This window comes from Heloderma suspectum, chromosome 2, assembly GCF_057233095.1.
Source record: "Heloderma suspectum isolate Gila_16-S chromosome 2, 16-S_ref, whole genome shotgun sequence".
In the NCBI taxonomy this organism is placed as follows: Eukaryota; Metazoa; Chordata; class Lepidosauria; order Squamata; family Helodermatidae; genus Heloderma; species Heloderma suspectum.
The window spans coordinates 348,516,584-348,639,189 of NC_139459.1; the positions used below are offsets into that span (position 1 = coordinate 348,516,584).

At 46.0% G+C, this 122,606-nt stretch overlaps 4 protein-coding genes across 11 annotated transcripts; 3 read left to right on the plus strand and 1 right to left on the minus strand.

The window, feature by feature from the left end:
* Positions 1-8,677: 8,677 nt before the first annotated feature.
* On the minus strand, positions 8,678-40,511 carry LOC146355458 (uncharacterized). The gene is made up of 7 exons (XM_084840958.1): positions 40,453-40,511; positions 33,933-34,017; positions 31,968-32,118; positions 30,174-30,284; positions 26,423-27,519; positions 25,105-25,284; positions 8,678-11,598 (listed from the first exon to the last, which is right to left on the minus strand). The coding sequence occupies exons 2-7, from the start codon at positions 34,002-34,004 to the stop codon at positions 10,294-10,296; spliced, it is 2,916 nt and encodes a 971-aa protein (XP_084697084.1). The 5' UTR covers positions 34,005-34,017; positions 40,453-40,511; the 3' UTR covers positions 8,678-10,293.
* A 4,002-nt stretch (positions 40,512-44,513) lies between these two features.
* Positions 44,514-54,392, plus strand: LOC146355459 (uncharacterized). Of its 5 annotated transcripts, none has more exons than XM_084840909.1 (5): positions 44,514-44,627; positions 47,246-47,330; positions 48,957-49,083; positions 50,337-50,444; positions 52,765-54,392. In XM_084840909.1, the coding sequence occupies exons 2-5, from the start codon at positions 47,256-47,258 to the stop codon at positions 54,390-54,392; spliced, it is 1,938 nt and encodes a 645-aa protein (XP_084697035.1). In that variant the 5' UTR covers positions 44,514-44,627; positions 47,246-47,255. The 5 variants fall into 5 exon arrangements, with proteins under 5 accessions (XP_084697035.1, XP_084697032.1, XP_084697033.1 ...); XM_084840906.1 differs by having other exon boundaries at positions 44,519-44,627; positions 52,762-54,392; XM_084840907.1 differs by having other exon boundaries at positions 44,537-44,627; positions 47,187-47,330; positions 52,762-54,392.
* A 15,479-nt stretch (positions 54,393-69,871) lies between these two features.
* LOC146355460 (uncharacterized) lies at positions 69,872-100,353 on the plus strand. 2 transcript variants are annotated; one of them, XM_084840921.1, is made up of 5 exons: positions 69,872-69,951; positions 88,551-88,677; positions 93,448-93,558; positions 94,739-95,920; positions 97,471-100,353. In XM_084840921.1, the coding sequence occupies exons 1-5, from the start codon at positions 69,946-69,948 to the stop codon at positions 97,656-97,658; spliced, it is 1,614 nt and encodes a 537-aa protein (XP_084697047.1). In that variant the 5' UTR covers positions 69,872-69,945; the 3' UTR covers positions 97,659-100,353. The 2 variants fall into 2 exon arrangements, with proteins under 2 accessions (XP_084697047.1, XP_084697046.1); XM_084840920.1 differs by lacking the exon at positions 69,872-69,951 and adding an exon at positions 74,771-74,880.
* Positions 100,354-105,810: 5,457 nt separating this feature from the next.
* Positions 105,811-121,178, plus strand: LOC146355461 (uncharacterized). 3 transcript variants are annotated; one of them, XR_014788629.1, is made up of 6 exons: positions 105,811-106,022; positions 110,578-110,656; positions 111,540-111,666; positions 114,877-114,987; positions 117,738-119,172; positions 120,577-121,178. XR_014788629.1 is itself a non-coding variant. In XM_084840917.1 (5 exons), the coding sequence occupies exons 2-5, from the start codon at positions 110,588-110,590 to the stop codon at positions 119,099-119,101; spliced, it is 1,671 nt and encodes a 556-aa protein (XP_084697043.1). In that variant the 5' UTR covers positions 105,811-106,022; positions 110,578-110,587; the 3' UTR covers positions 119,102-121,178. The 3 variants fall into 3 exon arrangements, 2 of the variants coding, with proteins under 2 accessions (XP_084697043.1, XP_084697044.1); XM_084840917.1 differs by having other exon boundaries at positions 117,738-121,178; XM_084840918.1 differs by lacking the exons at positions 105,811-106,022; positions 110,578-110,656; positions 111,540-111,666 and adding an exon at positions 111,994-112,106 and having other exon boundaries at positions 117,738-121,178.
* The last annotated feature ends 1,428 nt before the right edge of the window (positions 121,179-122,606 follow it).

A 122,606-nucleotide genomic window follows, 5' to 3' on the forward strand; every position in this document is an offset into this window, starting at 1 on the left:
GTAAATAGTGGGGTTCCACAGGGATCTGTATTGGGACCAATGCTTTTCAACCTGCTCATAAATGATCTGGAATTAGGAGTGAGCAGTGAAGTGGCCAAGTTTGCCAATGACACCAAATTATTTAGGGTGGTTAAAACAAAAAAGGATTGTGAAGAGCTCCAAAAGGATCTATCCAAAACCGGAGAACGGGCATCTAAATTGCAAATGCTGTTCAGTGTAAGCAAATGTAAAAGGATGCACGTTGGGGCAAAAAATCCCAACTTCAAGTATAGCCTGATGGGATCTGAGTTAGGGGTGACTGACCAGGAAAGAGATCTTAGGGTTGTGGTGGACAGTTCAGTGAAGATGTCAACCCAGTGTGCAGCTGCTGTAAAAAAAGCAAACTCCATGTTAGGCATAATTGGAAAAGGAATTGAGAATAAAACTGCCAATATCATACTGCCCTTATACAAATCTGTGGTGCAACCACACTTGGAATACTGTATACGGTTCTGCTCACCACACCTAAAAAAAGATATTGTAGAGCTGGAAAAAGTGCAGAAAAGGGCAAGTAAAATGATCAAGGGGCTGGAGCATCTCCCCCATGAGAGCAGGTTACAACAGCTGGGATTGTTTTGCTTGGAAAAAGGAGGGTAAGGGGAGACATGATAGAGGTGTACAAAATTATGCATGGTGTGGAGAATCTGGATAGGGAGACATTTTCCTCCCTCTCTCAAAATACTAGAACCTGGGGTCATCCTATGAAGCTGATTGGTGCGAGATTCAGGAGATAAAAGGAAGTACATCTTCACACAGCACATAAACTATGGAACTCGCTACCACAGGATGTGGCGACAGCCACCAATTTGGATGGCTTTAAAAGGGGGTGGGACTAATTCCTGGAGGAGAAGGCTATCAATGGCTACTAGTCTTGATGGCTATGTGCTGCCTCCAGAACCAGAGGCAGTGAGTCTATGTCCACCAGTTGCTGGGGAACATGGGTGAGAGGGTGCTGCTGTGCTCATGTCCTGCTTGTGGGTTCCTGGTCGACAGCTGGTTGGCCACTGTGTGAACAGAATGCTGGACTAGATGAACCCTTGGTCTGATCCAGCACAGCTCTTCTCATGTTCTTATGACATTCTGTGGCTCGTTGCATCCCTCTCATGTAGGTATGTGTGACTGGTGAGTTCGGTTGGCTTGGCTGGCTTGGAAGTTGCCATTCCAGGCCATTTTCCAGAATGCATACTATTGCCATTAATGGGCATCTGAATGTGGTTGCTGTGGGTATTTTGTGGCTCATTGCATCCCTCCCATGTAGTTATGTGTGGTTGGCTTGGCTTGCTTGGAAGTTGCCCTTCTGGGCCATTCTGTTCTCGATGGGTTCTGGGCATTATGGGGTTGATAATAATATTGTAAGGGTTTCAGTCCTAAAATATTGTCATCGAGTGTTTCTAACACATACCATTGTTTCTGGCATTTCATTTTTAAATAAAGAGTCTGTTCTGGCCTATTCCCTTCCGGCTTTTATACCATCCCCCCCAAATGTCTTCCTGTAGTGTGAAACATCCTCTTTTCTTCATGGTGACAGTACCGTGGTTTCTCACAATGGCCATCTGCTGGTGTGTAACATATTGGACTGGATGCAGCCTTCAGCTTGCACAGACTAACCTTCCCCTACCTGGTGCCTTCCAGATGTTTTGGACAACATGTCCTGGCACTCCTGACCACTGACCATGCTGGCTGGGGCGGATGGGAGTTGAAAGTCCAAACGATCTGGAGGGCTCCCTGTTGGGAAAGCCTGGCATTGACCTTCAAAATCAGTGAGCCAGGTTAGCCATTACTAACTCGAGTCCCATCGCTTTCAGTGAGTCTGCTCTAAGCATGACTATGTCTGGATCCAACCCGTTGTGTCCCTTTGGGCACCAAGCTGAGATAATGCCTTCTCTATACTTTACTACATAAGAAATGGTAGCAACTCCTCCAAAGAAGAATCTACACTAGTTTTTATGTAGTATTACAGGACATTTTTACAAATTAAGGATGCAATCCTATGCAAGTTTAGACAGAAAAAGCCCTAGAACTCCCAGCATGCCCCAGCCAGCAATGCTGGCTGGGGCATGCTGGGAGTTGTAGGGCTTTTTTCTGTCGAAACCGGCACAGGATAGTGCCCCAAAAGGTTTTTAAAGGTGTCATTGTTGTGTAATTACAAATAACTTCCCTTCCTTATTTGGACTATCCCCAACTAATTCCAGTGCACCCAACTTTACATCAATTGTTATCCTATACCTGTGAATGAACAAGTTTACACACGCCAAACTTAGGCATGGAGAAATTCGTGGTAATACTGCTGTAAAATATTCTACTGGGTTTAAGTAAGCTCTAGGAACTCAGACAAATACTCTGGGTTTTCATGCCTGTGTCTCACCTGTTAAAAGGTACATGTTCTTTAATAAGCACAGCCAGAAGACCTTCCACAAAGGTTTTGGTAGGCTTTCCAATGGTGCTTTTCTCTGATCGCTGCTGCTCCCTTACCATTCATATATACCAATGTAGAATATTTGAATAGAAGATGCTAAACTCTAGGCACATTATTCCATTTGCAGAGTGTGGTATGATACCTCAGGCCCAGGAATTCTCTGATGTAGACCAAGTGTGGGATTACACAACCAAGACTCTCATGGATGTGTTTCCCTTTTCTGCTGAATAAGAGAACCCAAGTGGGTCAAAATGTGGAACAGCCACTTTTTGTGGTTGAATATCTGAACAGAGCAAGGCTGAACCACAGTCACGATCTCAACCTCCTCTACAGTGTGCCTTAGGGTGCAATCCTATGCATGTTTAGACAGAAAAAGGGCCTACAACTCCTGGCATTCCCCAGCCAACTCTGCTGGGAAATGTAGGACTTTTTCTTCTAACCAAACATGCATAAGATTGTACTCTTACTCACTTTGAGCAGCCCTGTGTTGGGTCATCTCAATATCCTCTCAGGCCCGTACACCACTGACTTCCATGGGGATTGTTTCCCTATCTTTATTCTGTAATCACAGATACTCAAGTGAGTGCGTTTTCCCATTGTGTAGAGCATGACCCTTTCTTGGAAGGTGGTTCTCATGTGGTTTCCCACAAAGCTGTGTACGTATTCACATAGTATTGTAATGACATACAGTGGCCCCATTTGCACATCGGGTGAAACCAGGAAGCCTGGGCCAAGCTGCATGGCAAAATAAGCCACCTTGTGAATGAGCAGGCTGTTCACACCTACTTTGCTCCTTCCTGCTCACAAGTGGGAAATAGACAAGGAAGCAATCACTTCCCCGTTATGTCCAAACCCACAATTATGGTTAACTGCACCATAACAAGCCAGGCTTCACTAACCAGCCACAAACCCTAGTTATTATAAGAAGGGGAGAGCTTTAAACTAACGGCTTAGTATAGACTGAGTCGGATTAGGAGTAGGATAGGACCTCAGTATAAAAGCTTGAAGAGGTGGGATGATACAGTCACAGTGGCAACAGGACAGGAAGACGACTTCAGCAGAGATATTCTGAGTCAACCACTAAGAGTAGAGAGTACAGCAAAACCCTGAAGAGGTAGGTGGGCATATTGACATGCGTACATTTAATGCACATGCGCACAAACGGATACCCAAGTTCATCAAATGTCACTGCCTTGCTTCGTTTCTACCATCTGCCCACCCTCCATGACCCAGAGTCCATGGTAAATTTGAATGTATTTTGAGCTGCAAGTGTTCTGTATTAAGTATGACCTGATACGTTGTGAGATTAAAGCATTCTACCAAACACGGTTGTCTTTAAAAGAAAAAGACAGAAGGAAACCTTGTTTTCCCAATACAGTCTGCTTCAGAAGCTGAGGATATCAACCCAACACCCAGCAGCTGGGAAAGCGATTTCAGCAATGTGTAAGGAGAGGGCAGTTTGCTGCCTTAGACACTGATCCTTTGGGTGAGGAGTGTTCATAGTAGACAACGCTGTGGCAATTTGCATTAGTAAAGTGTTGCTCATCCATTATAGCTTCTGTGGTTGCCTTTAGAAAAGACACATTCTGTGCACCATCCCACCCAGCCTAAGGCATGCTCCACGCTGTTGTGTAGCTCTTGTTCATTTTAGGAGGACAGGAAGGCCTGGCGTGCTATGGTCCCTGGGGTCACAAAGAGTCGGACACGACTTAACGAGTGAACAACAAAATGTAATGCACTTCCCTCTTTTGCTCCTTTAAAATCCGAATTTTAATTTTCCCCATAGGAATTGCAGAGTCATACAGTATGAATCCGGAGCATGTCTACTGTACAAATCCCACTGAGACCAATTTGTTTCAGAATTGCTGGCCCTCTTTTTTGGGTTGAGCTTCTAGGAAAAGTGTATTAAAAAAGAACAGTGGATGGCCGTTGGTTTTGCCTTCTCTCCCCCCCCCCCCCCGCCCCATGGCAGATCAAAAGTTATACGCTCTCAGAGAAATTAAGGTCCTTCACCCAAGTTGTAATATCTTTCCAGCATTGCAGCATTTGTCTCTTTGCTATTGTAGCTCCTTATCACTCACAGGCACCCATATAGAATTGCTGAACAGTGCAGGCTCAACACCATAGTCTCAACATCAGTCCATTTAGAGCAGGAGTCCCCAACCATTTGGGGTCAGAGAGTGTTGCGGGTGCTGCTACAAAATGGCTGCCATTGAAGAGGTCTTGCCCATTCATAAAATGGCTGCCGCGTTAGTTCACAAAACACTCATTTCCCAGCTGCCAAAGTGGTGAGACTAAAAGAAAAATATCTTGTCCAAGAACCTAGGTACAAGGCAGAGGTAGGGTCTGAGCTCCAAAGAACAAACTACTCTTTTTGAATCGAAATGTAGTGCTAGAAGACCATACTTCACATAGCAGCAAGGCCATTTATTTATTTATTTATTTATTTAAAATCTTAAAGAAATGAAATAAAAATCAGGAGGGACAAGCAGTCTGGTGGATGCCAAAAGAGGTGTCCATGTGCACACTGGCACCCATGGGCTCCAGGTTGGAGACCCCAGACTTAGAGAGCGTGTTACTAGGTTGTTACAATACTTTCTTAGGCGCATGAATTCTGTGGGGTGTAAAGGCCAGGTTCTATTTTTGTTCCAGGGAGCTGAGTACGTAACCAGAAAAGACAGAAGAGCCAAATTATAAATAAAATGGATTTGAGAGATTTACTGGCATCATAGCGTACAAATATTGCTCATCAATAAAAGATGTACATGGAATACAAAAGAGCAGTATAGAGATGGAAGAGGAAGATGGATAAGATCAAGCAAAAGACGAGATAATGCAATGTGACAAAAAGAATAACAATTAAGGGTGCAATCCTATGCATGTTTAGACAGACAAAAGTCCTACAACTCCCAGCATTCCCCAGCCAGTTTAGTTTAGCTGGCTGGGGAATGCTGGGAGTTGTAGGACTTTTGTCTGCCTAAACATGCATAGGATTGCACCCTAAGACAGTGTGATGTGAACATAAGAATAACAGGAATTTGAACAAGAATAATAGATGAAGCGACCACTAATGAAGCAATTTTATATACATTACCAAATGCTACATTACCTCCTCCCAAAACTCCCTCCAGTCCACCTAGTTTAAAAGCATTTAGGTATTAAGTTCAAAAGAAATTCATAGCTAGCTACTAGTTCAGTGTAGATCGAGTTGATGAATAAAAGCTGGGGGAAATATTTGTGTAGCCCTCTGGCAAAAATTGGGAATAGTTAAAAATATTCCATAAAAGTTGGGAAAAGCTCAAAAATGGTCCATAAAAACAACTGGTACTAGTTCTAAAAGATCAGAATATAATGCCAAGAAGGAAGAAATAAGGATTAAATCTGAAGAGAAATAATTAAGTCCAAGCCTTAAAAGACCAAATGGGAAAGGGAAAAAAATGTTAAAAGGCCTCCTAACAGAAAAAGGAGGGAAGGAAAATAAGAAGAAATGAATCTAATTACAGCTATGAAAAGAACCTATGAAACAATCCATTAAAAACCCGCAGAAAAACTTAGAAGAAAACGAAAGAAAATTCTAAAACTGAAAAGAACAAGGTATCTTCTCTATGGTCTAGGCGAGTGGGCACAAAGGTCAACCAAAGCATAAAAAGCAAAGAAAGCAGTACACTAAAGAAATGTATTTCTGAGCTTCTCACCCCCCCGCCCCCATATTGGCCATGCTGGCTGGGAATTAGGGGTGTTGTAGTCCAACACGTCTGCAAGGTTCCATGTTGGGGAAGGCTGCTGTAGAGCATCTCTTTTTCAATTTAAAAAGCCACCCACTCAGCCGGGTACCTGTGGCCAAGCCAGGCCAAACGTTCCAAAAGTGTGGTGGCATGCTCAGGCACAGCATCGTGTGTCAGGATCAGGCAGCATTATGTATTATTACCGTATTATTTACTGCCAGAGATGGAGAAGGGCTGCTTGTAGGATTTTCAACCTCTTGTGTACTATTTTCTCTTTTAGAATAATGAGTGAAATGCTTTTTGAGGCAGGTTTTTAAGATAGTGTGTTAGTTGAACTTCACTTTCTCGAAATGGTTTCTAATAACTATTGAATAACTCTGCGACACCGTCTACAGAACTAGATAATTACATTTGCTCTGTGCTGTAGATGTCAACAACTCAGATCCTATTCTGTTAGGCCAGAGACAGGCACTAATTTTAAAGGAAAGAGTTTGTACAGAGTACGCCTGTGCGCTGGTTTGGATTTGAAGTATTGGGCTCAGGCCTCTCTCCCTGCCCACCCTTACGCCAGCCCCCCCCCATCAACACTTCCCCTTGAGGAAAAGGGGTGAGGGAGATGTAGAAAAGGGGGTGGGGAGTTGGGGAGGCCCAATCAAAAACTCCTCCTGGTATAAAAGGGGCAGGGTGGATGTGGGGTATCAACAGTATGAGAGGCAGAGTTGAAGAATCCCATTGAAATTAATTGAATTGTATTTTATTAGCTGAGCGCTTAGTCCCATGCAATGTCTCACATGACCACTTGGGGCACTGTAGGCAAGTTCCATGCATCACCAGCAGGGGGAGCCCACAGGCAAAATGGCAGAAGGTGTACAAAATGGCCACCATGCTTTGGACTTCCGAATCCAAATCGGTGCACAGGCCTAGTACAGAGGTCCTGGGAACTGCAGTGGTTTCCCCCATATTGTTTCTTCTGTTTCTTGATAATGTGCAGTGTGGAGACTGTAAGCCCAAACAATAACACAAACGTCCTCTTATTTATGACAATGTTGGTGTTTTCTGTTTTAAGCTCTATCCCACCCCCACCCCCCTACGCAGACATTTCCCCAACTTGTAAAAACCAAGTTATGTTTGGTCCCTTACGGTGCATCTCTCTAGCCATACCCTCAGGTGTGTATGTGTAGGGCTTCAACGCAATCTGAAACCCTACAAAATCTGGGTTCCAGATCACATGGGAACTCCTCTGGCCAGGTTTCCCAAATGGGCATGCCTCCTTTCCCTGTCCTTTCCCCCAAACACCAATTGTGTGTTGGTTTCCTGACCTTTGTGTAGTTTTCCCCCCATTCTAAAAGGTTGAAATGCCTCCCCTATGGCTTAGTTACTGGCAGTAAAAGCTTACGGCTTCTCTACATTATGCAAAAACTGGGGCGTTCTTCTTCCAGAGTCCTTCCAGGTTTACAATGGGCTCCTTTAGATGGCGAACACATGATTTGGAACTGAAAACTTCCCTTCTCAGCAAGGCCCTAGATGTTTAATGAAACTGCGCCATCTGGTGGCTGAATTAGAGTGCAACAGCAGCATGTCACACTGCTGATATGGTGCCATTAAGGTGTATTACAGCTTATCGCCAATCTTTTTGAAAGTGGGATAAAGGGGGGAAAGCACGGGAGATGTCCTGGAAGTTGACAACATCATGTAAAGGACCCACAAACCTCCATGAGTCACCACTCACAAGCGTGCAATAAATAAAACACTTGTGTAGAGAAGCTCTTAAGCTAAAATATGCTGATTTTTTTGGTATTTTGGCCCGGCCCCCTTTGCCTCCCCCCCCCCCGCCCAAAAGCTTCTTCAAAACTGAATTCAGACCTCAAGCTGAAAAAGGTTCCCCACCGCTACATTAGAAGGTTGTCTAAAGAAGGACACAGCTGATTTCAGGGATTAAAATACTCTCTCCTATACACACTCAGACGCCTCCCTTCCCACACTTAGTGGTTTCTGCAGCTGTAAGTCTGGTAATGGCCATTTTTCTTTTGGGAAGAGGCTCCACATGAAAAACATCAACCTCACAACAAGCATGTGCTGAAAAACTTGCCGTTACTGAAATGGATGATTTAAACACGAACTTGAACATCCTAGCCAAAATTATGGAAGGCAAGATCCTTGCATTTCTGAGATACCCTAAGGGTGCAATCCTATTAGACAGAAAATAGTCCTACAACTCCGAACATTCCCCAGCCATGTTGGCTGGGGAATACTGGGAGCTGTAGGCCTTTTTTCTGTCTAAACATAGAATCATAGGTTTGGAAGGGGCCTACAAGACCATCGAGTCCAACCCCCTGCTCAATGCAGGAAGGCTGATTCCCAGGTAGCCTCCCATCCAAGTACTAACCAGGGCTGACCCTGCTTAGCTTCCGAGATCAGATGAGATCATGCACGTCCAGCCCTTTGCTCATGCATTTTTTATTTTATTTTTATTAGGTTTTATTTTTATTTTATACTGTTGTTTTAAACTTTTACATTCTTATTATGTAAACCTTTATATTATTATGAATTATCAATTTATATTATATTTTAGCATGTTTTATTTTATGGTTTTATTTTTTGTGAAGCGCCCAGACAGCTTCAGCTGTTGGGGGGAATAGAAATGTAATCAATCAATCATTTACTCTGACACTGAGTTGGTCTTCTGTGTCTTTTTATTCTGGCCAAGGGAGTTGTTTTGTATTAGGCTTCTGAAGAGATGCCTGTATCTTTAGCCTTGAGCAGTATCTTGGCCTACCTAGGAGGGGGTAATTGTGCCATGTGCTTATGGGCTTTCTATGAATTAGGCTAGTACTTTGCTTCTCCCTGGGCCGGGTTAAATAGATGGCGGTTGCTTGGAAGCAGGCCTGCCTCTCCCGATACGCTTCAGAGGCTGGGAGCCCTTTGTGGGAATTGTCTGTGCCAAGGTTATGGTAGGCCAGTAAGTTTGTAGGTTGTTTTGTTTTGGTGCTCACTTTATTTCCTTCTCAGCCTTATGCTGAATCTTGTTTTATTTGTAATAAATGCTGTTTATAATCTAAAGCTCTGAGGCTGATTCCTGGCCAAACTCCACATACACACACACACACACACACACACACACACATCACAATTAGTCTCCCAGTAACCTCAGTTGTCACCATAGGCCTTTTTCCCCTCTCAATCCATATTATATTCACAATGTCTTAATTTAATCCTATTGTCAACCATCTCGAAGGTCTGTTTTTAGGCAGAAACGCAGTAGACCAACATTTTAAATGTTAAAAGAAGAAATATATATAATTCATTAATACAAAAATTACTGAAATCACTGAGAATGAGAGCACCCCTCCTTCTGCACACCACTTACATCTAGTTCATCTGCAGCTGATTCATTTCCATCATGCACCCCTAATTTTGGCTAAGGGTGTGTGACTCAACAGTGTGTAAATATCTCTTAGAAAGCCAAAGGTTTCAAAGAAAGCTAATTTGGGGCTGGGGGGCAGCATCTCTCACCTGCACATTCTTTGATGTTTAAGTAAGCGCCATGCCTTACTGCATGGGAAAAGGTTGGGAACGTTCATAAGGTTTCTTCTCATCCACTGTCAGGGTGGAAAATGAGCCAATAGGATCCCAGAGCAGTTCTGATTCTGAGAAGGAACGGCAATCTGTGGGAGAGGAGTGTGCTCATCTCTCACCAGCACAGCAGCTGGAAGAGATTCCTCCTGCCGGCATTCCTGGGATAGATAGTGACCCTGGCAGCGAGAGAGCGCTGGAGGGGGGCTTGCTGGACACTCGGCGCCGACACAGGGAGCGACAACAGATGGAGGGCGCGGAAAGGAGGCGTAGTGCTCGTTTGGCGCGCAAGCAACGGTCACGTCCCGAGGACCCAAGGGACAGAGGGAGGATCTCTCCCTAGCCCAAAAGTTCAGGGTCTTCCTGTGATTCTCCTTCAAACAGGGACCAACTGCCTTACCTGGAGCTTAGGCTACTCTGCTATCTTTTCCCAGGGCTGTTCCTTGCTTAGTTGCTGGTGATTAGCATCTGAAAGAGTCATTAAGTTGTAAACAGAATAAAGCCTTGAAAAGAATCCTTTTTGTCTGTGTCTTGAGTTAGCTATTGGAGATAACTGTAAGAGGCAGCTAGGGTGCTCCTGACATCCACATGGGCTGGTTGGTGTCTAAGAAGGGCTGATTTTGAAGGGAAAGAATTGCCACACAACAAGCATTTATGAGTTTTTTTCCCTACGTGAACTTTCTGGTGGCTCACAAGATTTGATTTCAGAGAAAAACACTTCCCGCACTCCAAGCATGTATAGGGTTTCTCTCCTGTGTGGACTCTTTGGTGGATCATGAGTCCTAATTTCCAAGCAAAACACTTCCCACACTCCAAGCATTTATAGGGCTTCTCTCCTGTATGGACTATCTGGTGGTGTATCAATTGTGATTTCCAAACAAAGCACTTCTCGCACACTGAGCACGTATAGGGTTTCTCTCCCGTGTGGACTATCTGGTGTTGTATGAGTTGTGATTTCCAAGCAAAACACTGCTCGCATTCCAAGCACTTATGAGGTTTCTCTCCTGTGTGGACTCTCTGATGAACTGCAAAGGATGAGGAAGTAGCAAAACACTTCCCACAATCCAAACAGCGATATGGTTTCTCTCCTTTGTGGACTCTCTTGTGTCTTGCCAATGCTGAGGGAGAAGCAAAACATTTACCACACTCAAAGCATTCATAAGGTTTCTCTCCTGTGTGGACTGTTTGGTGCCTCATGAGTTGCGATTTCCAAGTAAACCATTTCTCACACTCCAAGCATTTATGGGATTTCTCTCCTGTGTGGACTCTCTGGTGAGTCATGAGTTGCGATTTCTGAGCAAAACACTTCTCACACTCCAAGCACTTATGAGGTTTCACTTCTGTGTGGACTCTCTGGTGAGTCATGAGTTGTGATTTCTGACCAAAACACTGTCCGCATTGCAAGCATTTATAGCATTTCTCTCGTGTGTGGACTCTTTCATGGTCCACGAGTTTTGATTTCCGAGCAAAACACTTCCCACACTCAGAGCACTTGTATGGTTTTTCTCCTGTATGGATTCTTTGGTGGTTCAGGAGTGATGATTTCTGAGCAAAACACTTCTCACAGTCAAAGCATTTATAGGGTTTCTCTCCTGCATTAACTCTCTCATGGTATACAAGTTGTGACTTCCAAGCAAAACACTTCCCACACTCCAAACATTTATACGGTTTCTCTCCCGTGTGCACTCTCTGGTGGTATATGAGTTGCGACTGCCAAGCATAACACTTCCCGCACTCTGAGCATTTATAGGGTTTCTCTCCCGTGTGTATATGCTGATGTTTAGCAAGACTCGACTTTTGAGCAAAACGTCGCCCACACTTGGGGCACAAGTGCCCTTCCATACACTTGCTTGCTGCAATAAAGAGAAAAGAGAAACAATATTCACTTTGGAGCATGGAAAAGAAGGAAACCCAGGACAGGAGGCAGATTGAAGGGGGAACTTGAGCCATTAAGACTATGGTGAGATTGACCTGGTTTGCAAGTAACAAAGGCAAAACATGGGTTAATTAACCCACAATTTGCTACAGTGTGTGCCAGGCACATTCCACGGCCATTTTGAATACTCAAATACTATAGGTTAATTGTAGGTTAAACAACCCTCAATGAACCTAATTCTAGGTTACTACTAATTCTAGGTTAACTGTGAGTTGTTTAACCTATGATTTATCTATAGTGTCTGGGTTTGGACGTCACATAGCAACCCCTGATCGAAGGATGAATATTTAAAAAGGCACACACTGCAGCAAATTGTGGGTTAAGGAATTAAGGCAACCTCCAGCAATTCAGGCACCTCATGCTAAAAACATTTCCTTTCCTCCAAGCTTTTGCAGCTTAATTTTGGTTGACCGAGTATGCTGCTGGTTACTCTTTTAGATATGTATGATGAAATAGACATACCGTATTTTCCGGCGTATAAGACGACTTTTTAACCAAGGTAAATCTTCTCAAAAGTCGGGTGTCGTCTTATAGGGCGGGTGTCGTCTTATAGGGCGGGTGCTGAAACTACCGAGCCGGACTGGAGAATCTGCGGTCGCCGCATATGGTGGGGGGAGCTCAAAAATGGCCGCGGCCGCATCCCCCCCGTATGCGGCGACCGTATGAAAGCAGCAAGGGTGGCGCTGTACAAGTATGGTAGAAGAAAATCCACTCACCAGGATTCGTGGAAAGAAGTGACTTAACACGGTCCCGATGACGAGGTGAGGGGGCGCCTCACCGGGAAGGTGTAAGTGAAGGGCGGAGCAAGCTGCAGGCGTCCGGAACACCCGGGGTATGGAAAAAAGAGGCGTGATAGTCTTGGAGACAGGGAGGGCTGGGCAGGCAGGGAGAGCTCACCAATCCAAGCAGGCTTTGTATACAACAACCAGCCAATCGCCAGTAAGGTACATCACTTGCCGTGATATTTTAACTGGAAATGTTGGGGGTCGTCTTATACGCCCAGTCGTCTTATACACCGGAAAATACGGTATTACTATTTTTATTTTGTTGTGTTTGTAACTGAGTTTTTGTAGTGTACATTACTTCAATAAATTCCTTTAAGATATATAGATAGATATAAATAAAATAGATAGTTCTATGGGCAGGTCAATGGGGTGCCCTGTGTGTGTGTTTTTAATTTCTAGTTTGCCCTAGCACTCAGTAGCACTGACAGGGCTAAATTTAGCTTGTTTTCAAGAAAAATGCATTTGTTTTTAGCAGTTGGTAGCAGCTACAGAGCACTAAAACAGTCAAATTTACTTTGCAAATGAACTAAGTTTGACCCTTTTAGCACTCCATACTGTTAAAAGCGCCAATTTGTGTGTGTGTGTCCCGCATTTTTTTTAAAAATCACTGCCACCACATTTGGCAGTGTGGCGGGGGGGCAGTGGGGGCTGAGTGTTGCCCACCCCTGATTTAAAGAGCTCGGTATGGTACAATAATTATATTAAAGGGAATTACACTTGCCCTCAGGTTGACATTCTGAAAGAGACAATACAAAATGGATGAAAAAGGCAGGGGGAAGGAGGAGCAGCGGCAAAGATTATTAAAAGCCACAGGAGTGGGAGAACTTCATTTTCCAGTGCTATCTGAGCTAGTGCAAGAAGGGAGAGGAGGGAATAATGGCAGTGCTTTTTAAATAGCTGGACAGTTCCTCTCCTCCCATAGTTAAACAAGGGGGAAATGCCTGCCCTGATGCACCTTCCCAAGAGAACACCACACCTGAGACAGAAAAGCAAAGAAACCTCACAGTTCACACCCCACTCCTGATCTTTCTCAGCAGTGTGCAGGTACCAAACACTGGATGTGGTCTAGATCACTCGGTTTCCATAAGGCAATGGAGTTTGTTTTTAGGTGCCTGGGGAATCTTTGATCGAGAGGCGGGGTAGAAATCTTTTAATGAATCAGGAGGCTAGTCGTTGCTTTAGAACATGTCCCAGAATCCTTTGCAAAGGGGCTGGGTTCTTCCTGCTATCTGAAGCAATATGACCGATGCATAAGAAGAGACCTCAACTTTTTAAAAGGGGAGGGATCAGAATTCCAAAGAATCAAGAAATTGCCCACAAGTCTCCAGTCGACCGGCTCTCCTGGAACCCTCACCGGAGTCAATGTTGGAGTTCTCCATTCCATCCGGCACCCACGGCTCTTCCCCTTGTTCCAGCTGGGAGATGAGCTCAGGCTTGGCGACTGGACAGCCTTCTCAGGATGGAAGAGAACAGAGAATAATGATGACAATGAATTCTATGATTATTTAAAATGTTTGAGAAATTTTGTGTTTCAACTCTGCTGATTTTGTGGATTTCTGAATGCAGGTATGGTATCAACATACCAGCAAAATAAAAAGGACTGTTTTCTTTTATTTTCATATCTCTTTTATTTTTTATAGAATGCATTGCATTTGTCAAGTTGTTTTGCCACCTTGTGCTCACATTTGAATTTGAGTATTATGAATGTCCAGCTATTTTTTTACACAACGTGTTTTTTCCTAGTAAAAGCTACATGCTACCCATTACTACCACTACCATTATTATTATTATTTTCTTATACCATCATTTTTAGCATCATGGCTAATAATTTTACTATGGTCCTATCCTAATAAAGAGATGGTACCTAGTCTAATCTCTCAACATGGTACCAATGACCCCATTTAAAGACCCATGTGTTTGGAAGGAACTGTGCTGAGAGATAAAGGAGGGGTGGATATTGTTTTACACCAGGAATGTTACCTCAGACTGAATAACTATACTAAGGGTGCAAGCCTATGCATGCTTAGACAGAAAAAAGTCCTACAACTCTCAGCATTCCCCATCCAGCATGAACTTTTTTCTGTATAAACATGCATAGAATTTTGTGCCCTAATTTATTCAAAAGGTTAAGAGAGTGGAAAGATGCAATGACAGATTGAGGAACATCAAGATTTTCAACTTTTACAGATGAGGAACCAAGTTAATTACCCAACGTGGCCACATTCCCATAATTCTCCAGCATGACTTCCCTGTACAAGGCCCTTTGATCCGGATCCAGCAGAGCCCCCTGGCCCTCCGTGAAATACACGGCCACATCTTCAAAGGCCACCGGCATCTGCAAGAACAGAGAGACCCCAGCTCACTCTCCACGTATCTAGAAACCCTTTCAAAGGCTCAGGCACAGATGTGGAATACAAAGAAGCCACCCCAGAGGGAACATCACCTAGGTCAAGCTGGACACACCTCGCAACATCCATTGGTCTGTAAATCTGTATGCCCTTGGCACGCAGGCTGATTTTTTCAGGCAATACCCTGAAGGCTGGTCCACACAAACAGCAGAAAGCATGGTAACACTATTATTGGAATGTACCACTTTAGACTGCGGGTGGAGCAATCAGATCCCCCATAAAAAAAGGAAGAATAACAAATCTCCTGGCACATAGAAATCTAGCATGTTCTAGCCTAGCTTTCCCTCTGCCATGCTCATTTTCTATACACAGGGATTTTTTTCCCCTGTGGGGTGGGCATTGAAAGATGCGACCGCCCCAATACAGGAACAGTTTTACCATGTGAACCTGCCTGCATAGACTACTTCAGATGCCTCAGTCCAGCCAGGGAAACCTACAAGCAGCTGAAGAATTTACATGCAATGTGTAATCCCCACACAGACGACATCCATCTTGCAATATGTATAAGAAATGTGCATTCCCACCCAGTGTCCTGGGGACTCTAGTCTGTACAACTGACAGGCAAGTTCCTCTATGGTGTCTCAGGGCAGACATCAAGGGTAGGCATGAGAAGAAGGAGCAGTGAAGGAGGACTTCCTCACACAGGACATAGTTAAGCTATGGAATTCACCACTGTAAGATGTTGTGATGCCCACCAATTTGGATGGCTTTAAAAGTGGACTGGGCAAATTCCTGGAGAAGGCTATCAATGGCTACTAGTCCTGATGGCTCTATGCTACCTCCAGTATCACAGGCTTTATGTGAGGGGAGACATGAAAGAGGTATACAAAATTACTCATGTGGAAGGGGAGAAATTTTTCTCCCCCCCTCATAATACTAGAACCTGGGGTCATCCCATGAAGCTGATTGGTGGGAGACTCAGGACAGATCAAAGCAAGGACTTCTTCACACAGTACAGAGTCAAACTATGGAATCTGCTACCACAAAACATAATGATAGCCACCAATTTGGGTGGCTTTAAAAGCGGGTTAGACAAATTCATGGAGGAGAAAGCTATCAATGGCTATAAGTCCTGATGGCTATAGGCTACTTCCAGTATCAGAGGCAGTATGCCTGGGTACACCAGTTGCTAGGGAACATGGGTGGGAGGGTGCTGTTGCACTTGTGTCCTGCTTGTGGGTTTCCTGTGGGCAGCTGGCTGGCCACTGTGCGAACAGAATGCTGGACTAGATGGACCCTTGGTATGATCCAGCAGGGCTCTTCCTATGTTCTTATTTCTTATGTACTGCCTGGCTCTCTGCCTGTAAGCAAGCGGTAACAATGGCAAGAAAAAAGGACAAGCAATAGCAGCCGGTAACAATGGCAGTGAGAAGGCAGACTCACCGAGAGAGGGGGCCCATTGAGGGTGTCTTGCCCAAGGGCCCTCAAAAACCTGGGGCCAGCACTGGCCCTTAGCTTAAATGGCCATGTAAGGGCTTATACAGTTCACGGTGTGCAGGTCTAACAAGAGATATTAGCCATGGCAGCCAAATGCAATTCTGGAATACTAGATACCAGGGATCAAGAAGAAGGGACAGCTATTGCTGTGATGCCCGGCTTGTGGGCTTGCTAGACTAGATGGACTGTTTGTTCTGATCCAGGAGGGGCCTTTTTACATTCACTAGGATAAAGGAAGGAGGATGCTTTGTGATCCCTGCTGGCTTCACTCCCCTTGTACAGGTCCTCCTTTCTCTCTACCCATCTCCATCTCCCCCTCGCTCCCCATCGGCTTCTGGAGGATCTCCTACCTGGCTTGGCTCTGCTGCAATCTCTCGCCTTGTCCCAAAAGGAGGACGCAATCGTGATCGAGGCTCAGACGTCACTCTTCACTCTCTGGGGGCAAAGCCAAGGTGAAAAATGTCAGAAACACACATCTTCAACATCTCATTCTACCTCAGACGCAGAGAGGCCGTTTCTTCTGTTTTTCTACATATGTCCTGACTGGAGGAAAGGAAGGGGTAAGATCCTCAATGGCTTCAGCTCTTATGTACATAGAAAGCTGCTCTATGCCAAGTTGGACCATTAGTCCCTACAAGCCAGAGAACTTTGCTCAAGCTGGCTATGGCTCTCCAAGATCTCTGGTAGAGAAAGGTGCTCCCCAGCCCTGATGATGGAGCAAATTCCTGAAGGAGAAGGCTATCAATGGCTACTAGTCCTGATGGCTGTACACTACCTCTATCAGAGGTATTAGGCCTATGTACACCAGCTGCTGGGGAACATGGGCGGAGGGTGCTGTTTGCACTCATATCCTGCTTGGGACAGCAGATACATTGATTATGACAGCAGAAGAGAAGACGCCACCTTTCCTATAATTGGTCTCCAGAAATCCAAAGCTAAAAGGAGAACTGAAAAACTAAGCAGTGTAGGAACACCAACAGCTGCTTCCTCTTCAGAGGCTCTTGCACTCGGTCCTAAATTCCTTTTTTGACTCAAAGGAATTTTAGAAAAGGGGCGGGGGAGAGCAGAAATTGAATCTGCACGGTTTTCATGGACTCTCGTGATTTCTACATAAAGATGCCTCCGAACCACTACAGAACCTCCACTGACATCCAACTGTGTTGATGGACTGCACTCTAAAACAGATCCATGCCTCAAGGTACAACTGCGGTACACAACCCGAGATCCAAAATGAGATTGCCAGAAACAGAAGGCTGGAATTTCTTCACAGCGTATACATTTTTAACAAAATGGTTAAGTCTAAACGCCTGAGCTCCTCAGTGAGACATATATGCTGACTAGAACAGCAATAACACAGGGAGGGGCCATGGCTTAATGCTGGAGCATGTACTTTGCCTACAGAAAGCCGCTGGTACCAATTCCTCACATCTCAAACCAAAAAGAATCTTGGTAACAAGCTGGAAAAAAACTGTCAGCCCAAGCAGGCAATGAATTAATTATTATTTATTATTATTTATTTGTTGCAGTTATTATATACCACTTTTCTGCCCGAACATGGGAGGTGGTTTACCATTTTAAAATACTAGAACGAGCAGTAGAAAATCTAGAACAACAGAATTCTCTCAGGCCATTGATGGTTGCTTCAGGAGCTGATGGCACCAGTTGAATGGTGATAGTCGCTCCCACACTGGAGGCCTTCAAGACGAGGCTGGACAGCCATCTGTCAGAGATGCTCTGGCTTGGATTCCTGCTTTGAGCAGGGGGTTGGACTCGATGGCCTTGTAGGCCCCTTCCAGCCCTACTATTCTATGATTCTATGAATGGCCCGGGGCATCCTCACTTCTGCTTTCCCTCAGGGCACAGAGGTCTTAAGTAGTCCCAGGGAAGGCAGGGGCAGCCAAAGAGTGTTGTAGAGGTATTGTGGCTAACCATTCTTACAGAAACCCCTGTTAGATGCCAGAGGGGTGGGGGTGGGGGGCAGAACCCCATTGCTTCCTCAGACTTCCAGCTGCCAGAAATGAAAGGGGGGGGGGGAACTTGGCTAGTTTTGTTCGCCAGTTTCCCTGCACACAATTCCCCCTTCCCTGTGTCAGTCTGAAAGCTTGTGAGTTCCTCCTCCCACAGCAGGGTGAAGGCTGGCAAAGCACAGGAATGATTGAGGAAGGGATCCAGGTAATTTGGTGGGCCAAGAACCTAGTTAGAGGGGCATATTCCCCTCAAAGGAATACATGTAAGACAATAAGAGATTATGTGCTTCTCTCAGGGCAACCATCCTCTACAATTGGACAGTGGATGAAAAATTCATGAAGGGAACAATGCAGTAGTGTTTATTCTGGAGTCAAAGCCTATTCATCTTGGGAAATTGCTTCTCTCTCCGCCCATGTTCTGAGGTTATTTCCCTTTTCTCAAGGATCACTAGAAAATACTGGGTGGTGTGGGGTGCTACTTTTCCCCATTCAGGTGATTCTTGCCAGGGGAGGGGTGAAATGGGGCGGCCTGCTGCCATAAAAGGAGTGGAACTATTTACTCTGCAAGTCAAGCCCCTTTCTGCACTGCATCTGTAAGGATGGGCTTACGCTGAAAAAGAAAGCAGGTGGATATGTTGATCCCACGGATTAAGGAGGCACTGAATAGCTAAGGATGATGGCTGCAGTATAGGAGGAAACGTATGAGGTTAAAAAGAATGTTAATAATACTGAAATATATCTAGGGTGCAAAGCTATGCATATTTAGACAGACAAAAGGCCTACAACTCCCAGTCACCATGGCTGGCTGGGGTAAGCTGGGAGTTGTAGGACTTTTTTTTCTGCCTACACATGCATAGGCTTGCGCCCTAGATGTCCTTTATCAACGCCACTGTTCTGTGCTTAATGTGATTTCATAGCAACATTTTGATCGGAAAGGGGAAGCGGAAAACTGACTTTAGCAGGACATATGCACCCCTGGAGTCTCTCCTCCCCCACTCCACTTAATTGGAGGAGTGAATGAAGTGGCTGGAGGATCTTGCCTTTGGGCACGAGGCTGCCCCCCTCCCCAAATCGCATTATTCCAAACCTCTTTGCAAAGCACTACGGTGCGGACTAACAGCACTAGGTCTCTCCTTCCAGCCCGGCTCATCCGCCTCCCCTCGTCATAGCAACAATGGCGAGACCCGGATCCGTTTGCAAAGGCAGATCCTTTCCTCTATCTCCACCCACTCACCCTTTGCGGCACAACCGTACGCAGCTTTACTCAGGGATCCGCTCCGCTGCGTCCAGAGAGAAGGTTGCAGTCTCTTCCATCATCGATTTCCTTCTCCGCCCCTCCCGCCCCGAAATGCAAAGGGAGATCCAACGTGCAGTCACCATCTCCCCCCAGCTCTATAACACAATGTGCAAAGCGAAGGCGGATTCAGACGTGCGGAAGAAAAAACGACACCCCCCCCCCCCGCAACAAAGTAAAGAGGAACGTTTTTTCTGGCTCTCCCCTTTTCTCACCAGCACGGGCACCCGGCAGGATTCCGACGCTTCTGCAAGCCGTTCACGTGTCCTCCTCGCGGCAAACCCCTTTCCCCACCATGGTGTCCGGGAGATGCGAGCATACACTGAATTCATGCCCTTTTGTCTCGGGTTCCTGTCGAGAAAGACGCGGCAGGAGAGGCCCCGCACAGCCAAGCTTTTCCTTCTTCCCTTTCCTCCCGGTTCCTGCCTCCTTGCTCTCTTCCCGCCATTTGCATCTCCTCTCCTCATCCCAGCGAGGCCTTGCTGGGTCCGCACAGGCCAAAGGCCTCTCTAGTGCAGTGTCCTCTTCCCGACAGAAGGCGACCAGATCCCTTTCGGGATCCCACAAGCAGGGAACAGCCCTCTTTGCTCCCCACCCCCACCCACTGGTATTCAGAGGCATGCCATGCCGCAGGGGCGGCCAGAAAGTTTTGGACTTCAACTCCCAGCATTCCTGACCTTTGGCCAAGCTGGGAGGGTCATCTGGGAGTTGAAATCAAAACATCTGGAGACCTCCCTTCTGCCCTACCATAGCTTTCCTCAACTTGGTGCCCTCCAGATGTGCTGGACTGCAATGACCATCGTTCTGAGCCAGCCTGACCAGTGGTTGGGGATGATGGGAGTTGCAGTCCCACAATATGAAGGCTAAGGTTGGGTGAGGCTCTATTGCAACTTAGCCTAAGCGTGTAGTACTGGAAGAATGGCATATTCCCTCGTTGTTTACCCCTCCCTCTATTTCCCTCCCGTTCTCCATTATTTCTCCCCTGTCAAATTTGCCCTGTAAGCTTGTTGTTGTTCAGTCGTTAAGTCGTGTCCGACTCTTTGTCACCCCATGGACCATAGCACGCCAGGCCTTCCTGTCCTCCGCTCTCTCCCAGAGCATGCTCAAGTTCATATTCATTGCATCGGTGATGCTATCTAGCCATCTCATCCTCTGCCGTCCCCTTCTCCTTTTGCCTTCAGTCTTTCCCAGCATCAGGGTCTTTTCCAGGGAGTTTTCTCTTCGCATTAGGTGGCCAAAATATTTGAGCTTCAGCTTCAGTATCTGTCCTTCCAATGAGCACTCAGGGTTGATTTCCTTTAGGATGGACTGATTTGACCTCCTTGCAGTCCAGGGGACTCGTAAGAGTCTTCTCCAGCACCACAGTTCGAAAGCATCAATTCTTCGGCGCTCAGCCTTCCTTATAGTCCAGCTCTCACAGCCATACGTCGCTACTGGGAAAACCATAGCTTTGATTATACGAACCTTTGTCGGCAAGGTGATTGTCTACTTCTTACCAGGCTGTCTAGGTTTGCCATAGCTTTCCTCCCAAGGAGCAAGCGTCTTTTGATTTCATGGCTACAGTCACCGTCCGCGGTGATCTTGGAGCCCAAGAAAATAAAATCTGTTACTGCTGCCATTTCTTCCCCTTCTATATGCCAGGAAGTGATGGGGCCAGATGCCATGATCTTAGTTTTTTTAATGTTGAGTTTCAAACCAGCTTTTGCACTCTCCACTTTCACTCTCAACAAGAGGCTCTTTAGATCTTCTTCGCTTTCTGCCATTAGGGTGGGATCGTCTGCGTATCTGAGGTTGTTGATAATTCTCCCGGCAATCTTAATTCCGAGCTGTGATTCATCCAACCCGGCGTTTCTCATGATGTACTCTGCATACAAGTTAAATAAGCAGGGCGACAATATGCAGCCTTGTCGTACTCCTTTCCCAATTTTGAACCAATCGGTTGTTCCATGTCTGGTTCTTACTGTTGCTTCTTGGCCCTCGTACAGGTTTCTCAGGAGACAGGTAAGGTGGTCTGGTACTCCCATCTCTTTAAGAATTTGCCGGTTTGTTGTGATCCACACAATCAAAGGCTTTAGCGTAGTCAATGAAGCAGAAATAGACGTTTTTCTGGAATTCTCTTGCTTTCTCCATGATTCAGCGAATTTTGGCGATTGGATCTCTAGTTCCTCTGCCTCTTCGAATCCCAGCTTGTACTTCCGGTAGTTCTCGGTTCGCATACTGCTGAAGCCTAGCTTGTAGGATTTTGAGCATAACCTTGCTGGCATGTGAAATAAGCTTGTAAAGCTTTGTAAAATATTTGCCTTGTATCACTATTTCCAAATATGTGTGCACATTCTGAACTTTTTTTTTTATATATTCGCTGACAGTCAGACCAATCCTCCACTCAAGTTGTGATATGCTTTCAATGGTACTGCACGTATCCCTGTGCTACTGTGCCTGCTGCTTCCCTAGCATTCATAGCTCCTGCTGTAGAATATCCAAATACTGGGGGCCCAACTGTAGTAGGGTGTCAACATTGTTCCATTTACAGTGTGTGTTACTAGGTTGTAAAAATACCTCCTGAGGCCCATGAATACTCTTAAGGTAGACTAAAGGTGACGTAGACATACACAAGATCCTCACGAGTTTGTTTCCTGTTTTAAATTCCATAACAGAAACCAAGTGGGTAAAAATGTTACCCCACCATATAGAACAGCCATGTTTCTTGGAAGGTACAGTGTGGTGTAGTGGCTAGAGTGCTGGACTGGGAGTCGGGAGATCCGGGTTCTAGTCCCCACTCGGCCATGGAAGCTCACTGGGTGACTTTGGGCCAGTCACAGACTCTCAGCCCAACCTACCTCACAGGGTTGTTGTTGTGAGGATAAAATGGAGGAAGGAGGAGGATCATGTACACTGCCTTGAGTTCCTTGGAGGAAAAAAGGCAGGATATAAATGCAATAAATAAATAAATAAATACCAATCATGTGTGATTACACATCTTTACTCCCCCCGCCCCAGTAGCTGTCCCCTGGTATGTAACACATTGTGTCTGATTTCACAGAATTGATGAGGAGTGTACATCATTCCATCTGAGCCTCATAAAGACAATGACTGAAGGAGCAGCTTTTTTGAAGTATTTGCTGTGATAACAGCTGCCTCTTGTTTATTTTATTTATTTATTACATTTATATCCCACCTTTTTCTTCCTCAAGGAACCCAAGGCAGCGTACATAATCCTCCTCCTCTCCATTTTATCTTCACAACAACCCTGTGAGGTGGGTTGGGCTGAGAGTCTGTGACTGGCCAGTCACCCAGTGAGCTTCCATAGCTGAATGGGGACTAGAACCCGGATCTCTCGACTCCCATTCCAACACTCTAGCCACTACACCACATTGGTTCTCTTGTTCTCCAAAGGCTAGTACTGTGTTCTTTCAGTAGGTCTCACTATAGTACTGTTTGTGCACCCTGGCTGATGTTGAAGATAAGAGTGAAGGAAGAGCATTGTAATGACAATTAGCAACAACATTAGCATTAAAATACAGCATGAGAACATCAATAAATTAAATAGAAGAAAAAGCTCCCAGGTGTGGCTACACATTTGAAACCAACATGCCCAAAGCATGTTCCTTTCCCAGAAATACTTTCATCATGAACCACTTGAGTCAAACCCTTTTGCCCAGATGGAAGCCATTCATACAATTTTCATGCCCAAGTGGCTTTTACATGGTATCAAAAGCCTTTATTCTTCAATATAAAGTGGTTTCCACTGGGAGGACAGGACTGTGTATCTGCTGAATAACAAAAACAAAGACAGAATCACTAACTGAGAGGCAGCCTTCACATACGCAAGGGACATGGTAGAATTCCAGCTGTATCACATCAGACTGGGGGGGGGAGGGGGGGCACAAGTAGAAATGTCAGGATGCTCCACCATGGAAAAATAATCCCTCCAAAGAGTAAACCAGCCCATTAGAGAGAACCTAGACTATACTTCTCTCTCTCTCTCTAAGCTGTGCAGGTTTACTACAGGTAGGAAGCTTTTAATGTGACAGAGTATTTGGAAATATGGTTTCCATCTGTGAGCTGAAATGATAAAATTTGTACCGCCACATTATAATAGCGACTGCAGTCACAATAAAGGATGAAACATTCATTGCTTATGATAATCTGGTTTAAAATGAGGGAGAAGTAGTTTTGAACATTTGCAGATAAGGTATTTTCTTGTAGAAAGACATAGGGTTGTATCTCAGTGCACTTTTATGATGTTCAAAATGTGCCCCATGGGCTTCCAAAAGTATGCAACCCCTGATGTATTGCTGCCTGGGGAGTAGCAGCAATAGCAAAATATAAGACTGGGGTGAGGGAATTTCCCCAGGGTGTCATGAAGCCTTGAAGGAGTAGTTGGCTTATCTTTTTCTTAAACTATGTTATGTCTCTTAATTTTGTCAACAACCCATGGGCTAAACCCTGGGTTGTTTCTCTCTCAAAAGCCTAGAGTGCCAGGTTCAGACATCACAGCAAACAACCCAGGAAGAGGTTGTTTAGCAAAGCAGAAGTGGGCAAGTGACTGAGAGGCAGCATACTTGCTTGCTCCTGTAGTCACTCATTGTTTAATGACCCAGGGGTAGTCGTGATGCCTGAACTGCGTCAATGGTTCGTTTTCTCTGCAGGTCTGTTTTCAGGCAGCAACATCTGAGGATGGGAAACAGGGTATTACATCAATATTCCCACAGTAGTTTCAGTCAACAGTCACCATTGCCTTACATTATTGTCAAATTATATTATCTGTATTGTTTTCTTTTCTTGTCAGGCAAGAAGGCAGAATATGGATGTTTTCAATTTTAAAAAGAGAAAGATCTATATTTCAAAAATAAAAATGACTGAAACCCTCCCTCAAGGTAACACCTCTGTCTTGCTACTCGTCTGCAGCTGATCTCTCCCCATCACCCACCTCTACTTTGACTTAAGATCTAGGCTAATTCATCAATGAATAAATATTTTTCTGATAGGCAACATTTCACTAATTAAAAAAACATCTCCCACCTGCACATCCGCTCATGTCAAAGAATGTTTGTTCCTCACTGTGTGGAGAAAAACTTGGAGCATCCCATCTAAATGGGCTGCCTGGTGCCTGAGAAGGAATTCTCACCAAACACTTCCCACACTCCAAGCACTTAGACCATTTGTTGCCTATGTGGAATCTCTGGTGCTGGATGAGATGGGATTTCCCAATGAAGCACTTCCCACACTGCAAGCATTTATACGATTTCTCTCCTGCATGGATTTCCTGGTGGTTTATGAGTTGTCATTCCTGAACGAAACATGTCTCACATTCCAAGCAATTATGCAGTTCCACTCCTATATGGACTTTTTGGTGGATCATGAGTTGTAATCTGTGAGCAAAAGCTTTTCCCAAGTCCAAGCATGTATAGCATTCCTCTCCTGGGTGGACTCTTTGGTGGAACATAAATTGTGATTTCTGAACAAGACACTTCCCACTCTCCAAGTATTTTTATCGCTAATGCCAGGCGTGGATTCTCTGGACATTCTCTCCTATATGGACTCTCTCGTGTTGTGCAAAGCCTGAGGAATTACAAAAGCATTTCCCACACTCCAAGCATTTATAAGGTTTCTCACCTGTGTGGACTTTCAGGTCTCTTGCAAAAGCTGAAAGATGACCAAAACATTTCCCACGTTCCAAGCATTTGTAACGTTTTCCTCCTGTGTGGGCTCCCTAAGTATCATAAGTTGTGATTTCCAAATAAAAACTAGCCCAGACTCCTAGCATTTATGGGATTTCTTTGCTATGCAAACAACGGGTGGTTCACACATAGTGATTCTGAGCAAAATATTGCCCATTCAGGGATTTGCAACCTGTTTGGACCCGTTGGGCACATTTCGATTTTTGATTAATTGCTTTGGACACCATCACAGAATGGCTATCATGGGAGTGGGGGATTCACAACACGCCTGCCATGGGATGTGAGCAATCACAAACAGTACTCTTGCAACAAGAGGCCCATTTCACAGAAAGGAAAACTGGTGAGACTAGAGGATGAACTCACTCCTTTGAACCCACGTTTCTGCTCCAACAAAACACCTACTTTTCAGAAAGACAAGCCAGCTTCCCCAAATCACCTCCAAATTCTTATAAAATTCCCCTGAATACAAAGGTCGCCCCCAAATCATTCCCCCCCAAACACACACCCTACACAGAGAGAAAACCCCACACGGCCCACACACACAACCATGCTCTTCATCTCTGGATCATGCCCCCCCCCCCAACACACACACAGCCCTCACCCCAAGGTCGCTCTCTGCCTGCTCCCCACTGCCCCTCGGTTGTTCTAATCCCCCTTCCTTCTCCTCCTCCTGACCCCCTCTTCTACTTTCCTAACTCCCTCTTCTCTTCCACCGAATTGCTGGCTTTTCTAGACCCCCTTTCTGCTCCTCCTCTTTTCCCCACACCATTCTGGCTTTTCTAACCTCACTCCTGGCCTCCAGGTCACTCCTTGCTCTCCTCCCCACTCCCACAATCTTGCCCCAAGTACATTCCCACTGTGCTCTTTCAGTTTTGGGCCTGCAGCCCTCTTTTTCCACTGAAGAACAGTCTGGCCCACATGGGGCACAGAGGCATTCTGGGCAAGGGAAAGCAGGAAAACAAGCAGGCCGGAGGATGGGGATCTGCTGCCATCCAGCGGCCCAAGGTAAAAAAATTATTTAACAATTAAAACAAATATTTAATATTGAAAACATACAGTTTTAATCAGGAAGGGCAGGGAGCCTTGGCGGGTGTCCAGGGGTGCTGTTGTGCCCAAGGGCACCACATTGCAGGCCCCAGGTTTACAGTATTTCTCTCATATGTGAACTCTCTGATGGGACATGACTTGGGATTTCTGAGCAAAACATTTCCCACACACTGAGCATTTATAGGGCTTCTCTCCTGTGTGGACTCTCTTGTGACTCGTCAGATATGATTTGCGAGCAAAACATTTGCCACACTCCAAGCATTTATAGGGCTTCTCTCCTGTGTGGATTCTCAGGTGGCTCATGAGATGAGATTTGTGAGCGAAACATTTGTCACACTCCGAACATGAATAGGGTTTCTCTCCTGTGTGGATTCTCTGGTGAAGTATGAGAGGTGATTGGTGAGCAAAACATTTCCCACACTCAAAGCACTTATATGGTTCCTCTCCTGTGTGGACTCTCTGGTGGATCACAAGTTGTAATTTGTGAGCAAAACAATTCCCACACTCCAAGCATTTATATGGTTTTTCTCCTGTATGAATTCTCTGGTGGGAACTGACTTGTGATTTCTGAGCAAAAGATTTCCCACACTCTGAACATGTATAGGGTTTCTCCCCTGTGTGAATTCTCTGGTGAATTATGAGATGTGATTTCTGAGCAAGACATTTCCCACACTCAGGACATTTATACGGTTCTTCGCCTGTGTGGATTCTCTGGTGGATGACGAGTTGTAATCTATGAGTAAAACACTTCCCACACTCCAAGCATTTGTAAGGTTTCTCTCCTGTGTGGATTCTCTGGTGACTTATGAGATGTGATTTCTGAGTAAAACATTTCCCACATTCAAAGCACATATATGGTTCCTCTCCTGTGTGGAGTCTCTGGTGGATCACAAGTTGTAATCTGTGAGTAAAACATTTCCCACAATCTGAACATTTATAGGGTTTCTCTCCTGTGTGAATTCTTTGGTGGGAGATGATTTGTGATTTTTGAGCGAAAGATTTCCCACACTCTGAGCATGTATAGGGTTTCTCTCCTGTGTGGATTCTCTGGTGGCTCATGAAGTGTGATTTGTGAGCAAACCATTTCCCACAATCCAAACATTTATAGGGTTTCTCTCCTGTGTGGACCTGCTGATGATTGACAAGACTTGATTTCCAAGTAAGATGTCCCCCACATATGATGCACGAGTTCTTTTTCCTACATTCCACAGCTGGTATAAAGGGGAAACAGAAACAAGATTTACTTGGGAGAACTGGAAAGAAAACTACCTATCAAGCAGGTTGAAGGGGAAAACTGAGCCACTAAGACTGTTGCTATATTGAAACATCCATTAAAGAAGCAGCCCAACAACATCTCTCTCTCTCCCCTTTCATCCCATTATCCCCAAACACTAAGTCGATGTTATGACTTTGGGACTTTGCTGAGCATCATAAATCTAGAGTTCCTGTACTTGGGAAGCCTTTAGCTACCAGTTAACTATCTATAGCTAGTCAATACACTTGAAACAAAGGTACACTTGACATTGTTTACAGATGGATTCAATTTTTGATTTGTACTAAGAAAGAATTGGTAAGGGAAAAAAATCTTTGGATACTTTTTCATTTTTATTATAAATGCTAGGTAAAACATAACATCAAAAATACAACTGATTTAAGCTGATTTAACTGATTTAAGCTTTCCTTAGCAGAAAGAAATGATTAAAATTTCAAGATATGAATAAGATGTAGTATATTAAGTTTTGAAGTCTTAAATAGGTTTGGGCACGTTCAGAGGGTTTGGGGGCTGCACTGTCCCCCAGAACCCTCTGGTTCTATATCCCACCACTGGTGCCAGAAGTAACTCTGCCCCTGAAGGAAGCAGCGATAGAATCCATTCTACTGTAAAACAAGGCATGCAGGGAGGATGCACCTAGTTTCCCAGAAGAATTGGTGCGATACAGTGGTAGTGATGACTTTCTGCAGCATGCCACTGATTTTTAGCAGCACAGTGGGAGGCTGCATAAACCGCCTCGGCAGGCTGCATATTGCCTGCCCTTGCTCTAAAAGGACAGTTTTCATTGGGTACTAACTTGCTTAGTAACCATCACTGAATAGGCTGTTTGGCAGATAGGTACACAGCCTGGTGAGGTTCTGGATGGTGAAGAAGCTACCTCATTCCAAAATCAGAGCATCTTATATAAGAATATGATAGTGTAAGGCTTATTACTAGAGATATACCAGACTGATTTTGCTCATTTTTGTTTTAAACTGAAGTTTGAGCAGTGTAGACATGCAGAAAATTTTGAAACTTTGAAAACATTCAAAGCCCAAGCTTTTGACAACTTGAGAAGGGAGAGGGATGAGGCAAAGGAGAGGTTCCTGTGCATGTAATGTAACATGTGACTCAGTGTGTAATAATGCTTACTCCTGTGAGCTCTTAAGAGTGCTGGGCCAATAAAAGGACAGCCATAGAACGTTGGAAAAGGGGCTGAAGAAAAGTCAGTTGGTGATACTTAGAGGAGGAGGAAGAGAAGCTGAGAAGAAAGAGCTGAAAGGACACCAGAGGGAGAAGAGAAAGAAAACTCTTACATCACATCTTTTTTGTTTTGTTTTCACCTTTGCTGGTTTATTTGTAGGACGTTTATTTTAAAAGGGTAAAGTCGTTCCAGTTGCGAGGGAAATGGGCAAACGTATTTTTATCCAATCACTCTCAGACTACTAGCCCCCTACTAGTGCACCTGGGATTTGCACTAGTAATATATTGTTGTGCAGAGATTACCTCATAGCTAGTATTATCTAGCTGTCTCATCAGAATGCTATTTGGGCAAATGCAGAAAGGGAGAGGTAGAAACGTCAATGTGGAGCTTAATGGTTCAATTCGCCATTCACTGGTGCCGCTAGGGCCGGATCACAGGGCGCAGGCTTGGGAAAGCCCCCAAACGGCCCTCTGACAGATGGCTGTGGGCAGGGCAGGACTATGGGTGGCTCCTCCTCCTCCTCTCTCTCTTCCTGTGGTGCCACTAAATGGTAGTGCTGCGGTAGCAGCAACTGGTCAAAAATGCAGCCCTGCAGCACACCATTTTAACTTAAGAGTATTTTCCCCCTCAACTAACTTTGATTAGCAAGGTTCTCAACCAATCAGATGCTGCCCTCTTGGGGGGGGGGGCGAGGGTTCAGCCAACCAGGGCACCAGAGCAGTGAGAGGACTGCCCTCTCGCCACTCCAGTTCCCTCATTGGCTGCACATCCACAAAGACAGCATTTAGTTGGTCCAGCATGCTGCTAATCAAAGTTAGTCAAGGAAAACAGGGACTGCAATTTGAAAGGCCATGCCTTGACCACCTGCTGCCACGGCGCTTTCTTTTAGTAGTGCCGTGGCCCAGGAGGAGGAGGAGCTGCCACCCCGGTAAAAAGTAGCAGGGCAGGGGTACCTCACAGGGGGGCCCTGCCTGGAGCTCCCTCAAAACTGATGGCACCACTGCACCCCATCTGATCACAGGTTGTACAACTGTGCACATTACTATTTTAAGTGTCCCCATCTGGACCCTTCCTCTCATCACCAGGTGAAACAACAGGGAAACATCTGGTCTGATGCACCTTCTCAGCAACACCACAATTAAACAAGAAAACCAATCTCCTTGCTGACAGCTTGGCCCAGATTAATGTTTTTATCAGTAAATAACTGTGAGGCCCAACAGGCCAGGCCAATGCCCTGCATAAACTGAAAAGGTCTGAAAATGGCTATGAAATGTGATACCTGCAGCGCAACTCTCCCTCCTGCCTTCTGAAAGAAGTGACTGAAGCATAAGAGGAGATCTCAACATTTTAAAAGAGTTTCAAGGAATCAGGAAAGGGACTTTGGTCGGTTGTCTTACCCGGACCCTCACCTGAGTCGATGTTGGAGTTCTCCATTCGATCCAAGCCCTGAGAATCCGGTACCCACAGCTCTTCCCCTTGTTCCAGCCGAGAGATGAGCTCAGGCTTGGCAGCTGGAAAGCCTTCTCAGGAAAGAAGAGGGAATATCAAGGGATGTAGTCAAACTCTCAAACAACTCCTAGGGCCTTTTAAAGACCTTGAGAGGGGGAACTCCAGTCATCTTTGCACCATGATGGAACACCAAAACAACCCTCTATGGTTTAGGACACAAATAGAGAACCTCATCCGGCCTGCCAGGCTTCTCCATCCTACCCCTGAAGGCTTCCGGGAGACCCCTCTCCAAAGCTCTGCCCACTCAGAAGGGGGAGTATCTCAGCGGGGCGACACAACCTGTCAGGAAAGGTGAGGGTGGAGTGGACTTGGCACACTGCATACTAGCTGCTTCAAGATGCTCTTGGTGCCTTAACATGGCACTCAACCAGGGATTCACTTGCCTCTCACCTTTCCTGACAGGAAAAGTCAAGGGTTGAGCACAGCAAGCTCAGAGATAGAGTGTGAATGGAGTAAGGAAGAGTGTGAGAAATGGGGTGAGCGTGTGAAATGGCACCTGTGCTCACTGCTGGCATGTGGTCTCCTCCCTTGGGCCGAAAAATGTTCCGCACCCTGGGTTTAGGAGGACATTCCCCAATAACCTATTCCGACTTATCCGCTTGGTCCTATGAGGAGGGTAAAAAGGAGGGTGTTCCCCCAATCAGGTTAATTCTTTTTAAGTAGTTCTTCAGTTCTTGGCATGTAAAAAGTGATTGCTCAACATTCACAGCAAAAAAGATTACCCCTGTGGGGCGAATGACAACTCTTCTGAGTCTACAGCTCCATTTGAGAGCCAGAGGCAGTGTGCCAACTGTCACAATACTACTTCCAGAGCTGATTGGGAAGAGTAGGGTAGAAAAGGCTGCCCTCCCTAGGAGCGGGGAGGAATGGGGAACAGGTTCAAATGCTGGACTTGGGAGATCCAGGTTGAAGCCCATAACAATGAGGGCCACACCTGATGAGGTCACTTTAAGATCAGCAACAGGGGCCCTTCACATTTGTCCACCTTTGAGTGCAGTTAGGTGGGCAGGTACACGAGAGAGGGCCTTTTCGGTAGTGGCCCCACATGGCTGGAAGTGTTGCAATTGGGGATCTATCAGGCCCCATCATTACAGGCATTTAGGAAGGCCCTGAAGACTGTCTTGTCTACTCCAGCCTTTCCCTGATTACGTTTTACTGTACTGTTTTGGTTTGTAGCTGCAATTGTATTGTAGTTTTTTTGCACTGTATGAACCAGGCGTTTTATTGCTGGTGGTGTTGTTTTCAGGTTTTGGGTGGAGGCGCTGTTTATTATTGTATCAGTCTATTTTATTGTTGTAACCCATGTTGGGAGGGCTTCCGCTGTGAAAGGCAGCCTAGAAATATTTTAAATTAAAAAATAAATAAAACAGTAGAGATGTATTTCCTTTCACGTGTGTGTGTGTGTGTGTGGGGGGGGGGAGTTCTCTCTCCTGTATTCCTTTCGCTGTTACTCTCCACAGTTTCATATGTGAATGGGAAAGACACATGAACGATAGCTCTATAATGTCTACATCTTCCCTCAGCCTGGTCTGATCTAGATTGTTGTGAGGAGGTCAGCAGATGATGCAACTCGCCCTGATCTGTTGGGTAGGACGAGAAGAAGCTTTTAGAAGAAATCTAGATAATACTAACCAAAACCATCATTTAACAAATGCAATGATGAGCAGAGGAACATCAAGATTTTCAACTCTTACCGAATGAGGAACTAAATTCTTTATGCAACGAGGCCACATTCCTATAATTCTCCATCATGACCTCCCTGTACAAGGCCTTTTGATCCGGATCCAGAAGAGCGCCCTGGCTCTCGGTGAAATACACAGCCACATTTTCAAAGGTCACCGAACTCTGCAAGAACAGAGAGACCCCACCTCAGTCTCCCCCAACTCTAGAAACCCTTTCAAAGGTTCAGCCATAGATGTGGAATATAAAAGAAGCCACATTACCTCACTTAGACACACCTTACCTCGCAACATCCACTGGTCTGCAAATCTCTATACTCCTTGGCATGGCTGTTAATATTTTTCAGGCAGTACCCAAAACACTGATCCACACAAACAAGAGATCACTTAATAGAACTATGTCTGGAATGTACCATTTCAAACTGCATTTGAGGTGGTCAGACATTAGAATTATCTCCTTCCACCAAAATAATTTTTTTCCCTTGCATATAGATTGTAAGCCTAAGGGCAGGGACCTTCTTATTAATCTTTGTAAGCTGCTCTGGGAGCCTTTTGTTTAGCTGAAGAGTGAGGTAAAGATCCTGTAAATAGAGAACCGCTGTGGTGTAGTGGCTAGAGAGTTGGACTAGGAGTTGGGAGACCCGGGTTCTAGTCCCCACTCAACCATGAAGCTCACTGGGTGACTTTGGGCCAGTCACAGACTCTAAGCCCAACCTACCTCACAGAGTTGTTGTTGTGAGGATAAAATGGAGAGGAGGAGAATTATGTACGCCACCTTGGGTTCCTTAGGGAGGAAAAAAGGCAGGATCAAAGCTATGGTTTTCCCAGTAGTAATGTATGGCTGTGAGAGCTGGACTATAAGGAAGGCTGAGCGCCGAAGAATTGATGCTTTCGAACTGTGGTGCTGGAGAAGACTGTTACGAGTCCCCTGGACTGCAAGGATGTCAAATCAGTCCATTCTAAAGGAAATCAACCCTGAGTGCTCATTGGAAGGACAGATACTGAAGCTGAAGCTCAAATATTTTGGCCACCTAATGCGAAGAGAAAACTCTCTGGAAAAGACCCTGATGCTGGGAAAGATTGAAGGCAAAAGGAGAAGGGGACGGCAGAGGATGAGATGGCTAGATAGCATCACCGATGCAATGAATATGAACTTGAGCATGCTCTGGGAGAGAGCGGAGGACAGGAAGGCCTGGCGTGCTATGGTCCATGGGGTCACGAAGAGTCGGACACGACTGAACGACTGAACAACAAAAAATAAATGTAATAAATAAATAAATCTAGAAATCTAGAATATTGGGCAGAACTGTTCTTCAGATATTTGCCTGGCCTAGAACAGGAACACGTTTACTATGTAATCTGCGGCCGTGCAGATTACTTCGGCGGTCCCACTGCAACAAGGGAGATCCACAGGCAGAAGCAGGATTTGCACTGAGACATGCGAAGCCCATGCAGATCACATAGGGCGGGTGGGGATGGAAGTTCTCACACATCTCCCGGTGTGCAGGAGAAGTTGGCATCTCCACCCAGTGTCCCGTAGACTGGTCCGTAGATCTGGCAGGAAAGTTCCCCTACATTGTCTCCCTGGCACATGCTGTGGCAATGATTGTTAGCTCAAATGGCCTTGTAACAGGATTAGACAATTCAGAGTATACAGGTCTGGCCATGATAGCCAAATGAAATGCCAGATACCAGGAACCAAGAACAAGGAGGGCTCACTGCTTCCAAGCCTGGCTTGTGGGCTTGCTAGACTAGATGGACCTTTTGTTCTGATTCAGAAGAGGCCTTTTTACATTCATTAAGGGAAAGAAAGAGAGAGAGAGAGAGAGAGAGAGAGAGAGAAACAGACAGACAGACAGACAGACAGACAGGGAGGGAGGGAGGGAGGGAGGGAGGCTTCGTGTTCCCTCTTGACTTTGACTTCCTTGTACAGATCCTGCTTTCTCCCTCCCCCCTATGCACTTCCGGAGGAACTCCTACCTGGCTTGGCTCCCCTGCAACCTCTTGCCTTGTCCCAGAGGGAGGGTGCAATCCCGGCTGAGACTCAGACATCCTTCTTCGCTCTCTGGGGTCAAGGAGGGCAAAACAAATGGAGAACGTTTTACAAGCACAGAACTTCAATATCACATGCTGCCCCCCAAATTGAGAGGCTCTTGCTCATCTTCCTTAGTACACATGATCAAAGGGAAGGAAGGGGCAAGATCCGGAACTGTATAAATGATGAGGCACAAAGGAAGCTGCCTTACAGGGAGTCAGATAATCCTTCCTCATAGCCCAGAGGGCTTTTCTCAAGCTGGCAATGGCTCCTAAGTTCTCAGGCAGAGGGGCCTTCTCGGTGCCACTGCTGGAACTCCTTTCAACCACAGATATCTGGGCCCTTCCGCCTGCCAAGTATGTGCTTTACTGCTGAGCTCCCATTCAGACAGATATGCCAATGGGGACAGCAGAACTCAGGCACGGGCCATGGCTTAGTGGTGGAGCACATGCTTTGCATTCAGAAGGCCACAAGATCAACTCCTCACATCTCAAACCAAAGATTACCTCAGAAACAAGGCTAGGGAGCACCATCAGCCAGAGCGGGCAAGGAACACTGGGAGGAGGGCCAGTAGTTGGTTGGAGGGGCAGACAGCCACCCCCCCAAAGGAGAGAGCGATAAATGGAAGAGGATTGGGATTATAGGCAGGTTTTATGGCCAAATCTAGGCAATAAATGTGAAATTGATGAAAGGAAGACCACAATGGCCCTGTAGTCTCAGTCAAAGCCCACTCAGATCAGGAAAACCTTCCTCAGCCTGGTGGCCTGCAGATGTGTTGGACCACAATTCCCATCAACCCCAGGCAGCATGGCCGTTGGCTGGGTGATGTGATCCATGTTGGGGAAGTCTTGCCTAAGATCTTTTTTTTTAATCAATTTTTATTGTGAATTTTAACCAAACCAAACCAAACCAAACAAAAACATTAAAAAAAAACCCAAAATTAAAAATATAACAATATATTCTAAAATCCTCAGCTTCAAATATTACAATATTCTAAGAAGAGGAAAAAAAATAGGTTACACATAAACTTCAGTAAAAGCAGACCACATATCCAAATACAAGTCCATTTGCAAGTTACGCCTGTATACCACTCTTTCTATATACCACTCTGTTAAGTCTTCAGTCCATTGCCTTATAGGCGGCGAGCTTTTATCTTTCCAGTATCGTAGTATCAGTCTTTTAGCAACCACAAGGGAATGAAAGATCCCTTTATGCTGACCATGTGTCACATTTCAAAAAACAGGTAAGTAATTTAAGAGAAAATATAAAAGTGCTTTCCAATACAAAATTTATCCGTATAATAACTTCCTCCCCAAAGGAGGCAACTATTGGGTATTTCCAAATCATATGAATCAGAGAAGCATTAACTGTATTACACCTCCAACAATTCGCCAAATTTGACAAGTCTTTATTAAAGAGACATTGTGGCGTCCAATAGACTTGAAGCAAAAGTTTTTGCTGAATAAGGCGTAACCGAAGATCCATAGAGATAGCCGATACAGATGCCAAAACCACAGTCCATTGATTAAACAAAATAGGACCTTGCAATTCCCTATTCCATTCCTGCTGTAAACCACATGTATCCTATTTGTTCACTGATAATAAGTATTTATAAACATGAATCGTAGGTCGATATATCTGGTCAGCTTCAATAAGTATTTTCAGTAGCGAAGGAGCCTCCGAAGCAGTAAAAGCAGCAGGACTGAATGTAGGTATTAACGAATGTTTCAATTGCAAATATTTCCATTCTGATGTAGCAGGCAAACCAAATTGATCTCACAAAGTTTTAAATAGCAAAAACTCATCATCAACACCCACTAATTGATCCAGGGTAAAGATCCTTTTATCTGTCCAGGTCCGCCATAAAAACATTTTCCTTCCAATTCTTAAATCTGGATTTCCCCATAAAGTCAATTTGGCATGAGAAAATGGATCAAAGTATAATTGGCATGACATTATATGCCACACATCTCTGACTACCATAAATGTGGGAGGAGCTCTGTCTGCCTTAATGTACCGAGAACCTAACGCCATCCATTTGAAGAGAGGCTCCAGACAAGAAGATTCCAACACTGACCAAGGTGGAAAATCTAATCTGAGTGGAAAAGACCAAAATTTGGTACATGTCAGCAAATAAGCCCAATGGTATGTAGCTAGATCTGGAAAACTGAACCTGCCTTCATTAACTGGAAGTTGCATCGTTTTCAAAGATATTCTTGGTGGAAAGGAACGCCAAAAGAATTTACAAAACAAAGCATTAAGTTTTTGAAAATATTTGCCAAGTATAAGTATAAGGATCCCACGTGTCTTGCCTAAGATCTTGAGGTTATTATTTCCCTTTCCTCAAAATTGGGAGATGCTGCTACTTGGGACAAGATGACCTGGTTTACCACCAACAACAATCCAGAGTATGGGTAGTTGTTGAATTGTGGGTTACTGAATCGTGGGATGTTAGGGAACACATAGATGTTGGTATGTGCAAACTCTGCACTATGGTTTAACTCTGGGTTATTAACCACAAACAAGCCAGGAAGAGAACCCATAGTTTGTTGTTGGGTTGTAACCACGTAACAACCCACAGTTAAACCATACTGCAGGGTGTGCATGTAACAACAACCCACAATTCAACAACTCACACTCAGCCTGTACTTTAGGTTGTCATTATGTGTGAACCAGGTTGATGAGTGACCTCCCTGCAGCATTTGTGAGATTTCTGAGGCACGGGTGTGTGGCCTTCTGCTGTAATATGGGTGGAAGTATTTGCACCGCAATTCAGCCCCTTTCTCCAGTGCATCAATATGGATATGCCCAGATTTTAAAAGAAAACAAAACAGGTTATAGGTCCTATGTTGATCTCACAGAGAAAGAGGCACAGAATTGCTAAAGATGACAGCTCTGGGGGCTAAAACAAAAATGAATCTTGCTGGGGACAGCAAAATGTCTTCAATATGCAAGTTCAAGTTTCCTCTCCTATCTTCCCCATTGTGATTTGAACCTGGAGGCTGCGAGAGAGGAGAGGAGAGAACGGCAGTGTTTGCATGTAACACTAACCCATGGTATGGGTTGTTAAATTCTGGGTCATCATGATGTGCAAACCCAGCTACACTAACAAACCATGGTTTGTTAACCACGAACAACCCAGAAAGAGAAGCCATGGTTTGGTGTTGGATTCTGAACTCTGGGTTGTTTAAACCATGCGTTGTCATTACATACAAACCCAAGCTATGCGTCGTTCATGGTTTGTTTCACTAGGCTACAAAAGTGGTGGGCAGAAGTAGTAAAACAACAAACAAACCACCAGCCGCTCTACATGCCAGTATTAGTGCCACAAAGGCATTTAGGGAGAAGCAGGCAAAGACGGAGGGAAACAAACAACATAGGGACTGAGAGAACAAACCACTGGTTGTTCGATCATCTGTCAGACAAACCCTGGGTAGGGCAAAAAACCCAGGGTCAACCATGGATTAAATAAATCATGGGTTAGCATTATGTGTGAACCAGGTCAGAGTCTCTGTGGGGATCTTGTCTTTGGGCATAAGGTTCGCCTCTTCCAACTTCCATTACTCTAAAGCTGTTTGCAAAGGGCCAGAGAAATTATGTGAAATGGGACTAACAACATTGCTTCCCCCTTTATTCTCTTCACAGACCATCTCATCCTGCCCTACCTCTGTACCAACAGTGAGGAGACTCCAATCCCATTCCATGATGGATTTCTTCCTCATCTCTACACACACCTGTTGGGCTATATTCATAGAACCATAGAATAGTAGGGTTGGAAGAGGCCTATAAGACCATCGAGTCCAACCCCCTGCTCAATGCAGGAATCCAAGTCAGAGCATCCCTGACAGAGCAGGGATTCCCTCCAACTACTAGGGAACATTACCCAATTTAGCTTGAGTCTACATTTTAAAAACCCACGACACCACCTAAAACTAATATTTAGCCTTGCTAATATAACAGTTACTCTTTATTTCAGCTTTTCACCTATTTTTGTGAACCGCCAAGCCAGCTTCTGTTATTGGGCAGTACAGAATTGAAATAAATAAAAAATAACAATGGAGACAGATCTGAGTAACAGCTGGATTTTATCTTTGCAGAAACGGGGTAGCAAGCACCAACTTGAAACCGACATACCACCTAGTAGAGGCTAACCTATTAAAAACGCAATCCTATGCAGGTTTAGACATTAAAAAGTCCTACAACTTCCAGGATGTCCCAGCCAGTATAGGACTGCCCCCTAAAACACACACACACAGGCAGCAGTATTGACCATAGAAAAAAATCCAAAATCTTAATACCTTTATTAGGCCAACTTAAAGATCATTAAAAATGTGCAAGCTTTTGAGATCTCCAGATCTCTTCATCAGTCAAGATGTTATAAAAAGAGGGTTATAAACCAGGGGAGGGGGGGTGGGGTGGGGTGGGAGTCTGACTGGATGTTGAAGTCATGATGTCTGCATATTCTTCTTCACACAGAGCTTTTATCCTGCTATTGAGATTGGTTACTCATGGAAGTTTGAGGGTCCTTCAGATAAGTCATCAGCCTCCTGGGCATCCCCCACACTAAATGACCTTTATTCCATTTTTTAAAAGATCAGAGATAATGAGCTACCAAATTACAGCGCTTGAGATCCACTTGAGTTCCCTCCCTGAAAAGAGGAAAACGACTATAAGAGGAGCTAGACCACAGCACCATCCCGGGGCTGTATAATGAAACCTATGGAAGACTCAGATAAGGGAGGAAACGGAGGGGGGAGGGTCGCCGCTCCTGATTCTGCATTTAAAACAGAAGCAGAAGTCCCATTTTAATGGAGGGATTTTAGGCTGGTGTAGAGGGTCAAGAAGCAACAGTAAGAACCAGACATGGAACAACCGATTGGTTCAAAATTGGGAAAGGAGTACGACAAGGCTGCATATTGTCACCCTGCTTATTTAACTTATATGCAGAGTACATCATGAGAAATGCCGGGTTGGATGAATCAGAGGTCGGAATTAAGATTGCTGGGAGAATTATCAACAACCTCCGATATGCAGACGATACCACCCTAATGGCAGAAAGCGAAGAGGATCTCAAGAGCCTCTTGTTGAGGGTGAAAGAGGAGAGTGCAAAAGCTGGTTTGAAACTCAACATTAAAAAAACTAAGATCATGGCATCTGGCCCCATCACTTCCTGGCATATAGAAGGGGAAGAAATGGAAGCAGTGACAGATTTTACTTTCTTGGGCTCCAAGATCACCGCAGATGGTGACTGTAGCCATGAAATTAAAAGACGCTTGCTCCTTGGGAGGAAAGCTATGGCCAACCTAGACAGCATAGTAAGAAGCAGAGACATCACCTTGCCGACAAAGGTCCGTCTAATCAAAGCTATGGTTTTTCCAGTAGTAATGTATGGCTGTGAGAGCTGGACTATATGGAAGGCTGAGCGCCGAAGAATTGATGCCTTCGAACTGTGGTGCTGAAGAAGACTCTTACAAGTGCCCTGGACTGCAAGGAGGTCAAATCAGTCCATCCTAAAGGAAATCAACCCTGAGTGCTCATTGGAAGGACAGATAATGAAGCTGAAGCTCCAATATTTTGGCCACCTAATGCGAAGAGAAAACTCCCTGGAAAAGACCCTGATGCTGGGAAAGACTGAAGGCAAAAGGAGAAGGGGACGGCAGAGGATGAGATGGCTAGATAGCATCACGGATGCAATGAATGTGAACTTGAGCACACTCCGGGAGAGAGCGCAGGACAGGAAGGCCTGGCGTGCTATGGTCCATGGGGTGACGAAGAGTCGGACACGACTGAACGACTGAACAACAACAAAAGAGATGCTCAGATATGGATGAGGGGGTTTGCACACATTCAGATTGGACTACACCAGGTAATGTGATGGTTTCAGGTTGCAGTGCCCCCTAGAACTACTGGGAACAAGAAAGTAGCAGATGATTGCTGATCCTCCATTCTGGTTCATCAGACGAAGTGGGCAGTGTCCATAAAAGCTTATGCCAGAATAAATTCGTTCGTCTTTAAGGTGCCACAAGACTCTTTGTTTTTAATCCATTCAAATCTTCCATCCCTTCTGCCGTTCCATCTTAAAACTATGCTGCAGCCTTACATTTTTCTCTCCTCCCCAACCCACTTTGTTCAACAACCAGCCTGAAGAAAAGTTCTTGAGATCTAGAAAATTATGTTTTGGTCGGTCCTAATAAAAGCATTGCTTGACCGTGGATTTGGAATGTTGTTCCTGATCAACCAGTGCGGCCACTTCTGCATTAAAAAAAATAAATAAATGTTCAGGCAGCATTCAAAGTGCAGCCAGGAGGAATCAAAACAGCGATGAGTGCAACGGCGCCCAGCTTTATGGGTGGGGTGGGGGGATCAAGATAATATAAACAAGAAAACAGAAACACATACAAAATAATAAATGAATGGCAAATCAAGGTAGTTTTTTTTTAATTAAAAAAGAAACAAAAACCTTACCCGATAACGAGAGATCAAGCCCGAGGCAGCTGCAACCATGTTTCCCCTCTAGCAGAGTAGGAAGGCCGAAGACAGAAAGGGAGAGATAGTCCCGCCCTTAGAGGAGCGCGGAATCAGCTGCGGCTCTTTTTGTTTCCACCCGGCTCAGTTTGAGTACTGAGCAGTAGTCGAGGCCTCTGTCAATGAGCAGCATAGCTTGAAAGCAGAGGGTCCCGAGTCGCATCAGGAGTCGGAGCACAGCGATGCAACAACAACAGCAACAACTTCAACTTATTTTCTGTATATATTTTACACTGCACTTTACCCTGCATTTTGCACTGCAATTTATTTGTTTATTACATTTTTACACTGAAATAATATATTGAATACATTTCAATTAACCAGTCAAAGTCTGAATTGAAGCTGATTGAAGAGACTGTATTTCTTCAATACAGTCTCTTCAATCAGCTGTATTTTATTCTGTATAATACAGAAATACTTCTGTATTTGTGTATCACCTAGTTCACAATTTCGATGGCGCCAAGATGTTCTTACTTATTTGGGAATACTTATTCCCAGAGACATATCTCAGATGATCAAGCTTAATTCGAATAAGTTGATTAATGAGATCTCACGGGATTTAGATAGACGGGCATCTTTAAAGCTGAGTTTGTGGGGTAAGGTAAATACATTCAAGATGAATATTATATCTCAGACCGATTTATACATATTACAATTATAATATCTATATGTTGTATGTATGTATATTATATTATACCTCGGATTCCTTTATCTATACCTGGCAAATGTTTTCCAAAACTCAATGCTTTGTTTTGTAAACTATTTTGGGTTTCCTCCCCACCACGAATATCCTTGAAAAGGATGCAACTTCCAGTTAAAGAAGGTGGGTTTTGGTACATGCTGGCTGGGAATAATGGGTCCAACACATCTGGAGGGCACTAGGGGCGCAATCCTGCGCATATTTAGGCAGAGAAAAGGCCTACAACTCCCAGCATGCACAGGAGTGTGCCCTTGGTTCAAAAAGGCTGTTTCAGTTGCTAATTCTGCTTCTATATGGATCCCTCAATCGGCCGAGAAAATTCATCTTGGGTATTATTGTGCAAGGTGACAGGTCTGGAAGATGCCTTCAGTGGATGTGAGCTTCTAAATTAGCAATGTCCTGTCTTCTAAGTTGTATCTTGGATCAGTTGCTATAGATCCTATTGAACCCCTTAAGGTAGCATGCACTTCATAAAACCAAGCAGAACTGCCACAATGGATTTGTAGTGAGCACTTCAACAGTTGTTAACAAGGATGCTTTTGTGTACTTGTAAGTTACACCTGCTAATTGTCACAGCAAGAGTCACTTCCTAAGGTAGCAACACATAGCCGCACCCTCGCACGCACTCTGCTAGGGAGTCTTTTCATAAGAGCATAAGAAAAGCACTGCTGGATCAGACCAAAGCTGATCTAGTCTAGCATCTTGTTCACACAGTGGCCACTAGATGCCTATAGGAAGACCACAAGCAGCACATGAGTGCAATTTCCTTCTTCTGTATGTTGTATTTGTTCGTGGTGCAATTGTCTATCTTGCAGTGGCTTCTGAAGCAGGCTGGTAGTAAATCTGCCATAATGCTTTTAATTTCTTTAAAAGACCTAACATCATTCCACAGAATGCTTTAAACTAACAATGGATCTAGTATTTATTGCTGAACACATCCACACTTGAACTTCAGAACACATATGTAAACGAATGACAGGGAATTGCCATTGAAGTGTATGGGTTCCTTCCAACAACCACAGGAATGCATTGGATTTTTGTTTGGAGTGCAGTAAATCCATGGTGATTCATAACTTGCACAGTGAACTTTAGGGATAGTCCACTGTGGCCAAATAATAATAAAACAGTACAAACTGCCATTAGAACACATTGGTATCCTGCATTCTGGTCTGTAAGGCTCTGAATAAGAAGCATGGTCATTGAGGGACCTGCAACAAAATTTTGCAGCATGGAGTGCCCCTGTTCAAGTTTCCTACCAGCCAGCCAATCACCCATGTCCTTTTCTAGAATACTGTAGTTCTCCCCCTGCACTGCCCTTCCCTCTCCTCAATACCACACTCTGTGGCCCCTGAGCATGCTCACAGGGATGTCTTGCATCTTCCCCACCCTGTTTTTTTTCCTATAAAGATTTTTTGTACTTCTTGAAGTGTCCTGATATCTTCCTCTTCTGCATGGATGGTGCCGTTTTAGCAGCGTAAGGGAGAACTGAGATCCCTATTAGTATATATAGCAGTGGTGCAGAACTTTCAGCCCAAGGGCTGAATTCCATTTTGAAGAAGATTTCAGGGGCCACGGTCCAGTGGTGGGCAGAGCCAAAGGCAAGAGGGGTGGGGCCAAACTAACAAAAATACAAGCTAAGCTTTACGAGAGGTATTTCAACCTTTTAGAATGGGGAAAAAACTGCACAAAAGCTGGGAAACCACCCAATGTTTGGTGCTTGGGATGAAGGGGGAAAATACCACTTGCATTGTTAGCATGGGAATGCGTTGCTGAGGTGCCGAGAGCCACATAGGCAAAAGGATATAGTGCTTGAATGAGTGCTAGAGGGCGTGGCTGATTAACTTACTGCACATGTGTCACAATGCCTAGCAAGGCCCTTGTCTCTGGAAACTGGAAAACTTCCTTTGAAGGAAGTTTGTAGCCCCTTGACATAAGCCAATATTTGGTGCAGTGCTGAGTCATGTGCCTTGTTTACTTGTTTGTATAAATACCAAAGTCACTTATTGTTCTGGGTCCAGCCCAGAGGGGACATGCTGGCAACTCTTGACTGCACCAGACCTTGATGTTCTGGTAATAAATATCCACTCAGACAAAAGCCAGTGTCTGTTCTCTGGCTGAGTTCTGCAACAGGGGAAAGGGGAAGGGAGTACGTCCATCTGGGAAACTCCCAGAGGACTGAATTGGGTCCCTAGGCCTGAGATTCTACACACCTGATTTACAGGATGTTCCTTTTCATCAACAACATAGTATTTGCATTATGGGCTGGCAGGCAACACACTAACTTTTGATGTCTTTAAGTGCCTGTTTACATGCATGTCCATTAAATGCATTAGTGTTGTTGTATCACTCCCCCCCACTTGTTGTTAGGGATATATATATATATATATATATATATTTCCTCATTCCAAATGAAATTTTGTTGGCATACATGATACTTCTTGTGTGAAACTTGCATACAACCATCTTCTGCATTAAGTGCTTTCAGACTCCCAGGACTTTCTGCTACTCTGTCATAGAACGTGATGCTAAACAACAAAGCACATGCACGCGCGCACACACACACACAAAATGCACAGGTGTGTTACAGTGGTACTTGCTATGTGCACAAATTACAATCACATACCATTGTGCAGTTTTGCGTCCTCCCCCGCCCTGGAAAAATTCCTCAGGATGCCCATGCAGGGGTGTAGAGAGAAACCTTGAGGACCAACTTCTTACTTAAATTCTTGGGCCGGGGATGAAAAAGACTTTTCACTTTCTGAGGAGAGAAAACACTCTGGGGGATGGGGAGAAAAAGTACTTAATACTTTGGGTGGGAGAGGAAAACATTTTAATACTTTGTCCGGAGAGGCAACTGAAAAGGTCTAGGAAAATGCAATTATATCTATTGTGTGTGTATATATACACGTGTGTGTGTGTACGTGTGCGTGAATCTATCCACACTTCAATGGCAAACCTGGCGGCTGCCATAGAAGAGCTCTGGAGAATGCTGGGAAATGTAGTCCCATGTGCTCCACAGTCCCAAGGCCTGAGATTTATTTATTTTTAAATCCTGTGTGCCGCTTTGTGCATCCACAGACAGAAAAGCATAGAAAAAAATCAAATGACGACTCTGTTTAAAATGGGGACGGCAGAAGCGTGCGGGAAGGGCTGCTTCGTCAAAGGGGGAAGGACTACAATCCCCAGCAGCCACAGAGGCGCTTGTCCGTCTGCTCCTTAAATAACCCGGCGGTGGATTGGCTAAAATGGAGAGATCGCGTGCCCAGGAGCGGAGTGATTGGCTGAGCTGGGAAAATGGGTGGGGGCGCATGAGCGGAGCAGCCCCAGGACGGGAGGAAAGGAGGGAGTCAGTCGCAAGAGCAAGAACGAGAAACTCTCCGGAAGAGCCTCTGAATTGCATCTTTCGCACTTGCAGGTAAAGAGGAGAAAGAGCATGGGGGGCGGGGGGATTAGGAGGGGTGTAAAGAAAGTTTCCCCAGGAGTTGGTAACACGGGCTGTCACTTCCCTTTGTCTCCTTGATTGCCCCCTCCCTTTTTTTTAAATAGATCTAGAGGGGGAAAGGAAGTGACCGTGCTTTGCATCCCCCTGTGCACTTGGGAAGAGGTTGGGGGAGGCAGAGAAAGGACAGAATAGAAAAGCAGCAAGAAAGACCCATGTATGACCTCTTAAAATGGTAGAGGCAGGAAACTGAGAAGATAGACGTCTGTGTTGTTCCTGAAAAAGCCTCATTATTCTTAATTTTAAAAACCCAAATAAAAGCATCCGTTCAACGTATCTTGCTTATGTCTACTCTCGCCACTTGATTTAGGGTGCAATCCTATGCATATTTAGACTGAAAAAAGCCCTTAGACTTAGTGCAGTCTAAACATGCATAGGATTGCACCCTTATTTATTTTCTTTAAGTCAGGGCTTCAGTACGTTGGTGGTGAATAATCTGGATGGACCCCTGCTATTTTACATGCCAGTGCCCCAAATCCACCCTCTCTAAACCTAGCTTGCCTCCATATGGCATTACTGTGTTAAAGCAGTCTCTCCCAACCTGGTGCCCTCCAAATGGGTTGGAGTACAACTCCCATCATCCCCAGCCAGCATGATGATGCTGGGGATGATGTCTGTGTCCAAAACACCACGTCCACGGTACTGATCCTCATAATTATTGTAAGCCAGAGGTAGGAAACCTGGTGTCCTTCAGATGTTTTGGACTACAACTCACATAATCCCTGACCATTGGCCATGCTGGCTGGGGATGATGGGAGTTGTCCATAATGTCTGGAGGGCACCAGTCTGTGTAGGCCAACATATTTTACAAGATAAGGCCTGGGTCTACCTGTGCAACAAAATGAGGTGGTCAAATAGACTGTCCCACTTGAAGCTATGGGGGGGGATGCCTTTTTTATCATGAAATTTTATTTTATGTTGGAATAAAATGAACTAAATAAAGAAATAAAAAGAACATCAAACATAATAATAAATCAAGATCACTAAGAAACAAAGGGATTCACTAATTATAATTCTTGTTCCATAAGCATATTGCTTATCGACTGTCTCCAGTAAAACCACCTAAGAAGGAGCTCAACCTAATGAAAGAGTAAAAAGGCAGTTTATACAGCATATAAAAGAAGTGCATTTGAGAGTGTGTTATTTTGTGTGTATTAGTCAGTAAAAATATAGGCAACTTTACTTGGCTGGAATTTGATCAAAAGTTTGAAGAGCTTCAACACAGGAAATAAATGGAAACCACAGAGACACAATATCTTTCTTAAAGTTAGGATTCCTTGTTTGCTGCACTTGCTGAGTAAGTTTATACATAGTCATAGTCTCCCAAATTTTATCAACCCACTGCTCTTTAGTTAGCTGTTTTGGAGACTTCCATTTTCACCCTATACATGACCTTGCAGCTGTATACAATTGCTTAAGAAGGTTTTTATGCAGGAATCCAGGATCATCAGGTTCAAAAAGATGAAGATGCCTCTACTGAATACTTCTGCCATGTGAGAATTCCCTACCAAAAGAAACAAGCACAGCAAGGAAAAAGGTTATAGTGCAGCCCTTTGCCTGTTCTGCTGGCTTTTTATCTGCAGGGAGCAGCTTTCAACACGGGGGAAGCATTCACATCTGGTATCCCCCACTTCAGACTGTAAGTCATAGAATCATAGAATAGTAGGATTGGAAGGGGCCTATAAGACCATTGAGTCCAACCCCCTGCTCAATGCAGGAATCCAAGTCAGAGCATCCCTGAAAGATGGCTGTCCAGCCTCATCTTGAATGCCTCCAGTGTGGGAGAGCCCACCACCTCCCTAGGTCATTGGTTCCATTGCCGTATTGCTCTTAACAGTCAGGAAGTTTTCCTGATGTTCAGCCAGATTTTGGCTTCCTGTAACTTGAGCCCATTATTCCATGTCCTGCACTCTGGGATGATCGAGAAGAGATCCTGGCCTTCCTCTCTGGGACAACCTTTCAAGTACTTGAAGAGTGCTATCATATCTCCCCTCAGTCTTCTCAAGGCTAAACATGCCCAGTTCTTTCAGTATCTCTTCATAGGGCTTTATTTCCAGTGCCCTGATCATCTTTGTTGCCCTCCTCTGCAGTCCATTCTAAATCTCATTGTGGTGCATGTGAAGATTATATGCAGTCTCCTGGGCTGGATGTGCCTGATCTTGTCTGATCTCGGAAGCTAAGCAGCGTCAGCCCTGGTTAGTACTTGGATGGGAGACTGCCTGGGAATTAGGCTTCCTGCACTGAGCAGGGGGTTGGACTCGATGTCCTTGTAGGCCCCTTCCATCCCTATGATTCTATGAATCTAGATCTAACATGTATCTTCTAGCTCTGGGCTAGATGGATCAAATGTCCCACTCACCATAAGGCAGCTTTTAGTGTATAATTGTTGAGACCGTTCAGAATGTTGCTTCTTCCTAACTTCCCAAGATGGCATGTGCTGAGGATCATAAGAAACAGCCTCCCTTTTTTTTAAAGACAGAAAGCGACCTTGAAGATCTGTATTTCCGAAATGTTTGCCCTTTGCTTTGCCGCAGAGTGTGAAGTATGACGTCCAAGTCTCAGCTGCGATTGCTGCCTCCTTCTGGGATCAAGCGAGAAGTTGCTGTAGAGCCAGGCCTGGTAAGGAGACCCTCCGGACGTCAATGGTGAGGAAGGGGAGATGGAGATGGGGAGAGAATAAGCAGGACTGGTGAAAGGAGATGAAATCAGCTGGGAGCATAAAGCATCATTTCTGTCCTTTCTCCCAGTAACATAAAAAGGTCTTTCCTGGATCAGAGCAAAGGTCTCATGTCGCCTAGCGTGCCCACAAGCAGGGCATGAAGGAGACACCCCTTCCTGGTCCACAGCATCTGGTATTCAGATGTTCCATTTCCCTATTATGGCTGATATCTCTTGTTAGACCTGAACACCATGACCGGTGTAATCCTCTCACAAGGTTAACGGCCATCAGGACAACTTGCAGCAGTGAGACACTGTTTACTGGTGAGGTGGCACATTTCGCATTCAGACTGCAAGACCTATGGGAACGTGGATCCCCACCGGCGCGACACCGTCTGCGTGGGGAGCGCACATCACGATGCAAATCCTGCTTCTGTGTGCGGACCTCCAGTGCTGGGGTGGGACCTCTGAAGCAGACTGTGCAAACAGCGGTTCCCATGGTAGAACTGTTCTTGTGGGGCCAGGGGCGGCCCTAGACTAGCTACTGGCAACTTGGCCCCCTGGGCGAACCATGCAATTGGCGCCCCCAAACCCCAAGAGCAGATCTAGGCTGAGGTTTTGGGTAAATGGGGAAACATTTTCTCCCTGTTTTCTGTTTAATGGAGGGGGGGGCCTCTCCCACTTCTTCAGAAGCAGTAATATTAGCATTTATAATAAAAGTTGCCCAAAATGTTTTTTTTTTTTTTAATTAAGCACTGTATCAGCACAGAGGGTCTGATAAAAACAACAAAGGAGACGAGTGCAGCCCTAGAAGCAGGGTCCTTGTTGCATCTTCGGGGCGACATGGCCAAGAAGGTGCCACCGGCCCCTGGGCTCAGCCCTCCGAGGGCAAAGAAAGCAGTTGCTCTCGGGGGGGCTCTCACTCCCTGCCTCCAGCTAGGAGCATCACATGAGGGAGAACTGGGCCCCAAAAGTGGGCAGGTGGGCAGCTTGATATAACCCCACCATCCTCAGTCGGACCCTCACTCACCTCCACAGTCTCGGTCGTATTCTCTCTGTACGTGCATAATTCGTGTTTTTTTGCTCTAATTTGGTGCCCCAGGTAACTTGGCACCCTAGATGACCGCCTCGTTTGCCTGTATGGATGGGCCACCCCTGATTGGGGTGCTCACATCTTTGAATGGCCCTCCCCACAAACAAAAAATCCCTTTCCATAGATAATGAGCAAGCCAGGGAAAAGGCAAACCCTTCTGCCCAATAGGCTAGATTTCTCTGTGCAGGGAGGTGTGTTTCTTTTTATTTTTGGCACGTGGGGAGTATTCTAATGTTTGTCATTAGGCGTTTGCCATTAATGGCACATTCCGGAAACAATTATATCCAGTGATCTCCTTTTTGGGTTGATGTGTTTCTGGCATTGGTTGAAGAAAGTTAGTCTGCGTGTCAAAAGCCTAGAGAGGAACAAATGCTGGATATAGCAGGATGAGCTGTGCCTAAATTGAGCTGGCTAAAGATGCATGTCTGGAACTGTGCCTTTGAAAGGATTTCTAGAGCTGTGGAGATTGAGGTGGGGTCTCTCTGTTCTTGCAGGAGCCAGTGACCTTTGAAGATGTGGCTGTGTATTTCACAGAGGACCAGTGGGCTCTGCTGGATCTGGATCAAAGGGCCTTGTACAGGGAGGTCATGGTGGAGAATTATGGCAACATGGCCTCATTGGGTAAGGAACTTGGTTCTTTATTCGGTAAGAGCTGGAAAGCTTGATATTTTTCATGTCTTCGACTATTTATTTTATATGACGTTTTTGTGTACACATTACTATCTTTTTTTCTTCAGTCACCTTCTTCTCACCCTAACCCCACAGGTCAGGGCGAGTTGCATAAAATACTGACCTTTCCTCATTACAACCACATTCTCTGGTAGGCTAAGCTGAGGGGAAGACCTTGACGTTACAGATCCATCGTTCATGTGTCCACTCCATTCACTTATAAAGTGAGGATTTGTGGGGAGTAACAGTAAAGGAGTAGAAGAGAGAGAGGCCTCCTGCACCATACCTCTTGGTATTTTTCTCCCTTCCTTCCTCTGATGGTGGGAGTGAGGCGGGAAGGAAGGGAAGTCCCAGGGGCAATAGCCTAGGGGGAAGTATGGAATGAGGAGTAGAAAAAGTTCAGTGCCCCTGTCCTGCAGACTCCTTTTACTGTAGGAGCAAGAAACTCTCACTGTATAGACAAACAGGTCAGACGTTTGATAAGAAATACGTGTCTCCCATTACATCTGGTGTGACCCTAATTTACGTGGCAGGCCCAGTGAAGTTTTAAGCTGTTCAGAGACTTCATCCAGGATCTCCCAGCGTTTGGACCTGTTCCTCATCCCTCCCCCATACTTCTACTACAGAGTCCTACAAGGTGAAAGACAGATCTTTTCTGTGCAACTCTCTTCCCACTCACCTGTGGAAGTAAAATTGTGAGTGTTGGCCTGTTGACTCTGTCTCTTGAATGGAGCTTTTTACTCAAGAGAGTTCATTAGTCACCTTCTGTGGGTCATAATTTTTCAAAGGGCTTCTTATAGACCAAAAACTGAGGAAGGTGTTGAAAATAAGTGACCTGATTGTGAGGACGCCCTACTTTTGTGCACTTCATTGGATCCAGAGAGTGTGCTTAAGATAGATATTGGGACTGTCTTCCTAACTATTGTTCGGACCATAAAGGCACAATCCTATGCATGTTTAGACAGAGAAAAGGCCTACAATTCCCAGCGTGCCCCAGCCAGCATAACTATGCTGGCTGGGGCACGCTGGGAATTATAGGCCTTTTCTCTGTCTAAACATGCATAGGATTGTGCCCTAAGTAATGTTACAAAAAAGTAGTTGTGGGGCTTGCTCTCTGGAGCTTTTTTTCCCCGGGGGGCGGGGGATGAGATTGAAAGTTTCACCACATCCCCTTAGTATTCCCTATTCTCTTCTTTCCTGGGAAGGATTTCCCGTCAAGCCTGAGCTCATCTCCCAGCTGGAACGAGGGGATGAGCCATGGTTGCCAGATTCTCTGGGCTTGGATGGAATGGAGACCTTCAGCACCCACTCAGGTGAGGGGTCTGGGTGAGCTAATTGACCAAAGTCTCTTCGGTCCTTCCTTGGAACTCTCATCCCTGCTCTTTGAAGGAGCAATTTTTGCATTGACTCCTCTGCCAATGAACTGCATGCGGAGTGGGCACTTTGCAAAGAATTCTGGGAAATATTTCAAGGCAACTTCTCAATTTAGGCCTGGCGTAGGCCTGGCCTCGCGTAGGCCTGGCCTCTTGAACTTCATTTTTATTTTTTATTTAACACTTTTCTACCCCACCCTTCAAAGATTCCCTAGCAGTCTAACAACAAGCACTATTGCCCCATGTAACGTGAGTAGCCTCAGCCCCACCCAGCAGTCTGTTGCAGCTGCCCATTGCAGAGGAAGGTCCAGAGTGGGTGTGAGCTCTGAACTAGGAGCATTATTTGCTTTTCCACTTCAGTCGTGCTGTTCTTTGGAAGGAGCATCAGGGCAGGAGTTTCCCCTTTGTTTAACCTGGGGAGGAGAGGAAGGGTCCAGCTAGGGACATCTTTTGAAAGAGAAATGTGTAAAGTTGTGCAGCCATTAATCAGGATGGGTGAACTTAACCATTAAGCTCCCTATGAACAAGTCAATGCCAAAAGGGTTCCCTGGAAGGTAGAAAGTTTGAATAATTGGAGATTGAATGTGGCCCCCCTCAATCCTGCTACAATCCCTACAAAGTTGTTAAACCACTGCAAAGGCTCTGCTTTATTCATTTTGCCATTCCTGATTTGAAAGCTGTACTTCTCTTCTTCCTGGTCTCCTTTTTAGCTTGACATCTTCTTCATTCTTATCTGTGGTGTCTTGGGATTTTTCTTAATCTTCTTTTGCCCACATATCTCCTTTTTAAAGCTATGTTAATTGGCTTTTATTGCTGTATCGATTCCAGTTTAAGGGCACAATCCTATGCATGTTTAGACAGAAAAAAGCCCTATAATTCCCAGCATTCCCCAGCCAGCCATGCTGACTAGGGAATGCTGGGAGTTGTAGAACTTTTTTTCTGTCTGAATATGCATAGGATTGCACCTTAGGTTACTTGTTTTAAAACCTGTCACTCTTCAGTAGTGCGCTGTTCTCTTTAGCTCTAACTTCCCTTGATTTACCCTTACTGTCTTTGCCCTGCCAATCCTTTCCTGTTGGCTAAAGTGTTGCTTCTTTCTATTTCACACCTTGATCAATCTCTCTTGCCGCCCCATTTCTCAGTCTTCAGTTGCCTCCCAACATCCTCACCTCTCCCTTCTTGCGCTTTAAATAGCACTGGAAAACCTTGAGGAAGGCATTCACCACCGACTTGATCCCCTCCCTAAGTCTCTCCCTGCAGCTCATATTGAGCCAATATGGGCAAGGATTGAGTAAGCAGGTGGCTGGCCTTAAAGCTGAAAGCACCTTGTCCACTTCCTCAGAAGGAAGAAGCTGGAACCGATCCCACACAACCGGTCTGCCACTGGCCGCCCCTCGCTCACTAACTGTATCCACAGTGGACGGAATAGCGCTCCTGATCTGGTCGATTTTATCCGCAAAGTGCTTGGCAAACTCATCACAGGAGGCCTTAAAATGCTCCATTGGTTCTGGAACAACTGGACTGACTAGGTTCCAGACCACTTGGAACAACCTCCTGGGACAGCACTCTACGGACACGATAGAGGCAGCATAAAAATTCTTTTTTGCTGCTCTTACCACCATGTGGTAGGCTGAAGCTACAGCTCTAACCCATGACCGATTGTTTTTGGAGCGAGATTTCTGTCACTGGGGCTCTAGCCGTCTCACCTCCTGCTTCAGAGCTCACAACCATGGTGCAGTCTGAGCTCTGTTCAGGGGCAGGGGGCGTCTTGGAGCCACCCGGTCTAATGCCTCAGTGATTGTAGCATTCCAGCCATCCACCAGGGTCTCGACGAAGCGGCCATTTGCATGCTCCAAAGAATCCACAAGCACAGTCAGGAATCCATTTGGATCCATAAGATGCCTGGGGCGGACCATCTTAATGGGTCCTCCGCCCCTGCGGTGGGGTTGTGGAACCAAGAAGTCCAACCCACCAGGTAGTGATCTGACCGTGACAAGGTGGTGGTGGATATACCCCCTATTTCCAGATCACTCCCCACCTCTCCAGAAACAAACACAAGGTCTAACACATGACCGGCTACATGGGTGGGCCCAGTTGGAATAGGGTGCAGCTCCCAGGAAGTCATGGTCTCCATGAAGTCCCGAGGCGCCCCCACAAAGATGGCCTCCGAATGTACGTTGAAGTCCCCCAACACTAAGTTGCTTCCTTCTTTCCCATCCTCTGAAATAAAACTTGTTTCTGTTTGCCTTTATCTCAGCAGGTGAGTGTAGGAAACAACACTTAAGCATCGTTTGGGGGGGACATTTCATTCAGAAATCAAGTCCTCCCAAACGTCAGCCAGTCCGTACAAGAAAGAAATCTCATAAGTGCTTGGACTGCGGGAAATGCTTTGCACAGCAATCTAAACTCATGATCCACCAGAGGATCCACACAGGGGAGAAACCATATAAATGCTTGGAGTGTGGGAAACGTTGTACAACCAAATCTAATCTCACAAGCCACCAGAGAATCCACACTGGAGAGAAACCCTGTAAATGCTTGGACTGTGGGAAGGGTTTTGCTTGGAAATCGCACCTCAGGATCCATCAGAGGTTCCACACGGGGAACTCACCTTACAAGTGCTTGGAGTGTGGGAGGTATTTCCGTCATAAATCCTCTCTCATGGACCACCAGAACATCCACACAGGAGAGAAACGCCATAAGTGTTTGGATTGTGGGAAATGTTTTGCTTGGAAATCGCAAATCAGGGACCATCGGAAAGTCCACACAGGATTGAAACTGTATAAGTGTTTAGATTGTGGGAAGAGTTTTGCTCAACCCTCAATCTTTGCAAAACACCAGAGAGTCCACACAGGAGAGAAACCCTATAAATGCTTGGAGTGTGGGAAATGTTTTGGTTATGCCACATCATTTGCTATACACAGGAGATTCCACACAGGAGAGAAACCCTATAAATGTTTGGAATGTGGGAAGGGTTTTGCTGATGGTTCCACCCTTGCAAAACACCAGAGAGCTCACGCAAGAAAGAGAATCTATAAATGCTTGGATTGTGGGAAATGTTTTGCTCGCAAGTTATTCTTCTTTAGACACCGGAGAGTCCATGCAGAAAAGAAACCCTTTAGATGCGCAGAGTGTGGAAAATGTTTTGCCAGCAGATCCAACTTTGCAAGACACCAGAGAGTCCACACAAGAGAGAAACCATATAAGTGCTTGGAGTGTGGGAAGTGTTTTGCTGCGAAATCGCATCTCACCAGGCACGAGAGAGTTCACACGGGTGAGAAACCTTACAAATGTTTGCGCTGTGGGAAATGTTTTGCTGATTCCTCAGCCTTTGCTATACACAGGAGAACCCACACAGGCGAGAAACCCTATAAATGCTTGGAGTGTGGGAAGTGTTATGCTGATTCCTCAACCTTGGTAAAACACAAGAGAGTCCACACAGGGGAGAGACCCTATAAATGCTTGGAATGTGGCAAGTCTTTTTCTGAGCCTTCAACCTTCTCAAAACACCGGAGAGTCCACACAGGAGATAGAACCTATAACTGCTTGGAGTGCGGGAAACGTTTTGCTGACAAATCACATTTTGTGAGACACCAGAGAGTCCACACAGGAGAGAAACCCTACAAATGCTTGGAGTGTGGGAAATGTTTTGCTGATCCCTCACCCTTAGCAAAACACCAGAGAGAGCACCCAGGCGAGAGAACTCACAAGTGCTTGAAATGTCAGAAAAGTTTTGCCCAAAGTTCAGACCTTATGAGACATCAGAGAAGCTGCACAGCAGATAAACCTTACACGTGCCTGATGTGTGGCGATTGTTTTTCTTCGACATCTGCCCTTATCATTCATGAGAGAGCTCATGTGGATGAGACCTATGGAGCATACTTTTGAGATATCAGAAATGTGCAGGTGAGAGATGCTTTTTAAATTTTATTTATTTATTTATTTATTACATTTCTATCCCACCTTTCTTCCATTGTGGAACTCAACGTGGCTCCAGGTGGTTCCCAAGCGGTCTCCCCCCCAAGCAATGACCAGACCCAGATCTGCTTAGCTTCAGCATGGTGGCTGCCTCATGTGCCTTCAGACTATGTCCTGGGACCTCAGAATGAGTAATGCATCGCCCATGAGAAAATTATGTACTCGTTGATAAGGCCTAGGTCAGGGGTCCCCAACCTTTTTGGTCTGTGGGCATATTTGGAAGTTTGAGGGAGTGTCATAGGCACTCTCACAAAATGGCTGCCATGGTGGAGGGGAGGCTTACTCACTCATAAAATGGCTGCCCAGAAGGCAAACGGGTGAGATGAAAAGAAAAGTAACTTCCCCAAGAACCTAAGGGGGCTGAGCTCCCAAACACAAAACCATGTTTTGGAATCCATAGTTTTCTGGCCCAGCACTCATTCCACAGAAGGCAAACTGATGTGGCTCAGACACAAGTAAAGATGGTGCTAGAGGGCAGCCATTTGCTTTGCAGCACGCCAGCTTTCCATATTTTTTTTTTTAAGTAATGATCAGGAGTGGTGGGGAGCCAGTGGGGCACCAAGAGCAGAATCCGCGGGCACATTGGTGCCCATGGAAACCACCACATTGGAGACCCCAGTCCTAGTCCCTATGTCGCATATGGCCCTCAACCTACTTTCAAAAGCCATCTGCTTTCAAAAGTAGTCAGTTATGACTACTGGCAAGAAAGTCCTGTCCCTTTTCTGGTAGCCATCTGCACAGGAAGAAAGGAAAGCTATGAGAGGGCAAAGGAGGTGGTAGAAGGAGAGAAAAGGGATTGGTAGAAAGAGAAGAGGGGAGATTCACCAACGTTTGGCTCAGCTCCTGCCCACTGCTGGCTTTGGCCTTGCTCTCCGCCAACGTGACCTGTTAGGAAATGCAGCCCTCATCAGAAAAAACGGTGGCCCACCTGTACCAAAGGAGAAATGTTGCTACATTTATATCCTACCTTTCATTTCAAGGAGCTCAAGGCAAGCGCATGTGGTTCTCCCTCCTCCCTTCTATCCTCACAACAACCCTGTGAGGTAGGCTAGGCTGAGGGATAGTGAGCAGCCCAAGGCCACCCAGTGAGCTTCTTGGCTGAGTGGGGATATGAACCTGGGTGGCACACAAGACAGGAATGGTGCGTAGACTGGGGCTGCTCTGCTTTTCTCTGGTTTCAGTAATTGTATGTGAATGGCTATAATTTCCATATTAAAAATTCTGCTTTGGAGAATGGAAAACACTGATTGTACAGCCTTTCTGCCTCATAACAGGCCTTCAAGGTGTCCGAGTCCCGCAATAAAAATAAAATTAAAATCCAGTAAGGATAACAGAAAAAATAAGGCCTTGTGACTGCTGCAGGTACTGGGGGAGTAATGATGTAAAATATCCTCTTCCCTGTCCTTGGAAGTTTCTGCTGCTGCTCCCCAGGCTTGCCATGTTGTTACAGAGGAACAGGAGTGCCTGTGTAACTAAGGCAGAGTGTTCTTCTAGAGGGTTCTTTCTATCCTGAAAATGTCTACATTTTAAAAGTTTCTTTATTGTTATTTATTAAGGGCGCAATCCTATGCATGCTTAGACAGCAAAAAGTCTTACAACTCCCAGCATGCCCCAGCCAGCCATGCTGTGGAATGCAGGACTTTTTGCTGTCTAAATGTGCATTACAACCTAAGAATACTATCCTCCTTTTCAATAAAATATCCATTAATAAGAACATAAGAAGAGCAGTGCTGGATCAGACCAAGGGTCCATCAAGTCCAGCATTCTGTTCATACAGTGGCCAACCAGCTGCCCACAGGAAACCCACAAGCAGGACACGAGTGCAACAGCACCCTCCCACCCATGTTTCCAGCAACTGGTGTACCCAAGCATATTGTTTCTGAGACTGGAGGTTGCCTATAGCCATCAGGACTAATAGCCATCGATAGCCTTCGCTTCCATGATTTTTTTGTGAACTGCCCAGAGAGCCTAGGCTTTTGGGCAGTATACAAATGAAATTAATTAATAAATAAATTTGTCTAACCCCCTTTGAAAGCCACACAAGTTGGTGGCCATCACTACATCCTGTGATAGTGAATTCCATAGTTTGACTCTGCGCTGTGTGAAGGAGTCCTTCCTGTCATCTGTCCCGGCTATGGGATGCTGGGAATTGTAGGACTTTTTTCTCCTAACATGCATAGGATTGCACCCTAAAGTGATTTTGTATTTTGTGATGGTTTGTGTTTTATACTTTAAATGGTATGTTTTAATGTTTTGTCTTAGATTTGTTTGTAAGCCATTTTTGGCACCTTTTAAAATTATATAGTGCGGTAGTTTTTTTTTTCATGGATAAATAAAAATACCAAGGAAGTTAAATTCTCTCCCCACTTTCCTAGGAGAGCCACTGTAGACAGTACTGTGCTAGACAGACATAATAGTCTGATTTGGAATAAAATGATTTCCTGTGTTTCCTTCGCCAATTCTAAATAAATCAGTAAGCTTAACTCAAAATTGGACAGCCAGTCTGGTACAACCTTAGACTGAGGGAGCTGTTGAATTTCCCAGTGTTTGTGCTATTCCTAACTTGGCAAGAGTTAGGGCGCAATCCTTCGATGATCATACGCTCCTGAACTCGCAGGCTTACGGTCATTCAGTGCAGGGCAGGCGGAGCGATGGAGGCAATCTTCACCTACTCGCCCTCCCGCCCTGCTTTTTTCGCTAGATGGGCTTTTTTGTTCATGTAGCTGGGACACTTCGGAGGGAAGGAGGCTGCAGAGGCCTCAGGATAACTAGCCTCTCCAGTCTCTTCCTGCCCACTGAACCCCTCCCCTTTCTCCCATTCTCCAAGGTTGAGTACCCAACCTCAAAGAGCAGCCCGTGCAGTTCTTTCTGCTCTGGCTGCAAGGGGTGGGTGGGTTGGAGCTCCGATTCCCCTGTCTGACCTCGGATTAGGGAATCTGAAAGATCCTATCATCTTTCAGATGCTGTCAAGGGGTCATAGGAGTTCTCTCTTAATAGAATTGCAACTAGTCCCTTTGTCCTTCTAATTTCATGAATTTCTCCAGGTGGCCCCTCTATAGTCAATAAGCAAACTGAGAACTGGCATCCTGTGATATTTTCATGATGGATGCTACTTGTTCAAAAGATTTACATTTGATTCGAGTTCTGCCACTTGTGAATAACATTTGTATTTTCAGAGAGATGCCTCCCAACACATCCTGGTACAGACAGGGTCTCTCTCTGTGTGTCTCTCTGTGTGTGTTTTTATTAATAAAAGGAGTAGTACACCTTGTGCACATCGCAGAGACAGAATGTTTCAAGTATTGGTGCAGCTGGGTCATTTTAGACTCTGGATTTAGGGTGCAATCCTATGCATGTTTAGACAGAAAAAGTCCCACAACTCCCAGCATTCCCCAGCCAACATGGGTCATGGTGGGAGTTGTAAGACTTTTTTCTGTCTAAACATACATAGGATTGCACCCTTAATGGTCTTATGTGTCCCTTCTTCTGGACGGTCCTTGCGTATTACTTCAGTTGTGAAGCATACACGTAACATTTCTCCCCACCTGCCGCCCTACCATTTCTTTCTCTTAAATCATAGCATCATCATGACTACAGGGGTAAAATGCAGCTTTCCTATGCTACCCTGATGCTCTCATCACCTGCTGTTCTCTGGGTGCTCGTTTGGGACCCCCCTGAGCTGTGGGGCCCAGGACTTTGGCCCCAAGATCCAGCCCAATGGCACGACTGGTTTTAGACCAGACTTCTTCCTGACTGGCTAGTTGGCCATATGCAGAGAGATGTTTACAGGGAGAAGTATTCAGATATTTCTGCCTGGTGCTCCCCACCTCCACCCTGAAGCAGGCCATTCTAGAGTTCTAATCCTCATACTGGGGCTGTTCACACAGCACGCTAACCCAGACTCAGTGGTTGAGTGTAGGTTCTTTTGAACTGTGGGTTGTTTGTCGAACCGTGGGTTGTCTGAATGTCTGCAGGGTGGCTTGTTAACCATGCAGTGTGGCTTATTTTTCTCAAACAAGCCACTAAGAGAACCCATGGTTTGTTGTTGAGTTGTTCAGGGTTGTTAACAAGCCACACTGCATGGTTAACAAGCCACGCTGGCTGCGTTCAGTCAACACGATAACCCACAGTTCAAACCAACCCACACTCAACCACTGAGTGTAGATCAGCGTGTTGTGTGAACAGCTCCCCCTTGTAATGTGAAGACCAACTCTGAATTGCTCTTTTTCTATTTTTCATCCTGTCCTTTTATTCAGCAGCCTGGCACTCCTGCACCATGGACAAGCCACTGGAAAGAACATCACTTGAATGGCTTCCATGTTTAGGAGATGGCTTTGTTTCAAAGGGGGACCCCTGTTCATAACAAAAGGATTTCTGCAAAAGGGAGAAGGCTCAGGAATGCTTGAGGCATCGCAGAAAACGGATTAGATCCAGAGAAGCGCGAGCGGACATCTGTTCGTGTGATAGGGCTTTCCTGGCTCCTTCTCCCAGCTGCAGACTGCTGCGCGCTTCAAAGGCGGGGAGCCTCTGGAACGGCATGGGGCAACGGGGGGCTGCAATGGGGCAGGCAGTGGCCCAGAGTCAGGGAGGCTGGCTTGTGCAAGCAGAGGTGCCCATCTGCCGGCAGGAGGCACCTTTGGATCCAAGCCAATCTGTTCAGGAAATCCTTGGCTGGTTTCATGTGAACCACAAATGCAGCTGTCTTTCTGGGCTGGATATCTGGATCAGGATGCCGGCTGCTACATTTCTTGACTTCAAATGGGCAAACACCTGGGAGTTTGTCCTGGCCTCTCTTCCTTTGATGTTCTGAGGCTGTATTTTGATGCTTTAAGCCAGCTTCCCAGAGACTGGCACTCTCCAGCGGTGTTGGGCTATAACTGCCATCGCCCCCTGCCAGCATGTTGGCTGGGGTTGATGGGAGTTGTAGCCTGACACTGCTGGAGCATGCCAGGCTGGGGAAGTCTGGCTTATACAGTCACTTTATGTATGTCATTGCAGTGCTCTGTGCTTCAGCAGTTCTGTGCACCATAAACAGCAGTACAGCATTTTTTATTTATTTATTTATTTATTTATTTCATTTCTATACCGCCCAATAGCCAAAGCTCTCTGGGCGGTTCACAAAAATTAACCTGAAGAGGTTGACGGTAGGCCTTACAGGACAAATAGTCCAGCCTTCCCCAAGCTGGGGCCCTCCAGTTGTTTGGGGCCACAACATCCAGCATGCACAACCCTTGCCATGCTGGCTGGGGCCGATGGGCACTGAAGTCCAAAACGTCTGGAGGGCTCCAGGTTGGAGGAGGATGAAATAGTCTTCTTATCCCAACAACCCCTCCTTGAGATGGTGTCATCAGGGAGCTCACAGGGTATGGGGAAGGGAATGAAGTACAATCTGCTGAGCTTCTGTGGCCTGACGATCTTATGCAGCCATGGTAAGAAAACACAGGACTGTCGCCACATGATGTGAAGAGAAGGGGCAGTCTAGTGATGGGGAGGAGGCATCCTTATCACCTGAGTTCTGCTTCCAGTGATCAAAGACCTAGGGGGGCCTTCCAGACAGAGGGCTTCTAGTGCTAGCAATCAGAAGGCACTCTGGAACTGTACAGTCTTTTTCTCCTTAATGGATTTTCTGTGGGAAGGAAGAAGGTGGAAGAAACAATTTAAAGAACCCACAAAAACACGGGTCTCAAGTAGAAGATGACATCTGGGTTTCCCCATAAATTTCTGTGAATGCGGCAGGGCGAGGGCACCATAAATGCCTCATCTGAAAGTACACATACATAGAATAGAGGGAGAAAAGCGTACATAGAATAGGGGGAGAAAAACAACCCCCTGTGGATCCTCATGGCATGCAGGAGAATCCCCTGTCCTGAGGTAACAGCCTAGGGTGGTGCTGTTCAAAGTGAGTCAGGCCCTATGTCAATGAAATCCTGTTGAGATCCTGACTGTAGTCAACCCGCTCTTTTCAAATGTTCTGCTTCGGTGAATATGTCAATGGGACGAGAGCGGCGACAATAGTAGCAAAGGGCGAAGCATTGAATCTTGAAATGTAGGTGGAGAACCTTCTTGTTCTGTTTATGATTTTATGTTTATGATTTCTTGATTTTAATGCCCGGATTGGCCCAAACTGGAATGCAATAGAGCCAGTCTCCTATTTTTCCCTGGATGACTTCCCACTGATAAAGGATAGACAGTCAAAGGATCACACGATTAACACCCAAGGGAAGCAGTTTATTCAAATGATCTTTCAATCTGGAGTTCTCATTCTGAATGGCTCTCTGTCCGAGGATTTGACAGGGGAATTTACCTTTATCAACCATCTTGGGGCTAGTGTAATCGATTATATTGCAGTTCCTCCAGCTGTGTTTGGGCTGATTACGCTCTTTAGAGTAGATTCATATCCATGTAGTGATCACCAACCACTGATTGTCCAGTTAGAATGTTTTAAAAATGCCCAGGCAAATCAAGAAAATAGGCTCCCAGTCCCAAGCACGAGGGTTGCAACATACCATCGTAAATGGGCAAATGTGAATTTAAATGCTTTGGAACGCTTATGGCATTCTGAGAATGTACAACTCTTGCTGAATACCCTGTCCTCTTCCAAAGAGACGGAAGTAGTACTAGAATGTTATGCCCAGATTATAGCAGCAGTCGAACCTCTCTTATTTTGGAAAGGCCAGTCAAAGAACCAGAGGCCAAAAGTGGGTAATCCATGGTTTGACATGGACTGTAGGAAACTTAAGCAGGAAATTAAAAGACAACATAAACTCCTAAGAGACAGAGGTATAGTCCCTTTACCACAGTCCTATTTGGCACTGCGTAAATTATATAAAAATACAATTAAAGAAAAAAAGCAAGAGCATGCTAGGTTGCAATGGGTGGTACTAGCATCAGCACTCGAAAGAAATGATAGACCTAGATTTTGGCACCTTACTTCAGACTTAAGATACTCTGGGACTCCATCCATTGACTCTGTTATTACAACACATGAATGGGAACGACACTTCCATTCCCTCTTTTATGATGAGATGGCCTGTCTTCCCCCATTGCAGGAGGAAGGCCCAGAATCATCTAGTTGGCCCCCAGTCACCTTTGAGGAAATAGCTATGCTGATACGGAAGTTGAAGCACGGAAAGGCCCCCGGAAGGAGTGGCATTTCACCAGATTTCTTGATCGATTATCCTCATTGGTGGATCCCAATGTTAGCAACCTTATTTACACTTATTGATAGAACTGGGAAATTTCCCCAAGATTGGGCAGTAGCTATTGTAGTGCCTATTTATAAAAAGGGCAATCGGTCAGACCTTAAGAATTATCGCCCTATAAGTCTACTGGATGTTATAAGTAAGCTGTATGCAAGACATCTTTTAGATAAGCTGGAAAATTGGGTGCTCAGGGAGAATCTCCTTGTTGAAGAACAAGCAGGCTTCTGATGTGGCAGATCTACAGTAGACCATTGTTTTCTACTAAAATATTTGGCTGGGAAATGTACATCTCCCCCTTATCACTCACTTTTTGCTGCATTTGTAGACCGAGCAGCCTTTGATTCTATATCTAGACCTCGCCTTTGGCAGAAGCTTACACTTTTAAATGTGGATTATAAATTGCTCAGGAGAATACAGGGGCTGTATGAGAATTCTATCTTGCGTGTGAGAGAGTCTTCAGGTGATCTTTCAGGCCCCATTATTGTTACCAAAGGAGTGCGCCAGGGATGTTTGCTTGCACCTCTTTTATTCAATCTATATCTTAATGATATGGTTCCCTACTTATCTAATCCAGACTTCTTCCCACCTCTTTTAAAAGACAGGAGTATTTCAGTGTTACTATATGCAGATGATGCTGTTCTCCTGTCATACACCCAGGTGGGGATGCGTAGGCTTTTAAGAGCCCTAAGCTCATATTGTGTGAGAGAAGCCCTTCAGGTCAAGTACGAAAAAACTAAAATCTTAGTCTTTGGCAAAAGGAGGAAAAAATACCGATGGCAGCTGGATATCCATCTGCTTGATCAGGTCAACAAATATAAATACCTAGGAGTGACATTTCAAAGTTCAGGATCTTGGTCGGAGCACTTGAATGCAATAGCCCTGACAACTAATGTAACTAGTAATGCCATTCTTCGTTTTGCTGCTGGACCAGGTGGTAAGATGGTGGCCCCTTTAATAGAGCTATACAAGGGCAAATTACTTCCCCAAATATTATATGGGGCACCTGCCTGGACCCATGCTAACATTGCTTCATTGGAGTCAGTGCAGCATAAATTTCTATCCAGAGTACTTGGGGTTCCCAGATCCACTTCTAAGGCCATTGTCCGACTAGAAACAGCTTGTCACTCAGTGGGAATGCTTGTTCAAAAAGCTGCCACTTTCTTCTGGTTAAAGATAGTGTTCCAACTGGCCTCCCCCTTGGTCTTATTAGCATATGAAGCTATGGGAAGGGGCTCATGGGCAGACAAGATAACCACATCTATCTCTGAGTTGGGCTTTTCACAATCATATTTGCTTGCGAGGGGCTATGATAGAGCTAGGGATGAGATTTCAAAGAGGTTACAGGATGTTGATATTCAAACAACAATGGCTGTTGCTGCTGAAAGTTGCTCTAACAAGATCTATAAAAGCATCATGACCTCTCCGGGGAAGGCTCCCCCGTATTTGATTTCCATCACCTCACATGAATTGAGATGGCTCATGACTAGGTGTAGACTGAACTCACTCCAATTGATGGAGGTGAAGGCACGTTATAGGATCCATCATGGCATGAGTGCAGATTGCCCAGCTGGTTGCCCCAAGGTAGAGGACATGGTACACTTTTTAGCAGAATGCCCATTGTATATCGATTTGAGGAAGCAATATCTTGAGCCCCTATTAGCTGTACTTGAGGATACTTCTGGTGCAAGTATAACTCGATTATTATTAGCTGGAACAGATCATTATACATCATATAGGACTGCTAAGTTTGTCAGTCAAGCCCTGGAGAGGTGAAAGTCATTGACTGTTATAAAAAAACTAAATCCGTAAACATGGTAATAATATTCTGGCAGATATTGTTTTAGGATTTTAAAATGTTTTTAACTTGCTCTTGTTAGTTATTTTATTAATAATTTGTACTTTGGTCTCCCTTTTGGGTTGATGTGAGAATTCTATTTGTTTTGTGTGCGGACGGCCTGATTGGCTAAAAAGCAATAAACTGTATTGGGCCTTCTTGTTCTGTTTATGAAAGAGCGTATACCTTTTAGCAGGTGGAAGGCAGGCACTAAATTCCATAGAGTTTGGTTGGAGTTCCTGGAACCTGATGAACCCCTGTGGGATATTTTATAGCAAAGATCAGCAGGGGGTAGAGCTGGAGGTGATTTTCAGTAGATCAGCAAGGACCTGTTTGACTTAGCAACTGTTTAACAATAGCAGCAACAAAATGACACAGACAGTTCAGCCGAAATTATGCTGCTGAAATGAAGAAAGTATGGGGGAACCAGGAGTGGAGTTTTGTGTGGAAAGACTGTTGAGCTCCATTCAGTTCTGGTACTCAAATTCCGGGCCTCAGTAGTCTTTAATTCTGATGTCTTTTACACCAGGTTCTAGCTGGTGTATCATGAGGTTCTAATGAAAAAATTAAAAGTAGATCCCAGAAGCCTGAGGTTTGGCGCCCCTGTTCTACAGTAATATAATAACCTCCACTGTCTTCATTCCTTAAGTTCGGCCAGAAGCAAATTTGTGGAAAGAATACACAGAAGAACTATACAGGAAAGATCTTAATGTCCCTGATAGCCATGATGGTGCAGTCACTGAACTTGAGCCGGACATCCTAGAGAGTGAAGTCAAGTGGGCCTTAGGAAGCATTAGTAACAACAAAGCTAGCAGAGATGACTATTCCAGCTGAGCCATTTAAAATCCTAAAAGATGATGCTGTTAAAGTGCTGCACTCAATATGCCAACAAATTTGGAACACTCAGCAGTGGCCACAAGACTGGAAAAGGTCAGTTTACATTCCAATTCCAAAGAAGGGCAATGCCAAAGAGTGTTCAAACTACCGTACAATTGCGCTCATTTCACATGCCAGTAAGGTGATGCTCAAAATCCTACATGCTAGGCTTCAGCAGTATGTGAACCGAGAATTACCGGAAGTACAAGCTGGGTTTCGAAGAGGCAGAGGAACCAGAGATCAAATCGCCAACATTCGCTGGATCATGGAGAAAGCAAGAGAATTCCAGAAAAACGTCTATTTCTGCTTCATTGACTACACTAAAGCCTTTGATTGTGTGGATCACAACAAACTGTGGCAAATTCTTAAAGAGATGGGAGTACCAGACCACCTTACCTGTCTCCTGAGAAACCTGTACGAGGGTCAAGAAGCAACAGTAAGAACCGGACATGGAAAAACCGATTGGTTCAAAATTGGGAAAGGAGTACGACAAGGCTGTATATTGTCACCCTACTTATTTAATTTATATGTGGAGTACATCGTGAGAAACGTCGGGTTGGATGAATCACAGGTCAGAATTAAGATTGCCGGGAGAATTATCAACAACTTCAGATACGCAGACAATACTACCCTAATGGCAGAAAGTGAAGAGGATCTAAAGAGCCTCTTGTTCAGGGAGAAAGTGGAGAGTGCAAAAGCCGGTTTGAAACTCAACATTAAAAAAACTAAGATCATGGCATCTGGCCCCATCACTTCCTGGCATATAGAAGGGGAAGAAATGGAAGCAGTGACGGATTTTATTTTCTTGGGCTCCAAGATCACCACAGACGGTGACTGTAGCCATGAAATTAAAAGACGCTTGCTCCTTGGGAGGAAAGTTATGGCAAACCTAGACAGCATAGTAAGAAGCAGAGAAAATGACAAAGGTCCGCATAATCAAAGCTATGGTTTTCCCAGTAGCAACGTATGGCTGTGAGAGCTGGACTATCAGGAAGGCTGAGCGCCGAAGAATTGATGCTTTCAAACTGTGGTGCTGGAGAAGGAGGTCAAATCAATCCATCCTAAAGGAAATCAACCCTGAGTGCTCATTGGAAGGACAGATACTGAAGCTGAAGCTCAAATATTTTGGCCACCTAATGCGAAGAGAAAAGTCACTGGAAAAGACCCTGATGCTGGGAAAGATTGAAGGCAAAAGGAGAAGGGGATGGCAGAAGATGAGATGGCTAGATAGCATCACCGATGCAATGAATATGAACTTGAGCACACTCCGGGAGAGAGCGGAGGACAGGAAGGCCTGGCGTGCTATGGTCCATGGGGTCACGAAGAGCCGGGCATGACTTAGTGACTGAACAACAACAACAAAGTTGTGGGATAGCAATGGATAGATGGTGGATTGGGTTGGAATTGGTCTCAGATGGATTGGGATGGAGGCAAAACAAGGAAGAAAAGTTCTCTTTCTCTCTGTATAGCTTAAACACATTTTTATTTTTAAAAAATCTCTCAAGATTACAACAAACAACAACTCAGATGTAGATTCTTTTCTAAATATGAAATGGTGACGTAACATCTCCAAAAAAAATGTTCTTCCCCAGCCTGTCATCCTTCAGATGCGTCAGACTACAACTCCCATACTCCCTCAGCCAGCATACTCCCAGTCTTGGCCCACCTCTTACTATATAAGTGGTATCTTGGCTGAGTGGCTGTGGATTCGATAGAAAGCCTTCACTGTAGCATGCACCTCTTAAAGCAAGCACAAAGGCTACAATGAAGGTGTAGTCAGCACTTCAGTGGCTGATAACCAGGATGCTTTTTGTGTACTTGTAAGTTATGCATCCTATTTGTCGCAGCAGGAATCGTGCCCCGAGGCCACAGCTCCCAGCTACATGCATGCACACACTGCTGGAGGGTCTCTTCCTCTGGCTGTATATTGTAGTCGTTGGCTGAGGAATTGCTTACCTTGCATTGGCTTCTGAAATAAGCCATTAGTAAGCTGCCACCATACTTTTAAGTTTGTTAAGGGCACAATCCTATGTACGTTTAGACAGAAAAAAAGCCTACAGCTCCCAGCATGTCCCAGCCAGCCATGCTGGCTGGGACATGGTGGGAGCTGTAAGCCTTTTTTCTACCTAAACATGCATAGGATTGCACCCTTAAATGATCTAATGGTCTTCCACAGAATGTTTTAATCTCACAATGGACCTGGCTGAAGGACTTACTACAAAACACATACTAAAGGCACAATCCTATTCATGGTTAGACAGGAAAAGGTCCTACGACTCCCAGACAGTGGAATTGCCAGTTTAATACTTTTTAAAGGCTTTGGGGTAAGTGCTGTGAGGATAAAAACATGATGATCCATGTAGGTTGTCCTGACCTCAGAGGAACGGTGGGATACAAATATAGTAAATATGTTGAAAAAAGAATCCTGTGGTGGAGAGAAGTGGCAAAGGATGCAATCCTATGCATGTTTAGACAGAGAAAAATGTGTGGCTGGCGGGTCATCTTGGGAGTTGTAGGAATTTTTTCTATCTAAAGATGCATAGGATCACGCCCTAAATTGGGTGGGAGACCTGTGGCCCTCCAAATGTTGTTGGATTGCAACTTCTATCAGATACAGCCAGCATGCCCTGTGGTCAGGGTTATGTGAGTTGTAGTCCAGTGATGTCTGGAGGGCCATAGGTTCCCTGGGCCCTCTACATGCAAGTCAGAACATGTACTTAAATGGCAGGGAATGGTCTTTGTAATGATTGGGCTCCTTCCAATAGCCTTCCAATTGGAATACATTGGATTTATACTTGCAGGGCATTAAACCCCTGGTGACTGGTAACTTGCACAAATGGACAGATGAACAAAAAATGACTGTCCATTAGAACGGGCATTTGGGATGGCTGGTGTCCTGCATCCGGACGCAAATTTGCTTAGTGCACATGGGACCTGCAATAAAAAGTTGCAGTATGGAGTGCTCCTTTTTCAGAGTTCCAGCCAACTGGTCATGTTCTCTTCCAAGATTCTTCTTTCCCCCTTCCCTAGTCTGCTTTTCTGTCTCTCCCTCTCCTCCCAAAACAAAAAAGAAAGGTAGCCATGTTGGTAGCAGACATCCAAATTTTGGTTGGCCTGATAGGCATATTTTCCCCACAACAGACACTTCTGTGGCCACTGTGCAGGCTTAATCCTTGTGCTGCTTTGGGGGTGGGGTAGGGTGTTTCCCCCTTAGCTCTTCTTGTTAATGCTTTTAAAAATTATTTCTACAAACCTTAGAGTTCACCAAAGCCCCCTGAAGGCTCCTTCTTACATGTGGATTGTGCCCTTTTGCCTACATACAGATTGGCACTTGGGAGAATTGAGATCACTGTAAGTCATCTGGAAAAGTGAGGCCTGGCTGCAACAAAACGTTGCAGTACGGAGTGCCAGCATTCAGACTTCCACGCACACCATTCCATTCCCCTTCCCTTAACCCAGTTGTCATGTCTGTTCCCCAACAGTCAGTAGTGTGTAGCCGCTAAGCATGCTCCATCCTCATTGGGCTGTTTTGGGGATTCCCCCCCTTTGCGGGGCTGGTGCTAGGACCGGTGACAGCTCCTGGTATTCATAGGCACCTGCCAGGGGCTCAGCACCATGGCAGGTCTAGCTGCTGATGCAGTCCTGGCCCCCGCTTCAAGTCTAGCCATCGTTTTAATTTCCCTTCCCATGCAACGTCCATGATGTAGCATTGTTCCAGGGCATTGTGAAAAATTAAAATGGGAATTAGGCCCAACCACCTCAGGCTATTTGAAACTCTCCTCTGCCAGGTAAGCCTCCCAGGACTTGCTGAGGGAGGAGGGAGCCCAGCAGATGGCTTTATGCCCAGGGCCCTTTCAATCCTGGATGGGTGGGCTATTTTCCCTACTTTACACAGCACAGTCCCCTATTTGAAGGCATCCCCTATTTTTGAAGGGCTGTCCAGTCCAAGTCCAGTCTGAAGATAAAGAACCACACAAGGAGGGAGGTCAGCAGGGGCCTTCGAGGTGCTCACGAAACATTAGCACCTGGATGGCAGACTGAGCGGGCACACAGGTCACATGGTCACTGTCTTGCCCACTGTGGTGAGACGTACTGTATTTCTATTTAATTTACAATGATTGTTTTGAAATTGGCATCCCTGCCTATAAATTCGTGCGCACTAGTGTTGTGCAAATCTATCCTATTTTGACCTTTTTGGAGGGTAATGCATTTCCTTTTTTTCTTTTTTGGGCAATGCTTAAGTGGCCACTCTAAACCTGGAATTGGCCCTGAGCAGTGCATTGGCTTTTAATATCCTTGGGTGCTTTTTTTTTTTTTAAATAAATGTGTTAGTCTTCAAGGAACCACAAAATTATGTGTTCTTGCTGCAACTAAGAAAGCTGCCCTTCTGGAAATGGTTTACATTCATGTGCATTAAATGCATGAGTTTAACAATGCATCTTCCCACTTCTTCAGAGAGGGCTAAAACAGCTGATGGAGTGGACTATAGTCCACAAAAGCTTATGCCAGAATAAATGTGTTAGTCTTTAAGGTGCCACAAGACTCTTAGGTCTCTTTGCTGCGATAGACTAACACAGCTACCCCTCTGGAAATTTAACTGCTGGCCTGCCATTGTAAGTGGAAAGCAGGATACTGGACTAGATAGACCTTTAGTCTGATCCAGCCAAGGGCATCTCTTATTTTCTTAGGGGGCAATCCTAGGCATGTTTAGACAGAAAAAAAGTCCTACAACTCCCAGCATGCCCCAACCAGCTTGTTGGGGCATGCTGGGAGTTGTAGGACTTTTTTCCTGTCTAAACATGCATAGGATTGCACCCTTAAATGATTTCCTAGTGCCTGGCGTGCTATGGTCCATGGGATCACGAAGAGTCGGACACGACTGAACAACAACAATGTATGCATGCTCTGCAGTTGTTTAAAAAGTATTCACTAGAACCCCACAAAAGGCAAAGCAGGGGTCACGGTAATTTTTGCAGGATTGTAGCAGAAAACAGGAGCACAGCCTGCCCCAATTTTGGATTTGGTTTTTATTGGCTGCTGTCTTGAACGTAAGTTTCTAGGATGAGCCTTAGTTATTTTTGTTTTGATGTTTTATTGCTTTTAATCATGAAACCCGCGGGCAGAAAAGCTAAGTAAAAACAATAAGAAACGAAATCAAGATTATTTCATTTCATTTATTATATTTCTATACCGCCCCAGAGCCAAAGCTCTCTGGGCGGTTCACAAAAATTAATAATAATCTAATAATAATAATAATAATTTTTAAAGTAGGGACGGAAGAAGAGTATGGGACCAGCTGTGCTCTGAACAGGAAAAGGAGGACTGCAATTCCCAGCAGCTCCTGGGCTTTCTGTCTGCCTGCCTCTGGAATATCCCGACGTTGGATTGGCTGGGACGGGCGACAGTGGATGCCGAGGATCGGACCGATTGGCCGAGCTGGAAAATAGGTGTGGGGGGCGCATGAGCACCGCAGCCCCAGGACAGAGGTGGGGGTGAGTGAGTGAGTTGCAAGAAACTCTCCGGAGGAGCCCCTGAATCCCACCGCTCGCAAATGCAGGTAAAGCGGGGAGAAAGTGTGCATAAAGGGGAGCGGGGTGAGAAGGGTTTAAAAAAAATGTTTCCCAGAACTTGGGAAAATGGGAATGTCTCCTCCCTTTGTCTGCTTGATCCCCCTCCCCTTTAATAGATCTAGAGGGGGGAAGGAAGTGGCTGCGGTTTGGATCCCCCTGTGTATCTGGGGAGAGAGCAAGAGCAAAAGAACCTAAAAGCAGGAGAAAAGACCAATTATAACCTCTTAAAATGGCGGAGGCAGAGGGGGAAAAGGGAGAAAAAGTCAGATCTATGTAGTTCCTGAAAGAGCCTCCTCCTCAGTTTTTTAAAAATTAAAACTAAACAGTAGCCATTAAAGGTACCCTGCACATCTCTCCTCTCGTTGCATGATTCGTTTATTCATCTGTCTTTGGAGTCCTGGGTCCAGTACTTTGGTGCTGGTGCTGCTGCAGAATTTGGCTTTTGAGACATGGATCCTCACGATTTTACACGCAGACGGCCCAAATCCACCCTCTCTAAACACAGCTCGCGTCCTTGGCTGCTTACTGCATCATAAAAAATGACTGATGTAGCTCCTCTTGGCGCTGCAGTGCTATAAAAGCCCAGCTCGGAGGCATGTCTCCTCATTATGTTTACATGCAAGTTTCACAACGCCGCTCTCTCGTCGTAACTCAAAAGAGTCTTGTGGCGCCTTAAAGACTAAGGCGTAACCATAAGCGTGTGTGGATCAGAGCCCATTTCATCGATTGACTCATATCTTTGCCCGCTGACGACAACATCATAAAAATAATATAAAAAAACCTCTCTCTGCAATATCGTAAAAATCTCTGCCGCAGTGGTGCAAAAAAACACACACAAGGCATGGATCTTTAGGATTTTTTTCCAAGCAGAAACCACAAATCTCCGTGCTGACAAGATGATGTGAAACCACTTGCTCGTATGCATTCCTTGTTATGCGTGTCTCTCCCTTTCTCCGCTGTCAAACTTTAGATTGTAAGGCCTTTGGGGCAGGGGCTTCTGTTCTGTGCAAAGCATCAATGCACATTAATGGTGCATTATACTTGCAATCCAATCCAAAGCAGGTTTACTCGGAAGGCTGTCTTAATTCTTCTGGACTTGCACCCTAGTAAGTGCAACCTTAACTACATCAATCTGTCCAATGCCTTTTGACATTGCAGTAGCCAAAACACTGTTTCCATGGCACCAGTTATGAAAATTACTGTAGGCCAACCTGGTGCCCTCCAGATATTTTGGACTCCCATCAACCCCAACCAGCATGGTCAGTGGTTTGGAATGTGAGGAGTTGTAGTCCATAATACCTGGAAGACACCAGGTTGGGAAAGACTGTTGTAGGCCACCAAAATCTACCACCAAAACATTGGAGTCTGCTACAAATGTAGCCAAATGTAGTGGTAGAATAGACTGTTCACTTTGGACTGTGGGGTTGGGATGCTCCTTCTGGATGACTCCCCAGTCTGAAAACTCCATGCAAACATAAAACTAGCCCATCAGGGATGTATGTGTGTTGTAGCCCAGTGCTTTGCCTGCTGTTGTGATAGAGGGAGCAGCTTTTAACATTCCAAAGTGACATTCTCCCCCCCCGCCCCCCCTGGTGCAGGCCCAGGCGCATCAGTCTCTTGTACCATCTTTTTTTGTGCTGCATCTGAAGATATCTACCCTTAAAGCACGTATCTCATCCTTGCAGAAGACTGGAAACGTTACAGACCAAAATCTTGTGGTGCTGCAAAACCCCACAACCAGAGCATATACTAGAGAAGAAGATGTTCTCTGTTGCTCTGGAGAGCAGGACTAGAACCAATGGGTGGAAATGGCCAGGAAATGGATTTTGGCTAACTATTAGGAGACGCTTCCTAATGGTAAGAGCTGTCCAGCAGCGGAACACATTGCCTGCGGAGGTGGTGGGCTCTCCTTCACTGGCATTGTCCACTGGAGGCTGGACAATTCTGGCTCAGGGATGCTGTAGGCAACCTGGTGCTCTCCAGATGTTTTTGACCACAGCTGCCAGAATCCCTGGTCACTGGCCAGGCTGCCTGGAACTTATGGGAGTTGAAAGTCTAAGCACCTGGAGAGCACTAGGTTGACTATCCCTGCTGTAACTGTATCCTGCACTGTAGACCCTGCTTTGAGCAGGGGGTTGGATTAGATGACTTCAAAGCAGTGGAGGCTGGTGGGTCTGATACTAGTGGAGCGATAAATCTGCTCTGAGTTTCATTGAGAACCAATCAGAACTCTAAAGGAGCTATCCAAGGTGCTGACATCAGACACCCCCCCCACACTGCCTCCACTGCCTTCCAACTTTGTGATTCTTAATGAACCTTTATGGAGACCACACGAATCCACTGTCCAGTCACTTCAGCTGGTATCTGCCCCTTGTGTCTACATTTAAACACACGCATCTGTCCCCCTGTGGTGCCACACTGGTGGAACATCCCATATGCAGGGCACAGATACTTACAATATTACTTATATTGTTGTTGTTGTTGTTGTTCAGTCGTTAAGTCGCGTCCGACTCTTCGTGACCCCATGGACCATAGCACGCCAGGCCTTCCTGTCCTGCGCTCTCTCCCGGAGCATGCTCAAGTTCATGTTCATTGCATCGGTGATGCTGTCTAGCAGTCTCATCCTCTGCCGTCCCCTTCTCCTTTTGCCTTCAGTCTTTCCCAACATCAGGGAATGCTTTTCCAGTGACTTTTCTCTTATTTTGCTTGGTATTTATATAGCATGTTCAGAGCAGTTCATGTGGATCACCCTGTAATCGTTACTATTTACTTCCCTACAAGATTGTTTTGTACCCCCATATTGCAGACAAGGGAGCTGAGGCTGAAATTGGGTGGCTTGCCGAAGGCAGTGAGTTGATAGCAGAGGCAAGATTTGAACGGGGGACTTCCTGGTTCACTGCTCAGTCTCTTCACCTCTACATTACACTCGTTCTCATTGTTCCGTAGTCTTGTTTTGCATGCAGGACCCATGGATCTTTGCATGTTGGTTTCATATCTTGTAAACCATACTTCTGGTGTGCTCATATTTAGGATAAACAAAAGGAAATGGTTTTTCACGAGATGGGTGGTGGTGGTGGTGATAATCTGCTATCAGTGGCTTTTAAAAGGAATAGATAAAATAACAGGAGATACAATAACTAGCCGTGGTTACTAAGAATAGAACCTCCATGTTCAGAGGAAGTATACCTCGAATTGCCAGATGCCAGGATTCATACCACCTTTTTCCTTTTTCGTATCAGCTGCACAAGGGCATCTAGTTGGTCACAGAGAGAGAGAAAATGCTGGTTTATATTTATGTATTTTACAAATTTACAGGACAGTTTACAAAGTAGCTGCAGCTTTGATTTGATCCCGTGGGCCAGTTCTTGAGTTACTATGATTGCTTATTGATTTAACTTAAAAATACATTAAAATGATTTGTTGGCAGGCTCTGGTTTTGACGGTTTATCAGGAAATATCTATGAAATGGGAATATAATTGCATTAGGATTGCTGTGGGGGGAGGGCAGGATTGGCTTGGCAAGCGTTGCTACCCCCATCATCTTGGTCAGCAGTTAATGTTTAATATGAGCCATATGTTGAATTTTGGTTATGAGCTGGAGGGCTAGTCATGTCGACAATGCCTGGCTAACGAAAGAGTTTTTAACCCCTTTCTCCTCAGTGTGAATGGACAGGGTGGCTTTCGAAGAGGTCACTTTTAGGGCTGCATGTGAGAAAGGGGCTAAGTTGGGTAATAAGGTGATTTCTTAGACTGGAGGCCATGTTTGGAGCCATGTGGGGAAAACTCCTGAGGGCTGTTCCTCGGTTCTGGGCCATTCCAAATGTGACAGGCGGAAGAAACATATCCTAGTTTCTTCTGTAGCTTCGCATGTCTAATTATTCTTAACAGCTGAAGCCAGCCCTTGCCCACCTGGTGCCCTCAGATATGTTGGCGTTCAACTCCCATCGTCCTCAGCCATCATGCTGACTGAGGATGATAGGAGTCATAGTCCATCCCATCTGGTGGTTTTGGGAAGGTAGGCCTAGGCTGCCATAATGACACTCATTTTCATAATTAGCTGTCTCGGAATACAACTGTAGCCCTGTTCAGGTACTTTGGTCCCCTGGGTACCGAATCCATGAAGGGGCTTTCTAGATTTTAGAGTCTAGAGCCACCCAGCTATCCCTGCCCCAGTTGCCACTAGATGTGTTGGCCACACCTCCATCCAACATGGAGTCACCATGGATCTGAAGTGGGCCTAAAGGTGTGCAGATGTGCGCATGGAGGAAGCACTATGGGAGTACGCCCATTGTGCGCAGCATCCCCTTCAGACGAACGGCCAATGTGTGTTGATCAGGTGAACAGCCAACCTGCGCGTCAGCATCTAAGTGGTGGGGCCGGCCCTGTCATGTTTGAGAGCTGCTTCATACGTTTTTAGTGAGTAGCTGAAGTGTCAGGCTCTGAATGAATGCTCAGTCCATTTGTGAACTTCCTCCCATGGCCCTCAAAGGCGCATAATGATCAATGAGCTGCTGGTCTGTGCATGTGGACAAAGAGTTCTTTCTTTGTTAACCCCTCACTTGCTGAGCTGTGTGAAATGCTTTACAGAAACATTATGAAGCTTTACAGAAACTCTCCTGAAGAATTCTGTGTTGCATGATCAAATCAAGTCATCATTTCTGCGCCGTTCCCTGGTTGTTTAAACAGCCCATCTGAAACGTATAGGCGACTTTGTGCAGCTGCAATACCAGAGAGAATGCTTCTTGCCTTGTCTGTTTTAAAAACCTGTAAGTGAGCCCCGGTTTCACTTGCACTGCTGTTTGAAGTTGGACTGAGGAATAGCGTATGCGCAGCCAACGATCTCTGACTGGATCTTCGCCAAGAATCCCATTTGCCAGGAGGTGATGACCACTCAACCAAACAACCAACCACTCCTGGTGAGTTTCCACTCCATTGGGACTGCTTCTCATAGGATTTTGCGGAAGGAGGGGGAAATTAGTGTGATGTAATGGTTAAAGTAAGGCCGCGGTGGCTTAGTGGTTAAGACGCTGAACTGCAGACCGGAAGGTTGGCAGGACAGCAGTTCGAGACCCGAGTGCCGCGTGACGGAGTGAGCTCCCGTCTTCAGTCCCAGCTCCTGCCAACCTAGCAGTTCGAAAGCAAGAAATTGCAAGTAGATAAATAGGTACCGCTTCAGTGGGAAAGGTAACAGCGTTCCGTGCACCTCGGTGTTCAGTCATGCCGGCCACATGACCACGGAAGCATCTTCGGACAGCGCTGGCTCTTCGGCTTAGAAATGGAGATGAGCACCACCCCCTAGAGTTGGACACGACTGGTTGGGGACACCTTTACCTTTTTTAATGGTTAAAGCAAAGGTGGGCTGAAGGTAGATTGGGATCTACTGGTGGATCTCTGAGTGATTTGCAGTAGATCTGCAAGGGTTTCTGGCTCCTAGTCATCTAACAGTAGCAATAACTAAAAAGCTTCCTGCCCAAATTAGGTTGCTGAACAACAGTGCTTGAAGGAAAACCGAGAATGGATATTTGCATAGAAGGACTTGCCAGCTTGGTTCTGGTACTGATCCTGGGCTGAGCATATGCTCAGAAGCACCCTGTCACTCAGATCTTCATGTCTAGCAACCCCCGAGCCACTGTTTTGCATCTGGGTCCATTTGGTATATCTTGGGGTGGTGGTGGTAGTAGTAGTAGTAGTAGTAGTAGTAGTAATAATAATAATAATAATAATAATAATAGCTTCCTTAAGCCTGAAACCAGTCACCCCTGGGTTAAACTATCGGACTTAGACTGGGGAGACCACTCTTCCTGACACCAAACTCCCCCCCTCCCAGCTGCCTCTGTGGCTTGTGAGGGCACAGGGAGGGCACAGAGCCATTGGGCAGCCCGCCATCACTGGGCGACATTGGGCCCAACGGTCTCTCTCATCCTAACCTACCTCACAGGATTGTTGTGGGAATAACCTGGGAGGTGGGAGCCATGTATGCCCCCCTAAGCTCCTTGGAGGAAGAACTAGATAAAAATTAAACATATCTCTTGCTCCTCACCTTGCAATTTCTCTCCCAGTCCTAATTCCTCTACTGCCCAGAGGAGGGGACTCTCTTGAACCCCTGGCTGCTGTGCCATGGCTAGTACATGGTTAGTAATTCCTGTGCTGTGCTAGAAAAAAGATCTATTTCATAAGAATGAGTGTACTGAGCTTTCTACCATCAGCTGCCCTGTGGAACAGATCCTTATGAGTTATATTTTTAATATTGTTCTATAATTTTTATTAATGCATTGATGTCTTACTTGTAAGCTGCCTTGGCAGGATTTTCATCCTGAAGGGTGGGATATTAATAATAATAATAATAATAATATAAATATAAATAAATACTCTGGGGCATTACCTGCCTGAACATGTTCAGCAAAACATGGACGCTTCAATGGTGGACATCAGTGACAGTGGACGGATCAATGGCTCTGTGCCCTCCCTGTGGCCTCAGAAGCCACAGAGGCGGCTGGGGGTGGGCAGGGGAGAGGAGTTTGGTGTCAGGAAGAGTGGGCAGACAGGGTGGAGCTGGAGCTGGAGCTGGACCTCTGACATAGGAAAGGAGGATGGTCAGGATTATTTGACAGGTTCCCTCCTAGCTGAGCAAACAGCACTCCGCACCAAGTGTCAGAATCATTGGGACACATGAAGAGGGGTTGCATTAACAGAGAGGGTCTGTGGGTGGCACTGTGGGATAAATACTATCAAGAGATATATAATTTTGAGAGGAGCCAGGCAGAATGAGAGATGTATGAGGATTTTGTTTCTGTTCACAAATCATGTGAACATGTCCTGAATGTGAGCAGGCATGCTTTTTCTGGGAAAAGCTTGCATTTCCCAAACTTGCATTCACTTTTGAAAAATGTGCACTTTTATGCTTTACTCTATGGGGAAAAGTGCATGGCAGGGTGCAGTCTTTCAAAAAATGTGCATTTTTCCCGTTCAAAATGCGCACTTTCCCCATTCAAACGGAATGAAAATAATGTGCGATTGAGCACAGGAAAAGAGGTGAGCCAAGAATGTCGGCCGTCAGCAAAAATCGCTTTTCAGCCCATCCCTGGGCAGAATGGGAAGGACCCAAAATTCTCCCTCTGCTCAAAAGAGCCCTCGCTTGGGCTCCGAGGGCTTGAAAGTTAGCTAAAGGTGTCGCAGCCCTCACTGACATGCTTTAATTCAGCCTTCCTCAACCTGCCACCCTCCAGATGAGTTGGACTACAATGCCCATCACCATGCTGGCTGGGGATCATGGGAGTTGTAGTCCAACACATCTGGGGCGGCGCCAGTTTTCAGAAGGCTCCTTATAATCCGTATCACAACCCTGTAAGCTACACGAACATTATTATCCCCATACAATCCCCACCTAGACCTGGTGAACTGCCTGCAGAGGTGAGACTCAAACTGGAGAGAGTTCCTGATTTGTAGCTCAGTCTCTCAAGTGCCTTGCCACGCCGGCCGGCTGCTGAGTACTAGTGCAAAAGAGCAGCGCGCGGTGTCTGTGTTTCCAAGCTGAGCCTTTGCATGGTTGCAAAGAACTAAACAGACCGCACTGTTTGTTTTTAACTGTGCTGAATTTTGTAGTTGGCATTGTTAACTTGGTTGAATTGAATGCGCACGGCCGTTTGTAGAACTGCATAGTTAGCAGACGGGGTGGGGGGAGTTCAGGGTTGCCATCATTGGGTACCTGCTGAAGCCCACGCCCTGCAGGGCCCCCACAGTTTATTTATTTATTTATCACATTGATATCCCGCCTTTTTTCCTCCTTAAGGAACCCAAGGCGGCGTACATAATCCTCCTCCGTTTAATCCTCACAACAACAACCCTGTGAGGTGGGTCGGGCTGAGAGTCTGTGACTGGTCCAAAGTCACCCAGTGAGCTTCCATGGCCGAGTGGGGACTAGAACCTGGATCTCCTGAGTCCCAGTCCAACACTCTCGCCACTACACCACACTGGCTCTCCAACTGGACCGGCTGCCGCTCCACCTGCTCTTGCTGCCTGCTTGCCTTCTCTCTCCTGCTGGCCGAGGGGCGTGATGGGAGCAAGCAGCAAATACTCCTGCCTGCTCACTCATTTGTCCTTTTGTCCCCCTATACAACAGGGGGGATTGGGCCCAGAGGGGGAGGGAATGGTTGATGGGGGAGAGGAGGCAGGGGCTCCTTGCGAGTCCCCCCCAGACCTGAAGCCAGCATTGGGGAAGGTTATATTGTTGGACTGCTTTCAGGAGCGTTTGGTTGACGTGATTAACCAAACATCTTTCGTTCGTTTACTGCAGTGGCATCATGAGGGGGAGGGGGAGGGCCACGCCAGCCCGCCGCTGCCAGATCCTCCTTCGCCGCACCACAAAGATCAGCTCCTGCCCCGTACTCGAGACTGGGGCACAGCCTGGAGGCCGGGCTAGATGGGTGGCCCTAACAAGAGCTGCCGAGTCCAGCACCGGCCCCTGTGGGAGCACCTCAAAAATCTCTGAAGGAACTGGCACGGTCTGAGTTTACTGACTCTGAGAAGCAGCGGCGTTCTGACCCTGAGGAGGAGCCCTCGGTACCCACCCATTGCCCGCCAATGCGGCACAACCCGTCTCTTTCAGAATCGGTTGTTGAAGGAATGATGCCATTCTCGGTGGCAGAGGACCTTGCCTTCCCAGAGTTTACATGGCACTGTGCTTCCGAGTGGAAGCTTCCAGGCAGGGCGTCTTTTGCTAACCCTGGTGTTCCTTCCCCCTTCGGATATTCTCCGTGCTCAACTTCAGGAACACTTTGAGTGGTGCATTAGGGGAGCGGCGCATCTGGGATTTGGGGGAGCGGCACATTTGGGGAAGGAACCATGTCATGCCGGTAGTACACCTTGCTTTGCATGCAGAAGGTCCCAGATTCAATGCCCAGCCTCTCTAGTTAAAACGGATGGGGTAGCAGGTGATGGGGAAGGTCTCTACCCAAGACCCTGGAGAGCCACTGAAAGTCAGAGTAGCTGGACAAATAATCTGACTTGGTATAAGCCAGCTTCCTGTGTTTCTGTGACCAGACATTTTGATCCTGCTGGCAACTAGAAGATCATATATCTGTAGCTGCCCATTAGGTAATACTCTGTCTGTCTGTCTGTCTGTCTGAAGTATTGTTATCCTGCTCCTCAGGCAGAATGGAGCGGCTTGTCTTGTCTGGTAAAAGACAGCAGCCAAGGAAAAAGGAATGGTGACGGAAGAGGAAAAAAAGGTGAACAGAGCTTGAGTAAAGCATAAGGCCCATGTCAGATATGAGGAGCTTAGAAGAGCCTAACACTGCTGAGAATATTGACTGCAAATGTGCAGTGGTGGCGGAGTGCTGGGTCTTCTTCCTGGATTTAAGGGCAGGCTGTGTTACCACGGTCAATGCCTGGAACATTTGTAAGAGCCCTTAGCGCCAGTGGGCTGAAGCATTTCTGATTGTGATGGGCCACTGGGGCTCATTGCCTCCTCCTGCCACCCTCCCATCGATTGGAACAGCAGCGGGTGGCAGCGCCCGATTCTGACATCATCACTGTGCACCAGTGACTCACCACCCCAGCTGACAAGGAAGATGAACAACAGCTGCGCAGCTGAGGATGGATGGTGGGAGGGGCAAGTCAAGTGGCCCCTATAAAAATGGGGCAACTTAGGCAGGTCAGGAGGATGGTGGAGGAGGAAGTCCCAGAGGACAAGGAGTGAAGAGGTGGAGGCAGGGATGAGCTGGGAAAGAGGCCAAATAGAGGAAGAACAGAATATCTCAAGAGCAGGTGGGAGACAGAAGGACCATCAAGAAGAAACAAGTCTGCACAGAACAGGGCACAGCAACCTTTGCAGATGGGCCCACACCAGGGCCCTCTTCCTTTCGAGTGGGACAGCGTGGCTCAGAATGGACTCCCAGGACCTGCCTGGGGTCTTGGACTATAGGAACAAGGGCACAAACAAGCAAATAAATACAAAGTATCATTATCCTGCTCCTCAGGCAAAAAGGCTCCTGGAGTGGCTTGCAGATAATTCATCAAAGAAGACAGCCCCTGCCTGCATGCTTACAATCTAAAAAGACACAACACCCAAGGAAAAAGGAATGGAGAGGGAAGATGTAAAAGATGAACAGAGCTGGAGGAAAGCAAAAAGCACAACCAAACTCCTTTTAAAAGAGCCAAGGTTGCGAGCCTCACCAGGGAGGCTGATGCCCTCCTCTAGATCTGGCCTTCCTGACTGAAGAGCTTGGGAGAGCTTGTATCTGACTGACCCTGACACCTGTATTTCCCCAGCCAAGGCAGTACTGCCCTGAAGGAGAGCCGGCTGAGGGGGAATGGAGGGCCGAGGACCAATAGAGTGGATTCCTGATCACCCCAAGGAGAAACATGAACTGGGAGCCCCATTGAGGCTGAGGCAACTGAAGGGAAGGAGTTAATCCCCCTGCATCAGCCCAAAAGGGGGAGAGACAGAATTCCTCACCTTAAGACTGCAGACTGAATATTTACTTGCACCCGCTGGTACAATAACTGAAGTACTTTGGCCACATAATGAGAAGACAGGACACCCTGGAAAAGATGCTGATGCTAGGGAAAGTGGAAGGCAAAAGGAAGAGGGGCTGACCAAGGGCAAGATGGATGGATGATATTCTGGAGGTGATGGACTCGACCTTGGGGGAGCTGGGGGTGGTGACGGCCAACAGGAAGCTCTGGCGTGGGCTGGTCCATGAAGTCAGGAAGAGTCGGAAGTGACTGAACGAATAAACAACAACTGGTGTAACTGGAGGAGAAAACTGGAATAAAAAAACCCTCACTTACCTGGTGGTCCATGTAGTTACAGAGGAGAGTGGATTTGTTGTTCTCTTACCGGGGGACCTGCCCACACCCGTGCGTAGCCCACTGTCTCAAACTGGTAGTTGATGGGGTCATGTCTAAGGCTGGCAGCAAGGTGGAGTAAACCATGAACATCAAAGGGGCTCTTAATTTCATTTCATTTCTTCTTTTTAAATACTTTTCATTTCATTTTGGGTGAGTAGGTGGGCGGCCCTTTTGCCATTCCCTGCCTTCTGGGAGAAACAGAGAAACAAAGATTCAGGTCAGACAAAAGGAAGGACTTCTTCACACAGCACAGAGTTAAGCTGTGGAATTCCCTTTCACAAGATGTAGCAATGGCCACCAATTTGGATGCCTTTAAAGGGGGATTGGACAAATTCGTGGAGCAGAAGGCTGTCAATGGCTACTTGCCCTGATGGCTATGTGCTACCTCCAGTTGCTCAATACCAGTTGCTGTGGAGCAACAGTGAGAGAGAGCTATTGCCCTAATGTCCTGCTTGTGGGCTTCCCAGTGGCATCTGGGAATGCTGGACAAGATGAACCCTTGGTCTGATCCAGCAGGGCTCTTCTTATGTTCTTAAGGGGGTGGGGAGTCTGTGTAGGTGTGACCGTGGTATTAAAAACAGGGAGAGTTATCAACAAAATCAACAAAAACTAAAAACTTTTTTGAAAGGGGAACAATACCGGATCAATTCCCCATAGGAACCTCCGAAGGCATTTAGCTCCTGGGCTGGAGACCTGCTGCCCCATGTTCCTTCCCTACTTGCAATGGGATGGATAGCACAGTGCAGTAGGGCCTTTTCAGTAATGGCACCTTGTTTGTGGAATGCTGTCCCCTGTGAAATCCAACAGCCTTCCGCAGCTGGTACCAGACTACAACCCCTGACCAGTGGCTGTGCTGGCTGGAGCTGATGGGAGTTGAAACCCAAAACATCTGGAGGGCACCAGGTTGGAGAAAGCTGGACTAGATCCTTCAGGGCCTCCCAGGTACAGGTCAAGACCATCCTGTTCCAACTTGGGAGGTCTAACACTGAGAGGTTCATTTCCCCCCACTCCAAGCCTTACATTTCCGGGGGTGGGGGGATGATGACTATGGGGGACTTCTTTTCCAATTTTTTAAAAATGTTAATTGTTATATAACTCTGACTTTTATTCTTATTGTAAGCTGCCTTGTGAGCCCTTGTAGATGGAAGCGTAAGTTAAAAATAAATAAAATAATTTGAAGCTAGTCTGATGTATCCCTTGCCTTCTAAAAAAGCGACACATATTTTTAAATATGAAAAAGAGAGTTGTGCAAGCTTGCCAGAACAAGGAGACGAGCAGTGGCCTATGTCCCCAGGACACTTGTCAGTTCCAGCTGCATGCACCCTCTCTATCTCTCTCCGCAACCTGGGGGGCCCCTCCCCTGCATTTACCTTGAGCTAACACTCTCTGCTTTCTGTTATTCTCACACAGTTGGAGGGGGAGGTTTCTTCAGTCTCTGAACTATCATGTTGAGTTTCCATAGGACTATAGGGTTGGAAGGGACCTTGGAGGTCCTAGCCCCTGTTCAATGCAAAATGCAGCTACTGCTGTTTGCATACCCAGGCACGTAGGCCTCTGGGCAAAGGACTGGCTGAGCAAGCTGCCAAGATGGAAACTCACCTGGCTTTTCAACATGCCAAAGTTTCTGTCAAGTAATTATACCCCTGTCTTTTACCCCTGTCTTTAAGTCCAAGCAGAGGAACTTAAGAGAGCTTCAGCTATTGGGCGGTATAGAAATGAAATGAAATAAATAAAGAAAGAAAGAGCTGTGGGAAGGCCAGGTGAACAATTAAGCTTCTTGAATTGAAATCAGGACCAGTTCAACTCTGTCACTGTGGGAAGGTGTGTTGGAGAACAAGGACAGCCATTTTGGAAACATTTTTAGCAACAGCTCTGGGACTTTGATCAAGGCAAAGAGGTCAAGTCTCAGCCTTGTTGACATACCATAAATACGGTTCATCTTTAGAGCTTAAACGTTTCCTCTAGCCGAGTTGAATCTGCTTACCGTACAATCCTATACATGTCTACTCAGAAGTAAGTCCTGTTGAGTTCAGTGGGACTTACTCCCAGGTAAATGAGAATATAAGATTGGTGCCTTAGGGAGCCTGTCGCTCTGCTGGCCACAGATTGACAAGTTTAAAGTCTCTTTTATCTGCTATTTTAACCCTGATCTATGATTCACATCAATTTCTCATTGACTTTGTAATTTCCTGCTTTATGCTGTTGATTCATATATATTTTTAACTTGTTAAGTAAACATTGCAAAAGCATTCATTGAGTTGGTATCTCATTTTTGACCACGGTACATGGTGGGGAAGAGGTAACTAGGTTGAAGTCTAGACAAAATGGGAGTAGTAGTCACATAGACCCCTTGCCTTCAATGAGAACTTCGCTAAGCAGTGCTGACTAGAATTGTAGTCCTCCGCTTTACCTGTTGAACAGCTGTCTTAAAGGGGATCCAAAGCAGCTGGCTGCCTTAAAAAATCAAAACTGTAGTCAGGAGTGGGGGACAAAGGATCCCAGTCACTACTACAAATCTCCAATGACCTAAAACAAACTTCTCTAACCTGGTGCCCTCCAGATGTTTTGGACTACAGCTTCCTGACCATTGGCCATGCTGGTTGGGGCTTATGGGAGTTGAAGTCAAAAACATCTGGAGGGTACCAGGTTGGGAAGGCTGGTAAACAGTGTGAGAAACTAAGTGTCTTTACAGGAGAGGGGGAGAAAACCTGCTCATGGTTGAAAGTTGGCTTATAAAAGATAAAGATAGCTACACTGGTCCATGAGGGGGAAAAAAAATCCAAAATCCACATTTGGGCAATGCCTTTATTGTTGTTGTTGTTGTTGTTCAGTCGTTAAGTTGTGTCCGACTCTTCGTGACCCCATGGACCATAGCACGCCAGGCCTTCCTGTCCTCCGGTCTCTCCCAGAGTGTGCTCAAGTCCATATTCATTTCATCGGTGATGCTATCTAGCCATCTCATCCTCTGCCATCCCCTTCTCCTTTTGCCTTCAATCTTTCCCAGCATCAGGGTCTTTTCCAGTGACTTTTCTCTTCGCATTAGGTGGCCAAAATATTTGAGCTTCAGCTTCAGTATCTGTCCTTCCAATGAGCACTCAGGGTTGATTTCCTTTAGGATGGACTGATCTGACCTCCTTGCAGTCCAGGGGACTGATCTGACCTCCTTGCACTCCAGCACCACAGTTCGAAAGCATCAATTCTTCGGTGCTCAGCCTTCCTTATAGTCCAGCTCTCACAGCCATACGTTGCTACTGGGAAAACCATAGCCTTGATTAGACGGACCTTTGTCGGCAAGGTGAAGTCTCTGCTTCTTACTATGCTGTCTAGCTTTGCCATAGCTTTCCTCCCCAGGAGGAAGCGTCTTTTAATTTCATGGCTACAGTCACCGTCTGCGGTGATCTTGGAGCCCAAGAAAATAAAATCTGTCACAGCTTCCATTTCTTCCCCTTCTATATGCCAGGAAGTGATGAGGCCAGATGCCATGATCTTAGTTTTTTTTAATTTTGCGTTTCAAACCGGCTTTTGCACTCTCCACTTTCACCCTCAACAAGAGGCTCTTTAGATCCTCTTCACTTTCTGCCATTAGGGTGGTATCATCTGTGTATCTGAGGTTGTTGATAATTCTCCCAGCAGTCTTAATTCCGACCTGTGATTCATCCAACCCGGCGTTTCTCATGATGTACTCTGCGTATAAGTTAATTAAGCAGGGTGACAATATGCAGCCTTGTCGTACTCCTTTCCCAATTTTGAACCAATCGGTTGTTCCATGTCCGGTTCTTACTATTGCTTCTTGATTAGGAGCAACCAAAATTCCACAAAAGTGTTCAAGCTTTCCAGTTCTCCAGAATTCTTCATCAGGCTAGATGGTACAAAAAACAGAGATGGGGAAACACCAGAAAAGTCTGTAAATTAGGTCAGGTGTTTTGGTCATGAGTTCTGTCATTTAGATCCAGTCTCAAAATGGAGATTGCAGACTGAATGAGTTAGTCACTGGTAGGTATCAGATTGCATCTAGCATTCTGGGACAAAGAAGCAATGGCTATGACCTGTCTCTTAGTTCCATAATAGGCAGAGAACAGAAGTAGAGAGAAACATGACAGTCTTTATATTAGCAAGGGCAGAGATTAATTTTAGGAGATGTACTAGGTAAAAAAAAGTCAATTGAAGCCAATTTGTGTGGTGCCTTGAGCATGGAAGATGGTGGGTGCTTCATGTATGCAAGAATACACATGTTGCAAAGAAGAGAAATTACAAATCCCAAAGTGCAGCGCAAGAACATTTATGATATAGCACCATTAGTTTGCATGCATTAACAGTATAAACCAGGAGAAAACTCTTGGAAGTCAATTTTAGGGGTTTTTTTTTCTTGATTGCTCATTAATAAAACTCAGAAGAACCAAGAAACCAATGACAAATTGAACTGGGCAGTAGCTCATCCATCATTTGACTGTCACTGAGCCACATTTACATGGAAGAAGTCCCCCTTGAGATCAGTGGGAATTGCTTGTGATTAAATGTATGTGGGATCAGGTTATAATAGTCCAGTTATCTGCCCCTTGATTTCTTTGTAACTTGCATTTTTAGGTTCAGAAAATAGGTAGGTACCAGGAACAGATTTAACACACATTAGTCAATAACAAATCAGTAATGAAACTAAAATCCACTAAACCCCAAATTCTGGTGACTGATGATAGATGAAAGAGGCTTTTCAATACAAAAAGACAAAAGCTACGATTTTATGCACACTTCCTTGAAAGTAAGTCCAACTGCCCTTGGTGGAACTTACTTCTGAGTAAATATGCATAATGTTGGGCTGCAGAGTATATAATTACAAATGACAAATTAGGAATTTTCCTTAATACATGGGTAGCCCATACGATAGAAGATCCTATTCTGCTTGCAATGTCCTGCAACTGTTGCAAGGTTTCTGCCCAAATCCAGCCATTTTAACTCCTTATTCAAATACTACCAAAAGAGTTAAGTATCTTTTTTTGGTTTGTTTTAATATTCACAGACATCTCTGGGAAAGATGTCCTCAAACAGCTAAATGTGTCTAACACAATGTATAGACCAATGCAAGAGTTACTGGGAGATCTCCGCTTTATAATTCTCAATGTCTTTAAGAAGCACCAAATTGGCAGAGCATCTTGGGCACAATCCAGTGGGATGTTCTCCTGCACAAACCCCATGGAAATGAACAGGAGCTGCACAAGAGCAGAGCCTGTGGTTTTCCGCAGCTCTCCTTCCGTTCCGTGGGGTTTGCTCAGGAGAACATCCCACTAGATCATGCCCGATGTGTTTCAGCTATGCGTTTAACATAGAGGAGGAAGTCAAAAGGACCCATATAAATGTATAAGTGGGTATTTTTACTAGTGAAAGATGACAGTAATTCATAGAATCATAGAGTAGTAGGGGTGGAAGGGGCCTACAAGGCCATCGAGTCCAACCCCCTGCTCAATGCAGGAATCCAAGTCAGAGCATCCCTGACAGATGGCTGCCTAGCCTCGTCTTGAACGCCTCCAGTGTGGGAGAGCCCACCACCTCCCTAGGTCATTGGTTCCGTTGTCGTGTTGCTCTAACAGTCAGGAGTTTTTCCTGATGTTCAGTCGAAATCTGGCTTCCTGTAACTTGAGCCCATTATTTGATGTCCTGCACTATTCCGTGTCCTGCATGAGAAACATATGTAAGAATGACACGTTATAACCAGCAGCTGGGTCAGAAGACGAAGTAATGAAATGGTATGCATAACAACTGCTACTTTTCAACTATAAACAACAGCTTTTACAACTCTGTTTCAGACTTGGCTACAACAACGATTGTATTATACCTTCAGCAGGGCCAGCCCGAACATTAGGTAGAGTGAGGCAGCTGCCTCAGGCGGCAGATCCTGCAGGGTGGGGAGTGGCAGCAAAACGTTGAATGACAAAGCTGTATGTGTACTACACAGCCTACACTACACCCCATAAGCTACCCTGCTCAGGGGTGGCAGAGGTAGCCATCCTTGAAGTAAGATTCAACTGCCAATCTGGTCGGCTTCTTTACCAGAGTGTCAGGATTGGGGGGGGGGGGGGAACCATGTTGTGCTTCACCTCAGGCAGCAAAACATCTCGGGCCAGCCTTGACCTTCAGTGTTACAGTTTGGTTATTGCACGTATCCAGTCTCATAGTGTCTTCTGGTTATAACATGTATCATTGTTACATACGTTTCTCCAAGGTCACCTGTATCCCAGTCCAACACTCTAACCCAGGGGTTCTCAAATTATCTTCTCCCAGGGCCCGCTGTAGAGAGCTGAAAATGACTTGAGACCCACCATCACAAAATTGTGACAGATGGAGGCAGAGTTTGGCATAATTGGCTGCCAGTTGCTGATATCATTCTATACTGATATCTAACCCCTCTTTGAAAATGGCTGAATTCTTTGCCACAGCTATTTCCTTGTAGCAGGGAATTCCATAATTCAGCTTTCCTCAAGTTAAGTACATATGTCGGCTCTGGTGGTATCATTACTCAGCCTCCCCATTTCGAGGAGAGTTTCCTGATCCAGAGGCTTTAAGTCTGGGTTTCCAACATGGTGCCCACCGACACCTCCCTTGGTGTCCTCCAGGCTCCTTGCCTCGCCTGATTTTAATTTTATTTCTTAAGATTATTTTTAGAAATCAACTGGAAGATTGCCACACTACAAAGCATGGCAGTTAGATTCAAAATGGTTATTGGGTTCAAAATATTTATTGGGTTCAAAAGAGTGCTTTTACATTTTGGAGCTCAGTCTCCCACCTCTGCCTTGTACTTAGGTTCTTGGGCTAGTTACTTTTCTATTAGTCTCACCAGTTTGCTTTCTGGGTAATGAGTATTTTGTGATTGAGCATGCCAACCATGGCAGCCATTTTATGAATGAATAAGCCCCTCCATGGCAGCCATTTTATGAATGAATAAGCCCCTCCATGGCAGCCATTTTATGAATGAATAAGCCCCTCCATGGCAGCCATTTTGTGAGAGTGCCCATGACACTCAAGATTCCAAATGTGCCCATTGACCCCAAAAGGTTAGGGACCCCCACTCTAAGCAGAGAGAACTGTTTATTTTATATTGTTTTTCTCCCCACCCCCTCCACATGCCTCTCAAAGTCTTCTTACCCATCCCTTGTCATTTCTTCTCCCCTTCTTCTTTCACACTTAATTTGTACCCTATCCCCAACTGGCAGTTCCTTTCACCCTTGCTCCTGCTTCTTTTGCATTCAGTTCTTCCTATAGGGGCTTCTCTCTCTTATCCCCTTCCTCTTTATTCCCAGTTTTTAAACATTATTATTATAAATACATCTTGCTCTCTAACCAGCTCCCGCTGCCACACCTGCCTAGGCAGTGTGCATGGTGTGACCATGGTGCAGAACAATTAAGCAAAAAGGCAGTGGGGAGTTTTGCAGCACTGAGACTCACCTAAAAGTTGGCTGAGACCCCCTGATGGGTCCTGACCCACAGCTAGAGAAACACTGCTCTAACCACTGCACCACATTGGCTCTCGAAAACACCCACTTCATATATTTATACAAGTCCTTTTGACGTGGTGGTTTTTCCAGCGATACATCTGATGCACACTTGCTGAAGTATCTTCCCGGCCCAGCACAGGGCACTGTTCTCGCTAGAGAGGCTGACTTCCCGGCTGTGTTTGTTTCAGAGCCGTTGAGGGAGTTTTCATGAGGCGCTGGAGACTGAGCAAGGGTTCTTTGTGTTCTTGCAGAGCCTGGTGACCTTTGAAGATGTGGCTGTGTATTTCACGAAGGAGCAGTGGGCTCTGCTGGACCCAAACCAGCGAGCCTTGTACAAGGAGGTCATGATAGAAAATTACGGGAATGTGGCCTCACTGGGTAAGGAATTTGCTCTTCTGCATTGGGTGGATGCTAGGACTTTGTTTGTTTGTTTGTTTATTGCATTTATATCCCACCTTTTTTCCTCTTGCAAGGAACCCAAGGTGGCTTCCATTCTCCTCCTCTCCATTTTATCCTCACAACACCAACCCTGTGAGGTAGGTTGGGCTGAGAGTCTGTGACTGGCCCAAGGTCACCCAGTGAGCTTCCATGGCCGAGTGGGGACTAGAACCCGGATCTCCCGGCTCTCCCGGCTCCTAATCCAACACGCTAGCCACTACACCACGCTGGCTCTACACCACACTGACTTTGTCCTGAAAGGCAGCATATACATGCCTGTAATAATTAAATGAATAAATATATTTAGAATATATTTTTGTCAGTTTCTTTTCTTCCCTCCCTTTCAATCCATTTTTTGTTGTTAAAAATGGGTTTGTTTCTTTTATTCTTGGGGTTTCCAGTGTCGTGCCCGTGACCACGAATGTGCCTATGGAGATTTTTATTAGCAGCCGCCAGGCTCCCTGCACCTCCTGATTTGTATTTTATATCTTAAGAATGTTTAAATTCAAACATTTTTTTTAAACTGGGAGGCTGGCTTGCCACAAAGTGAAGTGCCTCCCTCCAGTGCCATCTTTATATTGAGTTCAAAAGACTGGTTTTGTCTTATGGAGCTCAGACGCCACCTCTGCTTGGTACTTAGGTTCTTGGGCAAGTTAGTTTTCTTTGAGTCTCACCAGTTTGCCTTCTGGGAAATGAGCATTCTGTGACTGGCCATACCCACCATGGCAGCCGTTTTACGAATTAGTAAGCCCCACCTCTATGGCAGCCATTTTGTGATAACACCTGCAACCCTCTGAAAATGCCGTATGTGCCCGCCAACCCAAAAATGTTGGGAACCTCTGCTTTATTCAGTCAGATGGCTTTATATCAGCCATCTCCAACCTGATGCCTCCACATGTTTTGGACCTCTTAGGAAAGTGCTGAACACTGAGTTCGACTACTGGTCCATCTAGCCCAGTATCATTGACACTGATTGGCAGCACCTCTCCATGGTTTCCAGGAGGAGTCTTTCTTAGCCCTACCTGGAGATGCCAGGGATTGAAGCTGGGGCCTTCTGTATGCAGAGCAAGTGCTCTCCCACTGAGCTACGGCCCCTCCCATCAACTCCCATCAGTCCCAGCCAGGATGGCCAATGGTCAGGAATTCTGGGAGTTGCAGTCCAAAACATCTGAGGACTTGGACTCACCAGTCCAAGGTTTTCACCAGGTTGGTGAAAGCTGCTTTATATGAAGGGCAGAAGGGGACCTCCAGGAACTCCTTGCATCGTTTTATCCTCAAAACAACCTTCTGAGGGAGGTTCGGGTGAGACTTAAGAGGTATGCACCCAAGTTCCCTACCCCTCACATATTGACCTCGTTCGCACAACGTGGTGGGTTATTGTGTGTTAATTAACCCATGATTCACCGCAGAGCGTGTGGGGCATGTGTGGCTGCTGTTTTGAACATGCAGCCTCCGATTGGGGCAACCGGGACTCGAAGCGTATCATGAGAACTGGCCATCATAGGTTAATCAAGAGTTAACCCACACTTCACCCTCCCTTTGTAGTTGGATTAAACATGGGTTGTTTAACTTTGATTAACCCATGATGGCCAGTTCTCGCGATACACTGCAACCCCCAAGCGGAGGTCGCATATTCAAAATGGCGGCCGCATGCGTGTGGCTAATCGTGGGTTAATTAAGTCATAATAAGCCGCTATGTTGTGTGAATGGCCCATTCAGTGAATGCGTGAGGGCAGAGTGGGATTGCTCCCCACCCCACTCCACTCCGCTCCAGGCAGCACTGCATTGGGAGTTGTTGAGGAAGGTCTCTACGGCTCTTCCTTGCGGGGAACCCTGATTAACTCTGGATTCATAATTGTGTGCAGGAGGCTTGCACTCATATGTGCACTTGTAGGCGCATGCGCATAGGACTCTTTGTTACACAAAAACCTCCGCCACTGGGGATAGGTGGGTGTAGCATCCAACAGGTGTGATTCTCTCGCTTCTCCTTCGTGTTAATTGTAGGGCTTTAATTATTTGCCTAAGCTCACTGTGAGCTTCGAAGTTGAGTAGGCCTTGAATGTCACTCAGATCCAATTTGCCAGGATTAGGCAACCTGCTGCTCTCCAGATATTTTGGACTGCAAAAATTACCCCTGCCATATGCTGTTGTATTACTCATCCCCAGGCCCCATGACAGTTTTCTGGGACAACAGGAGTTACTCCGACCCAACGGAGTCCTTATATGTCCAAGTGGGGGCTGGTGACCGCCGGAGCATTGCCTCTCAAGTGATGTTGCAAGAGATTTAAAGGGGCAGCATCTCCCTGATCTCAAGCCATACGCTAAGCCGCAGGTGGGCAGACAGTACTTCTGGATCGCCCGGTAGATTTCTGGGTGATTTGCAGTAGTTTGGAATCGTTTCTGACTCCCAGTTGTTTAACACTAGCAGCAACAATATGACTTTTCCCCACCTAAATTAGGCTGCTGAAATGAAGACAGCTTTGGGTGGGAAACCAGGACTGGACTTCTGTGTGAAAGGTCTGTCAGCTCAGTTCAGTTCTGGTACTGAAAACCATTTTCTAGTCTCAGAGTTTGCTCAGAAACACCTTCTTTAATTCTATGGGTCGGTTTGCATCTAATGAGAAGCCATCATGGGTGAATTTGCCTGTGGGGCTTCTCGTCGCAGCCACCATTTTGAATATTCAGGCAAGGCAGGGGGCACATCGTAGCTTCTCGTTACATGCGAACCCGGCAAGGGTGGGTTGTTGGGGTGGTTGACAAGCCACCTGCAACCCTAAAATAGCCTATGGGTTAATCCTTTGTGCCTTGTCAACCACTCCAACAACCTACCCTCACCAGGTTCTCATGTACCAAGAAGCTGTGGTGGCAGGGCTTGGATTAACAACTTGGCGCCCGCATGTGCCTCAGCCCACCTAATAAGCTACAGTGGGCTGTGGTGATCGTGTGATCCAGGTCCCTGCCTTTGGCACCTGGCTCCGGTTGGTGGATCTTGGCATTCTAGTAAAATACGAAGTAGACGTCACAAGCCCGAAGTCTGCCCATCCTGCACCGTGGCACTCTTGAATCGGGCCTTGTGCCTCCTCCAGTGGAGACTGAGTGAGCCGTTTGCAGGGTTGATTCAGACTCTCCACTGGATACATCTGAGCTGCTTGTCCCAGGATTAAACTCTCTTAAAACCGTCTCCTCAGAGAGGTCTCTGACAGTGGAAGCTGGTGGCCCTGATGTCAGTGGATGCACCGCCCACTGACATTGGAGCCACCAGCCTCCACTGGTCTCTGGGGAATTCCCACTCAGCCACTTTACCAGTAGACTGAGGGGCTGTGAGATCTCCAAGGATTAAAGATGTGAAGGCCTGGAAAAAAAAAACGGTCTGTGGGCTGGGTCACTTTACAGAAGAGGTGGTGCGGTGTAGCAGCTAGAGCAGGGGTATCTGGTGCTGTTCAGAGGTTTTGGACTTCAACTCCCATAAGCCTCAGGCAAAAATGATGATGGGACTTGTAGTCCAAAACATCTGGAGGTCACCAAGTTGCCAACCTCTGGGCATGAGTGTTGCACTAGGATCATGGAGACCTGGGTTCAGTTCCCCACTCAGTCACAGAAACCTTACTGGGTGACCTTGGGCCAGTTACGCTCTCTCAGCCTAACCAACCTCATAGGGTTGTTGTGAAGTTAAAGTGAGGGGCGGGGAGAACGACCACATACTTAGCAGAAAGAGTGAAATAAAAATATAATAAATAAATGAATAGGGGTGGGGAAGCAAAGTACTTCTTCACACAGCTCATAATTAACTTAAGGAATTCACTACCACAAAGTATGCTGAGGGCCAATGACTTAGATCAACTTTCCTCAACCCGGTGCCCTCCAGATGTGTTGGACTACAACTCCCAGCATTCCTGACCATTGGCCATGCTGGCTGGGGGTGATGGGAATTGGAGTCCAAAACATCTGGATGGCGCCGGGTTGGAGAAGGCCAGCTTAGACCATTGGTCCTCAAACTGGTGGGTTGGGACCCACTACTGGATCACAGCCAGGCTTAGGGTTGGTCACTAGAGCAGCCCTGCTGCCATACACATATATGGTAGAGAAGTCAAGAATTGGGTGCCCAAATTCATGTTTGACCTGAAGGTGGGTCCCAGGTCTGAAAACGTTACAGAGTAATCCTATATACGTCTCCTCAGAAATAAGCCTCATTGAGTTCAGTGGGGCTTACTCGCAGGTAAGTAGAGATAGCCAGGATGAGGAAGCTTTTTCCTGTCAAGGTCCATATGACCTCAGTCAAAACCTATCAGGGTCCACATTCCAGCAGTGGGAAGGGCCAGAGCCAAAAGTGGGCAGAGCTAAGCCAAAGGGGGTGGGTTTTGAAACTAGGTGGGGCCCCACATGTGGCCTTTGTGTCACAGCCCCCCACCTCGGCATATAGGGTTGCAGCCATAACTGGCTTTGAAGGGGGATCCTCCAGGTTCATGGAAGACAAGGGTTCTCAGGAGCCATTAAACTGAACGGAGCTTCTGTGTTCTGAGGCAGTATACCTGTGAATACCACATGCTTGGAACAAGCAGAAAGACACCGTCTTTGTGGGCATATTGTTGGCCCCTATGGAGAAATGGGATGATGCCGGCCGAGTTGCACTCTTGATCGGACCTGGTAGGGCTGTTCTTACATCTTTCCAGTTCATCCTAACGATTCTTCTTCTCTCCTTTGCCTGAGAAGGATTTCCGGCCCCCAAGCCTGGCCTTGTCTCCCGTCTGGAACAAGGGGAGGACCCTTGTGTGCCAGATTCTCAGGCCTTCGATGGAAGGAAGATCTTCGACACCAGCTCAGGTGAGGCATTTGGCCTTGTGTCAGTAGAGGCTGGTGGCTCCGGTGTCACTGGGGCAGTGAATCCGCTCCGGGTTTCAGTCAGAATTCTAAAGAAGCTATCCAAGGTGCTGCACCTTGGATAGCTCCTTTAGAGCTCTGACTGGTTCTGACTGAAACCCAGAGCAGATTCACTGCCCCACTGACACCAGAGCCATCAGACTCCACTGGTTTGTGTATCTTACGTTAGGCATTTTTAGTCCTCTTTTCAGCTGATGTAGCTTCCAGAGCTTACCTAAGGTCAATAAGAACGATAAAATTAAAACAGTAGGCTATTGAAAAAGGTGGTGCTGTTCATTATTTCTGTCCACAAGGCAGTTAAATAGTCTTCCTGAGGTGAAATGGAGAGAAGGGGTGATGGTAGTTTGCTTCACTAATAGTAAAGTTGTCCTCATCGCCTCAGTACATTCATTCAGAAGTATGGGTGCAAGTACCCAGCCAGAACTGTGCTTCTCATGTTGCTGACGTTTCTGTGTCTTCCCACGATGTCGCCCTCTGAATATCTAGGGATGGATCCAGTTTTAGTCATACTTAGAGTAGACCCATTGAAACCAATGGAAATTAAGTTAGCCATGACTAACTTAAGTCCATTGATTTCAGCGGGTCTGCTCTAAGCATGACTTAGTCCAACTTCTGGAGACTCACGTCCACTCCCTTCCCTTACCATCTCCTTTCCATAGCGCTTCCACTTAGATTTCCTGATGACGCGTTTTATTCACCTCATGATCATTTTGGAATAATGTGGACTGTAGATCCTGAGGAACTAGCCACATCATCTCTAGGCTGAAGCGTGGAGAATTAACATGTTCCTGCTACCTGGGCAGGGCCAGCCCTATCATGAGGCAAAGTGAGGTGGCCGCCTCAAGCAGCTGATTTTTGAGTGACATGAGAGGGCAGCAAATTTAGTTCATGTATTATTTTTGTATTTTTACTGCCAGGGAGAGTTGCTTGTGGGATTTTCTGCCTCAGGTGCCAAAATAACTTGACTAGAATTGGGTATCAAAATGTCTTGGGCTGGTCCTGTATACTGCCACATGTTGAGGTACCACCGATGGTTGTCAGTTGTTTTATTTTTTAAATTATTTCTAAGGTTCCTTCTCAAAATTATTTCTGTCACTGTTTTGCCCTTGATTTATCCCTTTAGACAACCCACGGAAAAAGCACTTGTGCACTGTGTGTGGGAAACGTTTTACTCAGAAACCAAACCTTACCAGACACCTGAGAATCCACACAGGAGAGAAACCTTACAAGTGTTTGGAATGCGGAAAATGCTTTGGTTGTCATTCACACCTTATGAGCCACCAGATCGTCCACACAGGAGAAAAACCCTACAAATGCTTAGTGTGTGATAAATACTTTGGCCGCAAAGCACACCTTGCCAGGCACCAGGGAATCTATGCAGGGGAGACGCCCTACAAATGCTTGGAGTGCGGGAAACATTTTGCATGCCAGTCACAACTGGTGATCCACCGGAGGTACCACACAGGGGAGAAGCCCTATAAATGCTTGGAGTGTGAGAAATGTTTCGCCGACCCATCAGCCCTCGTGAGCCACAAGAGAATCCACGCAGTAGAGAGATCCCACAAGTGCTTGGAGTGCGGGAAGAGTTTCGTTCAACAGTCTCACCTCCTGAAACACCAGAGAGTTCACACAGGGGAGAAACCGTATCAGTGTCCAGAGTGTGGGAAATGTTTTGCTGACCGTTCCGTCTTTGCAAAACACCAGAGAGTCCACACTGGAGAGCGACCCTATAAATGTGCGGAGTGTGGGAAAACGTTTGCGCGCCAGGAACACCTTGGGAGCCACCGGAGAGTCCACACAGGGGAGAAACCATATAAATGCTTGGTGTGTGGGAAGTCGTTTGCCCGCCAGTCGCACGTTGTCAGCCACCAGAGAGTCCACACAGGGGAGAAGCCTTGTAAGTGTTTAGAGTGTGGGAAGTGTTTTTCTGAGCGCTCCACATTTGTGAGACACCAGAGAACCCACACGGGAGAGAAACCCTATCGGTGCTCGGATTGTGGGAAATGTTTTGGTTCCCCTTCACACCTTACAAGGCACCACAGGCGTCACACGGGTGAGAAGCCCCATCGATGCTTGGAGTGTGGGAAAGCATTTGCCGATCGCTCAGCCTTTGTGAAGCACCAGCGCGTCCACACGGGCGAGAAACCGTATAAGTGCACAGAGTGCGGGAGATGCTTTGCTAACCGGACACACCTCGTAACCCACCAGCGGGTCCACACGGGAGAGAAACCCTACGCCTGCCTGGAGTGTGGGAAAAAGTTTAGTGCAAATAGAAGCCTAATTCACCATCAAAGGCAACATATAGGTGAGCAACCCTTTTTATTGCAAAGGTGGTAATATATTGATGGTGATAGAAACACTAATTCAGCATCAGTCAGTCCCTCATCTGGATAAGATGCTCCATAATTTACTTTCTATATTCCATTTATATATTTATATATTTATATTCTTCATATAAGGGGTGGAGAACATGTGGCCTCCAAATGTTGTTGGACTCCAACTCCCATCAGCTCCAGCCAGCATGACCAATGGTAAGGGATAATGGGAGTTGTAGGTTAACAATATCTGGCAGGCTTCCCCACCCCTCCAGCTTCCCCACCCCTGCTGCCTTTCTGCCAATTATAGAGGGGTAGCCAAGAGTCTTGTGGCATCTTAAAGACTTAACACATTATGGCATAAGCTTTGTGGACTACAGTCCATCAGATGCATGAAATGCTATCCTGAGTCACACATTATTGCAGGGGTGGAATTGTAAACAGTGAGGAAATGAAATGCAGAAAATACAGACAACGACAATCTCATTATTAACAGTGGCCTTACATAACACAGTTGTGGCTGATAACACAACCATCATGGCATGGCCTTGGGTAAACCAAACACCAATGCAGTATGATGGGAAAAAAACAAAACCTTTATCCTGATTCAAGCCACAGGAGATAAAATTGAACTTCTTGATGAACTGTAGCTCAATGGTCGCTCATTCTAATATCCCTTTGGAAGGGACTTTGCTTCAGAATGGCCACTTTAAGCTTAGCGACAGTGTGTCCTCCTGGGAGTCTGAACTGTTCTCCCACTGGTTTTCAGCTATTTCTTAGAAGGCTTTTCTTTTTTTTTAGCCTACTGTCAAGCACAGTGTCACAGGAAGGACTGAGTCATACGGCCCTCTCCATCTAACTACTGCATTCCCATGCTGGTTACAGAAGGTGCTCCAATTGGTAGATCTTGAAGTTCTAGTAAAATACAAAGTAGATCTCAAGTTGGCCCTCCCCTGCCAAATAGCACAGGAAGAAGAGATTTTTAATTTCACAGCTCACATCCCACCAACCCTAATCCCCCTCGCAACTCACCAGGATATTTACTACCAGCAGTTAGGGTCTTGAGCAGATCTATTCCCTCCCTCCTGCTCCCACCTTTACTTCCAGTTCCCCCTCCCCCTCAACATTCCTGTACATCTTGGAAGCTGAAAGGCCATTGGAAGCTTGTCGGGCCATTTGGGGGAGTTTAAAAATGCATTTTTCTTTTCATTTAAACACTTACATACTTCTGTGTACCTCGAGTATCCCTAGAGTAGAAATCTCTATCTTAGTTTGGAGGCCCTGTTTCACTTCCAAATTTATAGGCACGCCATCACCTGAATTCACAACTAGAGGGAGCAATGGGGTATAAATTATGAGAGTATATAGGTAGGATCAGAGTCATAGAATCATAGAATCATAGGGTTGTCCTGTGGTCCTGCAGTCGTTCAGTATTGTTTATTTCTCCCATGAGGTTATTTTGGTTTTGTAATTCTACTTGCTTCCCCTCCCCTTTCCCAAGGGTCTCAGTAATTATTTCTGAATCTCTTTCTCATCCCAGGTTATCCTCTGACCCAGTGTGTGGAAAATATTTTGTTGACGAATCAAGCCTTGTGTGATGTCGGAGAAACCGCACAGGAAAACAAACTTTATGAATGGCTTGCCTCTGGGAAATGGCTGACCCTCCAAGGGGCCCTGGTTCAGAATGAAGGGGTCCACACAGAAGGGGAAACCTTGGCGATGCCTTGAACACGGCCAAAGATTCATTCTGAGAAGCTTTGGTCTATGCCAGTCAGTTCTCCATGATGACAGATTGTGGCAACATCACTGTCCAAAGGTGGTCAGAATAAATGACACTAAAGCAGAAAGGAACTTTTTCAACAAATTTTGAAATTTGTTGTAATCTCAAATTTCACCATTTGGATACCGAATTTGAAAACTGACTACAAAATATGAGTGCTTTAGATTTTGTTACTCAGTCCCTTGATTGTTTGGTTTTTATCAGATGTCAAATATAAAATGCCATAAGCTAGCGACTTTAAAATAGACAGATATTGTATATACCGTTGCATGTCAGCTATGAAATATCAGTAGATAGCAAACACTATTGCATGACTATTATCAAATAATACATTCCATTGCACCAACTATCAGATAGTAAACACTATTGCATGGCAGTGATTAGATACTAATATTTTGCATGCCAGTTATTTAAATATGATTAAAACACCATTGCATGTCAGCTGTCACAATGAGTCAAATCATAATACCTTTGTATGTTAACTAGCAAATGTAGTCAAAGATTAATACTAATGCATGTTAGTTATCAAATAGTAATACGTATGCATGTCAGCTATGAAATGCTTCCAAGTAACAACTGTCAGATATCATTGGGCATCAGATATTGACACTGCATATTTAATATTTGGTATGAAAACTCACAGAGAGCTTAATTTATGAGAACAAATCTGCTTCAGCTATAGATGGTACACTTTCAGAATGAAGGTTGAGATCTCCCCAGGGTTTGGGTAGGGTGTACAGTTCTGGTCACCCAGTGGCATAGTGGAGCCTGGACTGGTGGGCTCAAAGGGCTGGGATGTTTTGATTAGCAGAGACGATGATGTCACCTGCCACTGCCAGCCCCCTCAGACGTCCCTGTTCCCTCTGAGCTTAGCTGCAATCCTCACAGTAACTGGGGGAGAAATGGATTTTCCCAGCAACGGTGTATTGTTGTGAGCTATTCCTGTTGGAATGGAAAGTACTCGGGGGTGGCTTGGCCTTGAGTGAGTAATTGAGACCCATGAGCTTTACAAAACAACTGCTAACGGAGATGAAAACTGGTTTGTTGACTTTGCCATAAAATGTTCCTCTATCCTGCATTTTTGGACTCTGCTTGGGGATGTGGCTATGACAACTTTCCCTAACCGGGGCCTTTGAGATGGGCGGTGCCCTCGCGATGCTGGGAACGAGGAGAGTTGCAGTCCAACACATCGGGGGACTGCCTGGTTGGGGAAGACTGGGCTATGCGGACTGTCGTGATGAACACCTGCACTTCCCAAATTTACCGCTACACCACTGTGATTGCCACATCTCAAAAAGGCTGGGGGGAATGCAGAAAGGGGCGAGCAAAATGATCAGGGGGGCTGGAGCAACTCCCCTATGAGGAGAGCTTACAACATTTTGGGCTTTTCAGCTTAGAGAAAAGGTGAGTAAGGGGGCACATGATCAAGGTATATAAAGTTATGCATGGTGCAGAGAAGGTGGAGAGATACTTTTTTCTCCCTCTTTCATAATACTGGAACCCGGAGTCAAGCCATAAAGCCGACCAGTAAGAGATTCAGGACAAAAGGCAGTATTTATTCGTGCAGTGCATAATACACTGATGGGGTTGGCTGCCACAAGATACAGTGATGGTCCCTAGCTTAGATAGCTTTGAAGGGGGATTAGACAAATTTGTGGGGACTATTGATCAGTATTAGTCATGATGAGTGGGACCTGCAACAAAACGTTGCAGTGTAGAGTGCCGTTGTCCAGGGTTCCAGTCATTCCATTCCATCCCACTCCCCCAGACAGTCAGTCAGCATAGCCACTAAGCACACTTGGTCTTCACGGGGTTGTTTGGGGAATTCCTTAGGATTCCCCTCCCTGCCCCTTTTTTGGCACTTCTGCAAACCCTGGGGTTCCCCTGAGTCTGCTGATACCTCCCTGTTGTACATGGCTGGTGCAGTTTTGGCTGCATAGGGACTAGGGTATGGATAATTTGGTCACATTACGGTTAGACTATCGTGATGTGCTGTACTTGGGGCTGTCCTTGAAGAACATCCGGAAACTCCAATTGGTGCAAAATGCAACGGCTAGACTGCTAACAGGTACGTGGTGTCATGATCACATCACACCAATGCTGAAAGACCTGCATTGGTTGCCAGTTGTTTTCCGGGCTCAACTGAAGGTGTGGCCTTTAAAGCTCATGCTGGTTGGGGAATGCTGGGAGTTGTAGGACTTTTTCTGTCTAAACATGCATAGGATTGCGCCCTAAATGGCTTAGGGCCTAGCTATCTGAGGGCCTGTCTGTCTCAGTATAAACCTGCTCAGTTATTAAGATTAGCAGGAGAACCTCTTTTGAAGACACCCTTGCTTGCAGAGGCCCACTTGTCGGGCGTGTGGGAAAGGGCTTTCCCCTGTGGCACTCCCAAGCCCTGGAAAGTTCTCGCTTTAGAATTGCATCTGGCCCCCACTCCCTCTGAGTTCAGGAAGGAGATCAAGACACATCTTTTTTAACTTGCTTTTTAAATTGTCATTATGGTTTTAAGGTTGTTTTTGATGTCTTACCATGTTTTTATTTGATTATGGGTTTTATTTTCGGCATTTTTTGTAAACCGCCTTCACTGCCTTCAGAAAGGCGGTATAGAAATGCAACAAATAAATAATAAATACCTGATCCAGTAAAGAGCCAGGTAGAGTGAACTGTTTTGCCTATTCAATCTGTAAGTGGGTAACAGGTTGAGGTTCTGTACCTCGTAGGCAGCCATAGGAAGCTGCCTTATCCCGAGTGAGGCCATTTGTCCATCTAGGTCTCTAGGTTTCTCTCAGCCCTGCCGGGAATTGAACCCAGGACCTTTTGCATGCAGACCGTGTGCTCTACCACTGAGCTACGGACTCTTCAGGTAGCCTGCAAAGGAGCGGTCGAGAGGTGATGTCTAGCCCACATGTACAGGAATATAGCTTTATACCAGGGGAGACTTTCTCCATCTAGCTCGATATTGGCTACTCGGACTGGTAGTAACTCTCCGGCAGGGATCTTTCAGATCACCTTTTCCCCTGATCCTTTTGTATTGGAGATGCTGGGCATTGAATCTGGGATCTCCTTCATGCTAAGCAGGTCCTCTACAACAGAGGTGCGGTCCCTCTCCTTAGGAGATGCCGGTTAGTTTGGCAACACACAGCCCCGATATTCTCCCTGGATCTTAAAAAAAATAGAGAAAAAAAGCCATTGAACTGGGTACTTTAGCAGCTTCTGTTTTCCTCCCTGTCTTTGGTTAGGTTACTCCACCCCCCAGCCCCCCAGCAGGTGCTAAATGGACCAGCCAGTTTCCTCTTAGTTACAGCAGATGAGAGGGTGGAGGTGAGGGTGCGTTAATGCAGGCGTGGGCAGAAAGATATGGATCTACTAGTAGATCTCTGGGCAATTTACCATAGGATTTCGCCAAGAGCAGCAACGAACAGCTCCCCTCCCACCTGGAATTCTATTGCTTGAAATGAAGACGGAAACTGTGGAGTAACCAGGAGTGGATTTTTGGTGTGGAAGGATTGTGAGCTCTGTTTAGTCCTGGTATTCGAAACAAATTCCTGGGCTCTTTTGTTCTAAGTGTGTGTCTTTTGTGCCAGGCTCCAGTTGGTGGATCTCGGGGTTCTAGTGAAAAGCAAAATAAGTCCTCACAAGGTGGATGTCTGCTCACCCCTGGACTAAAGAGCCATGTGTGTGAATCATAGAGTAGTAGGGTTGGAAGGGGCCTACAAGACCATCGAGTCCAACCCCCTCCTCAATGCAGGAATCCAAGTCAGAGCATCCCTAACAGATGGCTGTCCACCCTCATCTTGAATGCCTCCAGTGTGGGAGAGCCTACCACCTTCCTAGGTAATTGGTTCCATTGTCATATTGCTCTAACAGTCAGGAAGTTTTTCCTGATGTTCAGCCGGAATCTGGCTTCCTGTAACTTGAGCCCATTATTCCGTGTCCTGCACTCTGGGATGATCGAGAAGAGATCCTGGCTTTCCTCTCTGTGACAACGTTTCAAGTAATTGAAGAGCGCTATCATATCTCCCCTCAGTCTTCTCAAGGCTAAACATGCCCAGCTCTTTCAGTCTCTATTCATAGGGCTTTGTTTCCAGTCCCCTGATCATCTTTGTTGCCCTCCTCTGAACCCTCTCCAGCTTGTCTGCATCCTTCTTCAAGTGTGGTGCCCGGAACTGGACACAGTACTCCAGATGAGGCCTAACCAGTGCTGAGTAGAGGGGAACTAGTACTTCCTGGGATTTGGAAGCTGCTCCTATTAATGCAGCCCAAAATAGCATTTGCCTTTTTTGCAGCCACATCACATTGTTGGCTCATATTCAGCTTGTGATTGACAACAATTCCAAGATCCTTCTCGCCTGTAGTGTTGTTCAGCCACGTATCCCCCATCTCGTAACTGTGCATTTGTTTTCTTTTTCCTAGGTGCAGAACTTGGCATTTATCCCTATTAAATTTCATTCTGTTGTTTCCAGCCCAGTGCTCCAGTCTATCAAGATCACTTTGAATTTTGTTTCTATCTTCCAAGGTATTAGCTATCCCACCCAGTTTTGTGTCTTCTGCAAATTTGATCAGCATTCCCTGCACCACCTCCTCCAAGTCATTAATAAAAATGTTGAAGAGCACTGGCCCCAGAACTGAGCCCTGCGGTACCCCGCTTGTTACCTCTCCCCACTTTGAGAAGGTCCCTTTGATAAGCATTCTTTGGGTCTGATTCTGTAGCCAACTGTGGATCCATCGGATCGTTGTTTCATCTAGCCCACTTTGAGCTAGTTTGCTCATCAGGAGATCATGGGGCATTTTGACAACAGAAACATGGCTTCCTCCTCTTCCAATTCAGGAATAGAATTCAAGTTACTAGGGGTACAATCCTAGGCATGTTTAGACACAAAAAGGTCCTACACTTCCCCGCAAGTCCCAGCCAGCATGGCTGGCTGGAGGGATGCTGGGAGTTGGAAGACATTTGTCTGTCTAAACGTGCCTATGATAGCAGCCTAGGACAATCTCCAGGTTATGACCTGACAGCCCAGTGTGAGAACCAGTGTGGCTTAGTGGCTAGAGTGTTGGACTAGGACTGGGGAGACCTGGGTTCAAATCTCCTCTCTGCCATAAAGCTCTCTGGATGACCTTGAGCTAGATATTCTCAGCCTAGCCCACCCCACAGAGTTGTTGTGAAGATAAAATGGAAGGGTGTTGGAAGAACCATGTGTATATCCTAGAGCAGGGATGGGGAACCTCAGGCCCAGGGGCCAAATCCAGCCCTCTGGAGTTCCTCATGCCCCTTCCTCTGGCTCCACCCCTTTCCTAGCTTTTGTGCAGTCTCCCCCCCCCCCCGCCCGCATTCTAAAAGGTTGAAATGCCTCTCCTAAGGTTGAGTGACTGGCTGAAAGGGCCTTAAGCTAAAATATGCTGGGGGGGGGGTTGTATTGGCTCCACTCCTTTTGCCTTTCATCCCGCCCACCACTGGAATGTGGCCCCCAAGAGCTTCTCCAACATTGGACTTTGCCCTCAGGCTGAAAGAGGCTCCCCACCCCTGACCTAGAGCTCTATGGAGAGAAGGTTATTCTTTTGAAAGGGGAGCCAGATCGAACTGGTTTGGGAGACAGCTTGATGATAAAAGTTGCCCAGAAAGGTGACAAGGGAAGAAAAGGAATTCCTTCAGCCTTCCCCAAGCTGGTGCCATCCAAACGTTTTGAGCTACAACTCCCACCAATCCAAGCAAGCCAGACTACAACTCCAAGCCATGCCCTGGGGATGCTGAAAGTTGTAGTCCAACGCATCTGGAATGTGCCAGGTTGAGGAAGGCCAAATTACATAGTTGGGGCGTAGGAAGGCTTGATGGACATTCAGATGAGAAGCAGAGACTTCCATGGGTGGCCTTACATGAGAGAAAGACCTGGCCCTAAAGGGTTTGTCATGCTAATAATGACTGCAGCATCCTTAGACTAGAAGTGCAAGCCTAGACATGCGTTTCAATGTGTAACTGTACCATTCACTTTGTATTCCACGTAACCCCATTCAACTGTTCTTCCTGTCTTTAATAAATCCTTGGTTTCCTATAACTGGGCTCAATGTGTGTTAATTTTTTTTGTTAAAGACTGTTCCTTCACAGTCACCCATTTGTGATTCCAGCCAATCAAAATGTCTGAATAAGATCCAACTGCAATGATCCACCGTTTTATTTCAAGCATTCAGCCCAGTAAGGCCAGCTCTAATAGACCTTGCAACAGAAGAACTAACATAGGAAGCCTTGTAACAAAATGTTGCAGTGCACCCCTGGTGTGTGTGTGTGTGTGTGTGTGTGTGTGTTTTACCTGAGCAGCGGCTAAAGGGGTTGAAGAAACAAAAGTTAGCATCAAAGCTTCCAATGAAGTGGAACGGTGGGAAATTTATTTATTTATTTATTTATTGCATTCATACCCCGCCTTTTTTCCTCTTGCAAGGAACCCAAGGCGGCTTATATGATCCTCCTCCTCTCCATTTTATCCTTGTAACAACAACCCTGTGAGGTGTGTTGGGCTGAGAGTCTGTGACTGGCCCAAAATCACCCAGTGAGCTTCCATGGCTGAGTGGGGACTAGAACCCGGATCTCCCAGATCCTAGTCCAACACTCTCGCCACCAGTTCAGCTGTGGAATTCAGTGCCACAAGATGTGACCCCCACAACCAATATGGACACCTTTAAAAGGGGATTAGACCAATTCATGGAGGATAAGGCTATCCATGGCGACTAGTCCTGATGGCTTTCTATTGCCTCCAGTATGCTTCTGAATTCCAATTGCTGGGGAGCAAAAGGGGGAGAGGGATGTTGTCCTCCTGTCCTGCTTATGGGCTTCCCATTGGGCCGCCTGGTTAACCTCTGGGGGAAGCAGGCCGCTGATTATATAAGCCTTTGGTCTGACCCAGCAGGGTTCTACTTAGGTTGCCATGTTCAGTGCCGGCTCCAGGTCTTTGAAGGCCCGTGGGCAAGATACTCCCACTGGGCCCCCTCCCTCAGTGAGTCTGTCTTCTCACTGCCTTTGTCACCAGCTGCTGTTGCTCCTCATCCTCTCTCATCATCGCTGCTTGCTTGCTTGACAGGTGAGAGCCAGTGAGCCAGTAGGCCGTGGCATCTGCTGCTCCTCCCCTTCACCACCTCCATTTTCTGGGCCAGAGCGAGAGGTGGATGAACAAGCAAGTTGCAATGGCGAAGAGAAGGAGCAACTCCAGGGGCTCTTGTCAGCAGGCCGCTGCTGGGGTGTGGGCCTTTGGCGGCAGGTGCCCAACCATGCTGACCCTTGACACTGGCTTTGCTCGCGTTAACACAAACCCCAGTCACAACCACCGCTTTTCGTACAGAAAAAGACACGAGGAGTTCTGACGAGGGAATTCCGTCTAGTTTGCTCTTAGGTGGCCTTAGCTAAGACACGTTCAGTCTCCCTCCCTCCTGCAAGGCCATCGAGTCCAACCCCCTGCTCAATGCAGGAATCCAAGTCAGAGCATCCCTGACAGATGGCTGTCCAGCCTCCTCTTGAATGCCTCCAGTGTGGGAGAGCCCACCACCTCCATAGGTAATATTTTTCACTTTGAACACGAGATGTATGCACACCGTTATGCATACCTGGAAAGTATCTGTTTTCAGTTGATATTATGTTAGCTGCTGTGTATTAGCAACAGTTCATGTAGCTTTGTTTATTGATGATTAAAAATGTGAGATACCCTTGGAGAAGGATGCCTGAGTCTATGGTGTGTGTGTGTGTGTGTGTTTTCGGGCTATTCAGGGTGTCCAGAAATGCCTACATTTGGGCATTAATATTTCAAGTCTGTGCATGTGGCAAATCCAGGAGCATTAACACATCATCAGGCACGCATAAACTTCCCAGGAAGTCACAGTGTGGAAAGGGTGGGCAGATTACCTAAATTTAGCCTTCCCCAGCTGGGTGCCCAATTCCTGTTATCCATCTGATGGGAATTGCAGTCCATCGCATCTGATGGTAATTGCATCCGGAAGCACCAGGTGGGGAAAGGCTGGCCTAGCTGAAGGAAAGAAGAGACTACCACTCCCACAATCCTTTGAGTCTGAAAGTGGGGCGGGCGGGCGGAGACTACAATTCCCAGCCGCTCTGGGGCCTCTTGGCTACTGGATTTGTGGATTCGGAGGAGCAGCGGGCCTGAGTTGGCGACTGCTGCAGGGGAGGGTCTCGGGGGGCACTTGCACGCACAACCTTCGATGAAAAAGCAGGAGGAATATGGTCGCAGAGCGACTATGCCGCTGAATTGCAGCAGCAGCAGTAGCAGCAGCAGCCAGAAGAAACAGCCCGCAGGAGTCTCTGATTCCAGCCCCTGGTGAGGAGGGACAGAATTGGGGCGGGGGTCGTGCCGTCTTTGCCCTTCTCCGGCCTCCGGTGGGTCGGAGGCTCGCCCCTTTGCCGGAATCCTTTGTCAAGGCGTTGCCTCTGCCCTTCCCCGGAGCTTGGAGGGGTGGCTGCCAGTTTGGATCCGTCTCCGCTGATTCTGGAAGAGGAGAGGGCAGAAAGAGGGGTGCGGGGGAAGAGGGCTGATGGAAGCCCTGATCGAAAAGACGAGACAAAAGAAGGGGTGGAGAGATGGCTTGGGAGGAGAAAGGGAAGGAGTCGAGGCCGGACGGAGGATCGGGGGCCTCGCCTTTGTTTGTGGGCACACAGGCAAGGCGGGCCGGGGGAGAGGCGGAAAGAGAAGGGAGAGGAGCCATACCTTAGCCTCTTTTAGGCGGCCATCCTAGACGTGCCTATTCAGAAGTAAATTCCGTTGACGGCAATGGTGCTTACTCCCAGGTAAGCGGGTCTAGCATCGTTGGTTAAATCTTAAACCCACTTACCAGGGAGTAAGCACCATTGCACTCAGTGGTACTCACTTCTGAATAGACCTGTCTAAGATTGCACTGTTAGCTTCCCTCTGTTATGGGCTGGATCGCCTTAGGCAAAAAATAAGAGAAGCTTTCTTCTGATTCTCAACAAACCGACGTCGAAATAAACGTTGCAAGGTACTTTATGATGCATTACTGTGGCTCAGATCTACCATTCCAACCTCCCTGTTAATGCCATTTGCCTCGCAAATCCCCCTTCATATGGGCTTCCAGCCTATTATTTCCCCTTCCTTGCATCTGTTGGCTGCATCACAGAACTAATGGCAATATTTTGATGGCGTATTTTTTTTAAAGGGTGCATTTTCTCCCCTTTGAGTAACATGAACCTTTGGGGAGGGGAACAAAGCTCACAGCAATAGTTTATCAAAAGTCTTTTACTGATAGTATAACTCAAGGAATGGATGTGGATCTTGTAACCAGTCATGGCTATACTGAGGCATTACATTTAATTTTCATCCCCCTCATAGTGGATGGATAAGTATAATAAATGCTGCTGGGGGGGGCGGGGCGGGGGAGTTGTACATCAAGAAAAGATGAAGCCGGCTTTTATCCCCATCTGCTGCTTTTTCCCCCATCTAAAGCAAGGGTGATTCTGGATAAAGCTTTTATGGGAGTGGTGGGGCATCTTTTAAAGGGCAAGGGCCAAATGGGAAAGGTGGGAGGTAGGGATAGCACATTCCATCTGTGGGCAGGGCTAAAGTGAGAGTGGGCAGGGCCAGATGTGATTATTAGCATTTTAGGCCTACTCAGAAGTAAGCAGGACAAGGCTTCTGGATGTCTCATACTGAGTCAGACCACTGGTACATCAAGGTCAGTATTGTCTGCACTGACTGGCAGCACCTCTCCAAGATTTCAGGTAGGGGACTTTCCCAGCAATACCTGGAGATGTCAGAATTTGAACCTGGGCCTTTCCTTTGCATGCAAAGCATGTAGTCTACTATATCACGGTGCTAAAGCCCATACCCAAACATACATTTATGTATTTATTTATTTGTTTATTTGAAATGTTTATATATTGTTTCCCATTTTAAAAAATTCCAAAGTGGTTTATAACCGAAACGCCCTCTCCCCCTGAACAGGGCTCGGACTGCACCATGGTTCAATCCGCGGTTACGAGCTCTGAAACAGGAGGTGAGATGGCTAGAGCGCCGGTGGCGGAAGTCTCGCTCCAAAGACGATCAGACACGGGCTAGAGCTGTATCCTCAGCCTATCACATGGCGGTGAAGGCAGCAAAAAAGGAATATTATGCTGCCTCTATCGCGTCTGCAGAGTGCTGTCCCAGGAGGCTGTTCCAAGTGGTCCGGAGCCTGGTCGGTCCTGTGGCTCCGGAACCACTGGAGCATTCTAAGGCCTCCTGTGAGGCCTTGGCAAGGCACTTTGCAGATAAAATTGATCAGATTAGGTGTGTTACTCTGCACACTGTGGATACAGTTAGTGAGCAAGAGGCGGCCTGTGGCAAACCGGTTTTGTGGGATCGGTTCCAGCTTCTTCCTCCTGATGAAGTGGACAAGGTGCTTTCATCTGTACGGCCGACCACCTGCTTACTTGATCCTTGCCCATCTTGGCTCATTATGGGCTGCAGAGAGAGACTGGGGGAGGGGATCAGGGTGGTGGTGAACGCCTCCCTTGAGGAGGGAGTGATGCCATCAGCCCTCAAGGAGGCAGTGATAAGACCGCTCTTAAAGAAGCCCTCCTTGGATCCTCAAGTTTTGAACAACTTTCGCCCAGTCTCAAATCTGCCATTTTTGGGCAAGGTGATTGAACGGGTGGTGGCGGTGCAGTTGAAGACACACTTGGAAGAAACTGATTATCTAGACCCATTTCAGTCGGGCTTCAGGCTTGGGCATGGGACAGAAACGGCCTTGGTCGCCTTGGTAGATGATATGAGGAAGGCTCTGGATAGGGGTGAATGCTCCTTCCTTGTTCTCCTCGACCTCTCAGCGGCTTTCGATACCGTTGACCACGGTATCCTCCTGGACCTCCTGGAGGGGTTGGGCATTGGAGACACCGTATTGCTGTGGTTCCGGTCCTTCCTCTCCGGCAGGTACCAGAGGGTAGCACTGGGAGAGGAGGTTTCGGACCCGTGGCCACTTACTTGTGGGGTGCCACAGGGTTCCATCCTCTCTCCGATGCTATTTAACATCGATGTGAAGCCGCTGGGGGCTATCATCAGGAGGTTTGGGGTGCAGTGTCATCAATATGCGGATGACACGCAGCTCTACCTCTCATTCAAATCTTCACCAAGGTTGGCTGTAGAATCCCTGTCCAAATGTCTGGAGACGGTGAGTGGCTGGATGGGGAGGAATAAGCTGAAGCTGAACCCTGACAAGACCGAGGTACTTTTGGTGGGAGACAAGAGGAGGTTGGGGGATGTTGACCTGGTGTTGAATGGGGTACAGCTACCCTTGAAAGACCAGGTCCGCAGCCTGGGGGTCATTTTGGACTCCCAGCTGTCCATGGAGGCTCAGGTGTCAGCTGTGAGCCGGACAACGCTGTATCAACTCCATCTGATACGGCGGCTGCGCCCCTTCCTTCCCAACCATCTGCTCCCATCGGTAGTACATGCCATGGTCTCCTCTCATTTAGACTACTGTAATGCGCTCTACGTGGGGTTACCCTTGAAGACGGTTCGGAAACTGCAGCTGGTACAGAACGCGGCGGCTCGCCTGATTAAAGGCAGCTGCCGGCGAGATCACATCACTCCAGTGCTGAAGGAGTTGCACTGGTTACCAGTTGTTTTCCGGGCCAAATTCAAGGTGTTGGTTTTGACCTTTAAAACCCTATATGGTTCCAGCCCAGCCTATCTTAAGGAGCGCCTCCAGCAGCACCAGACAGGCCGCTTAACAAGATCAGCCTCAGATGGCCTTCTCTCTGTCCCATCAGCCAGGACGGCTAGACTGGTGGGGACGAGGGAGAGGGCCTTTTCTGTGGTGGCCCCCACTCTGTGGAACTCCCTCCCTAGGGAACTCCGTCATGCCCCCTCTTTAATGAGCTTCTGTCGTGCATTAAAAACGTGGTTGTTCAGGCAGGCATTTGGGGTGGGTTAGGGTATTTTAGAAAATGTTTTTATTGTAGAATTTTATTGTTTTAAACTGTTTTATTGTATGTTGTGCATCGCCCAGAGTGGCTGGGTGACCAGCCAGATGGGCGATTAATAAATTTAATAATAATAATAATAATAATAACAAATTATAAAACAATCTATCAGTATAAAAGCACAACATTTAGACAAGTTAATGGTTGGGAAAAGCTAGGGTAAACAAGTAAGTTTTTAATGATCATCAAAAGCACATGATAATCGGTGCCTGACGAATTGCAGAGGGGAGATCATTGCAAAGGGAAGGGTCCACCATAGAGAAGGCCTGTTACTGTGTTGCTGCCAGATAGGACTCTGGGATGTTAAACACAATATGGGTTTAGGGGGCCAAACTTCCTACCCAGGGGTCATGTCCATATTTTTTCCACTCAAAAAGTCTGTTCCCCCTAAATTAAAAACTAAAACAGCAACAGTTTGAAACATTAGATTTTTTGTTTCTTGAAACTCTACCAAGTGATCTGTCCTTAACAATTTCTAGTGTGAGTATGATAACAAAAAGATATTGTAATATGATGTATTTATGTATTATTGGACAGGCCCTTCACTGTCACTCTGTGTCCCATCTGTGGCTGAGACACAATTAGTCGGAATGAGAGAGAGGCCTTCTCAGTGGTCATAGCAAGATTTAGTGTTCTAGCACTATTTTGGCCGCAAGTTTCCATTTTTCAGCCATTTACTCTACTTCCCCCCCCCCCGAAGTTATTTGTGGGGAGGGTGTCTCCAGTTCCACCTGTCTTTGTAGCTGACAATCCTGTGATATTCTGTCTTTCCTTTTCCCATCATGCCTTTTGTCTCCAGGAGATTCCAAATGCCGTGTCGATGTCTTGAGATGCAATAGAAGACTAGGAAAGGTGCCTTTTTCAAACCTTCTCACTTGCTTTGCTCTTTATTCCCCTAGAGAACTCAGAATGGCTTCCCCATCTGCAGCTGAATTTTTTCTACTCTCCATGGAAAGGTCTGAAACCAGGACTAGTCAGGTAAGGTCCCAGTCCAGCACTCTGTCAAACAACAACCACCCGGGACCTCACGAATCTTTCTCCTGAGGGCTTTTATTTGCAGAGTATTTTACAGGCAGGACAAACATTAAAAAAAGTAATCCACCACTTGCCGTCTGAAGTAGTAGTCTACCCTCACCCTTTGTTTGTTTGTTTGTTTAATTGATACATTTCTGTGCTGCCTTTCTGCCAAGGCACTCAAGGCAGTTCCTAATTTTTAAAAACTGAAACAAAGAAATGTTCCCAACCCCCTCAAACACTAGAATATAGTTTTTTCAGTCTGATGGAAGGTCACTTCAGGAGCTGATGGCACGAGCTCTCTGGCCGGGGCTTCTCCTATTCGGCCTTCCCTCTGGGCAGAGAGGTCTTAAGTAGGACCAGGGAAGATGTGGGAGAGCTGCTCCAACAGTCATCTCCGGTCGTTGATGATCTCTTCAGGAACTGATGGCACGAGCTTCCTGGACGAGGCTTCCCCTCTTCGTTTTTCCCCATCCCAGGGAAAACAAGATCGGCCTTGGTAGGCCTTCTGTCTGTCCCCTCAGCCAGGACAGCTAGGCTGGTGAGGACTAGGGAGAGGGCCTTTTTTTGTGGTGGGCCCCACTCTGTGGAATTCCCTCCCTAGTGACCTCCACCATGCCCCCTCTTTGATGAGCTTCTGCTGGGCTTTAAAAACCTGGCTGTTCAGATGGGCATTTGGAGTGAGTTAGGGTTTTTTTGAGCAGTGTTGTTTTGTTATGTTGTTTTGTTCAGTTGATTATGTAAATTTCTTATTAGTATTGTATGCTGCCTAGAGTGGCCGGGTAGCCGGCCAGATGGGCGGCCCATTGAGAGGATTCCTGCAATTGAGTTGACGTTGTTCTTGCAGGGGTCGGTGTCCTTTGAAGATGTGGCTGTGTATTTCACGGAAGACCAGGGAGCTCTGTTGGATCCCAATCAGTTAGCCTTGTACAGGGATGTCATGACGGAAAATTATGGGAACGTGGCCTCCTTGGGTAAGGAATTTGCTTCTCTGTTTGATAGGAACTGGAAGACTCTGATGCATCCATGTTGGTCAATGCCATCTTCCACCCATTGTATTTTTCTGCACTGTCCCAATTGATCAGAGTAAATCACACAATAGGGGGTTCACTTGAACCCCCTCCTATGCTTTGAAAAAATGTGTGAGGGGGTTACAGGGTCATCCAAAGAAGGTATTTTGGAGCAACAGAAAATAAATTTGCTCCATTCTCTCTGTGACAGCCCTTCAAAAATGTGAAGATGGCTGTCATATTGCCTCTTAATCATCTCTTCTCCAGGCTAAACATACCCAACTCCTTCAGCCTTTCCACATAGGACTTGATCTCCAGGCCCCTCACCATCTTCTCTGGACACATTCCAGTTTGTCGATATCCTTCTTAAACTCCGGTGCCCAGAACTGGACACAGTACTCCAGGTGAGGTCTGACCAAAGCAGAATAGAGTGGTACCATTACGTCTTGTGATCTGCACATTATACTTATGTTGATGCAGCCTAAAATTGTACTAGCCATTTTAGCCGCTACATAGCGCAGCTGGCTCATGTTTAGCTTGTGGTCTACTAAAATCCCTAGATCCATTTCACATGTACTACTGTCAAACTAGGTGTCACCCATCCTATATTTGTTCATCTGATTCTTCCTATCAAAATGCAGAAAGTTTACATTTATCTCTGTTAAGATTCATGTTGTTAGTTTTGGCTCAGTTCTCCATTTTGTCAAGATCATTTTATTTTTTATTTCATTTATTTCATTTCTATACCGCCCAATAGCCAAACATCACCTTGAATCCTGTGTAGATCATGTGATCATCTTGTGTGGTGTCATCTCTGTTACATTCTTCAAGTGCCTCCTCAAAACCAACTTTTTGATGAAAAGTTTTGGCTTCCCATATACTATTGTCATCGAGCCTAACTACATGTAACTACATTAATCACATGCTCCTTCTGGTTTACCCCTGCCTCAGTTTCCCTCTTCTTCCTCTATTGTCTTCCCCCATGTTGAATTTTAGATTGTAAGTCCCTTGGGGCAGGGACCTGTCTGCTTGTCCACTGGAAAACACTGTTCACATTGATAGCGCTGTATAAATCAGGGGTGCAGAATCTCTTTCTGACCAAGGGCCAAATTCCATTTTGAGGGAGCTCTCGGGGGCCACATTCCAGTGGAGGGTAGGGCTAAACCAAAGGGTGCAGAGCCAAAGGCAAAAAGGGCGTGGTCAAAAATACCGGTATATTTTAGCTTAAAGTTCTTATTCCAGTAACGAAGCCTTAGAAGAAGCATTGCAACCTTTTAGAATGGGGAAAATACTGCACAAAGTGCGGGAAAGGGGGAAGGTTACAGTTTTACTTTGAGCTATCTGCTTATTGTTCAGTACTCTGGGAGCCTTTGGCTGCCTGTTAACTCCCTATAGCAGATAAAAACACCTCTAAATAAAGTGTAGACCTAGGATTGTTTGGTGGGTTGCCATCCAGGTCTTGTCCTAACAGTAATTATAGTACAGGAATCTTTGAATCCGTTTCTTTGTTTTATTGATACAAATATACATTTCCAATTAAAATACAAGTAGTAAAATATTTAAAAGTGATGGAGGGAGCAATCCTATGGCCCCTAGAAAGCATCTGAGGGGCCATAGGATTGTTTGGAGTCCTCCCTCCAAGGTCGGAGAGAGAGCTCTGACCTCAGAAGGGGGAGTCAGAGATCCAACCCCCTCGCTGTCGTCTCAGAAAGAACCATGCCAGCTGGCCTCCAAGATTGGGAACTTGACCTCGGAAAGGGGGAAAAGGGGGTGTTTTGGTGGGCTGGGTGGGGAGGAGACTAGAGAGGCAAGGATACAAGCTATCCTGTGCCTCTGCCAGTCTCCTTCCCTCCCTCTCCGAAACGCCTTTGCTAGATGGGCAAAAAACCCGTTTAGCAAAAAATGCAGGGCAGGATGATGAGGAGGCAAAGATCGCCTCCGCCACTCCTCCTGCCCTACTTAGGATGATCATAAGCCTCTGAGTTCGGAGTCTTACGATCATCGAGGGTGCAGTCGATAGGACTGCTCCGTAAAGTTATGTTTCCTAAGCATTTCTTGTTACAAAAGAGAGCGTTGCTGAGCCCGTTTTGCTCACCAAGACTTCTCTGTAGAGTTGCCAGGCAGTATCACAGGCAAGGAGTCCTGATATCAAAGAAGCTATCTGATCCCCAAATCAAGCCATATTTCTACAGTTCCTAAAATATTGCCTAATTGCCAATATGTAAGTACTAATTGCTGTTTCATAAATCTGGGCTCACAATCGTGACTTCTACAAGAAGCATTCGTGATCAAAACACATGTACAAAACACACATGCACCCTTCAAGTTAATTAAAATTAAAATGAATTTCGATATATGCCTTTGATGAAGTAATTTCGTACTCAAAGTTTGTTAGTTAAACTTGTGCAGAAATTCTTCAATATATCTATATATCAACCTTTTAAATGTTTATACGATTTTTTTGCTCATTAATTGGTAAGCTAGAACTTTAAGTCCACTTTGACTCTGAATAATACAGTTTGATGTCTCTCTGTCTCTCACATAACCCTTTTCATCTTTAGGGATGACCTATAATTCAGCATTTTCTCTTTGGATCTTACCCAAACAGCTTTGCTAATTACATTTTGATAAGTTACCTAAGGGTCATGGTGAACTCACTTTGTATCTTTGGGGGTTGGACTCGATGGTCTTATAGGCCCCTTTCAACCCTACTATTCTACTATTCTATGATTCCCTACTGGTAACAGTTGCCTTGTTATTTATTTAATTCTCTGGATTCCTAATTATTACCTTTTATGCAAAATGCTTAATTGCTTGTGGCTTGCAGCTCCCGGACAAGACAGCTTTTTGTGGGGGGAGCATAGTCACTTTCTTCAGTAATCATTTTGAACACATTAAAGGCTATGTCACCAACCTTTTGTGGCAGATCCGTGACATAGGGTCCTCTGGTCTGTACCCCTGGTATTAATAATAATTATTGGGAAGAAAGAGCCCCCCATGGAATCAACAGGGTAGGTATAGCTGGATCTCAGGAACGTCCTCTTGATCTCGAGATTCTTCTGGCCATAGAACATGTCCTTCTCTGAAGGTGTTTTAAGAGGACGTCAGGGAAAGTTTACACAGTTTGATCACATTAATCCAGACACATTTGGTTCTTCCTTCTCTCCTGACAAGGATTTCCCCTGCCCAAGCCTGACCTCATCTCCCGGATGGAGCGAGGGGAAGAGTTGTGGACAGCAGATGGCCAGGTATCAGATGAAATGATGATCCCCAGCACCAGTTCAGGTGAGGAGCTGGAGTAAGCTGCCTGATAATATGCCCATTGGGGATCTCCTGTTACTCTGAACAACTCACGTCATTCAGAGGGATGAGGTTTGCTACTCTGCAAGCATTGTTTTCGTAGGATCATGGATGGGGCCTTGTCAGCCATTTTGTTCAACCCCCTGTTCATTGCAGGAGATCCAGAGCTGTCACATCCTCAACAGATGGGCTAGATCAGAAGGATTTCTGCCTCCCAATTATTTAACAATCACAGCAACAAAATGGCTCCTCTCCTGGCCCTGCATTATACTGCTGAAATGAAGTGAGCTTGTGGTAACTGGGCGTGGATTGTTGTGTAGGATAACTATGAATGCCACTCAGTTTTGATACTCAGAACAAATTCCTGGGCTCAGAATTCTTTAATTCTAATAGTCTGTCTTTTGCCCCAGGTTCCAGTTGGTGGGTCTTGGAGTTCTAGTAAAAAAAAACAATGATCCCACAAGCCTCAAGTCTGCCTACCCTTGATGGAGGGAGCAATCCTATGGCCGCTAGACAGCAGCTAGACGGCCATAGAATATGCATGTTTCCGGGAACTGACCTCAGAGCCTGCATTCCGAGGTCGGTTCCCAGAAAACCGATCTCCCCCCATGTTCACGCTGCCTTGGAGGCAACACGGAGAAGCACCATCCTCCATGCTTGGAAGAGGAGCGTGGAGTGGCTGAAAAGGGGCGGGGCTGGGGGCGTTCCGGGGTGGGCAGAAATGCCTGTACGACACATCCGATGTGTCATAGAGCAGCCTCCTCTCCCGCTCGGCCCCCCCACAGCTAGACAGCCGAAAACGGCTATCTAGCAGAAAAAGCAGGGCAGGAGAGGCTCAGAGGGAACAATCCCCCCGTGCTTCTCCTGCCTTGCTTTGGATAGGCAGTCGCCTCCAAGTTCGGAGGCGGCCGCCTACCTAGATAGGATTGCGCCCTTCACTCATAAGATCCAGTCTTGCCCTCTGGGTCAGCAGTCTTTGACCAGTCTTTGACTGGCCAGTCTCTTCTCACCAACCCAACCATCCCAATAACTGGATGCTTTTTCTTCCTAGCTCCTCCTAGTAGTTTTTGATTTGCAAGCAGGGTTGTTGACTGACTGGAAAATAACATTAGCCTCCCTTTAACAGCAGCTTGATCTGCCAAAATCAGCAGGTGGAACATTTTGTAACATGGAGATGAGAGTTTATTTATTTCATTGTTTGTATTTAAAGAATGTATTACTTTGCCCTTCTTCACAAAAGATTCCCAGGACATGTCACAATACATCATTATAAAACCAGTAAAAAAGCCCATCCATCTAATCAAAAGGCCGGTTTTCACCTGGGGCCGAAAGCTGACCAGTGTAGGTGCCAGTCTAAGCTCCTGTCAGGGAGAGAACGTTCCACAGCTGGAGTGCCACCACTGAGAAGCCCCTTTTACAAGTTCTGGAAGCCTGGATTTCGTTGAGTGATGATATAACCAAGCCTCCCCAGCAGATCTCAGTTCACAGGCAGGATGATACAGGGAGAGGTGCTCCTTTAGGTCACCAGGTCATAAGCAGTTATCACCTGCTGAGTTCTGCAGATCAGCCTGTTCTTAAAGGGCCTGGAGCAGCAGCCTGGGAAAAAGTGGCATATCCTTTTTCTAAGCAAGGCAGTTTGGTTTGTTCAGGTCCACCTTGGGGTAGCTTTCACACCTACTTCTCAACCGCACTCAGTTCTCAGCGGTCATATTCTTCATTTCTGCACTGTGCACAATTTTGGTACAGAAGTGAAGAACATGACTGCTGAATACCTCTGGCCTAAAGATGAGCTCCTCAGTTCTAGAAAGAGCAGGTGACCAGAGGCAAAAATATATGAGGAAACCTGCTTAAGGGCCGGGTCTGTAGCTCAGTGGGAGAACACCTGTTTTAGATTCAGAAGGTCCCAGGTTCAATCCTTGGCATCTCCAGTCTTTAAATGGATCAGGTAGCAGGTGATGGGAAGAGACCTCTGGCTGAGGTCTCTGGGTAGCCGCTGGCAGCCAGATTAGATGAGCTATGTGGACCAGCAGTCTGACCTCGTATACGACAGCTTTCTTTGTTGCTATGCGAAGACTCCTCATTCCATTGTAAGTCAAGTTGCTCAGCAACTGCCTTTGGAACGTTGTGTTGGCCGAAAAACTGACTAAGCAGATGAGGACACAAAGTAACAAAAAGAATCTGACACCATCCATACAATTTGGTATAAATTTGTTGACTATTAACAAACAAAGTTCCCAGAGAAAACCACCAGCATGTCATGGACAGATATGGAAAGATACATTTAGATAATTAGAACTAAATCTTAAACCCCGATGATCATCTGTGGGTAGGTATAAGGTTATTAATATATTGAAACTTCTGTAATTCCTTTCAACTGTAATTGGATTTCCTATGTAATGTATGTGTTTTGTTAGTTGAAAAAGTTGGAATATTTTTATATACTCATTAATTGCATTGAAAACGTGATTAACACTCAGTAAAAACAGTTTTTTTAAAAGTTGCTCAGCCACCACAGAGTTCCTAATGGAGCCTTCCCCAACCTGGTGCCCTCCAGATGTGCTGGGCTACAACTCCCATCATCTCCAACTCTCTGGGGATTATGGGAGTTATAGTCCAAAGGGCACCATGTTGGCGAAGGCCACCTTAATGATTTGTTTCATCAGTCTGTTTTCTGACATTTGGCTCACCCAGGCTCAGGAGTTGATCATGTCTGTATTTGCCTTTTCTGCCAACAGATGACTCTAGGAAAAAGCATCTGTGTCCTACGTGTGGGAAACGTTTTGCTCAGAAGGCTAGTCTTGCCATCCACCAGAGAATCCACACAGGAGAGAAACCTTACAAATGCTCCGTGTGCGGGAAGTGTTTTGCTGACCGTTCGACTGCTGCAAAACATGAGAGAATCCACACTGGAGAGAAACCCTATACATGTCTGGATTGTGGAAAATGTTTCTTTACAAAAGCAGAGTTGGTGATACACCAGAGAGTCCACACAGGAGAAAAACCCTATAAATGCCCCGAGTGTGGGAAGTGTTTTGCTCAGCATTCACAACTCATAAGTCATCGAAGAGTCCACACTGGGGAGAAACCCTATAAATGCCTGGACTGTGGAAAATGCTTTGCTCACCAGTCACCCTTCATGAGCCACCGAAGATTTCACACAGGCGAGAAGCCTTATAAATGCGTGGAGTGCGGAAAGTGTTTTATTCAACAATCTCAACTTGCAAGCCACCGGAGAGTCCACACCGGAGAAAAACCCTATAAATGTGTTGAGTGTGGGAAATGTTTTGCTCAAGCATCAGCCTTCATGAACCATCGAAGAACCCACACGGGGGAGAAGCCTTACAAATGTTCAGAGTGTGGCAAAAGTTTTGGTCAGCAACCGCACCTTATCAGCCACCAGAAACTCCATACGGGTGTGAAACCCTATAAATGTTCAGAGTGTGAGAAGTGTTTTGCTGTCCTCTCAGGTCTTACGAGCCACCAGAGAGTCCACACAGGAGAGAAACCCTATAAATGCTTGGAGTGTGGGAAGTGTTTTTCTGCTCAGTCCGTCCTCGTGACCCACCAGAGACTGCACACCGGGGAGAAACCCTACCAGTGCTTGGATTGTGGGAAACGTTTTGCTGATAGCTCGACCTTTGTGAAACACAAAAGAATTCACTCTGGTGAGAAGCCCTATAAGTGCTTGCAGTGTGAGAAAAGTTTTGCTGGACATTCGTCTTTCGTACAACACACAAGAGTCCACAGTGGAGAGAAACCCTTCAAATGCACGGAGTGTGGGAAATGTTTTCCTTACCGTGCAGATCTTGTGCGACACAGAAGAGTCCATACAGGAGAGAAGCCCTACAAATGTCTGGAGTGTGGGAAATGTTGTACCGATACCACAGCTTATGTGAACCACCTCAGAGTCCACACGGGAGAGAAACCCTATAAATGTTTGGTGTGTGGGAAATGTTTTGCTTACTCTTCAGGATTTGTGACCCACCAGAGAGTCCATACGGGAGAGAAACCCTACAAATGCTCCAAGTGTGGGAGGTGCTTCGCTGACCGTTCAGCCTTTTCTAGGCATCTAAAAGTCCATAGGGGAGAGAAACCCTAGTGAGCACACCAAGACTTCCTCCATGCACTTGGAGCAATGAAAGCTGCTTGGACATTAGGGAACTCAGTAAGGTGAGCGATGTACTCATATCACAAAGTTAGTAAAAAAAAAAAATGTCCCTGTGGGGGAAAAAATTTACTCAACAAGATTATATGTCTACCTCAGCCTTTCCCAAACCTGGTGCCCTCTAGATATCTTGTAGGTCAACCCGCATCAACTTAGCCAGCATGACCAAAGGCCTGGGAGTTGTAGTCCAAAACGTCTGGCAGACACCAGGTTGGAGGAGGCTGTTTCAGCTTTTTTACTACAGTTCCCACCATCTGTAAATACTGAACATGCTGGCTGGAGCTGATGGGGCTTGTAGTCCAAAACTTCTGGAGGGTACCAGGTTGGGTGTGGATAGTATCTGGGCAATTGGAAGAGGGCAGCTGGGCTTCTTGCAGCAAAATGGTGGCCTAGAGCAGAAGGAAGGCAGATTAGAACGCTCCAGTTTCTGCCTGCTCTCTTTTATGAAGTACATAGTGCAGACTTCAGGCCCGAGTGGATCTACTTTGTTTTTATATGATAATCTCAAGATCCACCAATTGGAACCTGGTGCAAAAGACATACACTTAGAATTAAAGCATTTTGAGCCCAGAAATTTGTTCTGAGTACTAAAACTGAACTGAGTTTGGTTGTTCCACCCAAAAGTGCAGTCCTGGTTAGCCTAAACTCTCTTCATTTCAGCAATATAATTTAAGGGATAGGAAAGTCATTTTGTTGCTACTAGGGATGCATGGATTGTGTATGCATTTGTTCTGTCCTCTGCCCATTGCCCAAATGGATTTTTTTCTGTTTCTGAATTTGCACAAATTCACACTTGCACAAATTCACACCTGCACAAATTTGCATGTGTGGAAATGCACAAATTCACATTTGCGCAAATTCGCATGTGGGGAAATGCACAAATGCCCCCCAAATTTGCATTTTCATGCCTTATCCTGTGGGGGAAATGTGCATTTTTGGCCGGGCTTTTTAAAATTTTGCATATTTTACCACGACAGAATTTGCAGAAAACTTGGGAAAGTTAGAAAACTGGTCTGCAAGTCCATGGAATCCGCCTGACAGGGGAAAAGCCGGTCCACTGTGGAATTTGTAGTTTGGATTCATGAAAATCCAAGCTCACGTGGTTCCGTTGTAGATTTTTTTGAGATCTGTAGTTGCTGGTATTCTTAAATAACTGGAAGTCAGTAATCCCTGCTGAACTACTGCGAATCACGCAGAGATCTATTAATGGATCCTGGACTTCCTTCTGGGAACTGCCACGAGGACAGATGTCCCCAACATGATTTTAGGTTGTCCACCCTGCATCATTCTAGTGCATATTGCGAAGAGAAGACAGCTGGTGCCACTGAGCTAGTCTGTGATAAGGCTTTCCACCATGGATTCAAGCTGTCATCTGTATTAATGAAAGTGCTTTTTTTTTTCCTGCTAAGGACTCTTAATGTATGCTGAAGGCTGGTGGTCTTATCAAGCGGTAAGGTTTCCTAACATTAAGTACATGCTTAAGTTGGTTGTCTGTAATCACCCACTGATACTCTCTCTAACCATGCAAGCTGATTCAAAGGTAGGAGGAAAAGCTTCTCATAAATGCTTTAGTCTCTCTTCCCCTTGCCAGGCTATGTGTGTGTGGACAGGGCAATATCCAGGGTTCCACAGTTTCACTTGCTTGTACGCCCATGTGGAGAGTGCCCCCATGGACACTGGAGAGGAACCAAGCCTTTTCCTTCTCTGTTTACTGTGGGAAGGTATCTTGCTGCTACCTCCTGCAAAAAAAAAAGCACAACATTTCTTTATAAAATCATGTAAATACTACATTTCAGCAGCATGACCAACACTGGCAGCCGGTCCAGCTAGAAACAATAATAAGGCCCTTGGCGCATGAAGAAAAAATAAATTCCCTGACTTGCCATTAAAATTAGGGTGATGTTGACTTTATTATTTATCTTGAGGGGTTCTGAGTGCTGTGTTCTGTTTAGCAATGCATGTCATTGGTGTTTAGTTTGAAATAATAATAAAGACATTTATATGACATTTCAAATATTGTGAACATTTCATATACATTACCCCATTAATCCTTCTTCATGTCCATTTCAGTGGGTGGGCATGAAACACTGATGAATAGATCGATTTTGTTAAATTGTTCTTTGATCAATCAGACTGATGTCCTGTGTATGCGTAGCAATTCTTGCTGTGTTGTTTCTCAGTGGTGCTCTGGCTGCTTGCTTTCTTTTCTGCTCTACTTCATATATACCCTGTGCTTTATCTTTGTTTCTAGTTTGTGTGCATTGCAATTTCTATTAAATCCTAAAAACTTCACTGTAATCCGCTCTTGCTAACCTTCAAAGCAATGTCAAAATTTCCAGTGAGATGTTGTGAGCGTCCAGAGTGTCCTTAAGAAACACAGACTTGAGTCTTGTGCAATTTGATGCCATTTCCCATTCCTCTGCATCCTCCTAGTCCCAAATCTCTCTTCTCCAAGAAAAAAATCTCAAGCTTATAGTACTGTGTCCAAGTGCCATGTGGCTGATGGTTGATGACAAGTGAGTGTTCCAACCTGTTGAGGAGTATCTCTGAATTGTCATTCATACAACCTGCTGCCCTCCATATGCTTTGGACTACAACTCCCAGAATGCCTGACCATTAGCTATGCTGGCTGGGGCTGATGGGTGTTGAAGCCAAAAACATCTGGAGAGCACCAAGCTGGGGAAGGCTGATACAAAAGGGAGACAAAGACTCCCCAGATCTCTGACTGAAATAAAAGAGGACTACACTTGCCAACAGATCATTATGACTACCAAAGTCTTGAGATCTGACTGGATCAAACAGTGACCTGGTTTGCATGGTCACTGCAGCTTAAGCAAGACACAGTTGTTCTTCCTAGATGGCAATAGGAATGCACTGAATTTCAGAATAAGAACATAGTAAGTTGGGAGATTCAGGACAGCTAAAAGGAAGTACTTTCTCACACAGCGCATAGTTAAACTATGGAATTCGTTACGATAAAATGTAGCAACGGACCCCAATTTGGATGGCTTTAAAAGGGGGTTAGACAAACTCATGGAGAATAAAGCTATCAATGGCTACTGTCGTGAGGGCTATATAGTGACCTGGCTTGCATGATTGGCCGGGCTCACTAAAGGTTGTTTAACCCCCAACGAACTGTGGCAGGCACCAGGTTGAATTTGCAACCGGCGATCAGGAGGTTGTTGTGTTGTGCAAACCCAGCCACCATAGGTTATTTGAGAGTTAAACAACCTTTGTATAACCCCCAATTTGTAGTAGGGTTATGCAAGGGTTTTTAACCCTCAAATAACTCACATTGTCAGGTTTGCATGGCATGGCAACCCCCCAGTTGGGGGTTGCATATTCAGAATGGCGCCTGGCATGCACTGCAGCTCATTGGGGTTAAACAATCCATGGTGAGCCCAGCAGGTTGTGTGAAATGAGCCAGTACCTCTGGTAT

Bases quoted from the DNA above. Each gene is read 5' to 3' on its own strand.
- LOC146355458 (XM_084840958.1), bottom strand. From the start codon at position 34,004: ATGTCTGAGTCTCAGCCGGGATTGCACCCTCCCTCTGGGACAAGGCAA. The intron at 32,119-33,932 runs GTAGGAGTTCCT...CTGTTCTTGCAG, and splicing joins TTGCAGGGGAGCCAAGCCAG to AGTTCGGTGACCTTTGAAAA. The intron at 30,285-31,967 runs GTAAGAGTTGAA...TTTCCTGAGAAG, and splicing joins AGAATTTAGTTCCTCATTCG to GCTTTCCAGCTGCCAAGCCT.
- LOC146355459 (XM_084840906.1), top strand. From the start codon at position 47,256: ATGACGTCCAAGTCTCAGCTGCGATTGCTGCCTCCTTCTGGGATCAAG. The intron at 49,084-50,336 runs GTAAGGAACTTG...TTTCCTGGGAAG, and splicing joins TGGCAACATGGCCTCATTGG to GATTTCCCGTCAAGCCTGAG. The intron at 50,445-52,761 runs GTGAGGGGTCTG...CCTTTATCTCAG, and splicing joins GACCTTCAGCACCCACTCAG to CAGGTGAGTGTAGGAAACAA.
- LOC146355460 (XM_084840920.1), top strand. From the start codon at position 74,848: ATGACCACTCAACCAAACAACCAACCACTCCTG. The intron at 88,678-93,447 runs GTAAGGAATTTG...TTGCCTGAGAAG, and splicing joins CGGGAATGTGGCCTCACTGG to GATTTCCGGCCCCCAAGCCT. The intron at 95,921-97,470 runs GTGAGCAACCCT...TTCTCATCCCAG, and splicing joins CCATCAAAGGCAACATATAG to GTTATCCTCTGACCCAGTGT.
- LOC146355461 (XM_084840917.1), top strand. From the start codon at position 110,588: ATGGCTTCCCCATCTGCAGCTGAATTTTTTCTACTCTCCATGGAAAGG. The intron at 110,657-111,539 runs GTAAGGTCCCAG...TTGTTCTTGCAG, and splicing joins CTGAAACCAGGACTAGTCAG to GGGTCGGTGTCCTTTGAAGA. The intron at 111,667-114,876 runs GTAAGGAATTTG...TCTCCTGACAAG, and splicing joins TGGGAACGTGGCCTCCTTGG to GATTTCCCCTGCCCAAGCCT.